This window comes from Amphiura filiformis, chromosome 11 (assembly GCF_039555335.1).
Source record: "Amphiura filiformis chromosome 11, Afil_fr2py, whole genome shotgun sequence".
NCBI classification, from domain to species: Eukaryota; Metazoa; Echinodermata; class Ophiuroidea; order Amphilepidida; family Amphiuridae; genus Amphiura; species Amphiura filiformis.
Window position 1 is genome coordinate 16,800,042 of NC_092638.1, and position 138,870 is coordinate 16,938,911.

General features: G+C 37.2%; 4 protein-coding genes across 4 annotated transcripts; 1 reads left to right on the top strand and 3 right to left on the bottom strand.

The window, feature by feature from the left end:
* Positions 1-30,151: 30,151 nt before the first annotated feature.
* On the bottom strand, positions 30,152-87,688 carry LOC140164452 (two pore channel protein 1-like). Its single transcript, XM_072187734.1, has 24 exons — positions 87,526-87,688; positions 83,070-83,353; positions 79,515-79,628; positions 77,387-77,517; positions 75,740-75,742; positions 74,842-74,927; positions 73,093-73,186; positions 61,155-61,254; positions 57,241-57,357; positions 55,418-55,532; positions 53,879-54,046; positions 53,485-53,538; positions 51,749-51,817; positions 51,255-51,327; positions 50,178-50,282; positions 49,334-49,405; positions 43,258-43,347; positions 41,504-41,595; positions 40,409-40,455; positions 38,241-38,309; positions 36,716-36,806; positions 35,082-35,203; positions 32,226-32,303; positions 30,152-31,396 (listed from the first exon to the last, which is right to left on the bottom strand). Exons 1-24 carry the CDS (start codon positions 87,590-87,592, stop codon positions 31,175-31,177), a joined length of 2,463 nt encoding a protein of 820 aa, XP_072043835.1. The 5' UTR covers positions 87,593-87,688; the 3' UTR covers positions 30,152-31,174.
* Positions 61,924-70,721, bottom strand: LOC140164450 (uncharacterized). The gene is made up of 2 exons (XM_072187732.1): positions 70,484-70,721; positions 61,924-65,488 (listed from the first exon to the last, which is right to left on the bottom strand). Exon 2 carries the CDS (start codon positions 65,485-65,487, stop codon positions 62,818-62,820), a length of 2,670 nt encoding a protein of 889 aa, XP_072043833.1. The 5' UTR covers position 65,488; positions 70,484-70,721; the 3' UTR covers positions 61,924-62,817.
* A 255-nt stretch (positions 87,689-87,943) lies between the features above and the next one.
* Positions 87,944-94,675, top strand: LOC140164451 (dynein regulatory complex protein 10-like). The gene is given in 6 exon segments (XM_072187733.1): positions 87,944-89,092; positions 89,547-89,627; positions 89,629-89,781; positions 90,854-90,925; positions 91,455-91,569; positions 91,572-94,675. Coding segments are annotated over 6 exon segments (1,506 nt in total). The 5' UTR covers positions 87,944-88,168; the 3' UTR covers positions 91,733-94,675.
* A 6,223-nt stretch (positions 94,676-100,898) lies between these two features.
* LOC140164453 (squamous cell carcinoma antigen recognized by T-cells 3-like) lies at positions 100,899-136,111 on the bottom strand. Its single transcript, XM_072187735.1, is given in 23 exon segments — positions 100,899-103,142; positions 104,667-104,857; positions 105,734-105,817; positions 107,173-107,262; positions 107,871-107,981; positions 108,404-108,487; positions 109,784-109,941; positions 111,204-111,339; positions 112,090-112,245; positions 112,706-112,895; positions 114,010-114,119; positions 115,297-115,355; positions 118,186-118,263; positions 119,185-119,292; positions 120,722-120,815; positions 120,817-120,861; positions 122,141-122,296; positions 123,648-123,772; positions 125,326-125,431; positions 126,710-126,894; positions 128,254-128,358; positions 132,888-133,014; positions 135,948-136,111. Coding segments are annotated over 23 exon segments (2,874 nt in total). The 5' UTR covers positions 136,104-136,111; the 3' UTR covers positions 100,899-102,922.
* Positions 136,112-138,870: the final 2,759 nt, after the last annotated feature.

Consider the following 138,870-nt stretch of genomic DNA (forward strand, 5'->3'; position numbering starts at 1 on the left):
CCCCGACCGCAACTTCCTACCCCCCCCCCCCCCTCAGAATCTAATGGTGCGTCCCTAAGCTCGTTAAGTAATTCAGCATTTCGTTATTTATTTTATGTTTAACCATATGGTTATCTAGATTTTTGGTTCACTATGATATATGTCTGTCCACCAATTTCACAATTTAACAATATGAGTTACAAAATATTTTCGGCCTGATTTGAACCAAGCAAACGCTCATTATGAGCACACACCAAGGGCATAAATGAATATAAATTTAGTGGCATAGTTCTATAGATTATTACTAAGTTACAACACTATTCTTATGCAGTAGGAAAGATTTGAACAAAGCAAATGTTTATTATGAGCACAAACACCAGTGGCTCAAATAAATATAGTTGTAGTATTATGTTCATTATGTTGTTTGTTTGTTTTCAGCTGCCTTTTTGAATTAACCACAAGCCAAGTCACCACGAATCCTGGAATTACTTCTGTTACTGAGCAGCTCACAACTGAAGGTAAAAATATAACTTGTTTCTGTAAGGTTGAGTTCACATAGGAGTATACTATTCGGGTATACGGTTCACGTTTTGTGTAATAGTGAAAGAATATCCTAGGCGACAGTCTGGTATTTCTTGCGAATTTTGGTTGTCCTTGCGATTTTCTGCTCTAATGATTATAGTGTTATAATACTTTACTGGGCACCAAAGTACCCGAACACTTAAAACAAAAGCAATTTCCGAAAGACACTAAATCTAAATTACAAAATAAAGTAATAGATATATGAAAAATTTAGTTCTGCGTACTTTGATACCTCGTTCAACACGATGAGACTTCATTACACTAAGCTATACACATTTGAACGACAAAAGGCAGAGTTTCAAAAGTGAGAAATTTTTGACATTTCCTCCTTCAAGGCGATTTCAGCTGCCTATTGTTACGGGTGCAATTCAGCGTGACAGATGTGTTCAATATCTACGTACTTCGAGTGGAAAGTCAATGTATATTTTTATCACTTTTGAAAAGCTCTCAATTTTATTCAAAACTCATTCTGAGCACAAACACCAGTGGCTCAAATGAATATAGTTCTATAGCATTCAACACCTGCCAATGCATGTGTGTATAAATTATATATGCAATCATAGATTAAATACAATGCCGCTCTTTTCAAAGATACTAATTGTACTGGTGCGAGTGACACCTACATGGACTCTGCATAATATGTAATTTCCATATGAAATTTCCATAAAATTACGATAGTACTACATCATCGTTATTCAACTCGAGCGATTTGAACCAAGAAAACATTCATTATTAGCATAAACTCCTCAGGTGATAATAGTTTTGTTTGTTTGTTTGTTCACGTTGTTTGTTTTTAATAGCTGCTGTTGAAACTTTGAATCAATCACAAGTGAAGTCACTACGAATCCTGGAAGTACTTCTGCTACTGATCAGCTTACAACTGAAGGTAAAAACGTTAATTATTTATGTGAGATAATGCTCGTTAGGTATAATGAGCGAGAATCCTTATTTTTTACAAACACTATTTTTGTTTGTTTTCTTGTTTGTTTTAGCTGCCTTTGAATTAACCACAAGCCAAGTCACCAGGAATCCTGGAAGTACTTCTGCTACTGAGCAGCTCACAACTGAAGGTACAAGTGAAACGGTATTGGTAAATCAAGCCAACACATAATATTATTTTTAGGTAATTCCCATTTCATTTTCCCACCCAAATCGCGTGTATCCCTTTAAATTGGATTTCTTGTACGTATTTATGGTTGCTCTGCGCATATTCGGTTCAATTAATTATCACCCGCGCTTCTGCCCATGTGCGGTTCAATCACTTATCTCCGTCAGCCAATCAGTGCGCCGTACGTCTGGGCGACCGCATGTCATTCTCATCCTTGCTGTCAGGTGAATATATACAGCTTTTCTTTGTCGTATTTTTAATTTCATTATTTTTAGAGTATTAAAATTGGTTCGGAAGTAAATCGTGCCAAATATTGTTAGGGTATCGTGTATAGAACGCGGAGAGGTGGTTTTGAGATCGTGGAATCAGTTTTTAAATGTGTTTTGGACGATTTTCTTCATGCGTAAGTTGGGTGATTTGGCTATGTTGTTTCGCACGTGTAAGCGGTGTGCATGGCGCTGCATCCAAATTTCTTGTCGTTCATGGTTTCAAATGCACCTCCAAATTCATGATTTCTCATTCTAGTATTTTATCATCATAGGTCCGAAACCAGACAGCATACCTTTGCCCTTACTATGGTGTGCAATTCAGCTTTCTAGGTAAAGTGGGAAGTGAGAAAGAGCTGAATTAGTTTGGTGTTGTGAATTATTTTATATTTGTAATTAAATTTGGGTTCCATCATTGTGTGGGTGCTTACGTGCGAAGGTGATGGATGACCTTTCTTCGAGGTCATAGGTGCGTGTACAGCACGGGTACATTACTGGGAGTGCATACAATGTACATGTGTTAATTGCGTCAATACGGGGTTTCCCCGTTTTATATTTTCGGATCTTTTGATTTAATTAATTATTTTAGACGTGGCATGTTGTGCATTAATAGGGATCATTATATTTTCGCGGTGTATTATTTTCGTTTGGAAAATAATATTCACACTCTCTTTCTCACATTTCACAAATTATTATTGTGTTGCAATGTTGCCTGACCTTTGACATTATTTATGCTTATTAGCTAATATACAAACATAGGCCTCAACCAAAAGTAGTCTTGTAACGAAATTACAATTTGTTTCAAATCATAGAGGTTTTAACATTTAGATCATAGTATTTATGTACAAGTCACACCCAAATGCTACTTCAAGATAATTAGGTTTTTTTATGAGATTGTCATGTACAGGGCCTAGGATTTTATGTAGGACTTTGTGTGAAAAGGTATATTTAAATATTCATATATATATTTATGTGAATATTAAGCGTTCACGGAAAGATGTGGTGAGTTGATTTGGTATATTGATTATTATTTATTTTATAATTGATTCCAACAGAAATGTGTTATGGCTCCGTGCACGTGATGTTTGCTTTTCAGATATCAAAAGATTGCGGAGTAAAGGTGTAATATCGCGTGGGGCGATCTTATGCCTTACATACATACCAGAGGATTGCGGAGTAAAGGGGTAATATCGCGTGGGGCGATCTTATGCCTTAAAGAGATATCAAAAGATTGCGGAGTAAAGGTGTAATATCGCGTGGGGCGATCTTATGCCTTACATACATACCAGAGGATTGCGGAGTAAAGGGGTAATATCGCGTGGGGCGATCTTATGCCTTAAAGAGATATCAAAAGATTGCGGAGTAAAGGTGTAATATCGCGTGGGGCGATCTTATGCCTTACATACCAGAGGATTGCGGAGTAAGGGGTAATATCGCGTGGGGCGATCTTATACCTTTAAGTCATATACCAGAAGATTGCGGAGTAAGGGGTAATATCGCGTGGGGCGATCTTATACCTTAAAAATTCATACCAGAGGATTGCGGAGTAAGGGGTAATATCGCGTGGGGCGATCTTATACCTTAAAGTCATACCAGAGGATTGCGGAGTAAGGGGTAATATCGCGTGGGGCGATCTTATACCTTAAATTCATACCAGAGGATTGCGGAGTAAGGGGTAATATCGCGTGGGGCGATCTTATACCTTAAAGTCATACCAGAAGATTGCGGAGTAAGGGGTAATATCGCGTGGGGCGATCTTATACCTTAAAGTCATACCAGAAGATTGCGGAGTAAGGGGTAATATCGCATGGGGCGATCTTATACCTTAAAGACATACCAGAGGATTGCGGAGTAAGGGGTAATATCGCGTGGGGCGATCTTATACCTTAAAGACATACCAGAGGATTGCAGAGTAAGGGTAATATCGCGTGGGGCGATCTTATACCTTGGAGTCATACCAGAGGATTGCGGAGTAAGGGGTAATATCGCGTGGGGCGATCTTATACCTTAAATGCATACCAGAGGATTGCGGAGTAAGGGGTAATATCGCGTGGGGCGATCTTATACCTTAAAGTCATACCAGAGGATTGCGGAGTAAGGGTGATATCGCGTGGGGCGATCTTATACCTTAAATTCATACCAGAGGATTGCGGAGTAAGGGGTAATATCGCGTGGGGCGATCTTATACCTTAAAGTCATACCAGAGGATTGCGGAGTAGGGGGTAATATCGCGTGGGGCGATCTTATACCTTAAATTCATACCAGAGGATTGCGGAGTAAGGGGTAATATCGCGTGGGGCGATCTTATACCTTAAAGTCATACCAGAAGATTGCGGAGTAAGGGGTAATATCGCGTGGGGCGATCTTATACCTTAAAGTCATACCAGAGGATTGCGGAGTAAGGGGTAATATCGCGTGGGGCGATCTTATACCTTAAATTCATACCAGACGATGGCGGAGTAAGGGGTAATATCGCGTGGGGCGATCTTATACCTTAAATTCATACCAGAGGATTGCGGAGTGAGGGGTAATATCGCGTGGGGCGATCTTATACCTTAAAGTCATACCAGAAGATTGCGGAGTAAGGGTAATATCGCGTGGGGCGATCTTATACCTTAAATTCATACCAGAGGATTGCGGAGTAAGGGTAATATCGCGTGGGGCGATCTTATACCTTAAAGTCATACCGGAAGATTGCGGAGTACGGGGGAATATCGCGTGGGGCGATCTTATACCTTAAATTCATACCAAAGGATTGCGGAGTAATGGGGTAACATCGCGTGGGGCGATGTTATGCCTGAGTAGAGTACATTTCGGTGAGTTCACTTTATGAGTCAGAGAGGATTTTATTTGGTGAGTCATGTTTATTTTTATTATGTACGTGATTAGTGCACATGCTGTTGGAATCATATTGTTTTATTATGTGTATATAGATTTTATGATGATACTTTACCAATACATGCTTGCATGCGTTCGTAAGTGTCATTACTATTAGCATGCGCTGAGCGGGGCTACTATGCCCAATTTTTCATTTAGTACCAAAATAACTTAGATTTTTGTAGGCCTTTCATGTTAAATTGTATTAACACATTTTTTTCTTGTTGATTCTCATCCTTGCTGTCAGGGGGTGCTAGCTGTGTGGTACTGCAGGGGTAGTGTGGGAGTAGGAAGCTAAAGTATAGGATGGGTGTGACTAAGTCTTGTATGCTGTAGTTTGGAGTAATAAAATATTGTTGTGGATAATTAAGAGAAGTACTACGTGATATATTTGGATGCATTTCTGCTTGTAAGAGATATTCTAACAGTGGGGTTCTGCCCCCACTACTTACCCACGCCTCAGTACAACTTTTTTCGTGTTCCCATTTTGGGAACTGGTGTCAACCCGGCCACCTGACTTACATAACCAAATTACAGTCCTGCCAGGTTTCTTTTCCAAAACACATTGAGGCATTCGTGCTCTCGTCACGGCATTCGGCCGTCCCGCCACAAATTGGTGTCAGAAGTGGGATTTGAGTGTTATAAGCAGTACTATAGGTGCACTACAATGTCAGGGAGAGTAGAGGAGGAAGGTAGAGGAGCTCGTCGTAGGAGGAGATTGGGGAGGAGAAGTAGGAGAAGGCACCAGAAGACTTTGAGTAGCCATCAGGAGTGCAAAATTGAGAGGATAGATAGAGATGGGGAAGTGAGGAGATGCCACCAGGAGTAGAGGAGGACTTTGGGCGCTATTTGGAGCGCAGTGATGGGGAGGATAGTGGCATATATCTTTCAGAAGGCATGGAAGTGGACATTGTGGAGGGGAGTAGAGTAGGGGAGACAGAGGAGGTAGAGGACATACCCGTTGTGGATACGGAGAATAGTGCTGAAATTGGATTGTATATGACGCCATTGAATGATGATGAAGCCCCAGATCCTGATAGTGGTGACATGGATGGTGAGGTGGACGACCCGTTAGCACTTGATGATGTTGTGAGAGTGGCCCAGGAGAAGATCAATGTTCAATTAGAGATGTTGCATGCGATGAAGAGAGAGCATAAAATGGATGTGGTATTGTGGGACAAGAGGAACGTGGAGGAGAGAAGGGATGTTTATGAACAGATGGTGTACAACCAGCAACGAAGACGAGAGTTGGATGAGAGGGGAAGTGCTCTGTCTGACAAGAAGGCCAGTATCGAAGAAAGAGAGAGAGAATGGGAAAGTGAAAGGAAACGAGAAGTTAGTGAATTGGAGGAACGACGAGCTGTCTTTGACTCACAGGTGGAAGCTTGGGAAATAAGCCTGTCTGACAGGAAGGCCCGGATTGAGGAAAGAGAGAGGGCATGGGAAGTTGAGAGGGCACGTGAAGTGGCTGAATTGAAGAAGATACGAGCTACCGTTGATAGAGAAGCGAGGTCGAGGGAAGAAAATAAAAGCAGCGAGAGTGATAGTGCCCTGTCTGACAAGAAAGCCAAGTTCGAAGAAATGGAGAGTGCCCTGTCAGTCCGGAAGGCTGAGTTCGAAGAAAGCGTGAGGGCATGGGAAAGTGAAAGGGAGCGTGATGTTAATGAATTGGAAGAACGACGAGCGGCCTTTGAGAAAGATATGTACATTCTCAACATACAAAATGATAGACGGGAGTGGGAGCTAGGTAGGAGACTTAGTGCTTTGTCCGATAGGGAAGCTGAGATAGTAGAAAGAGAGAGGATATGGGAGATTGAGAGGAAGCTAGGAATAGCTAAGCTGGAGGAGCAAGAAGCTACTTTTGGTGCAGAAGTTGAAACGTGGGAGAAGTCTAAAAGCAGTGAAAGACAGAAGATAGATGTTAAAAAGGAAAGGAATAAGGAGAAGTTGAGAGAGAGGATAGCGGAGATACATGATAGGGAGGTGAGGTGTGAGCATGAGAGGGAGGAATGGGAAAGAGGAGTGAAGGCGTGGGAGGAGACGAAGAGTGAAGAGATAGAGGAACTTGATGCCCAGAAGGCAGAGTGTGTTGCACGAAGTAGAGCGTTAGAAGGCAGCGCTGCTGATTTAGATAGAGAAGCAGCTAAGGTCGAGAAGCGACGGGAGAAGTTTAAAGCAGAGAAGGGGGTTTGTGAACAGGTTTTCAGAGAGAGGCAGACAGATTTAACGAAATGGGAGGCAGAGTTGAAGGAAAGGGAGCGGGGACTGATGGAATTGGAGGTCCAAATAGAGGAGAGAGCAAAGCTGGTAGAGGGCCAATGTTCTCCTGCTATACACGGTGATGGAGAGTCTAGCGATTGTGGGGTCGAGGTAAGGCCAGAGAAAAAGCCATCAGAGTTTGATGGAAAGACTTCGTGGAAGGATTTTATTATCCACTTTGAGGCGTGTAAGGCATATAACCAGTGGACAGAGGAGGCGGCCAGGTATCAGCTATTTACCTGTTGTAAGGATGATGCCTTAGCAATTTTGAGCGTAAATGATATAGATTCGAGAGAGATATCCTATGAGGACCTAGTGGCGTTGTTGCAGAAGGAGTTTGGGCCTAGGGAGAGTGAGGAGAGTTATTTCCAAAAATTATCCAGACGGGAACAGCTACCGGGGGAGACATTAGCTGCCTTAGGGCACGAGATAAAGAGGTTGACGGCACTTGCCTACCCAGGGACAGAGAAACTGGAAAGGGACAGAATTGCGAGGCGCCATTTTAAGAACGCGGTGAGTGATCAGGAACTGCGTGCGGAGTTGTTTCGAGGTAGGCCGGATACGTTAGAAGCTGCCGTGTGTATAGCTGAGGAAGTAGAGTCATTCTTGAAAATAGAGAAGTCAAGAGGCTGTGGTAAATTGGGTTATAGCCATGTTGTGGGAACAGAGGCGGTGGATAATAAGGTGGCAGAGATGGAAGCGAGAATAGACTCGATGGACACCTCACTGAAAGTAGTTGAGAGGATGATGCGGGATACTGCCTTAAAGAAGGTAGAATCCAAAAGTCCACGGGCCCCTCAGACAGCTGATAGACAACCAAGGGGGTCAGTGTCAGCAGGAGTTTATGTGAGACAAAAGTGTGTGTCTCGGCTGTTGACCGTGGAGGGGGATAGTAGTGTCAGTAGTGACACGACTGAGGTAGTCGGAGAGAGTCAGGGCAGCATGGGAGGTGATAGGAGGCTAAGGAAGAAGGAGGTAGTAGGAAGGTCGGAAGGAAGTGTGTGGAGAGGAGATCAGGACTGGGAGGGGGCAGTAGTAGAGAAGGAGGTGTACACGGTGATAGGAGGCTAAGGAAGAAGGAGGTAGTAGGAAGGTCGGAAGGAAGTGTGTGGAGAGGAGATCAGGACTGGGAGGGGGGCGGTAGTGGAGAAGGAGGTGTGAGAGGAGTTACTTTGGAGAGCATAAGGGACATGCAATTACGAGATAGGGTGATTGGCCCTATGTTGAGGGGGAAGATAGAGGGCAGAAAACCAGTGTGGGGAGTAGTGCCGCAATGTTACATGAGACAGTGGGAGGTATTGAGTGTGAAGGAGGGGGTTTTGGTCCGGAGATGGGAAAGTCAGGATGGTAAGATGGCGAGGTGGTTGATTGTGTTACCACGGGGACTACAGGAGCAGGTGTTGGAGGAGTTGTGTGTAACGGGGGCTGGTGGAGGATTAAGAACTAGGAATGTATTGGCTGTAGTGAGGCAGAGTTACTATTGGGTGGGGATGGGTGATGACGTGAGGGATTACTTACAGTACCGGGGATTTGATTTGGACAATGTGATGAGAGCTGTAGTGTCACATGATCGCAGTGTGGTAAATAATGGTGTGAGACCAAGAGGACCAGGTGTTCATGTCAAGCCTGGGGACTTTGTGTGGGTGTGTGGTAACCAGGTACCAGGGAGAGTTGGTGGAGATTCCGGAGGGCCTTACATGGTGTTGGCTAACTTGCCCGGAGGTGCGGTGCGTGTACAGAGGAGTAGGGGTAGTAGGCCAATGGCAGTTAGTGCAGGACGGGTGACAGTATGCGAGGGACTGAATTTGGAACCTTGGAAGTGTAGGGTCCCTGTGATGGAGCGTGAGCGGGGGCCTATGGTGCATGCGAGTGCGCTGAAGAGTGGGACTAATTAGAAGTTCGGTCAGACCTGCAGAGTAGTCAAAAGTGGAGCAGTTGTAAATAAGTTATGTTGCAGTTTTTTAAATTGTGTTTAAAGTTCTGTTGAGGGTATTGTGTTTTCAAGTAAAATCAAACGTGCGGTTGAAGTAGTTTGGGAGATGTCTTCATCGGTGATCTTCGTGGCTGTGTGCGAGGGATGAGTTAATATGGGTGCATGGTTCTTCAAATAATGATTTGTTTTCTACGGACGAGACAGGGAGACTGCACTTTGGGACTTGTCACACTTATTTCCTTATAGGAGTATGGAAATGTTGTCAGGACAACGGGGAGTCGGTGATAGTTTCAGGAGTTATATGCTATGTGTTGTGCCAAATATAGATGGTGGTGATGTCTGTACGTCACCGGACTCCTTGGTGGCGCCTTGAGGACGATAGCTTGGGAGAGTCAAGGACACTGGTTCGGAGTGAAGGTCCAAACCGTCCTATTACCAATGCAATCAAGTAGAGATGAGCTTACCCACCTAACTCCCATGACCATGACTTACGAAGAGAATAGATGGGGGGAAATAGACAGGGAACCAGTTTTCGAAGAGACGGAGGAAGGGAAGACGGGGAAGCGGAGTAACAGAAGAGAGGGAAGTAGTGAACAGCGGAAGGAAGAGTTAGGGAAAGTCGAGGGAAGTGGACAGCGAGGAGTACCAGAGAGACTAATGGCACGGCGAAACCCGGGACGGCGACGCCAGAAGCCCAAGCGGTTTCGATAATGCCACTAAAAGCAACTTCAGGGGAGGGGTGGGAGAATCCGGTGGAAATAGAGTTTGTGTAGGAGTATGTGGTTTATCTAGTTCTTTTTTTTTTTGTGTGTGTGTTATTGTTGCAGGTAAAACCCAGTGAAGAGATGGCGGGGCAGTTTGATGTTGTATTTGGGGTAATGTTGGGGATTGTAATGGCGAGTTCTGTCAGTGGTCTGCTGCTCCTGTTCTATCTGCTGTGGAAGGTCTGGATGGGAGATGTGAAGCATAGAAGAGAGAAGATGTGGTCACGGACGTGGGAGGCCAGGGTAGAAGGGAAGCTCAACTGGTTACAAGAGAGGCAACGGTCGGAGGAGAGGGAGAGAGTGGCTACTCTCAGCAGGATTAAGGTTTGCGATCGAAGGAGCCAGACTGTCAGTCCGACGCCGGGAGGTGCATCCGGAGCTAGTAGAGAGGTGTATGAGCTGAACCAAGGCCTGGTTCGGCTGACCTGTACGGGTGGGGTGACAGGGAAGAAAGTGAAGTTTCCCAAAGGAGTTGGACACTCCCATCCGCTGCCGGAGGTCGAGCCAGGAGAGTCTTCTAAAGCCGAGGCAGTAGGCCCAAGCCGGTCCCGACTGGTCCTGGAAGGCGAGGCGGAGTTTAAGGCCGGGTTGTCGGGGTTGGAGGAGAGTATCGTGGCTCTGAGAAATTTGTCCGGAGAGTTGGAGAAGAAGGGAGGTGCCGGAGTGTAGGAGACATACAGGGTGATAGGCTGGTCCTTTACCAGAGCGAGGGGACAAGCTCCCTCCACCGCCTTAGCCGTCTTTGTACTGCACCTTCTGCAGTACCCTTTATTATTTTGTTTTTCTTTCCGAGTGACGTTTGGTATTTGCAGTAGTTTCTTGATCGTATGAATCACAAGGAGAGTGTTCGGAGCACTAAGTTATAGCTGCGGTGTTTGAGGATACTTACCGTGGTGGGACCACCAGACTTTCATTCCAGCAGTATGGAGATAACTGGGTAGAGTGACGGTTACCACCAAACCGTCTCTTCTTTCAATACCTTTCTAGCCGTAAATCAGCCAACCATTTCCCCATGACCATGACGTACATACTTCAGAAGATGGTGGCAGTTAGACATTCGAGTGGTTTTTGATGAAGGACAACCAGCATCGCAGATGTCAGAACTGACAGACTGATACAGACGATAACCATGAAGACCGCAGTGCAAGATTGAAGAATTAGGCCATTTCCATGTAGTTAGAGTAGAGTAGTGTAGTACTAAGATAAGGCAGCATTTACCAATGCCGTTTTTATTTTTTTTTACGTCCATGTGCCAGGGACGGCACATTGTGGGAGGGGGCTGTGAAACGGTATTGGTAAATCAAGCCAACACATAATACTATTTTTAGGTAATTCCCATTTCATTTTCCCACCCAAATCGCGTGTATCCCTTTAAATTGGATTTCTTGTACGTATTTATGGTTGCTCTGCGCATATTCGGTTCAATTAATTATCACCCGCGCTTCTGCCCATGTGCGGTTCAATCACTTATCTCCGTCAGCCAATCAGTGCGCCGTACGTCTGGGCGACCGCATGTCATTCTCATCCTTGCTGTCAGGTGAATATATACAGCTTTTCTTTTCGTATTTTTAATTTCATTATTTTTAGAGTATTAAAATTGGTTCGGAAGTAAATCGTGCCAAATATTGTTAGGGTATCGTGTATAGAACGCGGAGAGGTGGTTTTGAGATCGTGGAATCAGTTTTTAAATGTGTTTTGGACGATTTTCTTCATGCGTAAGTTGGGTGATTTGGCTATGTTGTTTCGCACGTGTAAGCGGTGTGCATGGCGCTGCATCCAAATTTCTTGTCGTTCATGGTTTCAAATGCACCTCCAAATTCATGATTTCTCATTCTAGTATTTTATCATCATAGGTCCGAAACCAGACAGCATACCTTTGCCCTTACTATGGTGTGCAATTCAGCTTTCTAGGTAAAGTGGGAAGTGAGAAAGAGCTGAATTAGTTTGGTGTTGTGAATTATTTTATATTTGTAATTAAATTTGGGTTCCATCATTGTGTGGGTGCTTACGTGCGAAGGTGATGGATGACCTTTCTTCGAGGTCATAGGTGCGTGTACAGCACGGGTACATTACTGGGAGTGCATACAATGTACATGTGTTAATTGCGTCAATACGGGGTTTCCCGTTTTATATTTTCGGATCTTTTGATTTAATTAATTATTTTAGACGTGGCATGTTGTGCATTAATAGGGATCATTATATTTTCGCGGTGTATTATTTTCGTTTGGAAAATAATATTCACACTCTCTTTCTCACATTTCACAAATTATTATTGTGTTGCAATGTTGCCTGACCTTTGACATTATTTATGCTTATTAGCTAATATACAAACATAGGCCTCAACCAAAAGTAGTCTTGTAACGAAATTACAATTTGTTTCAAATCATAGAGGTTTTAACATTTAGATCATAGTATTTATGTACAAGTCACACCCAAATGCTACTTCAAGATAATTAGGTTTTTTTATGAGATTGTCATGTACAGGGCCTAGGATTTTATGTAGGACTTTGTGTGAAAAGGTATATTTAAATATTCATATATATATTTATGTGAATATTAAGCGTTCACGGAAAGATGTGGTGAGTTGATTTGGTATATTGATTATTATTTATTTTATAATTGATTCCAACAGAAATGTGTTATGGCTCCGTGCACGTGATGTTTGCTTTTCAGATATCAAAAGATTGCGGAGTAAAGGTGTAATATCGCGTGGGGCGATCTTATGCCTTACATACATACCAGAGGATTGCGGAGTAAAGGGTAATATCGCGTGGGGCGATCTTATGCCTTAAAGAGATATCAAAAGATTGCGGAGTAAAGGTGTAATATCGCGTGGGGCGATCTTATGCCTTACATACATACCAGAGGATTGCGGAGTAAAGGGTAATATCGCGTGGGGCGATCTTATGCCTTAAAGAGATATCAAAAGATTGCGGAGTAAAGGTGTAATATCGCGTGGGGCGATCTTATGCCTTACATACCAGAGGATTGCGGAGTAAGGGGTAATATCGCGTGGGGCGATCTTATACCTTTAAGTCATATACCAGAAGATTGCGGAGTAAGGGTAATATCGCGTGGGGCGATCTTATACCTTAAAAATTCACACCAGAGGATTGCGGAGTAAGGGGTAATATCGCGTGGGGCGATCTTATACCTTAAATTCATACCAGAGGATTGCGGAGTAAGGGGTAATATCGCGTGGGGCGATCTTATACCTTAAAGTCATACCAGAAGATTGCGGAGTAAGGGGTAATATCGCGTGGGGCGATCTTATACCTTAAAGTCATACCAGAAGATTGCGGAGTAAGGGGTAATATCGCATGGGGCGATCTTATACCTTAAAGACATACCAGAGGATTGCGGAGTAAGGGGTAATATCGCGTGGGGCGATCTTATACCTTAAAGACATACCAGAGGATTGCAGAGTAAGGGGTAATATCGCGTGGGGCGATCTTATACCTTGGAGTCATACCAGAGGATTGCGGAGTAAGGGGTAATATCGCGTGGGGCGATCTTATACCTTAAATGCATACCAGAGGATTGCGGAGTAAGGGGTAATATCGCGTGGGGCGATCTTATACCTTAAAGTCATACCAGAGGATTGCGGAGTAAGGGGTAATATCGCGTGGGGCGATCTTATACCTTAAATTCATACCAGAGGATTGCGGAGTAAGGGGTAATATCGCGTGGGGCGATCTTATACCTTAAAGTCATACCAGAGGATTGCGGAGTAGGGGGTAATATCGCGTGGGGCGATCTTATACCTTAAATTCATACCAGAGGATTGCGGAGTAAGGGGTAATATCGCGTGGGGCGATCTTATACCTTAAAGTCATACCAGAAGGTTGCGCGGAGTGAGGTGATATCGCGTGGGGCGATCTTATACCTTAAAGTCATACCAGAGGATTGCGGAGTAAGGGGTAATATCGCGTGGGGCGATCTTATACCTTAAATTCATACCAGACGATTGCGGAGTAAGGGTAATATCGCGTGGGGCGATCTTATACCTTAAATTCATACCAGAGGATTGCGGAGTGAGGGTAATATCGCGTGGGGCGATCTTATACCTTAAAGTCATACCAGAAGATTGCGGAGTAAGGGTAATATCGCGTGGGGCGATCTTATACCTTAAATTCATACCAGAGGATTGCGGAGTAAGGGGTAATATCGCGTGGGGCGATCTTATACCTTAAAGTCATACCGGAAGATTGCGGAGTAAGGGGTAATATCGCGTGGGGCGATCTTATACCTTAAATTCATACCAAAGGATTGCGGAGTAATGGGGTAACATCGCGTGGGGCGATGTTATGCCTGAGTAGAGTACATTTCGGTGAGTTCACTTTATGAGTCAGAGAGGATTTTATTTGGTGAGTCATGTTTATTTTTATTATGTACGTGATTAGTGCACATGCTGTTGGAATCATATTGTTTTATTATGTGTATATAGATTTTATGATGATACTTTACCAATACATGCTTGCATGCGTTCGTAAGTGTCATTACTATTAGCATGCGCTGAGCGGGGCTACTATGCCCCATTTTTCATTTAGTACCAAAATAACTTAGATTTTTGTAGGCCTTTCATGTTAAATTGTATTAACACATTTTTTTTTCCTTGTCATTCTCATCCTTGCTGTCAGGGGGTGCTAGCTGTGTGGTACTGCAGGGGTAGTGTGGGAGTAGGAAGCTAAAGTATAGGATGGGTGTGACTAAGTCTTGTATGCTGTAGTTTGGAGTAATAAAATATTGTTGTGGATAATTAAGAGAAGTACTACGTGATATATTTGGATGCATTTCTGCTTGTAAGAGATATTCTAACAGTGGGGTTCTGCCCCCACGACTTACCCACGCCTCAGTACAACTTTTTTCGTGTTCCCATTTTGGGAACTGGTGTCAACCCGGCCACCTGACTTACATAACCAAATTACAGTCCTGCCAGGTTTCTTTTCCAAAACACATTGAGGCATTCGTGCTCTCGTCACGGCATTCGGCCGTCCCGCCACACAAGTATTACTTGTTTCTGTATGATCAGTTTCGTTGTGTATGGCGTCACGGAACGTAAAATTACAGACCTGACATTAAGTATTGAATATTTTTTCACGAAGTGCTAAGACCAGTCTGAAAGGGTTTCTGTATAAACATATTTTTAAATATTTAAAAATAGAATTACGATCCAGGTCCTGAGGCCTATTCTTTCATAATCAATGATGCGATGTAGAGTTACAGCGTACGTCTAGTGCAGGGCAATACATTCCAAAATTGTTTTCACCTATTGCTAATTAATCCTGTTACTACTTCTACAGCGAATGTTTTACGCAATACAAAAGATTTGAACCACCAAATGTTCATTTAATATGAGCACAAACACCAGTGGCTCAAAGGAATATCCCAGCAAACACAAAAACGTTTTTAAAACGTTTTAAATAAGTTATATTTTGGGTTTTGGTTTAGGTAAAAACGTTTTAATAACATTAAAATGTCGGGTTATATAAAGGTCATGAAATCGTTTTAAAACGTTTTGTATGAAAACACAGTACAACAATATTTTTAAAATGTTTTCGAAATGTCATTGTAAACTATTTTTGCAAACATTTTTGGCCAAATATTTTGTCAACACTTCAATAACATATATTTGCACCCAGCAAACACAGAAATGTTCTTAAAATGTTTTTTACAAAACGTTTTAATAACATTTAAATGTCGGGTTATATAAAGGGCGTGAAAACATTTTAAAAACGTTATTGTAAATATTTTGGGCAAACATTTTTTGCAAAATATTTTTTCAACCCCAAAATAACATTCTGTTCAGAATGATTTGTACCAAGTTTACAAAAATGTTTTTGGAATGTTATTAAAACGTTTTTATACCCTTTATATAACCCGACATTTAAATGTTTTCTGTAAAACATTTGTGTTTGCTGTGCAGTAGATTACCAACAAATGTTATTTAATATTATGAAAACGTTTTATACCATTAATGTACCCTTTATATAACCCGACATTTAAACGTTTTCTGACAACCTTTTATAACCTTTTGCGAATGATGTCGAAAACGTTTTGTGTTTGCTGGGATAGTTGTAGTATTATGTTCATTATGTTGTTTGTTTGTTTTCAGCTGCCTTTGAATTAACCATTAGTCAAATCACCAGGAATCCTGGAATTACTTCTGTTACTGAGCAGCTCACAACTGAAGGTAAAAATATAACTTGTTTCTGTAAGGCTGAGTTCACATACTATTCGGGTATACAGTGCACGTTTTGCAGGGCACGCGAATAGCTTAATATCGAACAAGGCAAGTTCATAATACCGGGCCACATAAGAGGGCACTATTCGAAAAGACCGTATACCTGCGTATAGTATAGTACGAGCGTATAGTGGGAATCGTGCGCGTTCGATTTTTTAATAGATTCACTAAAAACAATAAAGAAAACAGAATTAAACCAAAAACGCGTCTCCTGCAATGACAAAAATAATACTTAGCCACTTTCTTGCACTAACCCACCAGATAATGCCTCGCAACAGATTAATGTAAAATAATTGCCATTCATATCTTTCATTAGCCATCACTAAACTTGACATCTGACTACCCCTTGGGTTTTTAATGTTTTATTATCAAGAAGAATGTTTAATATTAGACTATATACTTTCTTGTTTTCATCCTTTAGAGTGTATGAGGCCTCTTGGAATGAAGAATAATGAAATAGCAGACGACAAGATTACCGCATCATATTATACAGACATTATAGACTATATACTTTCTTGTTTTCTTCCTTTAGAGTGTATGAGTCCTCTTGGAATGGAGAATTATGAAATAGCAGACGACAAGATTACCGCATCATATTATAGACTATATACTTTCTTGTTTTCTTCCTTTAGAGTGTATGAGACCTCTTGGAATGGAGAATTATGAAATAGTAGACAACAAGATTACCGCATCATCTTATACAGACATTATAGACTATATACTTTCTTGTTTTCTTCCTTTAGAGTGTATGAGACCTCTTGGAAAGTTGGAATGGAGAATTATGAAATAGCAGACGACAAGATTACCGCATCATCTTATAAAGACATTATAGACTATATACTTTCTTGTTTTCTTCCTTTAGAGTGTATGAGACCTCTTGGAATGGAGAATTATGAAATAGCAGACGACAAGATTACCGCATCATCTTATACAGACATTATAGACTATATACTTTCTTAGCATGAAAGTTCATCTGTATTCAGTATCGAAGTTACGTAATGTTACTATGTCAACGGGATCACGCGCTAGAGTAATGAACCACGATCGAAATGATCACCACATAAAGTATATGGCACTCGAAGGCATACCAAAGTAGCGTGATCCGGTAACCAAGAGAATTACGTAACCACTTCGATGCTGAATTGGTAATCCATATATAGAAAGATTTAACTCCGGGATTTAACTCTTGATCACAATACAAAATATTTACCTCCGAAATTTTCAGCTGTTGATACTACAGCTTTCTTCAGCGGACTGACCCGATCGAGCACACTTGAAGTGTGACGTAATGATCGGGTCATAGACCTTGGCAGCTTGTAGCGCCCTCCGTCCTTGTTCAGAGATGGTTGGTTGGCCCTGATGTGTATGGCTTCCTTAACTCCCCTCTCGAACCAGCGGGGCTCCCTATCCAAAATTCGGACTTTGTCCAAGTCAACGTGGTGGCCCGGTGACTCAATATGGATGTGGTTGGAAACCTCGGACGAAGTGGTGCTTGGACGCATGTGTTCTAAAAATCTGGTTTTAAGAGAACGTTAGGGACGCACCATTAGATTCTCAGGGGGGGGGGCATGGGAGTTTGGGTCAGGCAGAATTTTTTTTTTTCGCCGCCGAAGCGGCGGATTTTTTTTTTTGCGCCTCCAAGAGCACCAAAATTTTTTTTTTTGCCGCCTTCGGCGGCGAAGTTATTTTTTTTCAATTTTAATGTACATTTTATACAAAGTTGGGTGGGGAAATTTTTTATTTTACTCATCAGTGAGGCAAAGTTTTTTTTTTTTTTTCTCACTAGTGGGCAAAGTTTTTTTTTTTTTTTCTCACTAGTGGGCAATTTTGTTTTTTTAAAAAAACTCCCATGCCCCCCCCCCCCCTGGAAATCTAATGGTGCGCCCCTTACGTCTCACCGATGTATGTTTCATGGCAGGTTCCTCTTGTGGTCTGCCCCTGGCATGGAATCATATACACCGGACCAGTGACGTCCTTTTTCTCGGTTTTGTCCTTTGGCGCCACTAAAAATTGGCGCAATGTTCTTGTAGGTTTAAATGTCACTCTTATACCAACTTTCTGGAACTTTTGATTTTGGTTCCTTGGACCACCTCAAAAGGTTGTCATGATGGGATAAAGGGTGTGATTGGTTAAGGGGTGGGGTATTAGAGAGAGTGTGGTCCAGTCTGGTGGTGTTTTAGAGAGATTGATGGTCTGATGCGGTATAAGAGAGAGTGAAGGCTTGGTAGGGTATTAGAGAGAGTGTGTGCCAGTCTGGTGGTGTAGAGCGAGTGAGTATCTGGTGGGGTATAAGAGGGAGTGAGGGTCTGGTGGGGTATTAGAGAGAGTGTGGTCCAGTCTGGTGGTGTTATTTAGAGAGATTGATGGTCTGATGCAGTATAAGAGAGAGTGAAGGCTTGGTAGGGTATTAGAGAGAATGTGGGCCAATCTGGTGGTGTTTTAGAGAGAGTGAGTGTATAGTGGAGTATAAGAGAGACTGAAGGCTTGGTGGGGTATTAGAGAGAGTATGGGTCAGCCTGGTGGTGTTTTAGAGCGAGTGAGTGTCCTGGATATTTCATTCGTTTCCGACCTCATATGCAACGAAATAAAGGCCATTTTCCCACTCATACCAAGTCACTACAATGATTTTCACAAGTATTTTAAAACTTTGGTTCGATATCACCCCCCTAATTTAGTCCTATATACCAGTGCTTACAATTTTACATACGTCACCTAGAAATATAAATCAATAAAATGGATCCACATTGGTAGGGCTTAGAAAGCCTGACCACTAGCCAAGCTTCGAGAAATCGAACCTTAGAGAGGGAGAATCAATCAGGCAAATATTAGAAAATGTCAGGAATGTATTGATTGTTTTTATTTGCACTGGCACGCACTCTGTGCAATGCTTTAGGACGTGTTCACGTTGTGTAGGATTGATTGATTGATTGATGAATGAATGAATGAATGAATGAATGAATGAATGAATGAATGAATGAATGAATGAATGAATGAATGAATGAATGAAATGAATGAAATGAAATGAATGAAACGAATGAAACGAATGAATGAATGAATGGCATGAATGAAACGAATGAAACAAATGAAACGAATGAATGAATGTAATGAATGAATGAATGAATGAATGAAATGAATGAATGATGAATGTAATGAATGAATGTAATGAATGAATGTAATGAATGTAATTAATGTAATGAATGTAATGAATGTAATGAATGTAATTAATGTATGTAATGAATGAATGCATACATGATGAAGGAATGAATGAAATGAAGAATAAATGAATGAAATGATAAATAAATAAAATAATAAATGCATATATCAATAAATGAATATAATTAAAATGAATAAATGAATGAAATCAATGAATAAACAAATAAATAAATAAATAAATAAACAAATGTATAAATAAAAAAATAATGAATGAATAAATAAATGAATAAACAAACAAATAAATGAACAAATGAACAAAAGAACAAACAAACAAATAAAAGGAATCCTTGATTTCAGGAAGGGTACTGAAGCAGTATGCAGACTTTTTATTGTACATAAAATATTGTATGTAACATATCTACCAGTGTTAGTATGTCTCGGAGATCGGTCTCGAGACCAGCTGAGCCTGGTCTTGGTCTCGGTCTCGGACCTGCTGGTCTCGGTCTTGGTCTCGGTCCTCCTGGTCTCGAGGTCTTGGTCCAAGACCGGGTTCGAGGCTGGCAAAATAGCACCATTCTGGTTACCTGAGCAATTCTGCTCAGACAGTTTTCATCAATTGAATCATTAAAGATTTTACTAATCCTCAATTATAACTGTCTCAATCTTACATCAGGACTAACTCATTTATTTTCAATTAAGTCCAATAAATTAGTAATTGTTCAAAACATTGTATAAATTCATAAAACAAATCTCAATCTCCAGAATGGCAGAATCCAGTTCCGTTAAAATCTATTTTAAATTATTTCATTGGTGTATTTGCCCAAATAATCATAAGTATACGTGCCAACAAATGGCAACATGAAAGAACTCACAAAGGTTACCAGATAATGTTAAAATGTACATTCGATATCTAGTAAAGTTTTCATAATATTTAACGTTTCTGATTTTGTTGTACCACGGTTCACTTCCCTGGTTGTACATAGGGGGCCTACTGTAATTTTAAAGTTAAAATTAACGTTTGACAACATTGTTATAATATTTTTGATAATTATTATTTTAAAATCTTTCCTAAAGGCTAAAGTTATTAAAGCGTTATACAACCTTTTGGGTTCTCACTTTTCAAACACATTGTGTTTGTTCAGAAATTATCTCGAAATATTACATGACTGACTTATTGCATTTATTATTTCTTAAAAAGGGGCATATTTGGGCGGGAGGATTTTTTTTTTGGGGGGGGGGTCAAATTCCATACATACACCAGGCACAAAAAGAAACTCGTCAGTTATATTCATCCTTGCTGTTCAATAACTTGATAATTTTGGATTATTCTGAAATATACATTTTTTTAATTGGACTTTTCTTTCTCATTTGACACCCTGTTCGTGAACATTGAGCAAGAATTGACCAAGATATGCGCCTCAAACTCTCAAACCCCAAAATGAAAAGTTGCAATTTTAACGATTCAATTGTGCCTGTTACACTGTGTGCTTTATTGATTGGCCCGTGGTGCTTGTGTGCAATACAACGATGCGCTCCCATTGAAAACCGTTGAAAATGCAACTTTTCTTTTGGGGTTTGAGGCTTTGAAGGCGCATATCTTGGTCAATTCTTGTTCGCTTTTTCACTAACAGGGTGTCAAATGAGAAAGCAAAGTCCAATTAACAAAATGTATATTTCAGAATAATCCAAAATTATCAAGTTATTGAACAGCAAGGACTAATATAACTAACGAGTTTCTTTTTGTGCCCGGTGTAGACATAAAAAAATGTCATATGCAACTTCAATGCACCATGATTAAAGAGGCATTCTATCATAGAGCTTTTTGAGTGTATTTGTTTGTAGCTTTTAGGCCCAGTATTATAATTTGAATGTCACTAACGGGTCATTTGAACCACCTTATTTCTCTTGTTTTGGATCCAAATGTTTTAAAAAACAATTGGATTTTGGTACATGGGTAGGCCCTATCCTTGCTGAAAAAGCTAGAACTAACAATGGATTGTATGACCTCATCATGTACCAGTCAGCGAGAAATTAAAGTTACCATTCATTATTGATATTACTTTCAAGCCCGGTCTCGGTCTTGGTCTCAGACCTACCGGTCTCGGTCTCTGACCAGCCGGTCTCGGTCTTAGTCTCGGACTGCCTGGTCTCGGTCTTGGTCTCGGATAGGCCGGTCTCGACTACAACACTGATATCTACGTTATTTAATCTATTGCCATTCATTTCCAGTAATGTTTAAGTTCTAACGAATGTTTGATGATGTAAAATATATTTCTGTTATACAGTCCAACCTCTTTTATCCGGCCATGATGGGACCAAGCATTGTCCAGATAAGTGAAAAATCCGGATAAGTGAATTACATGTAATTCTGCATTGAAAGTTCCAAGGACTGAAATTGTGACAACAAAAGATTGGACTAATATGGGATAATAGCACTAAAAGATGGCTTTAGAATGCTTTATGCAACATGCCATTCTAAGCATCCAGAGCATGAAATTAAAGTGTTAAATCATCAAAAACATGTTTTCCTAGAAGATTTCACAGCCAGATAACAGAGAGATCCATATAAAAGAGGTCCGGATAAGAGAGGTTGGACTGTATATTATATGTAACATATTATCAATTTTTCGTCATCAAACATTCGTTAGAACTTAAACATTATTGGAAATAGAATGGCAATAGATTAAATAACGTAGGTATGTTACATACAATATTATACGTCTAATACTCGGGAGTCTGCATACGACTTTAGTCTAGGCCTACTTCACATGTTGCAAAACACATCACTTGAATGAATTGAGTACAAGAATATGTAACAATACCTGCACACGCATGGCTTTTTTAATTCATACATCTTTATACTTTGATTCAAGTAGAAAAATAAATACTTTATCTATATCACATCTTTATACATTATGTGAATTGTATATATAATACAACATGTCAGTTCGGGGGACTCGTAATTCACGGACATCTCTGATTTCAAAGACGGGTCAGTGATTTCACATACGGGGAGTCTGTGATATCTCATACGTCAAGCTTTGTTGACAGCAGGGCACTCGATGCAGCAAATCGGAACGAAGCTGAGTGTATTAGAATAAGCTTTCCTACGTTTAGCAAATATCTACCTGTGCAAAAATTATATGTATCTGTGCAAATTCTGACAAATGGTCCCAGAACACACTTAGATTCCAATGGCCAAAATCAAATGTTTTGAAGTAAAAAAAACCCAAGAGTACCCGAGCCTGCACTCTAATTCATGAATTGGATAGTAAAATTAGCAGGCACTCAACTTAGGCTAGCTACAACCCTGTTAAGTCCTACTCACAAAATTATTCCCACTGCGCCGGCACGTTCACCAAAATTACTAATATTGTTTGCGACTGGGTTTTGAAACTAGGGAGTATGTGATTTATGAGACATCTCTGAAATATGATACTGTTATGTGACATGACGCTTCAAAAGTATTTGATATTCAGAGACGTCTGTGAATTATGAATGCCCCCGAACTGATGTGCAACAACAAAAATGAATTATTTTAATACACTACACAGGAAAAGATTCAGCACTACCAATATACCCAAGTTAAAAAAGGAACTCGCTTATTTTTACCATTAAAAATTCAAATGATATTTCTATTTGGAATGATACCCAAAAGTGTACAGATCAATTGCTGCACTGGCTGTTCCGGTTGAAATCCATACACCCCCTATGGAAGACATGACTTTTAATTTTCTACACAGGGGGTGTAGATTTCAAATGGAGTCACCCAATCAGGTAACCCCATTTGAAATTCACACTCCCTGTGTTGAAGATTAAGGTCATGCCTTCCATAAGGGGTGTATAGATTTCAATTGGAAGAGCGCATTCACACTACTCATGGATTCACACACATCATTCCGATGTCATGGGTAGCATGCACTGATGTTACATGTATGGCAGGTATAAAGCATCATACTATGATGGCTTATAATTCTTAAAATTGAAAAACCAAGTTTTTCCCCAAAAAAACCTGTTTTTTCTTGCAAATAAACCAGGTTTCTCAGCGAAAAGCTAGGTTTTTTAAAAACTTTGCTTCTCAAATCGAAAAAACTTGATTTATCAGTTCGATAAGCATATTTAAAAAAGTTATTCGATCGAAAAATCAGGTTTCTCGGCCAATAAACTAGGTTTATCAAAACCTTGCTTTTCAAATTGATAAACCTGGTTTTTGAAATCGTAAAACCTCGATAAGCTAGGCTTCTGAGAAACCTGTTTTTATATCAAAATACCAGGTTTCTTAGCCACGCAACCAAATTTTTTCAAAAAAACTTTGCTTCTCAAATCGAAGCAAAGCTCAAATCAAAACTTCCTCTTTCAATGTGCCAGATATATGTACATGGACTAAATTTAAAGACAAATACAAATATTTTATGGATATTTACTGAAATGGTTAGAATGTTCATATTTTGATTTCATAATGTGGTGCACTCATAAATTAACATGTAATAACAAAGTTGCAACAACAAATTTAATTTGCTAAAAACAGCATAGCATCTGATCATTTTTATCACTAAAATACTCAAAATTTGCAGTTTGGGATATTTTGTATGATTAATGTTTTGTTGCAAAGCTTAGTCTGATAATAGACAAAATAAGAGTTTGAAATGCCCTCGTGATTTGAATATTTGGAAAATTGTAAAAATCAAAAAGTGGTTTTTTTGCACCTTTGTTAATAGTAGATATTGAAGGCAGCAAGACGAATTGTAATCTGCCGACATTTCTTTGTAATCTTACAAATATCCACTTCAAAATCCCAGCAAATGTGACAACTTTACAATCAAACCAGTTTGACCCACAAAAAATTAAGAGGGCCTGTAAAAGTTTAAGACCAGAGACCCAAATGACCAGCGGAAAGTTTTGCTTATTTCTAGCACTGGCATGGCGACTCCATTTGAAATCTACACTCCCTGTGTGGGAGATTAAAAGGTCATGGAATAGTCCATTGTTTACTAGACCTATTATACGTTCCAGCTACAGTGACACCTGACCTTGTGACATCATGCTATACTAATTCCATTTACTGTCACAGGATGTTTGTGGGTGTGAATGCAATGGACCAAATAAACCTGCAATCAATACAGCATTGAGTTGCTAGAATTGAACAGGGCACCTGTCTCATCAAACCACTCTAATACCTCTTCAAAAGTGACAGAGGTGTCATGGAAGATAGAATAGATAATAATTACAAATCTCCTCATTTATTATAATGGCAGATATGTAACATATATGTTGTGATCAAGCAAAATCAGTCGGAAGTCAGAAATATTGATTTTAAGATATAGCCAAACAAATGAAGTATTTCCTACTGTTTTGGACACTCTTTAACTGCTCACATCTTTTGAAATGGTTATCCAAATTCAATGGGGTTTTCTGTAAAATGTAGCTTTGCAAATGCAGTTTACAATCCCATTAGAAACTGAAAATTGAATATGTCATACTTCAGACTGATTTTGCTTGATCACACCACATATTACGCCCCTATGAATTTTGGCTATTGTAAAAGTGGAAATTTTCACGGTACATAGATTTTCGCACTTTTTGCGTTCCAAGCTGCGACCATGAAAATAACAATGTGCGAATATATTCCTTTAGCAGATATATGTCAATGTAAGGAAACTTGGAATTGCAAATTTAAAAACAAGGGAAACAGTTCACAAATTGGTGAAGCACAAAATACTAATAGAGGTTATCCATGTTCTATAAGCTGCATATCCTATCAACGACTGCTATGCCTTGTTTAGGACTTTCAAAAGAAGAACCTGTATGTGCAACCATCACTGTTTCAAAATAGCCCGCCAAAGTCATGCAGGTAACTCCGAGGTCGTGCATTGAATTGGTTTGAATGAGGAATACTACGGGAACCAGCGCCTTTTGTTAGAAGTCACACATGAGTGAAGTAGATAACCTCTATTGCGCGAAAATGTCCACTTTCACAGCTAAATGCAGTAAATGTACATCAAACTTATCAGCCAAAGTTCAATCTAAGAATCAACCATTGATGTTACTTCGATATTTGTTATCTTATGATAAACTATTGGTATTTTTCCATTTCAAGACATGGAGATTAAAAAACAAAAACAAAAACGATTTAAGATTGACTTTTTGGACCTGCTACAGGTCCTTAACAACATCCAATTAATTGATATTTCATAAATGGTAAGGATCGAGCATGCATCGACGATTGATCAACAGATCAAACAAATAAGGTTTCATTGCGTTATAAATTAAAAGGGTACAATTACCGAATAGGGTGCAACTTGCAGGACTTGAGTCCAGTCAATGTTTACGGAGTTTAGGGTTAGGGTTTAGGATTGGGGTAGGGCAGTCTTGTAATAAGACTAGTAGAGTTGCACCCTATTCGGCAATTGCTCCATTAGAAATAACTAATCTATCAAAATAATAATTTGGAGTGTGTTGGGCTATTTCAGTTGAATTTCAAATGGGGCTACCTTAATGGGCGAATCCATTTGAAATCTACACCCCCTGTGTAGGCGATTAAGGCTATGTCTTCCACAGGGGATGTATGGCTTTCAACTAGCATATTTCTTGTTTTACTTACACAAATCATGTGGTGGCTATGACCTCAGTCAGGTTCTAGGTCGTGAAATATCAACAACAAAAAACAGTCTGTCTTAAAATTGTTAAAATCCAATGCGGAATGTGGTTTCTTTCCCTCTCTATTTTTCCTTTTTTTTTTCTCTCTCTCTGACTCTAACTTATCAAGCAAAATAAATTTGAGATGCTTTTTATGGAATTTTCACATTCATTCTTACACACAAAATATTTTAATTTTGAGTGTTAATCACACAGTTCCAGGACTTTCAAGGCCTTGAAAAGGTGTTTTCAAATTCAAGGGCTTTCAAGGACCGTGTGAACCCTGAGAAAATCACTATTTCATTTCAGCACCTATATTTATTGTCAATGCATGTATTAGCTTAGCTTGCCGTTCGCTATTGAGGGGAGCTTCACGTAGCTGGGACGTATAAATAAGACGTATAACTATAGACTAATAGCTTATATATATACACACAGTTTATCGTCAGAGTTACAATGATACACAAGCACGAGCCATCACTCGATCAGTCTACAGTGATATTGTATCATAAAGGACATCACAAAAGTATGAAAATGTTTGTAAAAATATTGGTAAAAATATATTACAAAATTGTACATGTATAAATAATACACATGTTTAATTCTCCTCAAATAATAAAAAAAAATGCCACCAAACCACACAACTATAATGACTTAAAATGTTGTAAAGCTATTCAAAAAGTAACTGTTTCTTGTACCCTGGGACAGTTAAGCCCAAAAAGATGATGTGAATAAATGTATTTTGATTTTGGCAAACATATTTCCTTTTCACTACATAGAGAATAAAAGATATGATTTTGTCTTTTGCCTATCCAATATTGATATAAAATTGGATCAATTGAGCTCATATTTAAAACTTATAGCAAAAGCAATAAATAATGAGCGTAAAGCATCCAATTTTACCATTATTATGTTTTGGATCCAATATTTTCACACACTTGGACTCGTGTGTCATAATGGATGTGCAGGCCAAAATTTTGAGTTGTAAATCCATGTGCATCCACTATGCTAACAAATATTGGCCAGGCATCCATTATGACATAATATTAGGCAAAAAACAAAATCCTATTTCCTATTCTCATTCTATATATTCAGTGGAACTGATTATAAATCCCCTCAAATTATAATTATTAATTTGATTATATTAAGGGGGTACTATACCCCTGCCCAAATTTGTGCCTATTTTTGCATTTTTCTTAAAAATTATAGCGCATTGGGGACAAGTAAGATATGTATATTATAGGGGCAAGGACTACAACTACTGCACTGTAAATTTTTATTGTGTGAGTGTGGGGTAACAGTCAAAAATGAGGGAAAACCAATATTTGATCAATAAATACTTGCTTTGAGTTGCTGAATTTTCAGTACAGTAGTTGTAGTCCTTGCACCTATAATATACATATCTTACTTGTCACCAATGCGCTATAATTTTGAGAAAAAAATGCAAAAATAGGCACAAAATTGGCCAGGGGTGTAGTACCCCTTAAATTGAAAAAAAAACAACAATAATAACCTCCTGTTAGCAATAGTGTAATAACCCAAACAAAATTGTTTACCACTTGCAGCACGGTGGACACATATATATCACTCTACTTGCCCCCCTTAATTCAGTGCATGTACAAATGTTTTATTCCGCTATATGTACATGTATGCATGTTATACTGTGAAGTGTCCTTTATTACTGTCAAATTGTCTCAATTTACACAGCTGAAAACCAATCAAATAACATGAATTCTTTACAAGCCACGCCCACTGAATAAGAATAATAAATGAGAATAAGCTACTCCAATTGAAACCTACATCCCCTGTGGAGGACATGACCTTAATCTCCCACACAGGGGTGTATATTTCAAACAGAGTCACCCATTCAGGTAACCCATTTGAATTTCACACTCCCTGTGTGAAAGACTAATGTCATGTCTTCTATGGGGTGTATGGATTTCAACTGGAATAGTCTAAAATAAAAGTCTATACACATGATTTTGAAACCTGTATCTGTGGCTAGTGTTTGAATTTCATGACAGTTATTATTAAAACATGACAAAATAATAAGGGTTTTACACTTTTTGAATTATTGACTTATTTCACTCCCAGTTATTGATCCAATGGGCAATTCCATTTGAAATCCATACACCCCTATGGAAGACATGACCTTAATCTTCCACACAGGGGGTGTAGATTTCAAATGGAGTCACCCATTCAGGTAAATCCATTTGAAATTCATACAGCACCTACGGGCCTGTTTTTTCAACTTTAATCCATTAAAATACATTGAAATTGTGTAAAAATCAGAATTAAAAAAAAAATTAGGGCATCCTCCTCAGCAAATCTTACCATATATTGCCGTCACCAATCATAGTACAATATTTATGATAAATCTACTCTGAATGTCACTTTCAATCCCATCTGTGAATATATACAATACTTGGAATGCATAGAAGTTAAAGAAAAGTACTTAAATATTTTACTTTGTTGTAGTACAATACATTATAAAGATAACCACCAAAATTATACTGGGATACCTTGCACTCTAGCAATTAAGAAAAAATACATTCAGGCAGGGCCGTTCCGACCATTAGGCCAGGCAAGACGGTTGCCTAGGGCGGCAAACGTAGAGGGGTGCAAAAAAAAGGGGCGTAAAAAGAAAAAACTGGAATGGAGAAAGAAAAGGGAAGAAAAAATGATAAAAAAAACAAAGGGGGAAAAATGGGAGGAAAAATAAAAAGGGGTGAGTTATGCGTTGGTGGGGCGGCAGGGAGAGGCTTTGCCTAGGGCGGCAAAATCCATAGGAACGACCCTGCATTCAGGTACTGTGTGGGAGATTAAGGTCATGTTTTCCATAGGGGTGTATGGATCTCAACTGGAACAGCTCAATTTGGGAACAGAATATAAAGGTCTTAAAGTACTGATATAATAACATACAGAATTTCTAGCAACTGATTCAACACAAACGGGGAATCAGGGGAACTTATTCAGGAAGTGACAAATAGTAAAACATAGTATAGTACAACATAGGGTCTTTGGTAATGAAACCATCAGGGAATTGCTGTGGGATAAAACACAGATTTCTACAAAAATGTTAGCTTATTATTTATGAAATGGTATAGTAAGATAACTACAGACTACTACAGACAAACTACAAACAGTTAAAGTCTCCATGCTTTGTATGCTGTGAATTCTCGCATATTTATGAGGGCTGATCGTTTGAGTCTATCAATCACGCCAGCGTTGCGTACCTTTGCGTATACGCGAGAGCGTTGCGTGTTCGGGTTTACGCGAATGACTGTAATAATAAACGGTATGTGCATATTAGTTTCGCTTGTCGCACATCATGGAACGATCTGCCCTCATTATCGGGTGATGCTCAGACTTTTGACTATTTTTAGTTCGTCTGTGGTAGTCTGTGAAGATAACACTTCTGAAACAGATTGCGCTATTCCAGTTGAAATCCATACACCCCCTGTGCAGACATGACCTTAATCTTCCACACAGGGAGTTTGAATTTCAAATGAAGTTACCTGTACTGACACCATTTGAGGTCTATAGCTGTGTGGTAGGTTAAGGCCATATCTTCCATTACTGATGTACAATGTAAGGATAGCAAATGGAATAGCCATTACAGGCAGTGCTTTAATCATCTCTAGCTCCAACTGTACCTATCACATATCATTTTTATATCCTTCATTAATATATTCTCGTTCGTTAATTGGTTAAACGAGTATCATGTGACCAAAAAATAGTTTTGCTATTTTACAAAACAGTCAAAAAGCCGATTGATGAGGGAACGAGGTACTATTCAAAGTATGAGCGCGAATGACCTCATATCCGCGTCGCAGTTCCTAGTGGTCCGTGCAACTCGCCACATACACGGGATATCACAGCCGGCTCTGGGGTATTAATGTGTCGCAAGTCATGGTTACATGGTTACTCGTTTCACGGAGATATATATGAGAGGTAACAACATTTTCACGGTAAGCTTTAGCCACTCAACTGTGTGCGTGTTTTGTGCATGTAGGCCTACGTGCATTCAATCAAAACAAAGCGAGGCCAGCCTAGCCTTGACTAGGCCTAGCCTAGATTTATACCGAGGCCTATGACTATGATAAAGGCCTTGCGTTTCTAATACTTTAACCAATTAATGAACAAAGAATATATTAATGAAGGATATAAAACAAATATTTACTGCTCTTAATTCGGGATCTGGTGGAATCTATTGGTCCCCTCGGTGAACTGGAGACTGTGAGCCTACTATTTTACCTCGACCTGGCGGTCTCGGGAAAATAGTAGGCTCACGGTCTCCAGTTCACCTCAGGGACAATAGATTCCACCAGATCTCTCATGAGCAGTAAATATTTGTATAATATCAAATCATTGCATAACATAACAACCCATTACGGGCAGTGCTTAAATCATCTCTAGCTCCAACCTATCACATATCATTTTATATCACATCATTACCTACACGAAAAAATATGGCACTTATGAGGACTTACGAGTTGTGTGGAGAATATTTGGATCCATCAATAACTGTCAATGTCTCTTTGCTGCATAAAATGCTAATTGAAAGAACAAGGGGTCTAATTTCTTTAATCAGGGCGTCAATTCTCATAATAGCTCTTGCAAAACAGATTAGGTGATAATCAATTTTGATACTCCTCAAAGAGTAATTCTTGTACACACAACATTACTGAATTTGCTAAGAGAGTCAAATCTTGACCAAATTGAACCACTGAAGAACAAAACCAATGCCCTCTGTATTATCAGTACATGTGAGACATCAAACATCGTTTCTGTTCCCAAGTTAATAATTTCTTGAGCTAGTACACTTGATGATATCCCCTATCTATTACCTGTGCGTGTTAATGTGACCGCATCCGGTAACGACTGTGTCCGCGATTCTCTTGAGACATCAAATGTCGCTTCTGTTCTTAAGTCATTAATTCCTTGAGCTAGTACACTTGATGGTATCCCCTATCTATTACTAGTACGCATTAACGTGACTGTGTCTGGTTACGACCGTGTCCGCAATTCTCTTGAGACATCAAACGTCGCTTCTGTTGTTAAGTCATTAATTCCTTGAGCTAGTACACTTGATTGTATCCCCTATCTATTACCAGTACGTGTTAACATGACCGCGCCCGGTAACGACTGTGTCCGTGATTCTCTTGAGACATCAAACATTGATCATTTCTGTTCATAAGTCATTAATTTCTTGAGCTGGTACACTTGATGGTATCCCCAATCTATAATTACCAGTACGTGTTAACATGACCGCGTCGGTAACAACTGTGTCCGCGATTCTCTTGAGACATCAAACATCGTTTCTGTTCCTAAGTCATTAATTCATTGAGCTAGTACACTTGATGGTATTCCCTATCTATTACCTGTGCGTGTTAACGTGACCGCGTCAGGTAATGTCTGTGTCCGTAGTTCTCTTGAGACATCAAACGTCGCTTCTGTTCCTAAATCACTAACTTCTTGAGCTAGTACACTACTTGATGGTAGACTTTGATTTAGGTTGCCTCTACTCATCTGTCTGACTAGGAACTGTTGCAGTTCATGTCTTTGTTCTTGGTCTTGTAGCATTATCCATTCCTGTACGAGAGAATAATATATTTTTATAGCAACATTTTATAATAAAAAAAGAAAGGAAAAATAAAAAGCGCAATGATTTATAGTGCGCTACACACAGGCACAACGGACGTTGATCCACAAGCCTCAGCACACTTTACAGGTTGTCGCTGACCACTACAGCCCCACATCATTCCATAAACCATTTAACAACAACTCAGGGACTTTGCTGCTTAGAACGCACACCCTCAGACATTCCACAATAGATCTTCACAGCCAGGATCAGCTCGAGTTTTGTACCGGTTACAAAGAGCAGTAAGTTCCTTGTCCAGGGGAATTACGAGTTAACTCAATTTTTTCACGAAAGCGATTCCTTTTTACCGATCAGCACCAGATGAATCAACCCTCTTTCATGCGCTACTTACCAATCAAGGGTCATAGTGAGTTTGAATGACAGTGACATCAGAGTCCAAAATCTGTACAGTATTATTTTCAATCTGGCTACGCAAGAGGCTGCACCAACGGTGATAAACGCCATCTTATTTCTGTTCAGCATGAGCTTTTTACTCCATACAACACAAAACAGTGTTATTAATACACTCTTGAACAGACAGCTTAATTGACTAAGTCCTCAGGCATGCTACATTGAGATATTTCGGTATGATCAGCATTTTTATGAAAAGAGCAATTGTGCTGGATGATGACGTCCGAAAGTGGGTGAGAACATAATGTAAACAAAACTGGCCCAAGTACGGAGCCTTGAGGGTCACCATACAAAACGGTGGGGATTGGAAATCGATCTATTGAAAGATTGGGAACTAGTCTTTTTAATTCTGTCTTAAACAATACATACCTTAACTTCGTCAGCATACATTGTTTTACTTAAATCTGCTTTTGTTCTTGGTCTGGAGCCTCTATATGTAATGGCACCCTGTACATGGAGAGAAAAGTTCAAAAATTCTTGCCTAAAAAATTACTGCGACTACTCTGAAAGAATTGTATGTCTTCAATTTAATTTTGGGGCACTGCTATGCCCCAGAACACAAGCAAAACTGAAAAGATAATGTTATTGAGTAATAATAAAATGGATAGCACATATTATGCACCTCATTTAAAAAAAATTTAATACTTGGGATAATATGAATGGCCTGATATGAATGGCCATTGAAAAATGCATACCTTACATCAGCTCTTAATCGGCTGGCCTTGTGACATCACAGATTAATATCAATATATGCGGTGTGATCAAGCAAAATCAGTCTGAAGTCGGACATATTCAAGTTTTCTACACGATTGTATCAGGCATTTGCAAAGCTACATTTTGCAGAAAACCCCATAGAAATTGAATATTTAGTTCCAAAGATATGTGCAGTTGAAGTGTTTCCAAAACAAAAGACAGCAAAAGAAATTACCTTTGTTTGGCTGTATCTGAAAATCAATACTTCTCACTTCTCACTGAATTTGCCTGATTACATCACATATTTTATTTCAAGAATTGTATTATGACATCTTGCAAGAAGCATCACAAATTATTAATTACAGTCCTATACTTTTGTCTACTTTCTTTAACACTCAAAATGTAGACCAGACAGGTCAACTATAGCACTCTTAATGTGGGTCTACTTTTCAGCGTAGTGGTAAAAGCCTAACAATCCCTGCCGATTACGAGCTGACAAACTATAATATACTGAGCACCTGATGTAAAATTTATACCTAATTGCCAACCCTCCACCACATCACAATACATCTTACCATTTCAAGAAATTGCACTCGCAACCTCAGACAGAACCTAGGGGCCACTTTTATATATCACCAGCGTAAAAGGGCTTTCAAAAAGTACCCAAAGTTTGTTCATTATATAGTGTAAAATAGACCCAAAGCATGTACTATGTGTTTGTTTTCCTACGCTAAGCAAGTAATTTATTGTTATGAGTCGCAATGAACACACAGTAAAACACCACCAGTAGTGATCAGTCAAAAGGCCAATGAAAAAGCACATGTTTTGAGGAGTTTTGAGTATAATTTCAGGCAGAATGTTACCTTCATTGCAACTGATCTTGGTCAACATATTGGTGCCAAGTTTAGCTACTCTTTTCAAGTAACATCTGTGCAATTTTCCCCATTTTTGCTGTTTATGATAACCTAAAGGAGATACTACTGTCTGTTCAATTAGCTTAGATTCTTGAATTTTTAAGATATTTGAAAAAATAAATAATTGTGGCCAAAGTCATCAAAGAAAAGTGTTAGCACAGCCTTAGACCTAACGTGGTTTATACTTTTCAAATTCCAAAGTTCAATTTAAAACCCCATTTCTTTTCAATTTTGCCTCATTTTAGGCAGTTACTTGGGTCCACCATAAGGGTTCGCGACCTTTTTACAAATCGAGTGGGACGGTCCATTCTCAACTTAAGGCAGACCCTATCCAATTTGGCAAAACAATCTGTCCACCAATCTGTCCTGCCATTCCAATTGTTATATCGTTCCGGTTATTGGATAGGTTCTATAGGTGATGATGGTCCACCGGTTTTTGTTACACGAAACTATAGGGGGCCTAATTATGGTGCGATTACGTTTTATGCATAACATTATTCTGAGCATTATTTTTTTCCTAAACAATGACATTAAAATTATAGATTTCGTTCTTATTTCAACTGGTTTACAATGTAACTTGAGTTTTGTTTGATACCATCATTCCTTCCCAAGAATATCAGCTTTCGCTTGACATTTTCAGATACAGTGACTTTACAAGAATTGTTTTCTGTAACCTGATTGTTTTAAATAATATTTTCTGATGCAAAAATTCTTTTGTTTCCAAATGTCCTTCTCATAAAAAAAAAACACCCGGAATAACAAATTGAAAATAAATGGGTAATTTTATAGTAGGCCTATACCTTCTCAGACCAATTAAGTAAAATAAAATAAAATAAATAAATAAATAAATAAATAAATACGTAATGTTTCAACAGTAGGGTTTGCATACTGGCAAATATATAGCTATTTTGATGGACAATACTTCCTGATACGGATGGTCGAATAAATACTATCTCAGCGCATTATGACATTCGTCCCCATTGCTCTAAATGGATTGATTCAAAAAGTTTATGGTACCCGACGTTCTACGGCTTTTTATAAAAATATCGCGGGAAAAGACCAAAATTGAAAAGAAATGAGGTTCTAAACTGAACTTTAGAATTTGAAAAGTATAAATCATGTTAGGTCTAAGGCTGTGCTAACACTTTTCTTTGATGACTTTGACCACAATTTTCTATTTTTTCAAATATCTTAAAAATTCAAGAATCTAAGCTAATTGAACAGACAGTAGTGCATCATGCCAGGTCATGAAAAAGACCCTTTGTTGTACACGGGTGACATATATTTTAAAATACAAGTGCCCCCGATGAACGTAATGACAGACAGACATCCAGGAAACATAATACCTCTGGTGGAGGCATAAAAATTGCCAGTGATCAAATGCTGATAGTGTTTGCACAATCGTTACATGTGTTCAGTCATAGCTAGCGACTTAGCATCAAAGCTGGCTTTGATTTGGCAACTTATCAATCACCTTAACAAAATTTGCTTTTCCGATAAGCAATGGAAGTTATGTCACAAAAAAAAAACTGCTATGTTCCATGTGATTGCTTTGTATAATATGAGCATTTGGGTTAGGATTAGGGCTAGGTGACAGACACACAAAGTTTCTACTCACCCCTCTTTGTAGCTGCTGTAAAAGCATTGTTTGTGCTAAATCTGGTCTGTTTATTCTTGATGGATAAAAGATTTCTAGTTCATCTGCTGATAGTTGAGACTCTACCTCAATGGTGTTATCACCTGAAAAAAAAAAAAACAAGGGAAAGGATTATAGATGGTTGCCTACAAAAATGACAGCCTGAATAGCAGGCCATATCTAGTAATTTCTAGTAATATCTAGTACTATCTAGTAATTTCCATGATTTTTTCCTTGACACATGAGTGTGCATGCAGGTATAGAAAAATTGGGGGCCAATTAGCCTTGATCAAGGCTTCCTCCTTACTTTTTCTCTATTCATGCTCTTCATAGGACATAATCAGTGGTAGAAGTATCATATACTGGACTCTCTCAAATTTTTAGTCAGGTCAGATTTTTTGTGTAGGATGAAAGCCTTGACGGGTTTGTAATTGGATTAAATCTGGCCCTACACAAATGAATGGCAGAGCAAAAAATCTGCAACACAGATCTGAAGCAACCAATCACAGACTTCCCATGTTTAAGTCACTGCTATTTGGGAATCATAACTTTAAAAAAGGACCAACTTTGAATTTCATAAAAAAAAAAAATAATGGTTTTGTTATGAAATGTTCAACTGGGAAGAACTATATCCCATTCTTAGGAAATCAAGCTTAACCATCATAAATGAAGTGACATTATTTGTATAAATATTATATATTTCTTTTTACATTTTGTGTACAATTTGCAGTACAAACCTACTAAAATAAATGGACTTTCCCAGATTTCGAAAAATAACTGAAAACCTCCCATGGTGTATTATGTAATCAATTACCAACTCTACAAGTCCATGGTGCTGGCTACATGAGCTAGGGAGGAAGTGTGCCTTGTGGGCATGGTGGGCATTTTGCCCTTGCAGTGCACAGTATGCCTGGAGTAAAGTATAAGAAAGTCCACTATCTGGTCATGATCTGGCCTAACAATTTAGATGTAAAATAGATTTTTACAAAGTTAGGATGGTTAATAATTATTTTGAAAGAGTAACTTCAAAACTTTGAAACAGAAATATTTGGAAGATGTGGCAAAGCTTCCATGAATTTTACATTCACTAACTATGGACGCCAAAGGACTTGAAGCAGTCTAGGGGCCAATGCATGTCTACTTCAATTGATAGATGACCATGATCACACAATGACTACAAATAGGCTATTCCATACACCTTCTATGGAAGACATGACCATAGTCTTCCACACAGGGGGTTGGTGAAATCTACACTCCCTTATTCTCCCAAAAAAGGTTATATATTTTAAATGGAGTCACCCATTCAGGAAATCCACACTAGCCTGTGTGGAAGGTTAAGGTTCAACTGATTTCAATGTAAAGCAAAGCTACATTACTACATTCCTATTGATGCTACCCCAGAGGTACACTGCTGCCCAGCTACTATGTGGCTTATCTAAAGTACCAGTGCAGTACCAGTCCAGCACCAGCATGTATACTGTATGCATGATTCCGATATGAGTACTCTAGGGAGTACCCACATAGGTACTCTAGAGTACAAATGAAGTAGCTGCACAACTAGTGTACCTCTGGGGGTGGCAGCAAAAAGAATCTGGCATTGTATGTTATCAACTTACTGTCAATGTCTTGTAGATTATTTGTTTGCCCATACTGCATACGGAATAAGAACGCTTCAAGAATGAATGCAATGATGATTGTGACAACAACCTGTAATGAAGGGTTCAAAGGTTAAATCCCTCTTAATTAAATGAAGCTTTTACATCAAATAAAAAAAAAGGCAAAACATTTACAAATTTAAATTCCTCCTGGAGAGCAGCAGCCTTTAGTCTCAACTAACAAATAAGAAATAAGAGTGTGTGTGATCTGTATTTTCCTGTAAACAAAGACACACGCAAGTGTGTGCGTATAGCAAGCAATACACATGCAATTGGTGTCATCCTGGGTATGATGCAAAGCTTCGTAGAATGAGGAGGGAGAGAGAGCATGCATGAAAAGCTGATAAGCTGTAGACAGACCCTTCATCATTGAGTGCATCCCTCTCTATTTAATTCAAACACTTGAAGTGAAATTGTCTAAAATTCTCTGCAACTTATGCTGGTTTCATACTTTCTGCCGCGGCATGACGTTTCATCATGCCGCGGCAACGGCATGACTCTTGAAAGCCAATGTTGTCGCTCTGCACCGCTCTAAAAACGAAGCACCGCTCCGAGTTTCGGCAAAGCGATGGAGTGATCGATATATCGGCTTGCTATCACCGCTAGTGTTTTAGGTGCGATTGCGCAGTGGAGCAAAATCATTGTCAGAGCGACAAAGTGGCAAGCAGCAGGAAAGTATGAAACCAGCATTAGTACAGTCCAACTTTCCTTATCTGGACATTTTTATATGGATCTCTCTCTTATCTGGCTGTGTGATCATGGCAAGATAATAGAAGTTGGACTGAATTTTATATCTGGATTTATCTTTGTTATAAGATCTCCTTAAATAAACACAGCCAAAAAAGAAAGTCTCCAGTAGTTCCATCCCCATTTAATCAGATTCGGATGAGTTTATGGCAAAATAATTTATATAATAATTTTCTATACACTTTCTCTGCGAAGATTGATACCAAATTTGATATCAAAAGTTTAATCATCATGAGCAAAGGAGCCGTTGTTTGGAAATTCGTGCAATTTTAAAATGACAAATTACTTAATTGACCACGCAAAAATCAATGCATGGTATCAGCTTATTATGTGGCCTGAAGCATGCCCGTACAGGAATCATTGTACACTTGCTCGCGCACAATTGAAAGAGCGGGTATTTGATTTGCATTTTGACATGCATGGGCAAACCTTTAACCTGCCGGCCTATTCAGGCGACGTAATTCTTGGCACTCACGCTAGCTCTGCTACGTGATACAATTCCTATGTCATTTTTAAAATTGCACGAATTTCCAAACAAATGTTTCTATGCTCACGATGATTAAACTTTTGATATCAAATTTGGTATCAATCTTGAAGGAGAGTGTATAGAAAATTATTATATAAATTATTTTGCCATAAACTCATCAGAATCTGATTAAATGGGGATGGAACTACTGGAGACTTTCTTTTTTGGCTGTGTTTAGTATAGAACAACACTGTGATTTTTCTGCTTCCTTACCATACTTGACAAATAAAACAAAATGAAATACATCTGGCTCCACACTGTTGTAACCTCTGCTATTCCACGCTGAAAACACACAACAAAGCAAAGATGGAATATTGAAATTATGTAAAATAATTCTCTTTTGTGGGTGGGTGTGTGTGTGGGGGTGGGGGGGTAACATAACACATGTAAAGCATGGGACATTGGTCCAGTCATTACCAATTAACTGGGGATACACCTGCGACCGGGGACTTCCCCATGCAGTTGACAAAAGAGCTTTGACTCTGATAGACAAGATATGGACTACCCCTACAGAGGTGCTATTGTCTGTCCAATTAACTTAGACACCCAGTTTTTGTTACTATTTGAAAAAATATCCACTTTCAAAGAAAGTCATGAAAGAAAAGTGTTAGCATTTGCTGAGACCTAACAGGATTTTTGTGTTTCCAAAGCATTGAGTGAGAGTTTACCTGAAATTCTATTGAAATTAGAAGGTTTTTCTCAACACTTTAAAAATAATCTGGTAGAAGTTGGGTACCATTATTTTGGAAGGTCTCATTATACGGATTGGTAGGTGTGGTGATTTTGGATGGTGAATGGATGAATAGTAAATTAATTATACTCCTCACCAAAACATTTGTTCAATATAATTCAGTTCATAAAATGCAGAGTGTTTCTTAATGGTATATTTATTCTTCGTGTATTAACTCAGTGATCCCAGCTATCCCTCAACCAATTACAACAATTCGATGCGGTATTTGAATCTTCTTCTGTGCATGCTTGTGGCTTGGCCCAATTCTATAATAAATACAAATTGTATGCCCTATGAATGTTCTGATGTTATTGGTGAGGAGTATAATCCACAATACACTCCAGACGCATAGTAACTTGCCCTACCATTTGTTATAATGCATCAACTGTGACATCTTTTGAGTTATAGAAGTTGTGCATGAAAGCTCATAAAATTATTGATTGGCTCCAAACAAAGGATTTGAACCGGTGTCCTTCACCGTAATCATGGCGCAGTACAGTCCATTCAATCAAATAATTGTCATCAACCTATTTGATCGTAGTGTATTTGTTATGTGTGTGAGACGAACCGTCGCGGTAGATGCAATCATGCTTTTGTTGAGTGCATTTGAGTAGTCCACCATATTAACGGTATGATACGCATATGCACAACCTCTATTGTGAATTAGTGAAAGCATCTATCTTTATATTGCATCGATGATAAGGAATAAAGAATAAAGGGCGGTATTACTGATCAATATGCATGGTTACAATGTTCAAACACCTCTTATTGTAAATAGATTATCCCATCAAAAGTTTCAAGTCATTAGGAATATTCGCCTGGACCCAGATATCTTGCTGTAAATCGGTCAAAATTGAATAAAAGTAGACATGGAAAAATATTTTTTCATCGCTTTACTAATAATTTCTGTTAGGTCTAACAGTGTTGAGCAACTTTCCTTTCATGACTTTTTGCCAAAGTGTAAACTTTTCGAAATAAATCATAAAAACCGGGTGTCTAAGTTAATTGGACAGACAATAACAGTAGGGGTTGCATCCATTCTGGCATAGTACAGAATCAGTCTTTATACACTGTCTGGTCTCTACTATATGTGACTGCACATACTGAAACTGGGGAATGAGTTTTTATGGCAAAGTGAGGACATTTTATCTGCTTGCATTGTAAATTCAGCTTCAATAAGCATCACTGGTTACAAAGTTTGACACATGTATGCACATGTGCGTCCCTGTTACAACTTGTATTTTGACTGAATTGTCTGTTCTTTTAAGGCCTATTAAAAACTGCCTGCATAAAATTTTGTAATAAAATTTGCACATGATGCTAATTGAGCAAGTACGTATGCAAGGGCAAGGCCCTTGTTTTCAAAAGAAAGGGGTCTATACAGAATACTTTCCTCATGGTCTTTTTCTGGTCTCTTTAAAACAAAATATCCATCTGAAACATAGATGATGGGGTATAGTGACATACCCATTGACCACTAACAGGAGTGAAAAGTATCTTGGTCACTTTAAAAGTATTATCAGTGACGCGAGTATAGTCCCACCCGTTTTTGGGTGAACATTTTTCAAAATTTGGGGGTGGGACTTTACTCGAAGGTGGGACTATACTCGCGTCAGTACGGTAATATATCTTTAAACATGAGTTGACTTACCATGATGACATGCCAGTTGTTAATTACAGTCAGTTCAAAAAGTGTCACTGAAATTACAAAATGTCAGGGAAATACATCAGCAAAGTTACCTACTGCAGGAATGAGAGGGGGTTAAACCTTGTTGGACCAACCAGGGGATGACAAACAAGCTTGCATCCAGATGGAATATGAAGAAGAAATACTGTTTCAGTTCTAAGAACAAGTTATTTGAGATATAGGCAAATATAACTCATCAAATGTAAAGAACAAAACATGTGCTGTTTTTAATCATAGTTTCAAAACTATACATTGGATTTTTTAAAGTAGGGGGTCAATTAAAGGAAGGTGACCAGATATATTTGGAGAATTGAATTCTTTAAAATTGACGTGTAACATAAAGTGTCGTCCCTTTCAAGCATTCATGTAAAAAGAACTTGTACCGTATTCATTCCAATAAGCGCCCAGGGCGCTTAACAAAGTCATTTTGGGTGGGCGCTTATTTTTTTTACCTTGTTTACCTAATTTTTTCGTAAGGGGCGTTTATTAGAGACAAATTTTCGTATGTTATAAAAGGGTCCCAAGATTTTCTGATGCAGAAAATGTATTGCAAGTTTATGCAGGACTTGTAGTCCTGCAGCTATTTCACTGTATCGACATCTATCTGTCACTTCAACATTAATGGTACCCTTTAGCAAATTGAAAATACCCTGGGTGGGCGCTTATTGGAGCATGGGCGCTTATTGGAATGAATACGGTAAATGGACTAATTCCTATGACATTTATACAGCGTGATGATCATGATAATAATCTACAGTGTTTTAATTTTATGATATTCATGTAAATAAATTGATGTCAATAAAAGATCCAATTTTTCTCATTAACATATTGAAAGTAGGAGTTCCAAATCGGTGTATTTCCGAAGATATCATCAAAAAACTGTCCAATTAGTCTCAAACGTGGTATACCACAATTAAGACTAATTCAACATTTTTTTTAAATAATAATTTGATATTCATACCCCCTTGTGGAAGATGTTTCCAACATCTTCAACAGGGGTAGTGTGGATTTTAAATGGAATATCATTTATTCTTATATTAATAATTTGACTGATCTTACCATAACTATTGATGATGTTATCAAAGTTGTTTAAATAGAAATACATCTTAAACTGGGATGAGTTGCTATAGAAGTCTTCTACTGAGCTGTTTCTGAAATGCAACATACAATACAACATAAGATAGCCATGGTCACATTTTAACATGTGAGGGCGGGCTTCATTAAGCTTCATGTGCACCAAGATCCTGCCTTAACTGTGTAATCCAATAGGAAAATGAAGAAAATTTGGATTTTGACCTCAAAACTCCAACCTAGCATGATTTTTAGAAAAATGCATCTGTGGAATACTACTTACTATCAAGTAGTGAAAGCCACATTTCATGAAACATTAGCACATTTTTGTAAAATGGCCCTGCGTGCTCAAAAATTTGGCCCTAAAATACATACACACATGAAGACATAGGAAGCCATTGATAATGCTGGGACACACAATTTGGGACATTCAGGCGAGCTACTTTTCCTCATAACATTGTCAATTGTAGGCCTACATACATGATTGACCCCTCATTTTTTAAGTTAAATGATTCTCTTTTTAATGAAAGCAATTTTAGATGAATTTATTAAATTTCAAAATTTTATGAACATGCCTACATAAGGAAATCATATCATATTCATCTGAATTACCACCACTTCTAAGGCCAAAAAATACCCAAAATAGTATGTCTGAGAGCTTGCAATTTTAAAATCTAATGCAGACTGAGAGTACTAAATTAAGAGAGGCGCTACATCGATCGCTCAAGTGAGGACAGCGTGAGCTCGATACCTGTATAAGAGTCTGTTCATCACGCCACAAATCCAAAAGGTGTTTCTGAATATGTAATGATATGAATGAGCTATAATGTGGCGTAGCTACTGAAAAGGCGCTGTCATTGGATGTATGTGGTTCATTTTCCTATGAGTTATTGTTGTTGTTGTTTTAAATGTTTGTTTTTTTGTCTTTTATATGAACGCACCGCCAATTAAGGCGTGTGCTACTGATATAGGCCTAAAAACGTCCGTTCAAATAAATAAATAATATAAAATATGCCCATATTGTTGTTGCTGGGCAGACGTCACGCTATCTGCAAACGGTACAAAAAGGTGACTAATAGAAATATATTACGGATCTTGGCAGCAGACAGATTGCGCTGTCCTCTGACCCTGACTGTTTGCCACGTTGACCTAGATAAACACGTACAAGCAGGGGATGCGACTGTGCCACAGGTTTTGTCTACGGAATCGGTATAGGCAATTTGTACAGAGTGCCGCTAGCCTGATGCAGAACGCATTTCCCCTTCTTGTTTTCTTCTGTTCCCCCAACTAAACTTCAGTCAAAATAACCTAAAGATGATTGACACTTTTTAACATGCTTTCTTATAAACAACATGAAATATTTTCATTAATGTAAAGTGTCAATCACACAATTCTTCCACCAAATTATCTAAGCTATATTTTTACCATGTTTATTTGAAAAATAAAATATTTTGCAAAAAATCAATTTAGTCCATTTCTCTGAGACCAATGATAAACGCAAAATGAATCTGTACGGCAGCTTGTTTTCTTTGGGCTAACAGACTTGTACTTGAAGCAACTCCTTTGCAGTGAACTTATTTGCAATGAAATTGGGTCGAAAATTTAACCAGAAAAAAACGATCTAAGCATCGATCAAGTTACAATGTCTGCAACGTTTTATATTCTGCATTTATTTCTCATCTAAAAATTAAACAATTCTGTTATCACAAATTAGAAATGTCACCATATTCTGTTGTACTTACTTGCAGCAGTTTTTCAATTTCACACCTCCAAAACACTCCATCCCAATAATGGCATAGAAATAGTAGATGATGATTAATGTTACACCAACACTAGGAATGCATGAGGAGAAAATGGCAAAGTTATGTCTCAACATAGGCAGATATACACTGAGCCAAAAAAGAAACTTATAATTTTTCACAAGGTCATATCTAAAAATCCTGTCTATCAAAATTAACCAAAATTACACACAGGATTGCCTCAATACTCTACTCTAAACACATGTCACTAACTATGCAGTTGTGCAACTGACACAACAGCAAAATGCACTGACATGCAACACCTTCCTGGACCACATTCACAGCGCAACAGATTTCTTTGGCTGGGATCCAATTATTCGCCTGTGAATGTGATCCCGGAAGCTGTTCCGTGTCAGTGCATTTTACTGTTGTGTCATTTTGATTTGTGAAATCTTTATTGAGGGATTTAAACTACTTCAGTGGCAAGCACTGCTTTCCAAGCAGGCCCTCATACAATATAAATATTTACAACATTATTACAGAATATTTACAAAATAACATGATATTTAAAATGTATACAAAAACATCAATAATAAGTATGAAAGAAAATAAATGCATCCCAAGTACATGAACGATATAAATCTAAAAAATACATACAAAATAAAAATAAATGATTATGATTTAGCAGAAGTAATGATGCATGTCTTGAATTGATGCAAAGACAGAGTTTCAAGGTTTACGATATGATGGTGATAAGTTATTCCATAAGTTTGCAGCTCTTACAATAAATGTACGTTTACCACTATTAGAATTGTATTTAGGCACGATCAATGTGTTAGAAGAATGACTCCTTGTATTGTGATCATGAGCATTATGAACAAATTCTAATTGATTACATAAATATTCAGGACAAATATTTTTGATACATTTAAAGGTAAGAATAATCATGTGATTAGACCATCTATCACAAAGTTTAATCCAATTTAAAGAATTTAACATATCATCTACTGGTGTTCTGATATCAGCAAAGAGAATTGTTCAAGCTAATCTGTTGTGAAGTACTTGAAGCTGATATTGATTGGTTGCAGAACAGTTAGACCAAACACTGCTGGCATAGTCGAAATGTGGAATTACAAGTGCATTAGAGAGCATAACTAAGGTTTTATGAGGAAGGAAATACTTTTGCACGTTTCACAACACCAATTCTCTTGGAAACATTTCCAGATAAATAATCAATATGTGATGACCAAGACATATTGCTATCAAACTTAATACCAAGATATTTGAAAACATCAACTCTTTCAATAATTTTGTCATCAAATGTGAGAGTTATGTCATTGTAACGATTAAGTGTTTGATTAGTTCCAAAAATCATAAACTTGGTTTTATCAGTATTTAATGTGAGCTTATTAGCTTTAAACCAGTTAGCAACAGATTTTAGGTTAGATTCTAGTTGCACTTTTAGATCATCAACATTTTTTGCTTTACACATAAGAGAAGTATCATCTGCATACATTACTGTCTTACAAGTTACAACATCAGGTAAACAATTAACACAAATTATAAATAGTAGAGGACCTAAGATTGAGCCTTGAGGAATTCCAGTATTATAAGTTTTGAAATCTGACAGAAAAGAATTCACATGCACAGCTTGAGCCCTATTACTTAGGTATGATTTAAACCAAGCAAGTTCATTACCTATAATACCATAGTCAGCAAGTTTATTAATTAGAATTTCATGATTTACCGTATCAAAAGCCTTTTTAAGTCTAAAAATATAACTCCTGTTGCAAAACCATTGTCCATATTATTAAGAATATAATCTTGAACATCTAATAAAGTTGTTGTTGTGGAATGATTGGATCTAAAACCAGATTGAGAATCAGAAAGGATATTTCTACTACAAAGATAATCATATAATTGGTTATGAACAGTTCTTTCAATAATCTTTGAAATAATTGGCAAGACAGAAATTGGCCTGTAATTGCTTACATTGTTCTTATCACCAGATTTAAAAATTGGAGTAACTTTGGCTTTTTTCCACTCATCAGGAAATTTGGAACTGTTTAAAGAAATGTTACAAATATGAGCAAGTGATTTTGACACATAAGGTGCAGCCAATTTGAGTAGTTTTACACTGAATTTATCTAAACCGGGTGACTTATTATTATCCATATTAGTACATATTTGATTGTATACAAAATCATAGGATACAGAATAGAATCTAAAACTCTCACTATGGTTACATCGATATATACTACTTTTCCCATCATTACATGGGCAGATGATATCAATATTATCAAATTGTTTACTAAGTTCTTCACCTACTGAGGTGAAGAATTGATTAAATGAGTCAGCAGTGTCTTTACCTGTAGCAATATTACCATGACCATTCTGGCTTATAATGTTAGGCACATTTGGCTTATCCTTTTTACTTGGAATTACTTTTTTAAGTGTTTTCCATAACTTTTTACTATCATGTACATTATCATTAATTGCCTTTTCAAAGTGCTTCTTCTTCAAATAAAATTTCATATTGTTAACTCTATTTCTAACTGACTTAGCTTTTTCCCAATCATCAGGGTCATTGCTTTTATGAGCCTTGGCATACAAATAATCCCTATCCTTACACAATTTAAGAAAATTACTGTCTACCCATTCAGGAGATGTCCCTTTATACGCTTAGTTTTAAAAGGTGCATGTTTATCACATGCTTCATTAAACAATGATTGCCACTTAGATAAAGCATCATCAACATCATCAATACAGTTTACTTGTTCCCAATCAATATTCTGAATTGTGTTCACAAAGTGTGATTCATCAAAATTTTTGAAGTTTCTTGATTTGACAGTTCTTGGAGGTAATTTAATTTGTTTGTGTTTACGAACAACATATATTAATGAATGATCACTAAGTCCTAAACTATGTACACCTGACGAAATGACCAATTCTGGACGAGACACAATGATCAAATCAATTATAGTTCTACTTTTATCAGTAATTGAGCTGACACATTTGGTATTTTTTTGCAAGATTGGATACTTTTTTGTTTCACTCTTTTTTGCAACATCCAAATTAAAATCACCTAATATATACACATCTTCATAAATATCATTGCACTTTTGAAACAAAACATCCAATTTATCAATATAATCAACTGTAGAATCTGGAGGACGATAAACAGTACCTACAGCAATAGGTTTGGTGTTAGGTAAGTTGATTTCAATAAAAATTGCTTCTATCTCATCATCATGAATATCAATATTTTCTTTAAAACATAAATTTTCTTTTACATAACACATTACTCCACCATGAGCCATCCCATTACTTCTATCAAGACGACAAAAATTATAGCCACTCATCATAAGTTCAGAGTCATCAATACTATTATCTGTCCAGGTCTCACTCAGACAAAGAACATCAATATTGTTTTCATGCACAAAAATATCCAGATAATCAAGTTTGTCAATAATACTTCTAATGTTTAGATGAGCCATTTTGAGGCCTTTCTGCAACTTGCACTTTAAATCAACAAAACACTTACCAAAGGGAGCTCATCATTAGCAATTAGTGTAAAACAGAAATTACATAACCAATTCACAGAAGTATTTGTTAAAGATCTATCAACACATTGAGCATGAAAATCAAGAGTACAATTATTACAAGATACATGCTTAGACTTACCAATTTTACAACTACAATCTCCACAAAACATATTTTCTTGGTGACTCGTTATATTACTACTTTTTTCAAGATTAGACTTTTAAGTGTTTAGATTGTTTGATACGAATTGTCTTAAAAAAGAAATGAAATTGCTAGCCAACTGTGTTGTCCCTGAGCTGACGCATTTAAGGTGAATGCCATCCTTTGCAAGATTCCTATGTACAATGTTGCTATTGTCAATATAGTTCAAATTTAAAAGTTCACATGTCTCCAATAATCTGCAGTTGAATTCTTTAATCCAGGCACATCGTCCTTTGTGTTTCTGGATTGTTAGTGATGATATGGCAATAGATATCTGTGAGTCAATTTGCTTAATTCCAAGAATAAGTTCTGTAAGCGCGGCAAGGCATTCTTGTGGGAGAGTAGTCCGAATGTTATTGGTCCCACAGTGGACAATGACTGAGGAGGGATTGTACTGCCTAATGTATGATGGTGCTAGTCTAATCCATGTTTCAATTCTGCTGCCTGGAATGCATTCGTTTACAACATTGAGGCGTCGCGACATTCTTCTACCATCAAGGTATTTGGGGATTGAATCCCCCAGAATTAGAACGGTATGTCGTGGGCGTCTTGATTTCTGTGTAGTGGATGAGGCTTCAGGTGCTGCCATAGAATAGCTAGAAATTGATGCTGCATCAGGCATGTCTGGCATGTTGATAACACATTCACTACTGGCTGTGGCTGGTCTTGTATGAGTATGTCTACTTGTCAGTTGGACAACTGCTTGGTTACTGACATGTGTTTAGAGTAGAGTATTGAAGTAATCCTGTGTGTAATTTTTGTTCATGTACAGGCGAATAATTGGAACCCAGCCAAAGAAATATGTTGCGCTGTGAATGTGATCCAGGAAGGTGTTGCATGTCAGTGCATTTTGCTGTTGTGTCAGTTGGACAACTGTTTGGTTACTGACCAGTGTTTAGAGTAGAGTATTGAAGTAATCCTGTGTGCAAATTTTGTTCATTTTTATGGAGAGGATATTAAGATATGACCTTGTAAAAAATTATAAGTTTCTTTTTTGGCTTAGTGTATAAATGTTAACCCCATGGCACTATCAGACAAATTATCACTCTCTAAGAACTATTTTGATTGGTTATAAAGAGGACTATATCATGCATTGAGCCAATCAGAGATATGTTAAGAACAGTCAGTAGGGTTTAAGGGAATTGAGCTTTTAAAAGTGTTAAGAGCTGTATTTTGATTTGTTACTGAGATGATTATATCATGTAATTAACCAATCAAAGGCATTGTAAGAAAGGTGGTAGTGCCCATGGGGTTAAAGTTATAATTACGTGAACTGATCAGTTTCTGAGGTTTGAATTCACAGCCAATACACAAGAAGTATTAATAAATATAATCTACAATTTCGCAAAATAATTTGCAGGGATTTTTTTTTATGGATACGGTATGCAAGGCTGGATTTACCTTTTTCAGGGCCCTGGGCCAGGCTAAAATTTAGGGCCCCTGACTATCTAGATCCATGTGTTATACCCACATCCCTTCCCTATAACCTATATATTTTCTCATTCCAAATAAGAGTTTCACTAAATTTTACCATGGGGGTATTGGTAGATGCGCAGTAAAAAAAACAGGGGTCTTTCCAGGGGAACATACCCGTTATAAATCCAAAATTTATTTATTTAATTTAACATACCCGTATGGTCATTTCTGTTAAGGGGGTACTACACCCCTCAATAAATTGTGTCTATTTTTGTATTTATCTCAAAAAGTAATAACACAGTAGTAACAAAAGTTATGTATATTATAGGGGCAAGGAATCAAATTACTACACTGGAATTTTAGTGACCCAAAACAAGCGGTTTGTTATTTATGATTAGAAATAAGGTACCGCTAGGATGTACCTCAATTCCTATCATATATACTGAACCGCTTGCCTTGCGTCACTGAAATTTCAGTGTAGTAATTGGATTCCTTGCCCCAATAATATACGTAACTTTTGTTACCAGTGTGTTATTATTTTGTGAGAAAAATGCAAAAAATAGTCACAAATTTACCACAGGGGGATAGTACCACCTTAAGTGCCCCCTCCCCAGTTTCCAGCTGGTTATCAAATTTTACTACTGTAGTTTAGAGCCATGGCAAAATCATTACCAGTCATTCCAACCAGTCAAGTATCAATAGCCAGTGAGTAGCTTTGGCGTACTTGGTGCTCACTTCGTTCGCGACTTGTGCTGCTGCGCTCGCTATCTGGACATCGCGATCACGCTGTGCTCGCGACTCTTACTGCTGCGCTCGCAATTTGGACATTGAATTCCGTTTGCTTCGCTAGCGACTCACACTGCCACGCTCGCTATCTGGACATTGCGATCAGAGAGAAAGAGAGAACTGAGCCTTTTACCTTGACATTCTTGGTATAAGCACATAGAGTGTACCCATCACATCTCTGTAACGCTTCTTGATTTTAAACAATCTGAAATCAAAAACACAAATATATGCTGTCTGCTGTTTACCAATAACACAATAAGGGTGGTCGTAACCCTGGAATTATGGAAACTTTTGGGTGTCATAACTGCTAAATTGTTGGTCTAAGTCTAAAGAATATAAAAGTATACATTTTAGAATGGCAAAAACTTGATGAATTCATATGTGAGGTCAAATTTGGGCCAAAATGCTCATTTTTGGAGAAAATCCTCCCCCCCCCCCCGCAAAAAAACGGGTTTTTTTTGGTCAATGTAACAAAAAAATTCTTGGGCAAAAATTTTTTTTTTAATTCATTTTTAAAAACTAGATAAAAATATCTAGGATTTTTTTTGGATCAATTTTCAAAAAAATCATGAAAATGCCTAATTTTTGCCCAAATTTCAAATATTTTTGGTGAAGTTCAAAATTCAAAAAAATAAAAAAAGGTTTCTAGATATTTTTATCTAGTTTTTAAAAATTAATCAAAACCTGCTTTTTTTAAATTTTCTCCAAAAATGAGCATTTTGGCCCAAATTTGACTTCACAGATAAATTGATCAAGTCTGTGCCATTCTAAATATGTATACTTTTATATACTTTAGACAAACAATTTAGCAGTTATGAGGCCCGAAAGTTTCCATAATTCCAATGTCAAGACCACCCTTAATAACTAGAATAACCAAAACCTTTAATTTATATTTTGTATATGTTTGCTCTGCTCTGATTGATCCAATGGGAGAAATTATCACCATACATAATTATAGAGATCTGTTTTGTACCAACCTGAGAAGCCTAAGTGGTCGTAAGATCACAATATAGTAGAAATTCTGATCAAACTCTTCACATAGTATACCAACAACAGCAGTAACGGTCACTACAAAATCAAATCTGTGTGTGAAAGAAAACAACAAAACATGTATTACCCCATAATTATAGACAAGAACCCTCCAATGGCCAACTAATACTTATGCAGAAAAAAAAGAATGTCTAACCAAAGCTTGTGAAGATTTCGTGGCAAAAACTGGCAAAAACATGTTCTTGCCAATTTTTGCCTGGTCTAAACTTATAAAAATGGCAAAAAGTCATATGTAGTCAGTCAAATATTAAAAAGTAACACAGAAAGCTCATAAACAATAACACACAACTTTTAATCAATCATTCAACCTATTTTTTGTCTCGTCAAGTCCTTAAAATGAAATGTTTTGAATTTGATATGCCACATTGCAGTTAAATGCACTAGTGAGCAATGAAAACCCATGCCTTTAAATCTTGATATGTTACTTATAATTACCAAATCTGGCCTTGTTACACTCAGGAAGTTATTTTTGTAACTTGTTTTGAGATGAAAAAAATAAACCATTCATCAGTTTTTTAGTTTTTGCCGGCAAAAACTGTTTTTGCCAAGTGGTTAAAACCGCAGTTGAAACGCAGAATGCGTCCCCACCCCTCAAACTCAGTAAAAAGTCTTTACCAACATTTTATTTAAAAAAAATCAAAATGTCCAATTTCTCTGAGATAAAAATGCACAACACAAAATTAATGAGCATGGCGTGGCAGCTTTGCGACAAACTTTTTTCGACTTGGCTCATTAGGCTCATCACCGACTTTATTTAATTGATTGCAATATCTCTAACAGGTCACCATCTCAAACTGGAGCGATTCCGTACTCAAACTTAAGTACTCCTCCCCCATGCATGCTTTAATTGCCACGCACGCTTTGCAAAAGCCTTCTGGCACGTTCCTAGACAAGCATGAAAAACAAAAATGCACTTTTTGTGCATGCATTTGCAGGCAGGAGCTTGTTTTGGTAGCAAAATGGCAGATCCGTACAAAGGGTGAATTATAGTAGTTGATACTTACAGATTCCAGCCTGAACTGAGATACTTTCTGACACCAAGACCTACAATCTTCAGGAATACTTCTGCCATGTAAACTAATACAAAGAGTAAAAGAAATAGAGATAAACACAATATATTTTATCAGAATATAAATCATTAGTAATAGATATATTACTCTATGAAGCACACCATTATTATCAACAAGGAAGGATATATTACAAAACTTTTACAAACTAAAAAAAATATCTCAAATTCCTCCAGTAGCGTAGCCAGGATTTTAGTGTGAGGGAACAAAGCCATATTTTCATCCCCATTGTCATTTTTTTTGTCCCATACTCTTTGCCATCCCTACTTTATCACTTGAAAATTTCTGTTGGGGCTCCCCCTGAATTCCTCTTAAGTAAAAAAACAAACCACACCAATAATGTTGAATACTAATCTTCCCAACAAACAAAGACAAACATTACCCCCCCCACACACACACACACATAATACAAAGAGGGTTATTACACTTACATATGACAAAGACCCAGTCATACCAGTAAACAGCAGCCAAATCTTTTTCCAGCTCCTCATCGTGATTTCCTGAGAAATATATGAATAAACACAAAATGGGCTATTCCATTTAAAATCCACATTCCCCCTGTGGAAGATTTAGCTAAAGTCTTCCATACAGGGAGAATAAGTTTTGAATCAAATAGACAATTGGGTAACTTCCATTTGAAATACTCACTCCAGTTGTGGAAGATACATGTATAGGTAAAGCCATAATGCAAGGGGAGTATGGGTTTCAGAATGAATAACTCTGACAATTACAATTCCAAAACATACTCCCCCATGGAAGGTATTTCTAGAATCTTCCACAGGGGTAGTGTGGATTTCAACTGGAATTGCCCAATGTAGTCAGTTAGCATTGCAAGATAAACACATACAGTTACTCGTTAAATTACAATAGGCATATTTATTTTTAAAACAGCCAGAGGGAAAGACAGAGACTAAATCCATCATGTATTTGTGTTATGCTCCGTATAGTGACAACAGAATAACTAACAGTTCATATCGTAGCAGATTCATGAAAATATTCTTGCGCAACTTTGGTTGTGCGCCATAGCTCAATTGCCTAGTGGCACCCATTTGCATGTACCTCACCGTTGTACATGTCGTTGTGACCAGACCATGCTCTAAAATTCTAAAAATATCAAACGGACACAACTCTGCAGTCTTAGTGCAACAAGAATCCTGTTGCAAAGTCTGCCACATTTTTAACACATAGTTTTTTCAGTCGTCAACCCAGGCAATTGATGAATGAGGGCAGTAGTCTAGGGAAAGACATGGGTGAAAGAGAGAGAAGTGGGAAGACAGAGACAGAGAGATCAAGATGGGGGAGAAACAGAGGCAATACAACCATCATCGTGAAAACATTACTTTTTTGGTCTGTGGTTATGATATTTTGCTTGCTACCTAAGTTCAATAATTTGCTGTAATTTCATTAATTTTCAGGCTTGCTATACCTACATGTAGCTACACTGGATTTCAGAGAAGAACGGCACTCTCTTGCTCAGATTGACGTGAGCACCCTGTTAATGAGCGACCTACGCGAAGCTTTGTATTCACTCCAAGGGCACCAATCTGCACCGACCAACGATTTGACACACAATTCGGCCAATCAGATTATCGGTCTGTTGCTACAATTGTCAGACGATTGATTCAGCCAATCAGAACCCTACTTCCGTGTTTACGCTCTGCACGCTCTCAAAATGTTAACAAGTGCCGTTTTTCTTTGACAAAAACTTAAGCTTCAATCTTTTGCTGTAATATATTTTTGCCGTTGGTCCCTCATGAAGGGCAGTTTATCTGCTTGAAACTCGGGTTGTATACCCCACTCAGTCATTAGCATCAATCCATCTTGAAAATGTGGGAGGGGGGACAATATTGACCTTGAAGAACTCTCTAGGAAGGCTCACTTTAATTAGTCAGCTGCATGCATGACAACGCTGCCACACCAGGCGTTTTCGTGCAGGATAAGCATTCTGAAGGTTCTGAAGGTATCGGTCTGAATTGTCAAAAATTGGCCTGAATTGTCAAAAATTGGCTGAAAAGAACCAAAAATTGTTCATTTTGCCAGAAGGTGGAGGGGGGCATGTACCCCATCCCCCCAGGATTGACACCCTTGGTGGCAGTATCGTAAGTTTTGAATATACCAAAGTTTAAGTCTGTGAAATTTCTTATGTGTAACTTACCTGATTGTATACTGTATGCAACTGTTTTCCCTGCAAAGACTATTCCATTTAAAGCTATGACTCCATCTGAAAGTGAAAGTAAGATCAATTACTATGAGAATCAAAGTCCAATCTGTGTTGGTAAACTTCATAATTTATTATTAGGCTATTCCAGTGAAATCCATACACCCCCTATGGAAGAGGTTACCCTAATCTTCCACACAGGCTGGGAGTGTGAATTTCAAATGGGCTACCCGAATTGGTGACTTCATACCAGGAGTGCTGTTTCTTTGATTTCATACTTACACACGACATAATCAAATATTCTCCAAGTAACAAACCAGTTGAGGGCTTTGAATGGCTTCTCTAGTGGGTATGGTAGCGTTTCATACCAGTAGGAGTGATCTTTCTTGGATTTTATACTTACACACGACATAATCAAATATTCTCCAAGTAACAAACCAGTTGAGGGCTTTGAATGGCTTCTCTAGTGGGTATGGTAGCGTTTCATACCAGTAGGAGTGATCTTTCTTGGATTTCCATTTCAAGTTGGTCACGTCATAGATGTTATGAAACTCTTGTAAGGTCAGCAAACCTGATGACAAAAAAATGGGTAACATATTGGTTAGGGTACAAATCAAAAGTCCTGTAAAGGACTATAGACCAACCTGAGCCATCCAGATCAATAAACTAGTACCTTCATTGAACCAGGATACAGGATTGGATCTAGATACTGTGTGGGACAACTTGATCAGACTGAGCAGGACCAATTAGGGCAGCCAGTTTCAAGAAAACATCAGAACTAACAACATCGGCTGATGACAAGGAAGTTGCTAGAAAGTGCACCCAGTAAGCGCAATAAACAAGTCAGTAGTAGCATTGCAGTATAATTTTAAATTATTCTAACAATGCTTATCTTTTATTAATTATTATCATTCTTGTTCACTTGAAATATAGTGCTTGCATGTTAAACAACAAAAATGTACAAGAATCTGAGATAAATAGTGAAAGTAGTTGCCTCAAAGCTGCAGCACAAGTTTGTCTTGCAGTGCGCATCTGTCTCCGAGAAATTGTCTCATTTTATTTTTTTCTTGTACAAAAATATTGGTAAAACCATGTTTTATAAGTATTAATTGGAAGATGATAACACTTACAAATTTGTGAAAATATCATATTATGTGTATAAGAATGCAAGTTTTGACAGTTCCAAGATTCTGAAGCGTGATATAATCTCACAAGCAGCAATTTGACAGGGCTGTTATGGAAATGGGGGTCATGAATATTCCCAATGTGATGTGACCAGAGGAAACCTGTTTATATCTGTTGCTCTAACTATCTCCGTTTTCTTTCTATGTTTTTATATATCTCAGTTTTCTTTCCTTTTCTTTCTTTCTTCCATCCAATAGTAGTCCCACATTTATGTTTTACCGACTTTATTTCCTCAATTTAACTATAGGATGCACACACATTTACACATGATGCGATAGCGTACATCGCAATCGCGTAAATATGTGCGCAAACCTGTGCCTCAAACAGCCATTGCCACAGCCGTTGCATAAAGCACACGCAAAATACACATAATTTTTAATGTTTGACCGTTTGTTATGAATGAACTGAAGGACAGAGCCATTGCTTGAGCTGGCTTTGCCGCCAAAAGAGGGTAAAAACACATTCCACATTGGATTTTAAAATCTTAGCAAGCTTTGAGAGATGTGTACTTTTTTGTTTGGCCTCAGGGCTTCAGCGTGATAGCTGCTATCTTAATTAATGCTTCGACATGACTGTTGAATTCACCTACCTGTTGCGTTTCTGTTAAGTGTCTTGAATGCTAGGCAGTGTAGGCACACATCTCTTTTGGAATAGCGAAGACGATAATTTTGCAGAAGCCCTTTGAACGCATGTGAAGCTCACTTTACCATGATGATATAGTAAATAATGCTTCAGCATGACTGCTGAATTAACCTACCTGTTGTGTTTGTGTTAAGTGTCTTGAATGCTAGGCATACATCTCTTTTGGAATAGCGAGGACGGTAATGTCGTAGAAGCCCTTTGAAATGTGTGAAGCTCACTTTACCAGGATGCTAGAATAGAAAATAAAAGTAGAGAAAGATAAGTTGCCTTACACTGGTCTTGGCTAAATTAACCCCATGAGAACTACTTTCTGATTGGCCAAAATGAATATTGTGTCCAATTTTGAAGCAATCAAGAAGGGTATTGATAAGATCATCTGCAAATGCAAGTTTGACCATAAATAGTTTAAAGCCTAGTCATAATTGGCAATTGGAATGAGCATTTCAAGTTATCAACCAATAAGAAATGCTGTTAGATGACCAGTAGTGTCCAGGGTGTTAATTGGATACAAGTAATTCTAATCAACTTGACACACTTATTTATTGAGAACCGACTGGCCTTCAGGCCAAATCTTCAGGCCAAATGATTATCTAGCAGCAGTGGGCTACTCCAGTTGAAATTCATGAAAGACATGACCTTAATCTCCCACACAGGGAGTATGAATTTTAAATGGGGTTGTCTGAATGGGTGACTCTATTTGTAATCTACACCCCCTGTGAGGAAGATTAAGGTCATGTCCTTCATAGGGGTGTATGGATTTCAACTGGAATAGTCCAACTGGTGACAAGACGGTGTTGCCAGAGATGGTTGATTTTGAATCAAACTGCTTATAAATGATATTTGCCTTTAATGATTTATACCGTAAAGGTTCGCCTAATAGCGCACATGGGCTCCCCTACCTTGGGCCAAATTTCATGTACAAAATAATAGAGAGCTCCCTCCTCTGAAAATTCCAACAAGAATTGAGGGTCCTTGCCCTTATTTGCTGATGGGGTTCTTACAGGAGGTGCACATTTAGGTTGTGCCGAAAATTCCAGTTATGTCAAGGGAGCCCATAGCGCCATTAGGCGAATCTTTACGGTATATGTTGTTAAACTTCACATTTTACAATCCTGATAAATTTGATTCTTAAAAGAAGTCTCCGCCAATCATAACATTATGCCTTATATGTTAGAAAAATAATTGTCAAGCACGAACCACATGGTTTTATTTAAAACAAACTCATATTGACCATAAAAATGAATAAAAATGCATAAATGTGATTTGTGCTTGATAATTATTTTTATAACATAAGGCATGGTGTGATTGCCGGAGACTTCCTTTAATGTGTATCATTTATATCACATAAATATGCAATACCACCTTGTAATTTTGTAAAATTTGTAAAATCATAATATGATATTCAAATGAGGACCTGCTTGGAAAGCAGTGCCAAACACTGAAGCTGTTTTATCCTAAATAAAGATAGAATTCATTGTTCACAAAATTCAAATAATGTCTGCACAGATGTAGCAAAATGAGCTATTCCTGTTGAAATCTATATGTGACACAATCTGGTCCATGGAGGCCAAAGGAGGTATTTTTGAAAATCGAGTTAACTGAAAACACCAAAGGTCTATCATACTTGGATCTACAGTTATGAAGTTTTGTGATATCTATTTTCTTATATATTTTATTGTTTTATTACTCCATATTTTTGCCTTTATCTCAATTTCAAATTTGCTGCCTTTGGCCTCCATGGACCAGATTGTGTCACATATACTCCCTGTAAGACATGAAATAATATCCCACACAGGGGGTGTAGATTTCAAATCGAGTCACCCATTCAGGTTACCCCATTTGAAATATACACCCCCCTGTGTGGAAGATGGAAGATTACGGCAATATGTCTTCCACAGGGGGTGTATGCATTTCAACTGGAATAGCCAAATGACTTACCCTTCTGCTACACAGTAGTTTGAAGGCGTGGCTAGCAGCAACACGCTGATGCAACAACATAGCTTTAAATTTCTCCTTCTCTATCCCTGTGAAGGTATCATACACAACAGCCAGCAACTGCAAAAGCATGAGGAATATAACAGCATGTAAAAATGTAATGATGAATCAAATTGGGGAAAGCAGACCCAACCAGTGTCAGAGACTGTAACATGTGATTTTAGCCCAGTGGAAATTAGTTTTGGCACACAAAGATTTACAATAATGTACCGTATTCATTCCAATAAGCGCCCATGCCCCAATAAGCGCCCACCAAGGGTACATGTATATTCAATTTGCTAAAGGGTACCATTAATGTTGAAGTGACAGATAGATGTTGATATAGTGAAATAGCTGGAGGACTACACATCCGGTGTAAACTTGCAATACATTTTCTACATCAGAAAAGCTACTAGAACATCTCAGGACCCTTTTATAACATAAGTAAATTCATCTCTAATAATCGCCCCTCACAAAAAATTAGGTAAACCAGGTAAAAAATAAACGCCCACCCAAAATGACTTTGTTAAGCGCCCTGGGCGCTTATTGGAATGAATATGGTATATTACAATTAGTCAATTTGAAGAATTTTTGAGCCAATTAAAAATGGGCCATTTTGGGTAGAAATGCTTCATTTGGTGCGGCACCTAATTTCCAGTGAGGATAAACATGGGACACAACCATATTTGCATGTTAATTTATATACGAGGGGTATCAAAAAGTTTTAGAAATCGCCCAGAAGTGAAAGAGCTATATCAATGAAATTTTGTCAGTGTAATCACTGGTCCTTATGTACATTATGGTCCAAAAATGGTCTCATAGGTATGTTTACTTTTTTTACAGGTGGCACTAGATGCGAATAACCTGCTGCCCCAGTTACTACGCATAAACTGCAAAATTGAGAAAATTGAGGCAAGCAGCATTATTAAGATCCTGCTTTTGAAGGGTTGCAGTGCCTAGAAAATCGATAATGAAATGAAAGTTATCTTCGGTGGTGATTGTGATATGTCACTGTCGCTTTTTGGAAAAGGAATTTTTATTTAATCACAGATGTGCTGGGCACTGTAACCCTTAAAATGGAACTTAATCATGCTGCATGTCTCAATTTTCTCCATTTTGCTGGTTATGCGGTTACATAGGCAGGTAGTGACATCTAGCTCCTGTAAAAAAAAGTAAACATACTTATGAGTCCATTTTGCACCATAATGTACATAAGGACCAGTGATTGCACTGACAAAATTTCATTGATATAGCTCTTTCACTTCTGTGCGATTTCTAAAACTTTTTTATATTTTCTCGTATAGTTATGAAAAAATGAACCTAAAACTCTTTTCATTCTCAATGTATTGTTGTTTGCTTTCTGCATGTAATGTGACTCTGCTGATGACATGCTAAGCGATATGCATACAGACCTTTTATGCTCATGGTATCTGAAAGCTACCAACCATTCCATTTTAGAACTTACTTTGAATATATTCTTATTTCTCAAGACAGCTAGTTTTAGCTCACCTATGGGTACAGTCAGTCTACTCTGAAGTACAAAGTACCGACGCGGACGCACACATTGTGCCGACTTTGAAGGCACGCATACCTGCAGCTGAGCCGCAGCACTACGCACTGTTAACACGTTGTATACGTGTGCGTTGTCACTTTGTACTTCAGAGTGGACAAACTGTAGTTTTCTATTAGGAATTAGCTTGACTTTTTTAATCCAAAAAGAGGTAAACATACTAATGAGAGTAGTGAGCACTGTCTTGTCAAAAAAAATTCTGCAGGTGCATTATTTGAATCCCCATGAATAACAATTCAATATGTGACATGATCAAGGAGAATGAGTCGTATATTGTTATAATATTGTGTTTGAGATATTGGCAAAAACAGTGTTCAAACTGCTTATACTGTTTTCAGCCATTGATAAATTGCTCATAACTCGGCAACCAGACGGCCAATGTTGATGAGGTTTGCATCAAAATATAGCATTTGTAAACTGCCAGAAAATTATATAAAAAAACTTCTAATTGAAAATTGCCAACATGTTACTCATTCCCCTTGATCATGTCACATGTCACGATTCCCATTGCATAAAGCATCATGGAGCTTTCTCACTTTTAAATTCTTTGGTAAAATGTCACAAAGCATGCATGGATGTCTTTAACAGATTACAAAATCTGAATTACTAACGATGCATGTTGCAAATCAATGAGACAATGTTTTGGGAATCTCTTCGAAAATAACCCAAGCCAATTTTTGATTTACACTTGATAGCTTAGAGCGACTGTAATGTGAAAAGCAATGTTTACATCATGGCATTTGAATATACTAACTAATTTTACTCTCCAATTCATGAATTAGGTTGATGGCTCAGGGCATAATCTTTTTAGCGAACATGAGGAATCAGCCTAGTCTATGGGGGTATCACCCTCCCTAAAAAAGTTGGGTTTTTTTGTTGCTCTTTTATGAAAAAAAAAGTAATTTTTTTGTGCTGGTCTGTGTCAGCCAGTCCCAGCCGGCCGGCACCTGCCAGTGTAGCTACAACCCTGTATACTATCTTGTCGATCATACATGTACTTCAGAATGTTGCACTTACAGATTTTTACCGATTAAAAAAATTTGTTTTCAAAAGCTGATGATCAGGATATAGATATATAATTTACAAAATAATAGATTCAGCAAGCAGACAATGATTGGTCAATCCAGCTCATGTGACAAGCTGTGACAAACACCATTACTCGGTAGTTGAAAATTGTTTAACTCACAGAATAAACAATGTGAACAGAAGGCAAGTGAATAGTACATATATACGAGAGAGAAGCATGTTATTGGCATTTAAATCAATTTTGTTTAAAAATATTGTCAATTTAAATTTATGTGTAATTTAATGTATCATATATAAGTATTTTTTACCTGAACATTGTATGTAATTCAGCTATTAGCTAATAGCTGCGAAATGTACCTTTCTAATATAATAAGCCTTGAATAAAACCTGACCTGCATTTGTAAAATTGAGGGTTATTGTTCGATCGGATCAATGCTTTGAAAAATGGAAAAGCATAAAGAGCATAGCTTTCAAAGGGTGATCATGAAAAATGATATGCTATAAGGAGTCGGAAACACATTCTCTTACCAGGGAACATAATAGATAGATGCATGTGGCTGACCCATTCTGGAAAGTTCTTTGTGTTAAGGTGGGTAAATATAACATTTTATTAACATTTATTTTGATTTCTGTTAGACCCTTTTGAACAAATCAGCAGTTTAATAAGAAAGCTTAGCCCCCTGAGCACTACCTGCCAATCTAACATTGCCTCTGATTGGTCAATTACATGATAACTTCACTTTAATCATCAATCCGAATGGAGCTTTGGAAATAATTCACCCCAACTTTTTTGCATGGTGAAATTATTCTAACAATGTTATTGATTGGGCCAATTGATAATGAAAACTTCTTTTTGCCCAATCAGCAGGTAGTTCTCATAGGGTTAACTATCTCAATCAACTGAAGCAGGAATATCCCCCCCCCCCAACATATTACTCATGCTGCAACAACCTCTCTTTCAGATGACTTAAACATAAATAAACCTTATGATATAATTTTGGGGTTTTGGGAATTACCAAAATGGCCTAAACACTTGACTCAATTTGCCTGATCACATCACAATGAATTTATGTTGGCACTAGGCTCCACAACATGCCCATCTATCAGGGCACAGTTCTTTAACCCTAATACATTTGTACATTCTTTCAATGACCTTTGAAAATTTGAGACCAAAAACTCATACTCTGCAACTTGAGGTCAAATTTTGCATTATCACTGTTTAACTGAGGTTATTCAACTATGCCATTGGGATGAGGCCATTGTGGTCCATAGTGTGACTTACCAAATTCATCATGAAATAGAGCTCTAAGATGAGAAATGTGATGAAGTAGATGGAAGCCCATCTTGACTTGTTGTATGCTGGCATCATTACATCTGGGAAACTATAATCAACATCAAATGCATAAATGGGTTAATACATGGATACTTATAACAGGTGCAGCCAGTAGAAGGCATATCAGTGTTACTGTATAACTGAGACGAATATACCTAAAGGGATAGGAAGCAATGCACAATTACCCTCTCAGCACTGTGCCAGGTCTGTTGCGGTATTGTTATGTAAATAGCGTCAATCGATCCGAGTGATTGCTGCATTACTTCCGGGAGTTCGTGTCGATGCTCTCTCATGCATGCGCAAATCAATTATAGGTCGCTTTTAATTGACCTCGAGGTCACTTTTGGTAAACAACTTCAAAATGCGTACGTAAATTGAAAGTTCTCAGTCAAAAGTTTCGTCTAAAGTTTCTTCGTCAGCGATTATTATGGAATCCAACTTTGTTAAATGGGATGATATGGACTTAGATTTTTTATTTGGAGAAGACAACTGGACAGATAACGAGAATGAGGAGGTATTTGGTGATGAAAATGAGTGGGTTTCGTCGAGTGAAAGTGATGCTGCCAAAGACGTTTCTACTGCAAATACCGAGAAAGAAAACTTATAAAAAAAATAATAATAATTTTTTTTTTTTTTTTACAATTTCTGAAATTTTTCGAAAAATGGGGGGTGGGATTATACTCGAACGTGGGACTATACTCGGACGAATACGGTACATGTACCAATAATCATTAGTAACATCCTCTCACCTGTTGTGCCAAAAATGTCTTGAATACTTTTCCCTAAATTGATTCCCAGCATCCAAATTTGTTGAGTTGACCCCAGTATATACTACCTTTGAATCAAGTCCCACCCCAAATTCTAATTGTAAAAAAAAATAACAATAATTTATATTTTGGTTTTGCAATGTCCCTGGACCTACATAGGGCTAAATGCTAGAAAAAAGGGGGAAAAGTTTGTGTTTTTAACTGAGATAAAATACTATAATTTGTGTACATGTCATGTCATAGTCTATAATGATTTCATTTTTAAATACATTGCATTTGTATCCATTTTGAAATAGCTAACTATGACATGAACACAAATTATAGCTTTGTATATTGAAAACACAAAAAACTTTTTCTTTCTTTTTTACCACTTAGGGCAGTTCAACACGGACAAAAAAGATTTTTTTATTTCGAGTATAGTCCCACCCGATTGTTTAACCCAAAAAGAGATCAGTATGGTATTGTACAAATAACAATACTGACAATGAGGAAAATAATATTTGCATTACATAAATTATGCAAAAATTTGTAGACTGGCTTACAGTTATAAATACATTTTGTACATCAATTTCATGCAACATGAACTTTTTTCCATTTTAATCAAGCAAAATTAGTTGTTGACTGTTGCATGTACATTGATTTTGAGGTACATGTAGAGATGTACCTGCATGCATTCAATTAATGCAATAAATTTTGATTAAAAATTTTCAACAGCAAAAAAAGCTGAAAAAGTTAACAGCAACACAAATTATTAAAATTGAATGTGATGAGACAACTTGTATTCACACAACTCAAAAAACAACATGCTTGCTGAACAAATAATTTTGCTTGATTTTTTGTTTGTTTTAGATGGAATATGGCCTTGACTTTTTTCTCGGCAATGGAGAATTTACAGTATCTCTATTAGGATCCGACTTCCTTCGCTTGGTGTTACCTCTCAAAGGAGCAAGTGCAGATGAGCCAACAACTCTTAATGTTGTGATGAGGTGCTTAACATTGTCTATTGTGGGGTTATCATTTGCCCCTCCTTTGTGGCGGTAATGTCCAAAATGTTGCTCTAATGCGTCCTGGTTAAACACTTCCGTTAAAACAAACGGTGCACCTTCCTTCAAAAGGTGCCTGACACAAGCAACTATCGATCTGACAGTAATTTTGAAGCCGTCAAGTGTCTGTTGACTTAGCTGCATTTTTGCATATTGTTCTTTTGAAAATTTGCCAGGCCTATTTTTTACACTATCTCTCCATGTGTCGAAGTATTTCAAAAAAGTATCGCTTAACCATGTCAGACGTTCATCGTTGGAATCGGTGTATGGATCCAAGTTTGGATTCCTTTTGTTTGCTCCTTCATACAAGTTCCTAGAATTAACACAGTCAAAAAATTTGTTCACATGTCGAATAAATTCCACAGTCCCTGTGACTTCAGCACCATACTCTTGTTCAAGGTGTGTAGCAACATGACTGCTCAAGACTTGGGCAGCCAAATTGACTTTCATCTGACTGTATGAAGTCAAGTCGATGTGCGCTCTGTTCAGATTTGATTTTGTATACATGTTGTTCTCGATGTGCTGTTCATATAGATTGACGATGTGCAACCATGAAATGTTGTATCCATTGTTCCACAAGTGGCGGCTCTTTTTGTGGCTGTGTGAATTTGCAAAACAATTCCGTGCAGTTTTCAGCAGATGTGGCATATCTGATATGAAATACAGCATACGGTTGTCATCAGCGTATGGGTTTTGACAAAAGTTGACTGGCTCACTTGAATTATTATGTTCACTACGATGCATGTCAAAGAACTTGCGGTTTTGACCTGCTCCATCACAAGTAATAAAGAGCACCTTTAAGCCAGCCTCTATCTCTAACAACTCTATTGCGCGCCATAAAATAGTGTACAACTGTGTAGAATCTAAGCTGTTTGTGCTGAAAGCTGCAAGCGGGAATTTGAGATCTGATGATGCACCCTTAACCATCAAGACAAGGGCACTTGTTGCCAACTGACTTTCAGAATTTGAAATTCCATTTTGAAGCTCCATAATTTGATTGCTAGTGCTATCAAGGTTTACATAGCCAACAAGTTCACCAGTTGTAGGACAATAAACCAAGTCACTCTTTACTTTTATTTCGTCCTGCAGTAAGCCTACGTAGCTCTTCCAAGGCTCATTATATATCCCCTTTTCTTGGCACTCTTTTACCAGCATGGCAATTGTTTCAGGCACAAAACCCATTTTGCTAGGCACGTAATGGGTGTAATCATACAGTGTCCTTTCACTAGGAAGGTTGATGAATCCAGAGTCCTTCATTGCTTGGTACGCTTTTGAGGATTTCGATTTCAACAAGAGAGACCATTTTACAATTAACGGGTGCCAACGCATAGAACATTTGTTTTTAAGTTGGTTGTATTTTATTTGTTCATCCCAAAATATCCGCTGAAAAGAATCGGCCTCAAAGTTCTTTTCTACTTGGGGTGTGTATTCCGTCACTAAATTGTAAATATCAGAAGTTTCTTTTGCATTCAGTTCAGTAGCTTGTTTCTCAATTTCAAGCTGAATCCTATTTCTGAGGCGCCTATTTTGGAGTTCAAGTTCCTTTGCTTTCGCTTTCAGAAGTTTCTGCTTTTCTTCCAGTTCTTTTCTGTTCATTGAGCAATTGGGGCGCGACGAAGATAGAATGTTCACATTATTCGTCTTCTCATTAGTACGTTTATCCTTCATGCGATACGCACCTCTGAGTTTTTGGCACGGTACACATCTCAAGTTTTGAGCTAATACTAATAATTCACAATTGTCAGAACGGATTGTGGCAGAATAATTTGCACCACAATTTCCTTCAAGGTATGCAGCTCCCTTGTCACTAAATATGGAGACATATTTGCCATCAGGGTTTCCAAAACACACAGAATGTTCACTAACTGATTTTGCTAATAGCATAAGATCACTAATGATGAAGGTTTGAGAAATCTCCTTATACGCGCTGTGAGTCGATGGCAAGCTTTTCCCATGAACTTTGATTGTAGGTATGAGATTACAATCAACTGAGAGAGAGAGTTTCATATTAATGTTAGGTTTTTCATAACACTGGATAAGATGCAACTGCTCTGTAGTTTTCAGGACATCAAAGTTCAATTTGTTGAGTTCTGCCTCGTGTGTGATGGTATCTTCTTGAAGTCGCTGTAGTGTTAGATGATTAACATTATCTTCAGGTTTATACTGTACAACCGAACCATCGAAGACTAAAAAATACTCATCTGCATGAAAGCCATCACTGTCATGGTGTGGTGGATGGGATTCTTCATCTGCTGCTGCCATCTCATCATAATGCAATATACACATGCAATCACCAAATTGTCCAGAATATCCACAGGGAGATTGAACCAAATCATATTGTGATGTACATGTAGGCATAGCATATGCATGTTCAGGAATGACAGCTTTACAATCAGCTGCAGCTTTCAAATTATGTTTTGTGCGACGTTTTGGCTTCCCTATTGATTTTTTTCCACGCTTTAACCTGGGCATTCTGTTAAAAAAAGAAGAGAAAGAATCATTAACAATCATTCACAATGTGTTGAGTGGTTTAAATAGTCCTGACCAATAGCAAATTTCATGAACATTGTATTTTCAAACATGAATTTCTTTAAATGGTGCTGGAAGCGGCTTAAAATGGCAAGTACATGTAACTCCAATTTTGGAGGGTCTGCGCCCGCCTCAAAACCTCCAATGTTGGAGGTTCTGCGGATGCTACACAAAAATAGGCCTACACACCATTTTTTCAAAATTGGGGGTGGGTCGGTCTATACTCAAATTTCAACAAAAAAAGTGGTTTTTTTAAAAGTTATTAATTTTTTTAGTTTTTGGAGTGTCATGGACCTAGAGCTAAATGCTAGGATCATTATTCATGGTTGATTAAAAAAATGTAGTGTTTTGAATAAATTTATACTCATGTCATTCTCTATTAATGATTTCAAAATACATACAAATTCAATTTGAAATCATTAATAGAGTATGACATGAGTACAAATTTATTTAATAAACATAGGCCTACAATTTTTTTTTAAATCAACCATGAATGATCCTAGCATTTAGCCCTAGGTCCAGGGACACTCCAAAACAGAAGAAATAAATATCTTATGGAGGATAAAATACATACCGGTATACATATATGGAGGATAAAATACATATAAAAGGACAATTTATATAGCGAATGTCCACCGCTTTCTATACATGATGCTTAAAAGGACAATTTATATAGCGAATGTCCGCCGCTTTCTATACATATGCTACTTATAAGGACAATTTATATAGCGAATGTCCGCCGCTTTCTATACATGATACTATAAGGACAATTTATATAGCGAATGTCCGCCGCTTTCTATACATGATGCTTAAAAGGACAATTTATATAGCGAATGTCCGCCGCTTTCTATACATGCTACTTATAAGGACAATTTATATAGCGAATGTCCGCCGCTTTCTATACATGATACTTATAAGGACAATTTATATAGCTTAATGTCCGCCGCTTTTATACATGATACTATAAGGACAATTTATATAGCTTAATGTCCGCCGCTTTATACATGATGCTTAAAAGGACAATTTATATAGCGAATGTCCGCCGCTTTGTTTGATGGCATTTTCTTCAGAAGGGGGGGGGGCAAATAAGAAAAATAGGGGGGCATACACTTTTGATGACCAAAATGTAGGAGTCACAATGACCACCGACGTTTATTTCATCCAAAAAGATTGATTTCAATATAATTTTCCCCCTGTTTAGGAGGTAAGGTCTTAAAATTTTTGTTGCCAAAATAGGGGGAGTCACAATTGGATTGATGCCGACTTTTTGTTGTACATTTGGGACCCCCTTCCGAAGAAAATGCCAGCCCCTTTGAGCCTTTCTTTACATGTGGTGATATTTAAAAGGACAATTTATATAGCGAATGTCTGCCGCTTTCTATACATGATACTTTAAGGACAATTTATATAGCGAATGTCCGCCGCTTTCTGTTATATACCGTACTGACGCGAGTATAGTCCCCCAAATTTTCGAAAAATTTCATAAATTAAAAAAAAAAAAAAAAAAAAATTCAAAGCATTTTGAAATCATTAATAGAGTATAACATGAATACAAATTATAAATTTTCATATTAAAAATACAAAACATCTTGAATTTTTTTTTAAAATTTAGGTCAACCATGAATGAACCTAGCATTTAGGTCTAGGTCCAGGGACACTACAAAACCGAAAAAATAAAAAACTTAAAAAAAAAATAAAAATTTTTTTGAAATTCAAGTATAGACTATACTCGCGTCAGTACGGTACTTAAAAGGAAAATTTATACAGCGAATGTCTGCCGCTTTGGGGGCTGGCATTTTCTTCGGAAGGGGGGTCCAAATAAACTGTCTGAAGGTTCATAAATTTTGGGGAAGAAAAATAGGGCGAGTCACAATTGGATTGACGCTGACTTTTTGTAAATTTGGGACCCCTTCCATAGAAAATGCCAGCCCCCTTTCCATACATACGGTAATATTTAAAAGGACAATTTATATAGCGAATGTCCGCCGCTTTCTACATAAAGGACAATTTATATAGCGAATGTCTGCCGCTTTTTATTATCATATTTTATTCATAAGGACAATTTATATAGCAAATGTCCTTTGCTTTACTATGTATGTACCGTACATGTATGTATACATGTACCGTACATGTATCATTTTTAAAAGGACAATTTATATATAGTGAATGTTTGGTGTGAATTCGTAGGCCATGTATTTAAAAGGTTTTGCGTACCATCCGCAAAAAATCCAAAATCGAAGTAGTTAGAACATTATATTAAACACATAAAAACAGACGCAAAACCTCTGATTCTGGAGTTTTTGCGTACCAACTACCATCTGCAGAAACTTCAAAATCTGAGGTTTTGCGGCAGGCGCAGACACTTCATGCCTCAAAATACACAATGTTTGATTGGGCGTTCCAAATTGGTATATTTCTGAAGAAATCATCAAAAAACTGTCGAAATAGTCTCGACTGAGGTATAAATACCACGTTTGAGACTAATTCAACAGTTTTTTATGATATCTTTGGAAATACACCGATTTGGAACTTTTAAATTCAATAATGATAAAAATAGGGCCTTTCATTTGATATCATATATTACATGAGTACATGATCATGGATAGATAATTATTATTCAAATAAAAACACTGTAAATTGATTTCCTATATCATGTCAGCCTGAGACGAAAATGTCGTTTCAGATGTCACCTTCCTTTAAAAATATTGAAAAACATATTGATATTGTATTGTGTGGTTTTGTTGTTTTAAGAAATTGTCATTTCTTTCTAAGGCTATTTATATAAAAAAAATGAAGGCAGATAGACAAAAATTGAGTTTATCACAACTTGTGTTGACTTTATCAGAAACCAAAAATGGAACAAATATCTGTCAGGATCCATTTTCTTTTGAAAAAACAAATTGAATTGGTTTTCTTTAATGAAAATGGAGATTTTTGAACAAAACGGTAAAAATTTGCCTCTTTTTAAGCCTTATTTACAAAAAAAAATGAAGGCAGATAAACAAAAATTGAGTTGATCACAATCTCTTTTGAGTTTATCAGAAACCAATAAAAAAGGAAACAAATATCTGTCATGATCCATTTTCCTGTGAATTTCAACACAAATTGAATTGGGTGTTTTAAAATGAAAATGGGGATTTTTGAACAAAACAGTAAAAATTTGCCTGTTTTAAACCTTATTTATATAAAAAATGAAGACAGAGACAAAAATTGAGTTTAAGATCACAATCTCTCTTGAGTTTATCAGAAACCAAAAAAAAGGAAACAAATATCTGTCATGATCCATTTTCCTGTGAATTTCAACACAAATTGAATTGGGTGTTTTAAAATGAAAATGGGATTTTTGAACAAAACAGTAAAAATTTGCCTGTTTTAAACCTTATTTATATAAAAATGAAGACAGATAGACAAAATTGAGTTTAAGATCACAATCTCTCTTGAGTTTATCAGAAACCAAAAAAAAGGAAACAAATATCTGTCATGATCTATTTTCTTGTGAATTTCAACACAAATTTAATTGTTTTTTTTAAGAAAATGGGGATTTTTGAACAAAACGGTAAAAAATTGCCTCTTTTTAAACCTTATTTATATAAAAAATGAATGCAGATAGACAAAAACTGATTTGATTACAATCTCTCTTGAGTTTATCAGAAACCAATAAAAAAGGAAACAAATATCTGTCATGATCCATTTTCTTGTGAATTTCAACACAAATTTAATTGTTTTTTTTAAGAAAATGGGGATTTTTGAACAAAACGGTAAAAATTTGCCTCTTTTTAAACCTTATTTATATAAAAAAAATGAAGGCAGATAGACAAAACTGATTTGATTACAATCTCTCTTGAGTTTATCAGAAACCAATAAAAAGGAAACAAATATCTGTCATGATCCATTTTCTTGTGAATTTCAACACAAATTTAATTGTTTTTTTTAAGAAAATGGGGATTTTTGAACAAAACGGTAAAAAATTGCCTCTTTTTAAACCTTATTTATATAAAAAAATGAAGGCATATAGACAAAAACTGATTTGATTAACTCTCTCTTGAGTTTATCAGAAACCAATATAAAAAGAAACAAATATCTGTCATGATCCATTTTCTTGTGAATTTCAACACAAATTTAATTGTTTTTTTTTTAAGAAGGGGATTTTTGAACAAAACGGTAAAAAATTGCCTCTTTTTAAACCTTATTTATATAAAAAATGAATGCAGATAGACAAAAACTGATTTGATTACAATCTCTCTTGAGTTTATCAGAAACCAATATAAAAAGAAACAAATATCTGTCATGATCTATTTTCTTGTGAATTTCAACACAAATTGAATTGGTTTTTTAATGAAAATGGGGATTTTTGAACAAAACGGTAATAATTTGCCTCTTTTTAAGCCTGAATTATAAAAAAATGAAGGTAGATAGACAAAAACTGATTTGATTACAATCTCTCTTGAGTTTATCAAAAACCAATAAAAAAGGAAACACATATCTGCCATGATCCATTTTCTTGTGAATTGCAACACAAATTAGCTTTTTTTTCTGTACAAATTTATGTGTTTTTGTAACAAAACTAAGGATTTTGGTTATTTTAGGGATTTTTCATGGATAAATGTCATGTTTTACAAAAGCTTTAAAAAAAATACAAGTTAATACCGATTTGAAACGAGAACCAAATATTACGAAATTCCAGGTTTGAGAATCGTATTTGCTTTCATTTTTCAATGAATTGATACACAAAATGAGCCAAAATCATGTTTTTACGACAAAATCGGCATGTGACTAAAGTATCAGAATTCGGAAGCCTGTGCATACGAAATGCACAGTGTCATCATCACTCACGTAAGCTTTATAGTCGATCTCAAAACAGCGCCTGTTCTCGCGTTTTCATCGTATAAATCGTTTTTAACTTCAACATTTACGTAGAGTAACAATGAATTTAACTTACCTTTTAATTTATCTAACTGTTTATGTGGAGAATACTGATAAAATTAGCGTTATTTTGTGACGAAATTTCGATGTAGTTTTCATTCAGAGAGTCGCCATTTTGTTTGTTTGTTTCCGTACCCACGCCAACAGCGCCGTGTACGATGAGAGTTGGTGAAGCCGCAACAGACGTACTGAGCGATGCTTGGGTAAACAACAATAGATCGAGTGCTTGCTTCCTATCCCTTTAGGTATATTCGTCTCAGCTGTATAATGGGACATTTTTGTGAAGTTGTTACCTAGCTGGGGGGTTTACAACCCCCCGAGCTAGGTCCTGTTTTTCTATCCGTTCTTTCTTCTTCTTTCTTCTTTCTGGCAATAAACTTCAAAATGCTTCTCCTCCTACATGTTACACCCTACAGTTACGTAACTTGCACATATGTATCGGCTATGTCTAGTTCCCATAAGGTATAAACAGAATTGGGGTCAAAGGTCATTAAGGGGGCATTACGGTATATAACCAAATACTTTCAAAATGCTTCTTCTACCACAAATTACATAGCACAATGATGTCACTTCCACATATGTATCGGTTATACCCAGTGCCTATAACCTGTACACAGAATTGGGGTCAAAGGTCATTAAAGGGGGGTAACCCTATTGGTTTTGGATATGGATTGTCTTTAAAATTACATAATAATATCAAATATTGCCCCTTTATGCTGCTTTGTGAGAAAACCAGAGCATTTTCAGCGTAAATGTGAATAAATAGCCAAATTTGCAATCCAATACCTTGGTATACGTGAATTGCATTATGGGCAGGCAATCAACAACAACAATTCCCGTTCGTATGACGACAATGCTGTACTCATGCCCGGCCGGCCCGTATTGAACGGGAATTTTTTTTTTTTTTTTCGTTCCGTTTCAGAAAAAAAGGAAACAAAATATATTTCCCCTTGCAATATGTACATTTCAAAAAAATATAAAAAAGTTTGGGTTAAAAATGGAGAGGAAAAACAACTTCCGAAACAGGGTTTTGAACCGGGTAACTTTCGGGTAAAACACAACGCGCTAGTCGATTGAGCTAAATCGCCCACATCGTCCATGTTGGAATTGAATAACTATATACGGCGTACCGTCTCCTCAGCAGTAAGTGTGGTTCGCTTTTTTCACAGAATGTGTATGACGCGAAACCAAAGTAGCTGTTGAGGCGACTGATGATTCGCAATTAATTCCGCCCCACAATTCCGACGAAGTTTTAGTATTTACAAACTGGTATACCTGTAAAAACCGCTGTGATTCATGATTTCTCCGAAATACATCGACTTGGAGCGCCAAATTTCAGGATAGTAATGAGAAAAATAGTATCTATCATGTGATACCAAAACCTCATCAACAATGAAAAATATCGGGGGGATGATGCTGTCGATCGGGTCACGGACCTTTAAGGGGGTAAAATCTTACAAATGCATTATCTGGACATGTAAGGGGTATGGGGCTCAAACTCATTGACAACAAATCTCATGACCAGGGGAACATTTTGCAGGGGTCGGGTCAAAGGCCATGCAGAGGTCAAATCTTAGAAATGTATTATCTGGGCATCTGTAAGGGTATGGGGCTCAAACTCGGTGACAACAAACTTCATGACCTGGGAAAAGTTTTGAAACATTTGCAGGGGTCAGGTCAAAGGCCATCGTAGGTCAAATCCTAGAAAATAATTATCTAGACATCTCTTAGGGGCACGGGGCTCAAACTCGGTGATAACAAACCTTGTGACCAGGGGAACAATTTGGAACATTTTGAAGGGGTCAGGTCAAAGGTCATCTGGAGTCGAATCTTAGAATTGTGTGACAACAACTTGATGACCAGGGGAACATTTTTGAAACATTTTGCAGGGGTCAGGTCAAAGGTCATCTAGGGGTCAAATCTTAGAATAGCATTTTCTGGACATCTGTAAGGAGAATGGGACTCAAACTCATTGACAACAGACATCATGACCAGGGGAACATTTTGGAACATTTTGCAGGGGTCAGATACCTCCACAACTCCAACACGCCCCAGCTAGGTTTGTGGTCTATGACCACCATTTGCCACTAGTTATCCTTGCACTTGTAAAAGATCACAAGATTTAACATGTATACGTCTTTGAAACCGAATGTATAAACCAACAAATTTTACAAACCTATTCAAAAATGTGAAATCCAATGCACATAAAATACCACAAAATGACTCATTTTGTATTTGAATACAATTATTTGTTTCTCAAGTTACATGAGCAAAATATCAATATATCAAACTATAACTTTTCAAAAAACTCACAATAATATACGGGGAGAGAGCAGAGCGCACAAAAGATGGGAAGGAAAGACAGAGAAAGTCAGGACAGGCAGAGAGAAAGAAAAGAGAGCCATACAGACAGAAGACAAGGTTGCTACGTCGGCACGCATAGTAGGTGATAAAAGTGGTTTTCCAAGTAAAGTGTTTGGATGCGAGCCGTTACAGACAGACACCCAGGCAGACAAAAAAAAAGGGAATGAAAAAGAGATATGAACAGCATTAAAATGAACAAAGCAAAATTTAAGCAAAATTTAAAAGAATGATGTCAAATTTGTTATGGAACTGGTGTCTTACTTTGCTGTTGTCATTAGTACAAATAGGTTGATAAAGCTGTCTTGAATAGTCCTGAAGTATGTATCGTCTTCCACTCCAGTAAAAATATAGAAACCTATAGGAAGAAATGCATGGCAAACCATTAGGAAATATTATTATATTTACTGCTTTTGAAAAGCAAAAATACAGCAATTAATGGCCTAGTAAAATGTTGACTTCATTGCTGAACATTTTCACCAGGTTTCATGTAGGCAAAAGTACTTTAGTAAGTATAAGGTTCACACTATGAACTTCTCCAGTTTTATAAGGTTCACAGACTGGCAGGGGTCACATTGTTGCATGTTTGCGCATCATTGGACCTCTTACTTTCTTGTTTTGGACAGTTTGGACCCCTTAAGGGCTGGGGTATGAACGTTTGGACAGTATTTATTTTGGGACATCAGAGCACATCAGACATATCAAATTGCATTCTGAATACGAAGAATGTCATTCTGATATCAAATAATTTTGATTTTTGAAATTAGCAATTTAATACACATTTTAGGGCAAATCATTAAAAATTGATATTTTTGATATTTAACAGTACTTGAAGTAAACTTTATAAACCTGATGATTTATACTTAAAGTGTATGTAGGTGGGATGAAAAGCCGACGATCAATTGAAAATTTTGACCTTTCGTATTGAAGATATGGATTTTTTTTCCCAAACACCAAACAAAATTAGGTCTTTTTGGGAAAAAAATCCATATCTTCAATATGAAAGGTCAAAATTTTCAATTGACCGCCGGCTTTTCCTCCCTGCTACATACACTTTAAGAATATATCATTAGATTTATATAATTTACTTGAGGACTGTTATATATCAAAATTTGAAAAATATCAAATTTTTATAATTTGTCATAAAATTTGTATTATATTGTGATTTTCAAAAATGAAAATTATTTGATATCAGAAAGACATGCTTCAGTATTCAGAATGCGATTCGATAGGTCTGAGGTGCTCTCATGTCCCACAAAAAATACTGTCGAAACGCAATAAACGCTCATTTTAGATCCCTTAAATTACAAGTTGAAAGTGACCACCAGTCCAATCAAAACTGCATGGACCCCTTAAATTATATGATGAACAGAATTCCAGGAAGCTTAAATTATGTAAGCCCTTTGCCGAGTTGCACATAATAAAATTTCATCATTGTCATTACAAAAGAGGCACAAATTATGACACCGAAAACCCAAGAAATCATCCGAATAGAGCGTTCCAAAATCATGAAAAATCTTTATTTTTTACGAAAACTATAAATGTTTTTTACAATAAAGAAGTTTTGAACTGACATATTGTGTGGGCAAGTTATTTTGTGGACTCTAAATCATTTTTTCAAAATTCAGAACCCCTTAAAATTCTCATTGGACCCCTTAAACTTGGGTTTCCATGGCTTAAAGGTAAAATCAATTGGACCTTTTAAATTTTTGAGCTTGCGCTATCCCTCCAGTTCGGAGTGCTCAATTTCCTAAAAAAATGTTCTTTGCCTATAGGCCCTACATTTATACAGGATCATCCGAGTAAAATTTCCTGAAGCCTGTCAACACTAATATGCCTGTACCCAGCAGAGAGGCAACAGTGGAGAAGATCCTACAACACAGTGATACCACTGCAGTTCAAACCCACAACCTCACATGAGTCCAAGACATTTAACTTTTTTCACACCCACATTCAAACTTATCTAAGTCTGTGTCAGGTACATAATCTCTTCAATTAGCAAATACCACTTACCTAAAATAGAAAATATGAGTAAGAAATAGAATAATAGTACCATCATGTCCAGAATGGGCGGTAGTGACTGAAATATCTGACGATAACTCTGTGAAATCAAAACAGAGGAAATAATATATAGCATTGGGTTTCTTTAACATTATTGTTGTAGTCTGGTTACATTTAGTGCAGTAAAAGTAAGATTTGCAGTTGATCATTGTTAATTCTATTTTCTATTATTCTTGCTCCTCATTTTTTCCCTTTAAACAGAAAAAGTGAGAGATTATTATACATCAAGAAAGAGACCAGCCCACCCTAAATGGACAAAACTTTTTCAAAGCACAAGATTTTCTACTAGAAACACCATCTGATGATGATAACAAAACATTGCCAACTTGCAGAAAAAAAAATGATCATCAATCAATCAATCAATCAATCAATCAATCAATCAATCAATCAATCAATCAGCAGCAGCACACCACAGATCTGTTGACAGATTTTTAGGGTCATCAATTTTTCTTAAATTATTTAGATCAAAAATGGGTTTTGTTGACCAATTTTAGTTTTCCTTATGCCACACACACAATTTCCTTGAATGCAGATTTTTTTCACAAAACTGGCCAATGCTTATTATCACCATAGCCAGATTAGTGGGGATTGGGACTCTAGAATCCCAATTCCTGACTAGGATTTTACTTACTGCTGACATGGAAACTCCAATAAATGACTTGATGAAATCTTTAAATTGGACAAAACTGAATGAAATGTGGAAAAGTCAGCTTCTTCTTGTAGTGTTTAAGTGCCTTCAAGGTTCAGCACCGTCTTATTTGAGTTCTCAATTTATCCTTACTGAATGTATGCATGCAAAAGGTACCCATAGTCAATTTAAAAAACTTAAGTTGTTCCACTTTGGAAGAACACTCTGGGTGAATGTACCTTTCACTATAGAGGAACTAAGGTGTGGAATGACCTTCCAGTTGGTGTTCTTAAGATTTTAACTCTTTGAGTCTGCACAGGTTTAAATATGATAATGTTTAAAAGTCTGGTTCATAATCATATCAGTAAGATGATTGTTATCCAGTGGCATAGCCAAGGGGGAGGCAAATGGGTACAGCTTCCCCCCTGTGAGAAGTCTTCCCCCCTTACCCCCTGTGGGATACTGCATGCCGCCCTGATATGTAAGATAAGTTCATTTTTGACCATTTTCGTCAATGTTTGCCCCCTTAAAAGTTGGCTTTCCCCCCTGCCCCCTCTTTGCCCACCCTCTGAAAAAGTGCTGGCTACACCACACATCGTCATCATCCCTATATCTTTGTGTTAAAAATTGCCGTGATAGTACAGCGAATCCTCTCGTTTTTTAACAGCTACGCATCGCGATTTTGTTCGAGATAGGCCGAGCGACTCAGGCTAAGCATACCATGACTATCATATGAGATACCACAGCGTTTCTATATTCTACACATTATTACGATTTGTGCATGCTCAAGTACCCCATATGATGTTTCTATTACAAGAAAAAAAAAATTTTCAGGTAAAAGCAGGGTTTTGTTTCCAGTACACTCACTCGAAAAGCAGTACACTAATTAGCGGGGCCTTGCAGCTTGCTGTGGATATCTTTTACTGCATTTTTAATGTAAAAAATTTGAAATCCAATGTAAAAATTTAGATATATTTAATTTTGAGAATGACAATTATACTTTATAGGTATAAAGGAATGCGTTTAGCCCATTTAGTTAAGTTCCAGGTGCACGACCTATAACACAATGCATATGTAAACTTCCTTTATCTGTGTCAATAATAGAATATTGATTTCAACGGAGTATTGAGCTGTATGGAAAAAAATATTTATAGTACAGGGTGTTGACACTGTGCACCACTCAATTAACTACATGTACACATATTTGTAAATGTTTTTCTAATTTAATTATGTATTTATTGTATATTTATACTTAAATAGTTTGTTTGTAATAGTTATCTGGACGTCCTCTTGGGAGACCAGTACATATGTATTGCAAGAGCCATCCACAATAAAGAAAGAAAAAATACATGTAAAATACAGCAAACCAAAGAATTAAGGTACCAGTTACAATGTATGTTCAGCCCCGGTATATCCTAAACAAAGACAATTATATCATAATTGGAACCAGTAGCCATAGCTGCATCCTTTAGCTCGGAGTTAAGACATTATTTGTTGAAATTGTTCAAGAAATAAAGACATGACGAGGAATATTCAAATTTATAAGTTGCAATTTGCTCCATTACATGCCCTAATGATTTGTACACAATGCATTCTCAAACAAGAGAACAAGCACAGTGCTTCCATTGATTAACACATTAAAACTAGGGTCATGCTTTCATTGATCAGAACGCAAAAGTGCAACTTTTAATTTTGATTTCTTCATTAGGTTTTAGATCATCATTTCTTTAATTCTCAACCAATTTCAACAAAGGTCTTAAATCAGAGCTAAAGAGTACAGGTATTGGTTGTTTGTTTTAATTTGTTTAGGATATACAAGGATGAACACAACTAGTACCTTAATTCTTTTGTGCACTGTAAATGTCTTACCTCCTGACACCGCCACAGTAATGGCAGTCAATTAGAAAGAATGGTCGTAAAGCCCTGGTTACTCTAAAATGACTCTCCTGGCGAGCAAGTACTGTAATTGACTCACAGTACATTACAATTAGCACTATCGCCTGAAATTAAACAAATATATTATGAAGTCATTCAATACCTTATAAACACAGCCAAAAAAGAAAGTCTCCAGTAGTTTCATCCCCATTTAATCAGAGTCTAATGAGTTAATGGCAAAATAATTTATATAATAGTTTTCTATACACTTTCCTTCAAACGTTGATACCAAATTTGATATAAAAAGTTTAATCATCATGAGCATAGGAGCCGTTGTTTGGAAATTCGTGCAATTTTAAAAATGACAAATTACAAATTGACCACGCAAAATCCAATGCATGGTATCAGCTTATTATGTGGCCTGAAGCAACCCGTACAGGAATCATTGCACACTTGCATGCGCACAATTGAAAGAGCGGGGTATTTGATTTGCATTTTGACATGCATGGGTAAACCTTTAACCTGCCGGCCTATTCAGGCGACGTAATTCTTGGCACTCACGCTAGCTCTGCTACGTGATACAATTTCCTATGTCATTTTTAAAATTGCGCGAATTTCCAAACAACGGTTTCTATGCTCACGATGATTAAACTTTTGATATCAAATTTGGTATCAACCTTTGAAGGAAAGTGTATAGAAAACTATTATATGAATTATTTTGCCATAAGCTCATCAGACTCTGATTAAATGGGGATGGAACTACTGGAGACTTTCTTTTTTGGCTGTGTTTACTTTATATACCTTTCTTGCAGGCACCTTTTCATTTATGTACCACATAGGGCTATTCCATTTAAAATCCACATTACCCCTGTGGAAGAATTTGGATATATCTTCCACAGGGGGTGTATGAATTTCAGATAGAATGAATACATTCACAGCTCCATTTGAAACTCACCTTCCCTCTGTGGAAGATCCAGGTTGAATCTTTCTCAGAGGTTGTATGAAATTCAAATGGAGCTGCCTATAATGTGTTCATTCTATCTGAAATTCATACTCCCTCTTTGGAAGATATTTCCGAAATTTTCCACAGGGGTAGTGTGGATTTTAAATGGAATAGCACATTGGATATAAGTTGGCATATTTTGCCAACTTCATGGGATATCCTGGCTCATTGACTTGGTTGTGTTTCTTGTGTCGCATGATTGCTACATTTGTTCATGCATATTTTTTGTATTAGCTGTTGTCAATTTTGCTGAATAAAAATTTAAAAATAATTATAATAAATAAATGAAATAAGCAAGAATGCAAAGCAAGCAAGCAAGCAAGCAAGCAAGCAAGCAAGCAAGCAAGCAAGCAAGCAAGCAAACAAACAAATCTCTAGTAGGTCTAGTCACTCTAAAATGACGATATGAGGGGGGAGGTATTGGTGTCTATGCCAAAGCCTTACAGGGGCCCAAGATCAAGAGAAACATATTTGCTCATTTGCCTTAGAGGACCAGATTAGTGGAAAATTTCTTATTGTAGGGCCATAAATTTCTATACCATAAGGCCTGGGCCAGCTCTTGATGACCCAAGGTGCTTACTTCGTTGAGAGCAGCGTGGCCCAGTGGTTTTATGGTTTTATCAGGAGATACCTGGTCTGTAGAAGAAAATGTATTGACAAGACCTCTCCCTATATAAGCATTTGGAATGGAGGGGTACACAGAATTAAAGAAGGAGAACCGGGACTCCCTTTTCCGCAACGTATAATCGTGCTGTCAGCTATGGGGATAAAATTGGGGGTATTCGGGAATTGCCGATGCTGAGCGGAGACGAACAAAAACAATTTTGCGTCTCATCTGACAGGTACTCGCGTACAGGTCGCATCAAGTGCGTCTCCCAAATTTGCCCATCATCCATGTTGCGCTTGCATGACAATGAATGCCTCGAGCGCATTCCGAGGGAAACCGAATACCCCCAATTGTTGCTCCATGTCTGTATCAAGATGGTGGTCGAGTCCTGGTTCTCTTTATTCTGTGAGGTATAAGTAAAACTCAATGACAAAGACCTGACTGTCAGTATGAGAGATTTACGTCGCAACATAGATCTGGTTTCCAGTAACAGATATGTTTCAAGCTCTTACCTTTATACAAGTTCTTTTGTGCAACATAAATTGCTTTGGTCCCAGCCATCTCATTTTCAGGCCCAATCCTATAGCTATGATTGTCAATCCAAACAGTTCTAACGAAGCATGGATCTGCAATGAAAACAAACAGAGCTAAACAGCTTTTTGGTTGAAATTAGGAAGGAAATTGTTTTCATATCACTCTCTAGATGGGCGAGTGAGTACCTCTTAAATTTACCAGTCCAGGTTAGGTTACTGAGCCAACTTTCAAATCAAGAACTTGCTAATATACCGTAATGGTCCGAGTATAGTCCCATGTTCTTTTTTTTTTTTTTTTTTTAAGTTTATTTTTTTTCCGGTTTTGGAGTGTCCCTGGATGGACCTAGACCTAGATGCTAGGATCATTCATGGTTGACCTAAAAAAAAAAAAAAAAAAAAATTTCAAGATATTTTGTATTTTTAATATGAAAATTGATACTTTGTTTTCATGTCATACTCTATTAATGATTTCAAAATGCATTCAAATTCAATGCATTTTGAAATCATTAATAGAGTATGACATGAATACAAATTATCAATTTTCATATTAAAAATACAAAATATCTTAATTTTTTTTTTTTTTTTTTTTTTTTAGGTCAACCATGAATGATCCTAACATCTAAATCTAGGTCCAGGACACTCAAAACCGAAAAAAAAAAAAAAAAAAAAATTTTTTTTTTTTTTGAAATTCTAGTATAATCCCACCTCCCCCAATTGTGAAAAATTTTCACATAAAAAACGGGTGGGACTATACTCGGACCAATACGGTACCATAAAACCTCGTCTACAAGCATATAGAGTGCTTCTGATGAAAGCTAAATTATTCCAGGCGTCATTATGGAGTTTGAGCAAATAAATAACAGATCCAAGCATATACAAACAAGTATTATTGTAAGACCAATATATTGTATTGGTATATTTACGTGTGTTTCTTATTAATTAAGCTTTCATCAAAAACACTATAATGGCCATGTGTTTTGAGTTGGTAGATTTTTCAGTACCCAAAATTTCCAATTTTTTTCCTCTTTGAAAATGCACGCTTTTTATTACAAATATGATTGTTTGTTAACTAAACCCATAAGTACAAGAAAAGTATACATTTCCTGACAGGAAATTAAACAGGGAATCCAAAAATTATTTTAGTTTTCCAGTAGGAAGGACTTTGAATAGCAACATTTTCCATAAAAAATGTTCGATCTTCAGTGAGATATATTTTTTACATATTATACCCTATGTTGAAAAGAACATCATATTTAAGTTCCTTGGCTCAAGAGCTTTAAAAAATGTATACTTTTATTGGGATACCTGTTACAGGTTTCGCTGTGTGCGAACATATTTGAAACAAACATTTAAGGCATTCCGAATAGGGATTTACACACAAACAGTGCAATTTCAGGCATTTTCTGTAATCAAGTGATTTGCACTAGAAATTCACTAAATTTAAAGACAGAGTTACCTTTTTTAGTTTCTAAATAATTGTTCTTAAGTCTTTACAACATAAAACCAATTAAAAGAAGCAAATATATCAATATACCACAATTTTTTTGAAATTTTTAGTTAAATTTACATAATTATCAATCCTCCATATCAATCCTCGGCTCCACCCTGTCATGTTTTCACTAAAATCAAAATAACTTGAGAATGGTTTATGCTACATAATTTGTTATGGTATCAATACAAAGGTCTCATCAAACGCTTTAATATGATGGGTAATTTGTCTAGGTAGGTGACACCCTTGACTTAAAAATACTAAGAATTAGCACAAAAAATCTCGCACAAAAGTACTGCTCCACCCTATTGGTGTACCCAGTTTAAAACACGTGACCATATGCTTATAGACAAGGTTTTACGGTATACATTATACTGACATTCTGTTGTTATGTGATCTGCCATTTGTATTTCAAATTGTATATCACCCATATTTCATGTACAAAAAAAAGGGGGGGGGGGGTATTTTTTTCAAAACCGTGTGCCATACACAAGTATCTTGTTTAGGATATCAAAACAGCAAAATGGGAAAAAAGGTATGTTACTCAAAAAAAGTAGCCAAGAGCCCAAAATGCAGACAAAAATCATGAAAATGTCTTAAAGCAAGTGCTTTTTCATTGGTTTTTCTTCAGGCCTCTTGACTGATCACTTCTGGCAGTTTTATGTGTTCATTGCGACATAACAGTAAATTACTTGCTTAGGGTATGGAAAACAACCGTTTAGTACTTGCTTTGGGTCCATTTTACACTGAAGAAAAATACTTGCTTTAGGCACTTTTTCAATTAAAGTCCTAGTGCCCACCAGGTCCAAAATCATGCTGCACAATATGAATTTCAATGAAGCTTTGTAGAGTTTTTGCGTCAGACAACAAATTGAACTTTGACCCTATACATGTATATGAAGAGCTTGTTTCCTAACCATGTTAAGGGCTGGGGTGTGAACGTTTGGACAGTATTTATTTTGGGACATTAGAGCACATCAGACATATCGAATTGCACTCTGAATACGAAGAATGTCATTCTGATATCAAATAATTTTGAATTTTTGAAATTCGCAATTTAATACACATTTTATGGCAAATCATTAAAATTGATATTTTGATATTTAACAGTACCTGAAGTAAACTTTATAAATCTGATGATTTATACTTAAAGTGTATGTAGGTGGGTTGAAAAGCCGACGATCAATTGAAAATTTTGACCTTTCGTATTGAAGATATGGATTTTTTTCTCAAAACACCAAAAAAAAATTGGTCTTTTTGGGAAAAAAATCCATAGCTTCAATATGAAAGGTCAAAATTTTCAATTGACCGTCGGCTTTTCCTCCCTGCTACATACACTATAAGAATATATCATTAGTACTTCGAGGAACGTTATATATCAAAAATTCAAAAAATATCAAATTTTTATAATTTGTCATAAAATTTGTACTATATTGTGATGTTCAAAAAATGAAAATTATTTGATATCAGAAAGACATGCTTCGTATTCAGAATGCTATTCGATAGGTCTGAGGTGCTCTCATGTGCCACAAAAAATACTGTCGAAACGCAATAAACGCTCATTTTAGATCCCTTAAGTCTACAACCACATGTTTCTCATTTACTTGTGTGATTGATACAATCACAATTAGCAACGAGTTGTACCATCAACAAGCCGTTATTTACCACAACAATGCTGTTTAACAATATGCAGATTATTGTTCTCATTTGGAAAGGCCTCGCACAGTATTGTTACTGTGCATCCATCCACTGTTTGCTTTGAAATGGTGCATCCAACTGAAATTACTATAGCATCACAACCCATTGCAATATCGCACAGGTAAATCAGAATATGTGTTTGTGGACTTAAACCCAACAGAACTACCTGCCAATTGGCAAAAAAGAAGTTTCCATTATCAACTGGACCAATCAGCAACATTGTTAGAATAATTTCACCACACAAAAAATTGGGATGAATTGTTTCCAAAGCTCTATTCTGATTGGTGATTAAAGTGATGAAGGTATCATGTAATTGACCAATCAGAGGCAATATTAGATCTACTTACACTTTCTTCTAGTTGAAACACAAGTACAGCTGGGTGTTCAAAAAGAGCCAATGTCATAATAAGAATGGCAGCACACAAATCCATGACATAAAACCAAAAGTTATGAACCAAAATATACGCTGGTAAAGCATCTTGGTTCTTGGGATGAGTGTCAAATTTCAAGTTATTTTCTCCTTCCTGTAGATAAATAGCTGCCTCTTTGTAGTTCAATTCCCAGCTTTTTTTGTCGAATAGTTCTCTTCCGCCGCTTCCCGTACTGGATGCATCATCTATGAACCCTGAACCTTTAAAGAAAATGGAAAAAAGGGGGTTTTACTCAAAGTGGAAATTTGCTGAGAGCAAGCCTGATTTTTAACCTGTGGTTCAAGAGTTTTAAAAGGGATCTTACCAAAATTACCAGGGCTGGACTTTTACATTGTACACATGCCCGCACAGGCCTTGCCGTTTGAGGCGAGCGATCGCTCTCGCTCGCCACCGCTCGCCCAAACTCGATTTCTAGCGAGCGATTTTCCACTCACCATAGACACTAACTACCACTCGCTGCGAATCTCCCAAAATCAGCAATTATTGAATCAGCCAACGTTTCTGTGCCCTCTCCAAGCAGAGAAAGTCACAAATGTTAGCGCGCTTCACACGCATTTCATGATCATAAGTTCATAAATACCGTTTCTAGACCAAAGCTCTACTTGATTATACCCAAATAAATGGCATTTGTGAAAATTCAACCACTCGCCTAGCATCATGTTAGGGAGTGATTAACCACTCGCCTTTAAAATCTAGACGGCAAGGTCTGCCCGCATGCCAAATTGCCAATGGCATAGTCATGTCGGGCCTGTTATGGATAATAGTACTGGCTTGACTGACGTGTGGCATTGGTATATCTTGGTGTAGATTATTCATCCAATCCTTCAAAACATTTTTTTGGTAGGATATAATAAAAATAACCAAAAATTGATCATGATAAACAACTTTTTTGAATTCAGCACCCTAAAATCACCCTAAATATGGTTTTTTAAGGGGGTTTGAAAACCAATATTTGATCAATAAATCAATAACTACTTGCCTTGAATTGCTGAATTTTCAGTGCAGTAGTTGTAGTCTTTGCCCGGCAGGTTCGTTTTGCATACCTGCATACTGCATATTTTTAGAGTTTCTTAGTGGCGAGTATATTAAAGCTACATTATTTGGAGAGCATGTTTTGGTGATGTTGGTGCGAACTTTGAGGTGGTAGCGTGTATGGAGAGAGGTGGATGGGTGTGTATGCACTTCAGTTTAATTTCATGATATTTTTCATTTTGATAGGTTAATGAGTGTTATGTTTTAATTTCAATAATATAAAAAAAAAAAAAAAAGAACCCAAGATATGTAGTAGATGCACTGCCACCTTAACAGTTTCACTGGACCTCCCCAAGGGATGATCATTAATCTTTATCCAAACTTTCCTCTAACCACATGTGTATGGTTTATCTACCATTTCGTTTTTGTATTAAATTGTATCATTGCAAACAAGCAATGTATTGTATCATTATAAAACAGGAAGTAACTTTACTGATGAGCCCCATTAGAATTGAATAACAAAAAGAGGCAGCCTCACCTTTATCAAATGTTTACTTTTATGAATTGCATGGCACCATTTCGGGCCAAAAAAAATCAATGTTTTGGTTCTCGTACCCTCCCTCCTCAATTTCTGAGATTTGTCAGATTAGATTTTTCAAATATTTTGGAATGCTTTTATAGGAAAACTTCATACATAGACCTAAATAAGTTTATTAATATTAAAGTAACAAGAATCACTTCCAAGTCTTTTCTAAGGGGTTTAACCCTAATAATGTTTTAGAAGAGAAAAGAAAAGGGACATTCCTACTGAAGGACTTTCCTAAAGATTAGGAAAAGATTGAAACTACTAACAAATTTTACATTGAAGGAAAAAAACCCTACCTCATCAGTTCATGAACACTCATCCATGTATAAAATTACCATACCTCGTCCCCGTGTCCCCCTAGGCCTATGATACTAAGTTTAAATTATACCCCTCCCCCCAATGCCGCTTCACCAAATGTTAGGGTTCAGGTTATATATTTTGAACTCAAACTATTTCAATATTGGTATGTTTTTTAGATGTCTTTATGGTGTCAGGTCATAGCTCAAAAATCTGGATTTCATATTATGTCCCATCATTCAGTGGGACATTCCACCTTACTGTAGTACCGGGGTATAAGCATAGACCATTCAAAGATAGGCATTATGGGATATGATGTCACAAATCTACACTCATAATTGACATAAACAATGTGTATTTTGTTTTGGAGAATATTTGTCAAGAAGGCAAGAACAGAACAGCCATGTGCTAAATGAAATAGTTTATGTTAAGGTGATGCTGACTGAATCATTTAAGACTGAATGTTTTTCCAAATTGAGATGCAGACACCTAGAAAATTAATTCATACTCATAACACAGAGCTCGAGCATTGCACAGTCATCCAATCTAATCTATAGCATCTCTTGCAAATTCTAAGATGTCTGCGGTCAAACAAAAGTGTTTATATCATATGTGTTTATATTTTGTTTACGATATATGCCCAATCTGCAACAATTGATGCTTACAACTCGCCACTAAGAAACTCTAGAAATATGCAGTATGCAGGTATGCAAAACGAACCTGCCGGTCTTTGCCCATATAATATACATATCTTACCTGTAACCAATGCGCTATACTTTTTGAGAAAAATGCAAAAATAGGCACAAAATTGGCCAGGGAGGTGTAGTACCCCCTTAAAACAGTGATAGTCTCATGATGATAGCAGCTTTTCTATGTGGAACTGCTATCAAAATCTCTCCCAAAATTCCATGTGTGATTGTCTCATCACCAAAAAAAATCATATAATATTTGGGTCAAGTGAAGTACTATTCTTTCGGTCGGGCCACGGCCCACGTCACATCCATTCATGCATTGGAGTGAAAACAACTTATCACATATTTTTATTTGCAGGGAGTCGAACCTGGCACAATAGTGTGATAGCTTGTGATACACTCCAGAGTTCAGTGAATGCGAATGTTGTTTTCACTCCAGTGCTTTTGTCAGACGGTTCATGCCCGGATGTCTGACCAACAGTCAATACTGACAATTTGTTCGAAATGTTCTAACTTTCGTATGATCAATCGATAGCTTGTGATACGAAGTTAGAACTTGCAAGGATGTTATCGTATGTAACATACTTGTTTACATACATGTACGTGTGATACATGTACGCAGTTGCCATACAGAGTACAATGTCATGCATATGAATAAAAACTTCTTCCTCAAGTTAGTTATTGTCTCTAAAATATCATTAAATAGTTCGTGACATATTACCGACACACTGTACTATAATATTTTATTAAAGCCATATTATAACATTTGCTGAGGAAAGCGCCCTCACTGATTTTTTTAATTCCTTTTTTACGATTAAATTGTACTTTATTAAACCAATATACCCTGCAAAAATCAAGACTCTAGGTGCTGTAGTTTTGTCAAAATCCGAGATTTTGAATAAAGCGCGGAATCCAGCTTTATTATTACGATGGAATTATTAATCGACGCATACACGATGTTCATAACACACACACGCACGTGATGCGTGGGACGGTGATATACACAACAAAGGGTCGTACCACAACATGACCGAAGGAGTGGTACGTATTAATCGAGTTCCATGATTGGCCTTAAAGCAATATTATAACATTTTCAAACAAAATAGATTAGCATTTCTTTGCCATAAAATGTTAGCTTTTACTGTCAGATATATCCCTTTTATTTTTGAGCGAACAACTACGGCAAAGCAAAGAAAATTGGAATTTACTACCAGCGCACATGTAAGCCAATCGTACCACTCCTTCGGTCATGTTGTGGTACGACCCTTTGTTGTGTATATCACCGTCGTGCACGCCGCTTACATACTGTGTGTTGACATCGTGTATGCGTTCGACTAACAATTCCATCGTAATAATAAAGGGCTGAATCAGCCTTTTATTCAAAATCTCTGATTTTGACAAAACTACAGCACCTAGAGTCTTGATTTTTGCAGGCTATATTGGTTTAATAAAGTACAATTTAATCCTGTAAAAAAAATGAATTAAAAAATTCAGTGAGGGCGTCCTCCTCAGCAAATGTTATAATATGGCTTTAATGTATTGTGTTTGGGCCCTGGTCTAGGCGAATTTGGCTGACTAGCAAATGTGTTAACTAAGGTTTGTCTCTCATACCTCATACCTAAATAATGATCATCATCGACCATGCATCACCATCTCCATGCATGCAAATGCATGAAATGCATGGCCATGCATGCATGGCACAGCATGCCATACATTTTTGCATAGCTGGCTGACAAAATAAAAATATAATAATTTAAAGCTTACATAATAAATTGAAATTGACCCTAAGAAATAACCACAAATCTTTATTGCATCATAAACCTACCTATATCACTTTGAATCGATGCAAACGTGGATGTCAAAAGGGGGTTTTCATCCTCTAATTGAGACATGTTTACGTGTTGCTCACACACTTTTCTTCCGTATTTTCATTTCTAGGTCAGAGTTCATGTGTACAGTCAAAGGTCACCAGCTGTCACCACGCGTACGATCTTAGAGTGACGTATTTCCTAGAAACGGTCCATAGCAACGGACCAATTTTCTAAATAAGTTTTTGGATATTTATTCGCGAAAATTTCCCAAACGGCATATCAAATGCGTAAATCGTAGACAGGAAACAATAGTCATGTGTGTAAATAAAAAGGATTTAATTTAGTAAGTATTCTTTTATAAATAATCTGTGATATTTCAAATCAGTTGACATAGGTGGCGTGAACTACTTTTTTATTCCGCTCTAGTATACAATATTTTGGTCTGTGTTGCAGGGCACAGTGTGTTTTTCGTGTTGAATGGGTTTTGTGTACAAAATCAGTGTACAAAAACTTCCAAATTTCTAGCTGAAATGGACATATAAGAGCTGCAAAAAAGTCATCGACTATACAACATTAAAACTTTGTTTGCGTGAAGCAACTGAGATTTCCTGAATTTTGTTATTTGTAGGAGGGCAGACCCGATAAAAAAAATCAAAAATGGCATTTGCTGATATGGCAGTGATGGAGACTTTCAAGCTTCTGAACAAAGTTCGCTCAGAAGGTCCTAAAGAACGTCCAGAAAGAATTGAGCCACCGAGACCAACTATGGCCAAACCAAAGCCACCGAAAGAGCCAAAACCACCAAAAACAGATCCCTTACGTATACTTGATCCTGGTAGAAAGAAGTTGACCACAGTGGAATCACAGCGCATCTTGGCAGTTCTCGATGACAGCATCAGAAAAGCTGAAATTGTTACTTTACTTCCATATGTTCTTGAAAACATTGAAAGATTTAGTGTTGTTCTTGGGCCAGAGCTTGTGTCAGTACTCCAAGAACATTCAAACATTCAGAGATCGTATAATGATCTTCAAGAGAAAATCATGACACGTGACGAGCTTGGTGATAACTCTGCGGAACCGTTGTCAAGGCTTTCAAGCAAATTAAGCCAGCATGTTAGGGAGACGCCACATTCTCAACAAAGTATGGGATCTCAGAGGGACAGCTTAGGTAGTGGTCGAAGTGGAAGGAGTGAGTTAGAAAATAAGCAAGTGGAAGAAAGTCAAGAAACTGGACCACACATTTCCGAAGAGGAGGAACAGGAAAATAGGACATTGAATTACCTACAGAATCAGCTCAAGTTTTCTTGTAAAAATGTGTTACGGTTATTGACTCTGAATCCAGCTGCAGTAAACTCCCTTCGTACTGATCGTGATGGGAGAGACCAAGAAGCTAGTACCATGATTACGTATGTAAATGAACTTAGGGGATTTATTTTGGAAAGGTTGTTAACTACGCCACTTGAAGAAAAAGAAAAGACCGATTACTTGGAACAGATCACTATTCGGGAAAGAAAGAATTCTGAAGTCATCAAGAAACTTTCGGAAGAACTTCAAGGGGCTGAAGATGAAAAGGACTCAGAGGTAACCTATGTATTTCTCTTGCTTTGTTTAATTTTTTTTCTTTTGATCATGCTCATTTAAAAAAAAAGAATTCAATTGAGTCCAACCTACATGTATTACTGTATAGATGCACATTGTTTATTACATCGGAATTAACTTTGTGTGTGTAGGCCTACACAAAACATATTAATGCATCTTACAATTGTTTGAACCTGATTTTTACAGAACTGCTAAATGCAGACTAGCGTTACTAAGTAAATGCTTTGTACCAAAATGTTTAGAAACTTTTGGGGGAAAAAAAAAGAAAAGAAAAGATAACACCACAAGACCAAATTCTGCTCCAAAAGAAACTGTTAGGTCTCCTTTTTAGGGATTTGTGAAACTAGAATGAAGAGTCAAAGAGAGGTAAAATAATTACAAATTGTCAATAATTCTTTTTATTTATGTTGTGAATGACTTTTCCATGTCTTTACAGATATCCAAGCGTAATGATGAGATCAGAAGACTGAAAGCAGATCTTCACCAAATAGAGAAGTTTTCTGAGGAGCATATTAAATCGAACTAAATCTGAGGCAGAGAAACAGCAACAGGCTGACACTAAAAACTCAGAAGGAAAGCAGGCAAAACTCCAGACAGAACTTCAGTCGTTGAAGACCCAATTAGCCAACAATACTGCAGAGCACAGGGAGAGTGAACTAGCTTTGAGGAAGGTATGCATGAATGTACATGTGTTCTCTCTGCAAATGCATGCACAAAATGTGCATAAGTTTATTGCAAAGCATTCGCAGTAATTATAGCGTCTTGAAGTTGAAAAAAATCACCCATTTATGGGGTTGAATTTTTTTCCTGGCAATTTATAACCACTTCATTAAAAGTAATTACCTGAAGTGAAAGCACTTACAATGTATGATAAATCAATACAATCACAATACTAATACATAATCTCATAATGTACTTGACTTAGGGATTAGCACTTAACTCAAATCTAGTGCACTTAAACTGAAGTTAATGGTCACAAGTTTCAAACTTGAGTTTTATTCAGCTTACTTTTGTCCCTCTTTCAGTTAAGTTTCAGATTGGTTTTGTTTTATTTTGCAGTGCCTTCATTGAGTTCAAGCTCAGCCACGGCTGATTCCCCCATTCAAACTCTGCAGTATAAACTGACAGACCCATACTTTTACAGGGACAATTTTTCAATTCCAAGTTTGCAGTTATGGGCTCTAAGGTGGTATGGTACTTCACCCTTGATAAATTTGTGGCTATTTTTTCTCAAAAAATAATAAGATAATAACACACTGGTAACAAAAGTTATGTATATTATAGGGGCAATGAATCCAGTTACTACACTGGAATTTCAGTTGCTCAAGACAAGCGGTATATGTTATTAATGATAAGAAAAGAGGTACCGCTAGAATGTTATGATGAACCACTTGTCTTGAATCACTGAAATTTCAGTGAAGTAATTGGATTCCAGTGTGCTGTTATTTTTTGAGAAAAATGCAAAATTAGTCACAAAATTTATCAAGGGTGTAATACCACCTTTTAAAATAGACTTCAAATTTATCAGTCCATAAAAGGTTTTCTCCTAATATGTCATCAAGCAAAATAAGGTGTTTTTAGCTGTGACCAGTAAAAAAACTTGACAAATGTTTGAGCAATTTCCTTTTTCCTCTTTTTAAATAAAAAAGTAGTTTCGTAGATTCACCAAAAATTATGTGTCAACTTGTCAAGTTGTGCGACTATTATTAAATTGAAACATTGGATTATTTTTTGCCATTTCAGAGAAAGTACAAGATTGAAACTGAAGTAGAAAATTGGATTCAGAAGTATGATGCAGATATGGGTGAGCGACAGGTAAGAATTCAGGATAATCTGATTCATTGAATTTAAAAGTTTTGAACAACCATACCTACTGTGCAGCACATGGCACATATCGTTTCTCGTGATAATTTTTCATTATTGTGATGACAATGGTATGACAGTCAGCCATATTCGATAAAAATATTTCTTCAAAAATTTGAAATATGCCACATTAAAAGTGAATGGTCCGCCAAATTTCTGTGTCTTGAACATCACAGATCAGCAGCCATTACAGCTTTTAAATCGCAGCTATATTCATACTGTGTAAATGCAGTGAGACTTTTGAACTGGATATTTTTTTTAGAATTTAGCATATGTCACTGGCATTAATTTTGCCTGTCCCAAAAGCAAACTGCCCATCCAAGATGACAAGTGGATGGGAGGCTAACTAACACCCTGTTGTCCGATTGAGGTGCCCACTGCCCCCCCCCCCAGTGAAAGGAGAACAAAAATAGAGTCTAAATCTTAGGAGTTCCAATTTTATTCACTAACCACTGACTTTGTATAAATTTGATTTCAACAGGCTGAATATGAGGATCTTGATACCATTTACACAGAAGAAAAAGCACAATTGAATGAACTTGAAGAGAGATTCAAGACCCTGGAATCGGAATACACTACCATTGTTGAAGAAAGGCGATTGCAAAGGAAAAGAGAGATAGAGAAGAGAAGCTACTGGCTGTGATGATCAAGGCTGCTACAGTGCTTCAATCATTCTGGAGGTCGTACAAGTGTCGTAAAGCGCTCAAGTCAAAGAAGAAGAAGGGCAAGAAGGGAAAGAAAGGGAAAAAGAAGAAGTAGATTATTGATAATTTAATGTACTGTAGATGTTTTATCCAATATTAAAATTTTATCAAATTTGTAATTTATCTTTTCGAGTTGATCCTTTGTGTAAGCATTCACAAAGTTAGCCTTTAGTCAAGACTTCATTGAGGGATTAGACAGCTTTGTTATGTAAGCTGTATTATATAATCCCTGTCTTTATACAAGGCTAACTCTGAGTAGGCTTAATTGAATCCGATTCAAAAACAATGCTTCATATATTAGTGCAGGTGGTTTTGCTGACATCATGATTGATTATTTAAAACATAATGATGAAGTCGGTGAACTTGGATCCTGGTTGAAATTGGTAATTGTAACTGCTAATAAATGTGTGTATTTTCAAGAAATAACTCATTATACATTACTATAGACATGCAAATATTCCATGCATAGTATTTACATCATGAACGAATTAATGTTTTATCATACCAAAATTTACTTTGCATCAATCCGTCCATTATTCTGAAATTGTCAACTTTTATGAATACCCATATGGTTTTCTTTGGATAGGGGCCAACCAGGTCAGCAGGGACTGCCTTTTGAGGAGAGCGAGAGCAATCACTCTCTGCTGCTCTCCTTAAATCTGATATACATGTAGGAGAGTGATTTTTAGCTCTCCTTAGTTGACCATTCTCTCCTTACATTCTATTGTAAATGCTCTAAACAGTTCTCCTTGAAGTCGCCAGAAGAGCTATTTAATGCTCTCCTGCAAATTCCAAAAGACAGTCCTTGAGCTGGTGCAAGTTTCACAATAACTATTCAGCAATTTGTTTTGTTCTTGTAGAGCCCATATTTTACAGATGAATTTTCCTTGTTCAAAAACAACTTTGTTCAATAATACATGTAAAAGTGTCTTGTTGAAGTAATATAATAATAAGACGTCGTTGGGCATGAAAAACCTCCTATGCATTATTGGCCCCTGAACATGTTTAAAGTTTAAAGCAAAACCTCCTATGTAACCTCTTAGCAGTTTTGTTTTAAACATGTTCAAGGGCCACAAGTATGTTTTTCCTACCCAACGACGAATTGAGTAGTACGAATCCCAATTTTTTCAATGAGTGGTTCTATAGTCGAGTTTAGGGATGTCATATTGTAATAATTGTATTGTATTGGACATAATTGTAGATCTATCCCACTAGAAATTTTAATATACATTTGTCATGCTTTCCTACCAATTCCATGTAGACCGAAGATGTTGCTATAATGTAGGAGAGTCCAGATTGCAAGGTTGCATTTTGCTCAAGGAGTAGAGGCAAGAGCTTGATGAACACACACACAAAATGCATGAAAAAGAGTGCAACTCTTGATCACAATACAAAAATATGTACCTCTAGCTGCAATTCTTAGCTGTTACTACTACAGCCTTTGTCAGTGGCATACCTTGATCGAGAATTAAGAATTAAAATCTATATGTATGGATTACCAATACAGATGAACTTCCATGCTAATAATGAATGGGCATGTGTGTATGCTGGGGTGTAATCTTCATGGTGCATAATGAAGGATCAGTGATTTCATGTTCATTGTGTGTACAGTTTGTTTATACTGACAGTGATACCCTTGTTAATTCCAACACTCTGAGGGGTGTTGGGGTTAGCGGTGCCCTGTGTGTTGCACGTTCTTACCCCATGGACGGAGAGGCACCCAGACTGACCCAGCCTGTGGTATAAAAGAGAGCTTCTCTCAAAGCCATATAGTGTCTTATCAAATCTAATGTACAAGTCTCAGATTTGTCTGCATTATTTTAACTGCCAGTTTTTGGTATTCACAGTACAAAGTGCAGACATTGGTTGCTCTTGCCATTCCAATTTTGACCTCCACGGCCGATTTCGCTGTTCTATCCACCATTGGATTTTAACACAAGTGTGATAATAATGATGTTGAAAACAGCTCCACTGAGGATTCCGTGTGTAACATTATAATAGACATTTAAACACAAAATGACATGTTTCTGTGTTGTATTCATTTTACATAAGATTTGGATGTCCAACTTTTTCCCATGATGTACTGTGTATATTGGCTTCTCCCCAGCAAACCGCTGGCGATCGTATTGTGAATACTAAGAATTTGCATCACTTTGATGCATATGATCCCACTCGTTTGGAAATGATAAACTGTTGAAATGATCCAATCAATAAAATATGAACAAGGTTAAAAATTTGAAATGTTACCACCAATTGCTATAATCAAAGCAACTGGATGTACAATGTAACTCATCAAATTAAACTGGAAAGTATGGTACCGTAACCAAGCTTTGCTAAATTTGGGGTAAATTGTTTGCTGTAACCTTTACATAAGAATGCCAAATTGTCAAGTTTCTTAATGCCAAATTTCATTTTCACTGCATGTACAGCAAAATCAATAACATCCACATTTACAGCCTGAGAGTGATCGATCACCAGTCCTCAACTCCTCATACGTGTAGTGCTTGGTGAAGTTGTGCCATGCCTTCTCATATTCTCAATGTTGGTATAAATAAGTTCAGAAAAGTAAGCAAAGACAAAAAAAGTTTACATATGATGACAGACCTGTCAATCAAACTATGCAGTCCGTGCTTGGTTACCATAGCATAGCTACAAATGTATGGTAACCTCCTTTGTCATTGGCCCCTGAACATGTTTAAAGCAAAACTATCTATAACCTGTTGGCAGTTTTGTTTTAAACATGTTCAGGTGCTACAAGCTACATGAGGCTTGTCGAGGGCAGATCCGTCGGAGCACGCTTTTCAATACGGAATAAATGCTAACCTCATCATGACATCATCCAAGCAGCAAGGTTCATTTCCCATTGAAAAAGAGTTATCCGACGGATCTGCAGTCGCCCATTCTGACATACATGTATGCTAACCAACCACAAGACAAGCCAAATTTGATTGACAAGAACTTCACACGCTTTTTACAGCGGAAATTCCAATTGAATGAACACAGCCTGACATAGCATGACAATTTTTTGCGTACACTGCGCGATGTACGCCAGCGTCTGCGACTGTGCGTGGGTAACGCGGACGTGAATCCAACCATGCCAATGCACTCGTGATTGGTTAGTATATATCCAAGGGCACATTGTAGTTTGAAATACGCAAAATACGATCGCGGTTGGATCGAATACAGCTGTTGAAAGCTGCGTTCATTCAATTGGAATTCCCACTGTAGTTTTTTGATTTCTGTCTTTTTCTGCCTCCGCCAGGAGGTAGTATGATTTGAAATTTACACCTAAAATGCCGCACATTGCGCGGCATGTAGGCCGATTGTACAAATTTATATTCTGACAAGTACTCTAATTTCCGCCCAATATCGAGAGCCCAATATATATCCCCCACCACTTTGCGCCATATAATAAATTCGCCTATCGCCATTTCCGAATGTTCAAAAAGGTAATCACGCTTCCTCAGCATGTGCAATAAATTAGCATTAAAATTAATCGTATTCTATAGGGATTCTAGAAACACCTAGCACGTGGCGCCAATGGTGCGAGTCTATCAAGCTCATGAATTATGCATTAGAATTTTTTCAAACTCATATGTTGTATAATTGAAGACCGAATTAAAAAGACTAGCTTGCGTATGCCGTCCTGTCAACCAGACCAAAAATGCCATACTGCGCAGGTCAGCAACCAATCACGGCGCGCCTTTGTCATGACGTCAGACGCAAACTAGTGTTTTTAATTCGGTATTTAATTATGGGTTGTAGCCTCATCACATCAAATCAAGTCGGACAACCATTATGCTGTGTGTGGCAATGGGAAAACACATTAAACAAGGTTTAATTTCATGATTACATGAAACCTGATTATCAATGCAAAAACTTTGGCTGGAGAAGTTGAAGCTGACGTTCATGGCGACACTTTGGATGTGATAATTTGACATCATGGATTGTTTTGTGCAAAATTTGAGGTATTTTGGTGGCATTTAATACGCAGTGAGTCAGCAGGCCGACTGGCATGCATGCTAAACTCGACTAGGCCGCAATCATCGTGCATGCGTGTCTACATCATAATAATAGGTTGAAATGATGGGATTGAAAAGACCGGCTAGCTATTTGATTTCTCTGCATACGAGATGTATGTGCTGTGCCGTGTTCAACTATGATCGCCTAGCAGCGCCTATGGCCGGCTTCATTGCTGTTCAAATCATGTACTAAAGTATTGCAATTTTATTGCGTTGATATAGGCTAATTCGGAATAATTCGTTTTAAAGTATTTGCTTCAGATGCATGGTTGGTCATGTTGGTGGTATGATGTCAGTTTTTTACATTCTACTGAGTACTGTTGCAATATTTTTGTATGCATACCCATGACCGTTTCAAGACTATGACTGAGAAATTTGCTTTTTGTTTGTTTTAAAAATAAAAATAAAATGCAAGAATCATCTTTCCCCACACAATACTTCTTACAAACAAGGTGTTGATATTGGCCCTTTCGATGCAAAACAAAGCACAAATGAAGGAAAGAAAACAAAACAATAATGTTTTTGATTTTTTATTCAATTACACATACAAAAAAAGTAATGGCCTATGAAAAGACCCCCTAAATATAATAATATTAATATTAGGCCTATATTAGTCCTGAATACAAAGTGTAATAAACAAGCATAAAAGAATCTGATACGAAAATTTGTTACTCTGAAACGTTACAATTGTAATTTTCAGTCAAAAAATCCACAAGAAATGACTCTTGATACAACTTAGGCCTATATTTTAAAAAACAGAAACTGCTGCCTGCATCTGGAACTCTTCATATCTGAAAGTTTGAAGGTCTTATTTCATACATCAGAATTATCTGCAAGATGGCTTTAGGTGACCGTGGCCCTATTGGCTAATGCACAAATTTAGATTTTTCTTTCTATTTAAATAATACTATAGTATGTTAAAGCTTATGCCCTGTAGATTACATTAGGTTCTTGAGATATGGCCTGTCAAAATGGCACGAAACCAAAAAAAAATTGGCAACAACTTTCTTTTTATTTTCTATATTTTTGACAAGTCCAGTTGCCAGATGATTTTCTAATTACATGCATGAATTATGCAAAGTAAAGATTTCAGATAATCAGATACAATTAAAAGAGCTATGGCACTGAGGCATGGTAGGCCTACATGGGTAGAACACACACTATACTACAAAATTACGGTTGCGTTTTGGCAAATTTCAATTTGCATAATTAATCAGGGCCACTTATTAGAAAAGTTGATTAGGGCCCAAATTAATTATGCAAATGGAAATTTGCCAAAGGCATCCATGGGTTTTATATCTTATTTTGTAGCCGATCTGAACATTTTACTTTGTATAACTCTTGCATATATAATTAGAAAATAAGGCCTACCTGACAACATTGCATAACAAAAATAAAAGAAAGCCATTTTGACAGGCCATATTTTGGTAACCGAATATCCGATTAAAATAAAATTTTCAGTCTTGTAATCAGGAGAGAATGGGCTCACATATTTCAATCAGACAAAAATCTATATCCAATAGCGTTACCTTAAAGCTAGCATTATAAGTGTCTCCTTAACTAATAACAAAAGGTGCCCATTGGTATCTTGGAGGCATTGTCTTTTTTAAAGACATTTCTTGTATCAATTGTATTGTTATTCAATGTGGCAGTTATTAAAATATTTCAATCTTACTCTCTAAAATTATATTCCAAGACTGACTGATTTGAGTCAATGTGTAAGGTAGAATTCCTTGTAATTTAAGACACTCACACATAATGAGACAAGAACAATAATATTAATGCAGTGGTTAGTTTTCTGAAATTTTATTTCAGAAATAATATTGAAAACCTCAAAGGTATTGCGTAAAACATGTAACAATACTTCACATACATGTAAGCAGAAATCCCCATACACTCATATAAATGTATATGGCGTACAGGGAAAAAAATACACACCTTTTTTACCTGAATTTGCTTATACATAAACAATCACAGAAATGCAAAAAAGAACAGAATTCTTCCATGGCCACTGCATAGTACTCAAGAACGAATCATGCAGTACTACACACTGACTAGAAAAAATATGTAAAATGAATTTACCATGACCAACATTTTTAAAACCCACTTGTATATATGTATTGTAAACAACAATATCTTCCTCCTTGATAAAGGTTTGGCTCAGGTCACCCTGTAAAAAGTTCACAAAATTGGTCTGAGAATGATGCTAGCTTACAATTTGTACACAGAAAAGATTAACTCAACAGCCAACAAGGGAAGCAATTACCACAGTGTTTTGACCAATTTTGTGGATTTTTTGCCCATAAAACAGAAATACCATAAATAATTCATTGTGTTTCATTTTACATCATTTTAGTATCAATATAAACCAAGTAGACATAAACACGGCATATGAATCATTCTAAATAAAATATGGTTTTTGCTTCATATCTCGAAAAGTCAGTCGACTCACCTTTCAGTTTTCAAATGCTTTGTACTAAATTCCCTGTACCATCCATTATTAGGATCTGTGATTAAATCTACTTCACTCAACTTTAACTTATGCCGAAAGCCGTTTCACAGTGCAAAGTTTATTGATATTGACCCATAATCGCTGTCATAGGCAGCCATCTTTATTACTACCTATTAAAGTGAACTCAACATGCCTAACCCACTGTAGGTTTTAAATGAATGATCCTGAAGTTTGAATTAAATATTAATGACAGAAATAAGCATGTAAATTGTTGCAATGGTCTGTGCATTGAACTAAGTACATAATTATATTACATCATCAGTACTTACTCCCCATTCCAGAACTATTACTAATTTTTTTGGATTAAAAAAATATCCTGTTTTGCCAAATGAAACAGCTAAATCCTAATTCTTTAGTTCGTCCTAACTGGCAATAAAAGTCAAATTTTTATATTTTTGCAATTTGGGGGAAAATGGTCCGAAAACGTGCAATTTTGCATGTTTTCTTACAATAGTAGTCACTAAAATTGTAAGACTTGGCACAAGTCTAAGCATCCAAAATCTTGAGTATAGTGTAAGAGTTAGCTCATAGTTTTAATATTACATGTATATGTTATTTTTGCTAATTGGTTATGAAAAAGATTGGAAAATATGTTTTCCAAAAATTAGAATGCATAACTTGAAATTAGCCTTTGTTCAAGTCTTTGGGCTTGATTGTCACAGAATATGAAAAAGGTTGAAAAACACCCTAAAAATGATGTTTTTGGCCCTTATTTCCAAAAATTGACCAAATATTAAATTTTTACTTTCTTTGCCAGTTAGGACTAACTAAAGGATTAGGATTTAGCTATGTTTCATTTGGCAGGACTTGATAATATTTTTTTAATACAAAAAAATTAGTGCTGTATTTTTCTGGAATGGTGAGTACATTGTAGATATCAAAAGATCAGCTGCTAATTTTGGGTCATTGGCCCCATGACTATTACAACGTTAATGAATGAATGAGCCTTTACTGCTAGTCTGGTACACCAACCAGCCTTAGGCAGGCAAAATAAATTTCAAGTAATTAGAAAAGAACCTTTGCAATATGACATCATTAATAACTATTTTTTCATCCACATTTAAAGGATGTCTCCGGCAATCACAACATTATGCCTCGTATGTTCGAAAATTAATTATCAAGCACAAATCACATGGTTTTATTTTAAACACTCATATTGACCATAAAAACGAATTAAAACAGCCGTCTCTCAACACGCGATATTCAAAAGTCCCGGGCGCCGAAACTGTCGAGTGCAACGGCGTCCCAGTAATACAATGAAGGCTGACGACAATTGAGCACAAGTAACCATTATGTCAATGCACTAGATGATTACGGCACAGGAATTTTGAATATCGCATGTTGAGAACCGGCTGTTTTTATGGTCAATATGAGGTTGTTTGAAATAAAACGATGTGATTTGTGCTTGATAATTTTTTTCTAACATATAAGGCTTAATGTTGTGATTGCCGGAGACATTCTTTAAATCAAATTCTGCTTTTCCTCCAGTGTGGAATTTCCCATAGAACAATAATATACTACCGTATTATTCATTCCAATACGTGCCCGGGGCGCTTAACAAATAATTTTGGGTGGGCGCTTATTTTTTACCTGGATTACCTAATTTTTTCATAAGGGGTGTTTATTAGAGACAAATTCACATACGTTATAAAAGGGTCCCGAGAAGTTCTGGTACATGTAGCTTTTCTGATGCAGAAAATGTATTGCAAATTTACACAGGACTTGTAGTCCTCCAGCTATTTCACTGTATCGACGTCTATCTGTCACTTCAACATTAATGGTACAGTGCAACAGAGCATAAATGCCCAAAACTGAATTTTGGACAGATTGACACATAATTTAAAATCTAGATTAAAGTGAAAGATGTCACTTACAACATATTTTGATCAAACTCTGATCTTTAATAAGGTTGCAAAATTTGACACGTTTTCATTAATTTTCATATAATTAGCATAATAAAAAGAAATGTATGAAAAAAATTAATTTTTTCGTCAAAAGTAAATATGTTATAAAAATCAAACTTACAGGAAAGATTGACTCTTGTCAAATCCTACAATTCTGTCAGAGAAAAATTGCATATTTGTATTTTTTTTTTTTAATTAATGGACATAATATTGATTAATTAATTTGCGATAATAAATATTTTTTTTATGATTTACCATAATTCCAAACATGTCAAGCAATATGTCAAATTAAAGCTAATGAAATGTCAGAGCACATTTTGCAAAATGCATTTAGTATTTTAGTTACAAAATTCCAAACGTTCTATTCCAATTTTTGGCTATACACGCACAGGAGCTGTTCTTTTAAAATCCGCGCCTAATCAATAATGAGTCTTTCATCCTATTGTCAAAGTACCGTGTTCCCTTCAGCATTATGGAGTGACCAGGTCCTTGAGTGTGATGGTTTTGTAGCAGATGACAGTGCTCATTCAAGCCTATCAAGGCCATTTAGTAGCAACTTGCTGAATGGCTGGGCATTATCAGCTATCAAAGAGATGCCTTATGCAGCTGCCAATCACAGTAGAGGTTTGATAACATTTTGTTAAAAACCCAAAAGTGATATAAGGACAAGACTGTGCATGTTGGTACTTGATTGTTAGGATTCTTATATGTTGAAAATCCTGTGTAGTAGTATTTTTTATGTGTAGTGTATATTGTTCATAAATTATATAGCTTTTAAATTTTGGGCATTAATGCTCTGTTGCACTGTAGTATATATGGTACCCTTTAGCAAATTGAAAATACACTGGATGGGCGCTTATTGGAACGAATACGGTAGTTTGTATGGCTGTAGAATCAAACCTGTCAGGCTGTCCCCTTGACATCTTACACTCAACATGATCAACACATCATCATGGCTACTAAGCCACCTATAATTGCATACACACACTCTACACCAGTATGCTAAACACAAAAACAAATTTGTTTACCGAAGGGTTGCGCACACAAATCATTTTTTTTCAAGCAATTTTAGCACATTCCATATTTAATTTGAGAAATCTAGAAAAAAATGATACTTTGGGAAAATATTTGTAAAATATCTTCCTCAAATTAAAAATTTGTCGTAAATCCTGACAAAAACTCTAGTTTTTTTAAAGATCATTTTAAAAAATGCATCTCGCATTTTGCTTTTTGGAACACCTGCAGGGAAATAAACATACGACCAAACTCACCAAAGATATTATATCCAAAGAGTACCAACTCAAACAATTGTGCAACAATATGATAAAGGTGCCATTTTGGGTAGTCGCTCATGTAGGGCAAATAGTGTACTGCTACGTTTTTCAGCAAGAACCCGAAATTGAAAGATAGTTTGCATATCTCTAAGCCTTAGCACACATTTTTTGGCCCAACACACTACACACAGAATGCAAAAAATGACGCACTTTGAATCAATGTTTGCTTGGCGCATAGAAAAAGTATCCTGAGGTACGCTATTACACAAACATGGTGGAGTTGGTACTCTTTGGGTCTACCTCATTGCATACAACATAAATCTCTTGAACCATACGCTGATGATCCTCTCTACCAATACATAATGCAGTATAAAAATATTCAAAAACTTTTAAACTTTTTTTGGCAACTATTCACCTAAAAACTATAAAAAGCATTCAATGCAAATCAATTTGAGCTGTTGATATAATGACATCACAGAAATACTAGTAGATACGGAAAATGGGTGATTCCATTTGAAATCTGCACCCCCTGCATGGAAGATTAAGGTTATGTTTTCCAGAATGGATGTATAGATTTCAACTGGAGTGGCTCATTTTCCTCCATGTTTGGATACAGATAGCAAGGAGTTGTGAGTATCCTTGATCTATTCCTGTACATGACATAGAAGGTTTTTGCCATGGACGAAAGAGATAACAGACCGCGTACAAGCAGTCAAAGTCTCCGCATCACCCGATAATGAAGGCCGATTGTTCCATGAAATGCGACGGGCGAAACTGCTACGCAATTATCGTGTTTTTTACGGTCCAAATCACAAAGGCACGCAACGCTGGTGTGATTGTTAGACAGGTCACAATCGAGTGATCGGCCCTCATAAATATGCAAGAATTCACAGCATACAATGCACTGGGAGTTTGACTGTTGATACATACTCTGTAACAGTAGTACTATGTGGTTTTTGCAAATCAGTATCATGGTATACGTTGAAACTGCATGATTGAACATAGTTACTCCTCCATTGCTCTTCAAAATAGGAAACATTAAGTTACATCATAGACCCCGTTCACACCAGAAATGTTTTCATTCAAAGATGATTAGTTAATCTTCGTCAGTTAATCACATGTGCATTCCCATTACACTTTAAATCATGACTGATTGAAGATATGGTTCCATGCACTAATGCATTAGCGGTTGCACAGCGACAAAGAACTGGAAATACATTCAATTGCAAATACATGGCTGTTAAGCTATTCATTACACAGTAATGAGCCTACTCGTGTTGCGTTCACACTACAAAATTGCTTCATTCGATTATGCTATTCAGCTTCATTCAATCATCATTATAGTTAATGAAGATATGAAAGCTGTGTGTTCACACCATGAAAACCCCATTTTGAATCATAATTTCATCTTAATTGAATGACGTGATTTTCCTGGTGTGAAGGGGTCATAGATAGATACACTTGGTGCTCTCGCAAATAAAAATATGATCACATCACAGACAGCGATAAACTTGAGGTTTGCTTCATCTATTGTTATTTCTTCAATAACATTTTAGCAAAGTCTGCATTAGTCAGCTTCTTAATAGGTTTCTGATCACCACTTCCATCATCAGCAGCTGATTTGTCATCAGCAGCAGGTACTGTTTGAGTCTGTGGTTTAGGTTTTGCTGTAGATGGTGCTGCTGATCTTTTCAAAGCCCTTGGTACCATTGAGAGTTGAGTTCTGCCTTTGCCTCTGGGTCCTGTTACACCCCTGTAATACAAGAGAACAAAATGTAAGTAATTCCACATTATGTGATGCGATCAAGCAAAATCAGTCGGAACTCGGAAATATTGATTTTGAGATATAGCCAAACAAAGGAAATATTTCCTTTTGTTTCCTAATGTTTTGGTAACTCTTTAATTGCTCATGTATCTTTGGAACTGGTTGTTCAATTTCAATTTCAAGCTGCAACATGCAGCTTTGTAAATGCTTTTTACTATCCTATAAGAAACTGAAAATTTAATATTTCTGAGTTTCGACTGATTTTGCTTGATCGCATCACATATTTTTATCATAAAGCTGAATTTATAATGGATCGCTTTTGCAGAAAAGCGATTCTCTGCGACAGGTTAATAAATTGTGTATCACTTGTTGGGATTGAAATTGTACAAAATAATGCACACACACAGAGATATTGATGCTTCTAACGCACAAGCCGTGAGCAACAAGTGATACACATTTATTGGCCTATTTCATACACGAGAGAAAAAACTCCCAAAATACAAGCTAATATAGAAAAACCCACAAGAAAAAATGAACGGGCACGAAAGCACTGTGAGTAGTACGTGGAGTGTGTGCCCGTGCTAATAGAAACAATCAATGCAATGCTCTGATTGGTTCTCGCTATCTAAGAGTGTATAAACTTGGAAGTAATCAACTTTTCAGGTAAAAAATGACATGCTATCTAATCACTAGTATGAAATTTAAAGCCTAAATACTGATTATGCATGAAAATCATGAATCAATTCATAGATCGGTAAATGATGGAAGTTTCCCCGATCTCGATTCAGAACCGATCGGACTGATGGTGTAGATCTGATCTGTGCATCCCTACACCAGAATATCTGAAAACTTTCATCCCCGATGAGTAATGTCCCATACCACAGCAGCAGAAAGGAGTATCCCACAATACATTGCTGCATCATAATAGAGCTGCATGTGCCATTGAAAAAGTACACAAAATCCCTCATCACAACTTTCAGTTACTCACTTATATCAGGGGTGCTTAGACCTTTCCTTGATAAAATATGGCCCCTAAAGTATTGTGAAACTATCCATAGGTTTCATTATTTAAGGGTCTCTTACTTATTCTTTTGTATACATTTGCTAAGGAGCTGCAATGCATGATGGGATAGTCTTTCCAGCTGCTGTGGTCCCCTCAGGGGGTACTCAGTACAAATGACCATACGGGGACGTGCCGCAAACATGGGTAGCATTTTCGACCTTTTGGTATATCAATGACCCCTTTTTCTAGGCCAATATGGATGGGTCCTTTTTTCAAAAATGTCTCTAATTTTTTCGGAAAATAGCCAATTTGGGGGGAGATTTGTAAAAACTAAGACAATTTGGGTAAAATTTGGCCACAAATTTTGACTTTTGGTATATCGGTTGGTCCAAATTTCTTGAAAAATTGGTATATTGATGGGTCCCCTTTCAAATTCTCAGCAACACACCCGTACCAAAACCAAACTTGAGTACCCCAAGGGTGGTCCCATGTATACACAATGTACTTACTTAGCACCTAGCACCCTTGGTGCTAATCTAGGTTTGCTTGACTCCTGAGCAGTTGCTGTTGCTGATGTCTCCATAGGTTCATCTGTTCCCTGCTTGGCTCTTCTCTTTGGTGGATTACTAATAGCAACATTGACTGTGTGCTCTCCCATCTGGGTGCCATCTGTTCCCATTATAGCTTTGGCTGCATCCGACTACAGGATTGATAAGCAGAAGTGTGGGAAATAATTACGTAGTCACTTAAACCAAATGTGTATGGAAATTAAAGAACATATCTTTGTGTCGCATCTTGGTACTAATTTATTTTTCATTCATATCATTATACAACACACATGATGCCACCACCTCTACCCAAATTTACCACCCCTAGGGGAATAGGATTATTAAACATAAATGTATTTTTTGCCAATTTTAACAGGTGAGCAAAGTAAACAAAAAAAACCCTGTTTTACAGGTCCGTTTGGGGTGATGTTTTTAAATTTTCCCAAAATCAGCTGTTTTGGGCCAAAATGTATTGATTTTGACTGGAAAATGTTTCAAAATATATTTGCAAAAAATTATCAGATCTTTTTCAAAAAAGCTTTTGTTGACATTTTAGGGTCATTTTAGCTTTACAGAAAAAATAAATCCCAACTGACTGATCCTACTTCCACCTTTTGTTGCATAATGCTAACTTTGTGACTTTGTTATAAATAAAACACTAAAGATATGAATCCAACTGCAGAAGATATATTCATTATATTAGTAGATTGAAAGGTCACAGAAACACCTTTAGAACTGTGGTACAATTTATTCCAGGGCATTGTGAAATTACACCAATTGCTGTAATTTCAGTACAAATATTATATAGGCAGCAGAAAATCTCACTCACATGATGCAAAACAACTTGGGTTAGGATTAGGGGTGGGATTATGGTTAGGGTTAGGATTAAGCTCATGGTTAGGGTTAGGATTAAGCTCATGGTTAGGGTTAGCTTACACAAAAAGGATCAACCAATGTCTGTACTGTGTTTGACAATTTAAAACAAGTAGATTGATGAGATAGTTTGTATATTATTTTCAAGTACTTACCTCATTGACATACTCTACAAATGCCAATCCTTTAGGTGTACCATTCTTGTATGTAACTATCCTGATATCCTTGATCTCACCATACTGAAAGAAAACCATTTGAAATTATTCACAGTTCAATTTCAATTTCAAGCTGCAACATGCAGCTTTGTAAATGCTTTTTACTATCCTATAAGAAACTGAAAATTTAATATTTCTGAGTTTCGACTGATTTTGCTTGATCGCATCACATATTTTTATCATAAAGCTGAATTTATAATGGATCGCTTTTGCAGAAAAGCGATTCTCTGCGACAGGTTAATAAATTGTGTATCACTTGTTGGGATTGAAATTGTACAAAATAATGCACACACACAGAGATATTGATGCGCCTAACGCACAAGCCGTGAGCAACAAGTGATACACATTTATTGGCCTATTTCATACACGAGAGAAAAAACTCCCAAAATACAAGCTAATATAGAAAAACCCATAAGAAAAAATGAACGAGCACGAAAGCACTGTGAGTAGTACGTGGAGTGTGTGCCTGTGCATATAGAAACAATCAATGCAATGCTCTGATTAGTTCTCGCTATCTAAGAGTGTATAAACTTGGAAGTAATCAACTTTTCAGGTAAAAATCCTTTAGGTGTACCATTCTTGTATGTCACTATCCTGATATCCTTGATCTCACCATACTGAAAGAAAAATATTTGACATTATTCACAGCAATTTTTCAGCTGCTTAGGAAAACCCATGTTAGAATTTGATCGTTTTAAGGGGGTACTACACCCCTGGCCAATTTTGTGCCAATATTTGCATTTTTCTCAAAAATTATAACGCATTGGTGACAAGTAAGATATGTATATTATATGGGCAATGACTACAACTACTGCACTGGAAATTCAGCAACTCAAGGCAAGTAGTTATTGATGTATTGATCAAATATGGGTTTTCCCTCATTTTTGACTGTAACTCCACAACTGTTGTCTGTGCTGAAATAAAATTTCCAGTGCAGTAGTTGTAGTCCTTGCCCCTATAATATACATATCTTACTTGTCACCAATGCGCTATAATTTTTAGAAAAATGCAAAAATAGGCACAAAATTGGGCAGGGGTGTAGTACCCCCTTAAGGCGTGTGGGATAGGCGCCACATTTTTCCAATTTTAGCCATTTAACAACAACTTGTGTACTTCTTGTCATGACTGAAAATCTCCTGAAAATTTATCTTTGCCTGCACTTTCATACAGGATCATCTGAACAAAATGTCCTGAAATCAGCCAATTTCCTGAAGACTGTCCTCAGAAATGTAATGATCATAAAGACTAGATAAAAATACAAGTTACCTACAATGTATATGGGGATACCTAATACACTCTAAAAATAAAATAAAATTAACTGATTTTATTTCGCAATCACGACAATACAAAACATATAAACAACTGCACCACTGACCTACCTTTCCAAACAGCCTATGAAGATCTGATTTAGTTGAAGACCTTGGTAAGCCTGACACAAATAACTTATTCTTCTCCAGCTCATTAGAAAACTGAAAGAGAAATCACATAAAGATGCTTGTATGATGTTTGGGCCAATCAAGTTACAACGGCACAAAACACTGTTGAAATCTGTTGAAAATTTGTTGAAAAACTCCCATCCTTTATGCCTCCTTTTTTCCTATTTTCATGACCACTGCTGGTTTTGCTATGACATTTTTTCCCTGTGGTTTTCTTGGTACATGTACCTCTTGAAAGGTCCACATACAATGGTCTATTGGAGCAGGTGTTGTCCCGGTATCCCTTGATGGGTCTATGTACAATGGTCTACCATCTATTGGTTGCTTGTCTAATGCCAGAACTTTATTTAACTAAGTGTAATTTTCCCTTAGGCGACGAAAAAAAGAAATCCTGTTCTACCGGCGGATGGACCTTTCAAGTAGGGTCGGTCGGTCTGCCTTTTTTTTTTAAATAACACCAAAAAATCACCAAAATCTGCAAATAATTTGCAATTTGATAAAATACAAAAAAAAAATTTTGTTCCTGAATGTTCTGAAATTTGGGTTGGCATTCATTTATACAAGAAAATTGTTCCCAATTTGTTCAAAATCTGGGTCGGTCGGGCCCGTAGAACAGGGTTTCCTTTTTTTCGTCGCCTTACCTGGAATTTCTTTGGAGCAGGTGTTGTCCTGGTATCCCTTGATGGGTCTACATACATTGGTCTACCTTCTATTGGCTGCTTGTCTAATACCAGAGCTTTATCTACAGATTCCTGCATGGCAAAGTCAAAAATATAAACTTAAAGCAATCACTTTGGCAAAAAAACCAGATGTGGAATTGAGAGTCTAGCTGTCCAGTTGTAGTCCTACTTTGTAGGGCATATGGTGGCCTAGGGGAAAATCAGACCCTAGTTATAAGATTATCCCTGTGCTCAAGGTGAAATTTACACCTACTCATGTTACACCCTGGCCATTTTCCTGGGAAATGATGATTCTCAATGTATAGCTTTAACATACCATATAAAAACTGTCCACTTCAACAAGGCTTCCGATCTGCAAATTATCAATACCACTCTAGAGATGGTCCAACTCATTTACTTGGCACCGCAGTCAAATTTTTTTGTATCTTGGGATCGAATCATGAATCAAAACCCGAAAATTTTTAATAATAAGCCAAACAAACTATACTACTTACCTTATCTGTAAACTCCACATAACAGAACCCTCTGAATTGCTTGCTATGATTTGTCACCATTCTCACTTCTGTTATCTCACCACACTGCAATATAAAGATATGAATTATTCAATATTTGTCATGACAAGCATGTTGGCCTAGCAGTACGGGCTCAAAATCATAATCATAACCCAGTGGTGCTATTGTGTTGTGCACTTAGACAAGGCCCTTAACCTCCATTGTCTCTCTCTACCCAGGTGTATAAACGCAAACCTTAATCGTCCACACAAGGACTATGAATTTCAAATGGGGTTACCTGAATAGGTGACTCCATTTGAAATCTACACCCCCTAAGTGGAAGATTAAGGTCATGTCTTCCATACGGGGTGTATGGATTTCAAACAGAGTAGCCCAATGTCCCACCTTATTCCCTAGAAGTCTTACAACCCTGTATGCAGCCAAGTGCTGGACACTTGCAGAAAGAGATGACGCACCATTTGATATGCAATGTCAAAGGAGAGTCTAGAGGATTGTATGGAAACCGTCCAAGGATCCTCTACAAATGGGACTCCAACTCATGGCAGACATAGATCTGGTACACCAGGGATTACATGGAAGGATCATATAAGGAAAGGCCTCACTTAAAATGGATGCAGAACTCATTGCTAAGGACCATACAGTCTGGAAGCTTCTCTCACATCAGGCAGCAAGTGTAGAAATCAAAACTACTGGTCTCGAGGTGTTGGATGATTTGGCTACTTCTCGACGCCTCAGTGGAGGTAAGTAGTCAAATCCTCCAGCACCGAGGACCAGTAGTTTTGACTAATTTGTTTTACTATACCTCATAAATATTTTCACTATCACAGTCAAAGTAAACAAAAGTCAAAACACACCAGTATGGTGCCAGCCAGCAAGGTAAATAAGTTTAATATTTTGCTCACCTGATTTTATTAAAGGATTTCTGATCGATCAATTTGGATTTATATTATTCGTACATTTATTATATTTTCACAATAAACGCATCTGCAGAATACCTTACTCATACGCTGATGTTATTAACTAAATTAACTGGATTACCTAATAAATATTTATGAGGCGCAGTAATAGTATGTAGGTTGTATTGTGACCCTACATTTTAAGTTTGCAACTCAGGACCCACATGAAGGGAACCTCCTGTCTTAAGGTCCGTTCATACTACCACCGCATTTGCGATGTGTTGCTTTGCGATGCGCCGGTGCGTTGCCGCGCTGCATTGCGATATCGCAATAAAGTTAAATACATTTTAACTTGGAAATGCGACGAGTTGCGTTGAGTTGTGGTAAAAAGTAATCGATATATCGGCATCGCAAAGCAACGCATCGCAAATGCGGTGGTAGTATGAACGGACCTTTAGGCACTTACCTCAGCAAATATTTTCCTGATAGTTTCTTCTTTAATATGGTAATTAAGATTCTTGACAAATACAGTGAGATGATCTTTACTAGCATCATGGCCAACTTTAACTTTGGATGATTTCTCTTCTGCTTCTTCCTCCATTGGTTGATCTTGGCTTTCTTCAACTGAAAATGTTTAAAAAGGAAGTTCTCGCTAAAAACAAGTATATTCTATTCCTGTAACCTTTTGACAAGACCATATTTTAAGCATAGCCTACATAGTAATTTGAAACGAATAAGCTTGTTTCTGATAGGATGTTGAGTCGATGCGCTGTTGCCGAGCGGAAACTTATGAATGAACTTTGCGCCCGCACGCATTGTTAGCTCGGCTTTGCAACATCACAGTAGTATGCGCGCTGCTTACAGCAAAATATTACAGTTCCCAATTTTAATTGATGCATGTAAATGTTTACAGTACTGAATTGATCAATTCATAGCTTCTTTTGACTGTAACATATTTTGTAAGGGGATATGGAATGCCGACATGGAAGGGAATGTCCACCAACATCTTGGACTAATGATGTGAAGCTGATTTCTAACCAAGGAATGCAATACTGTATAAGTGGTAATTTTCGAGAGGGTTTTATTTTCGTGAATTTTGCTCCAACCGCGAAAATAACACCTCGCGAATATATGCAATAATGTATTACAAGTATAGGGAAGGACTGGGCAATCGTGAAAATAACATTCACGAAAATGTCTCTCACTCCAAATTGCGAAAATAACTGTACGCAGAAATTACCACTTATACAGTGCACTTAACATCAGATCAAGTGAAAATTCCCACCAACGAATTATATGAAAGTTTTTAGTTTTGTTCTGACATTTTGTTTCAAATAAATTTTCATATTCGTCATTGGGCAAGAAAACCCTTTGTACTTGTGACTGGGACATGTTTAAAACAAAACTGCCAAAAGGTTACATAGGAGGTTTTGATTTAAACATGTTCAGGGGCCAATGACACAGGAGGTTTCCCTTGCCCAACAACGATATGAGCTACTTGGCTTTATCTTATAACTTGGTAAACACACTGGTGCAATTTAACCACATTGCGAAGAAAATCAAGGTTGGGAATGGTAGACTGAACAATATTTATTGTCAAAGTACTTTTGAATCAAATTAATATGTGACACGATCAAGGGAAATGAGTCGCATGTCGCTAATATTGATTTTGAGATATTGGTAAAGAAAGTGTTCAAATTCTTTTGTTTTTCATAGTTTTCAGCGATTGATAAATTGACGTAACTTTGCAAAGGAAAGTCATATCAACATGTGGTTTTCAGTTTCTGAAAGCTCTGAATGTCCTCTTTAGGAACCTATGTAAAACTCATTTTCGACTAAGGTCGACATGCGACTCATTTCCCTTGATCATGTCACATATCATTTACCTTTAGGTTTCTTAGAAGGCGAGACGCCAGGCTTAGAAGCTGGTACGAATGGTACTTTGAATGTAGCAGCTTTCTTGGCAATACTGCTGCTATCATCTTTGGTTGAGTCTGGTGCAGGATAACCAGCTTCTTCAAACTGAAACATATTACAAAAATATCATCACTAAAGCAACAGGGGAAAAAAGACCATGTTCTACAGGATTTGGTGGTTTCTTTGCATTTACTTCTCCAGTAAAAACACACACGGTTAAGGTTCACTTTAATGCCCTGCGGGGCAAGCTTTTTTCCACCCTAATTGTGGCATTCCCCGAATAATACCAACCTAATCCAGACTCGAACCAAAGAAAGAACCTGGTCCGTTTCAACTCGGTCGAGAACTCACCCCCATCTGGTAACCCGTTGATATATGCCCCAATCCATAAATTTTTAACAATTTTCAATCTGATCTGCTTTCGGTCCGAGTCGGTCTGGGGTATTTTAGATTTCCGGGTTGGTAGTATATAACAATCCAAGACCCTGAGTCTTGTACTCATGGTGATATTGAAATTACAAAGGAGGGTGCTCATTCTTGTGAAAGTCTCTTTTGCCATTGCAATTCTCCTATTGATCTCTCTTCCCAGATAGCTAAACAAAGAAACAAACAACTATGCAACCATTTGGATGATAACATAACATGGTGCGCTACGCACAAGAATTAATTCACAGGCCTCAGCAGACTTTTCAGGAAATTCACTGAAGGCTGTGACCATAAACAGTTTAACAACAATCAGATTTGATTGGCAACACACTGATATGAAAATTTATAGATTGGTGTGGACATGTAACATGCGATGAAATCGGACTATAATCCTTTAAAGGGAAATTTCTTCTCTGTGATTATGTTTACCTTCCTTTTCTTGGCAGCTTGTAACCTCCTAGAAAGCATTTGTTGCATCTCAGAGGTATCTTCACCTTGATATTTCTTGCCACTTTTTCTCTCAGATCTAGGTGGTTTCTTCTTCTCTTCCAAGTGTTTATTTGCTTCAGCTTCTTTTTCAGCAGCCTGTAAACATGAATTTAATTAATCAAAAGTTTAAACAGTCTACTGTATATCTATTATAAATAATAATTAGGTACCATGATATTCAGTCTATTACTATTTTTCGCCCTGATGTGGCAGTGACATCAACGCATCAATAATGTGTCTTTAAGCATGTGCGTATCAAAGTTTGAGTGAAGCCTAGCATTTTGAAGCTGCACCCAATGAAGTGCACACTGACGTCACTGCCACATCAGAGCCAAAATGGTATAGTTAGCACCCTTATTAATTACCCCTGTAGACTTTTCAAACTTAATCTTCAAACCACTAGTAACTCACCATAGCTCTCTGTTTAAACTCTCTTTTTAACTCACCATAGCTCTCTGTTCATTAACTCTCTTTTTAACTCACCATAGCTCTCTGTTCATTAACTCTCTTTTAACTCACCATAGCTCTCTATTCATTAACTCTCTTTTTAACTCACCATAGCTCTCTGCTCATTAACTCTCTTTAACTGTGCGTCTACTCTCCTCATAGCTGACTCCCAGGTTTCCAATGTCCCTTCTTCTCTTTCAAAGTTAACAAGTGCATCACACACAGACTCTGGCCAGTCACTGGCAGAATTGACAGCCCGATGTAGGATCTTTCGACAGTGTTTGTTGTCGCCAAAGGTTCTATGGACGTCAAAGTTAATAATCTGCATTAAAATTATGATGGGCTATTCCCTCTGGGCTATTCCAGTTAAAATCCATACACCCCCTTATGAAAGACATGATTTCAAATGATGTCAACCATATAGGTAACCCCATTTGAAATTCACACTCCCTGTGCAGAAGATTAGGTCATGTATTCCATAGGGGGTGTATGGATTTCAACTGGAATAGCCCAATGAACCAGGTCTTAAAAGATATGAAAGAAAATAAATGAGTGCAATTGATAATTAACCTTTTCGGTAAATCCCATAAGCCTTTGCGAGTACACCTGAGAACTTGTCCTTTGACGTCACGCCGATCTGCGCCGATGTGCACATCGTTATCAAATATTGTTACTGTGAATTGCAAGTCAGCTTGACGTCAAATGACGAGTACTCGGGTGTACTCGCAAAGGCTTATTGGATTTACCGAAAAGGTTAATTGATAACATCTGCCAAACTAAGATGACTACCACATGAAAATTTTGAGAAAGGAAAAGCCTCAACAAACTACAGATCATTATGGCATTGTGATTTAAATAACCTAGGACAACAACATTTTTATTGTAAAAAGAAATTTTAATTCCAAACATTCATTATTTTTCCAAAACAATCACTTTTTATTATATTCCTATTATTGCAAAAATTTTAATTTCAATTTGACAAGTAAATATTCAGTTTTTGTATTGCACTAATAGTTTTCAAGAATTCATAATTACAGGCATGAGAATGCACTTTCCTATTCCTAAAAAGATCTGAAAAAAATAACCTGAAAGTGCACATGAAATTGTGCAAAAGTACCAAAAACAGGCTGAAACTAAAAACAGAATTCATTTTTAAAACTGAAAATTCTCATGCCTGTAATTATTATTTTTGTCTGGATTTCTTGGAAGATTGAAATGGGGTGAGATTGCCCTAAATCATGTGTCTGCGCACTCAGCAGGAAACAAACTTGGTATGGGGTACAATCATAACATATGATCCAAACAGTGTTAAGAGTTAAGGTACCGGTCAGTTTTATGGTTTAGGGTTAGGGTTATAGGGCAAGGGTTCAGGTTAGGGTTAGGGTGCTTTAGCCAATGTAGGGCATCATTTACCTTTCTAGGTTATAGTACTCAAGCCACATCTGTGCTTGGTTCCCATAACCAGATGCCATGACATCATTCCATATCCCTCTGGCTTTCTCCATGCTTTTACTATGCTTGGCCTACAAGGAAAAGATTAGTTTGTAGATAAAATGTGGATTAAATTTTGCCTTATGAAAGAAGTGCATAACATTAAAATAAGACTTACCAATCCAGGTCTGAACTGTCCATTTTGCTTAAAATACAGTGGTGGTGCCAGGAATTTGTTTCGGGAGGGGGCGGGGACTGCGGGGGTAATTTTGGTTTTTTTTACTGGAGAGGGGACGACAGGGGGCACAAGTTCTGACTGTGGGCCATTTTCCCCCCATATCCCCCCAGTGGTACACCACTGTTAAAATATCATTATTAAGCAGGTCACTGTGGTTGGATGCACTGTACAAAACTTGCATAGATATCAGGTAGACTTTATGTAAAACAAGTACTTAAAAGATTGGCTGACAACAAATGTGTGGCTGACGACAAATGTATGTTTATTTGTTTGTTTGTTAATCTGTCTTATCTCACTGTTTTCCTTTGCTTGCATTGCCACCAGTTGTATCCAGTTGAGTTATAACAGTTACGACATTGTACATATATTAACACTGTAAAGTAATTCACTTGGAGTAGCCACCAGAAAAGTACGGCACTCTCTTCAACTGATCAACGCGTATGCCCTGTTTGTGTAAACAAAATGCATCACACCCGGACTGCACGATGATACATGGCTTGGTTAGCAATTTTTTTTGCAAATGAGATGTTGCTGTTTCACAGCTTTACATCATTTGATTCAGGCAGCCAATCAGAAGAACCCCACTTATGCGTAGGTGTTTGCCGGCAAACGAGGACACACACAAGATTTTTCACCTTAAACTGTGGACTTACTTCCAACTGAGGACAGTCCGCAGTCTCAAACTGCTGCAAAATACCTCAAATTCATGCTAAATGCATTATAGCGCTATTTGCCTTAAACCGAGGACCACGCATGTAAAAATTAGTCAACAGTTGATGGATAAAATGCTGTTTCGTATTATACAAAACAAAATCCGCCATTTTAGTCCACGGTTAGGCGATAAAAACACGATACACACATCCTCGGTTAGATAGCAATACAAACTGTCCTCGGTTGGCGGCAAACACACACAGGGGTGTCTTTAAGCTGTGTACACATCAAAAAAAGTAAAAATGTTTTTACTTTTAAGATGAATCACACTATTTCACCTTGAGTCATAAGTAAAGACTCGGTCAGAACAGTCGGCTTACCTCTATTCTTGCCCAGTATCTTTGTAAACTACATGTGGGATCAGCTTCTGCTCCAAAATCTGTCAAGGAAATAGGAGAAAACATCATGGTGTATATTTAGCACATTTTTTTATCAATTGTTATCAAGTGCATACATGACACCATGAGTTACACTATAATAAGTTTCAGTCTTGCTCAATATTTACACACAAATAGTCTTGATTCAAGCCCGTATCCACCCGGGCCACAGAGTGTATGTTATTGCATCGGTTACTGAAGCATGCTGTATTGTGCAGTGCATAAGTTATTGTGTGGAGTAACAGCCAAAAACAGTGATCAATATACGGTCTTGATCAACCTGTATTCCTTGATTAATGTTTTACTTTAAAATTCTCTGTGATTTCTGATTTTATATAGACTCCCAAATAGAGAAAATAATGAGATGCCGCTGAATATTCATGACTTTAGCCATCCAATCACTTACCAAGATCTTGTTTGTCATTTTTTGTTTGACCACAAGCGTAAACACTCGTGCACATGTTGCACTTACATGTGCTGCACAGCACTTTCGTATTGGAAAAACTAAAATGCTATTATGATATGGAAAGTCTATCACCAAAACACAATGGACTATTCCAGTTGTAATCCATACACCCCTATGGAAAACCTGACCTTAATCTTCCACAAAGGGAGTGTGAATTTCAAATGGGGTTACAGGGGTGTGCAGTGGCGGATCCAGGATTTTTGAAAAGGGGGGGCACAAACTTAGAATCATCGTTGTGGCAGCGGCGTACGTCTCGCTTGCGCGACGCAGGGGGGTGTCTGAGGGGGGATGTGCCCCCCCTGAGAAGTGAGAAACTTTTGCAAAATGAAGACCTAACTGAAGCCATTTGATGGACCATTTTAGCACTATTATTGTGTAAAGTTTTAATTTGAAAAAGCTGAAAATTTGCGAAATGACGGTCCAATTGAAGTCATTTGTCGACAAGAAAACAGAAGCGAAAAAGTTAACTTCTTTATGCATCATGAGGGGGTGTCTGAGGGATGTGCCTCCCCCTCAGAAGTGAGAAACTTTTGCAAAATGAAGACCTAACTGAAGCCATTTGGTGGACCATTTTGGTACTATTATTGTGTAAAGTTTTAATTTGAAAAAGTCGATAATTTGTGAAATGACAGCTCAATTGAAGTCATTCGTCAACAATTTTTCACTATTAATGTGTAAATTATTGCTTTAAACATAAAGGGTCTGGTGTCCAATGCAGAAGTGAAAATGGCAACTTCTTTATGCATACGCAGAGGGGGTGTTCCCTCCTGAAAAGTTGGACAATTTTGCAAAATGAAGGCCCAATCGAAACCATTTGGTGGAAATTTTTAATACTATTATTTGAAGTCATTCGTCGACAAATTTTCACTATTGTGTCAATTATTGCTTCACACATAAAGGGCCTGGTGTCCAAAGCAGAAGTGAAAATGGCTACTTCTTTATGCATACGCAGGGGGATGGCTGAGGAGGGATGTTCCTCCACCCGAGAAGTTAGAAAATATGTGAAAATTAAGGCACAATAGAAGCCACTCGTAGACCATTCATTATTCAGGTAGGCCTTATTATATTGCTTAAACATGTTAAAACATAAAGTGTAGGGATGTCCAAAAACAGAAGTGGAAACGGGTTATCTCCCCTCAGAAATTTGACAATTTTGCAAAATGAAGGTCCCATTTAAGTCATTTGGTGCATCATTTTAACACTTTTATCATTGCTTAAACCAAAATAGGCCCCGAACTCAATTTGCAAAATTTATATTACACTTGTCCCGGGACTGGTCCCGACTGACACTTATAGGCCTAGCATGCACGGATTGGTGTTGAAGTCAGCATTGAGTCCGTCGTAATACTGATGTTGATGATAAATGTGACGGGCCCTGCGATCGGCGGGCCCGCAGTAATTTCACAGGCTTTTGGGCCTAAGTACCCGCCTTCAAGCAATGCCTAAAATAATCACAGATAAGTATGGAGGCTTGGGCCCACTCAATTACGTGCCAATATCTTTTCCCTTCTTCTCACCCGGTCTTCTCCATTTCTCTTCTTTTCTTTCACTCTTTTTTCCTCTTTCTCTTCTCTCCTTTCCTCATTTTGTTTAGCCGTGAAGGGGGCAGGGCACGGGCCAGTGTTTCTTCACTTTCCAGCTGTTATTTACCATCCTGTTTCATCAAATACTTGAACACAAATGTCACAAACCCCATTGTTTGTACATCGATATCAAAAGGATGCACTTGTTGGCTGCTACATGTGTCTCTTTTCACACAATAGCTAGGAACAAATGTCCGACCCATCCCAAGTGGAGGCCACCTCAAATCATCCCCAAGTCGAATGGTTTAGGTAACTTTTCTGTATTCTTAAACCATGTGACTTATAGTTTAAAGTGGCTCCATTCCCAGCTATTATTTAAAAAGAAACACATGCAGCAGCTGACAAGTGCATACCTCTGATATGGATGTACATATCTGATACTATTGGTAAATTCCGTTTTACAAGTCCAATAATTTATTCTTGATTTAGATGTTTCATCTTCCGATTGGTTTTTTAAGTAATGGCAACAATCCCACTCTCATTCCCAGAGTGTTCTGTTCCTTCCAGTAGCTGATCGTATAAATGTTATCAACTGCAATGAAGGAACATGATGCACTAAATTTTGTATACTGTCAGCTACTGCAAAGAACAGAACATTCTAATAATGAGAGAGTGTTTGCAGCAATGAAATCTTCCGGAAGATGAAACGTTTAACATGTGAGTAAGATATTGGACTTGTAAAACAGAATTTACCGAATGTATAATATCTAACAGTCCTGCCGAAGTTGTTCAATGAAAAAAACCCCATTTGTGTTGCATGTAAATCACAAGAAAGTAACTTACACTGCAGTAGGTAGTCCACGGCTCTTTCTATTGTTATTCTGAATTCCTGAAGTGCTTTGTTTTCTTCTGTATCACTATCTATAGTCAAAACATCAAAATATTTATCAGCAAAATATTTATCAGTAGCTCATACATAGAGAATTTTAATAATGAAGGAGGTGCCTATATGCTTCACCCTAGCATAACACAATGCGAGACACAATTAATATATGCACAGATCGGAAATAAATGATGTTACCGAATATAAACAAAATACAAATATTAGTTAAAAATTAAAATTCAACTAATTTCCTATTGCAGTTGATCAACAAATATTCTGCATCAAATAAAAATCTATGGATTTACATAAAACATATATTAACTGCACCGATTTCTTAAAAACTACCCATATTAAAAGAGCTTGTGCATATTAAACTCTCTACTAGACTCAACTAGCTTTTCTTTATTCACTCAATCATACTATATTCGCCCATTGCATGGTTCCACAATATGTAAGGAGAGCCTCGAACTGGCAATAGACATGAAAGGAGGAATTATCTATCTTTGCACAATGTTATATGACTGGTTCAATTCCCATTCATGTATGCTGCCCGATTAAGGCTCTCCTCGCATATGGCTGGAACGTGCAATGGGTGAATATGCACATATTTAAACGATTGATAACTCATTTTACTTAATTAATCACATCACTTATTTTCATTTAAAACTGATCTCATCTCATCTGATTTGTTCTCTCATCTTATCACCTCACCTCACCTCATCTCATCATCCTAACTCACCTCACCTCATCATTTCATCTCATCTCACCTCATCTCATATCACCTCACCATACCATCTCATCTCATCTTATCACCTCATCATCCTATCTCACCTCACCTCACCTCATCATTTCATCTCATCTCATCTCATCTCACCTCACCTCACCATACCATCTCATCTCATCTTATCATATATATGATATGACCTCTTATCTCATCTCATCTTATCTTGCCCACTTACCTTTTTGATCATCTATTCTTCTTCTTAAATAGTCCAAGTAGGTTTGCCATAACTCAAAGTACTCTGTACCCTGTGTAAACCCTCCCAATAGGGCTCTCTCAAACGTGTCTAGAAAACAAACAAACAAATATCTTATGTGCTATGATCATAATGGTCGTATCACACAATACCTGTTATAATTACACATGGTTTTGAAGTAACCTGCATTTTTTTTATACAGGTGTTAATACCAATTGGGCTTTTTCAGTTGAAATCCATATACTCCTAAGTAAAACATGCCCTTAATTTCCCACACAGGGGGTGTAGATCTCAAATGAAGTCAGGTAACTCTATTTGAAATTCACACCCCCTGTGTAGACGATTAAGGTAATGTCTTCCATAAGGGGTGTATGAATTTCAACTAGAATAGCCTATAGAAGCTCATTACCTAAGTTCTCTTGCACCACAGGAACAGATCATTGTTATACTTTTGTTAATTATGTTCCTTATTTCTGAAACCTTACAGTTCATCAGTGATTGAGGGACAAATTGATGGGTGATCAAACCCTGGTAGATATCAGATTTTTCACGTTCCATATACAGTGACCAGATGAAACAAAAATGTGAAAAATATCATCAAAACTAGAATTTTGCGGTTCTCGGCTTGTGCGGTTCTCGACGTAAAGCGTAGACCACATTGTCTCCATATTGATGCAAGTTGTAAAACATTCGTAAAACATTAATTTGAAATACAAAACATTTGAAAGAAACTATTTGTAATTATTTTGGACTGGAATGCTTGGTTTTTCTGACAGATGGTGTGTGATACTACAGCATTAGGCCTAAAAAAATATTGTTTGATTGGTGTAACATCCAAAAAAATTAGGGTAGGTCGGTCGGCAATTTTTTCATTTTTTATTATTACTATTTTTTTACACACATTTTAAGCTGTAAATTGTGTATGATAAAGGCCTTGGAACTTTTTGTTTTTTAATTTAATTTTTTTAATTTTTAAAATATTTTTGCACAAAAAAAATAAAGATAAAAAATCTAGGGTCGAGCCTATTTTTTAGGGCCTGTCGGGTTACGCCTATCAAACAATTTTTTTTAGGCCTTTGTGCAGCCATTGGCTGAAATATTGTATGGATTGGAAGAAGTGTGCTCATTTTATCTCCAGCACTATAATGACATGTTGATCTGCTGAGTTGTCTATGGTGATTGCCCCTCCACTATTTTCCAGCTTTAATATTGCGTATAGTTATTGCATTGTATTTTCGGCTTGTAATTACAATTATTTTGTTATTTTACTGTGGCCGAACTTGGATAAAAGATTTTTAGCTTAATGAACGTGCATTACTTGTTGGGAGAGAAATTAGACAAAATAATGCATGCGCGCTGATGTTGATGCATCTAATGCATGAGCCCCAAAGGGGGAGTGCATTAGACGCATCAAAATCAGCGCAAGAAGAAAAAACACACATGATTTTTGCTGTTTTTATAACAAAATTATGTGAAATAGAAAAGGAGGAGAAAGTTTTCGCTGCCAGTAAATATTTACCTTTTATAGTGTTGTGTTCCTCCTCATATTTCTCCTGCGCTCTCAATAAACCTTCCCATAATATTAATGACCAGGGACAATTCCTTACTGCTCGCTTCAGACACAGATAATACAACTGACTTTATCTTCAGCTGATCAGTCTAAAAAGAAACAAAAACAAGTTTGCAAGCAAGAGTTTGTTACTATAACAATTACCAACACAAAAGTATCACAAAAAAACAAGTTTGCCTGTCTGCCTCCGCTCTCTCAATTCAATGTTGGACAGCTCTGTGAGACCCTCCAACATTGAAAGATGGGGAGTGGGGAATACAGAGAGGAGTCTGTACTTCACATTATATTGCATGCATGTTTCACTTGCCTCTGAAGGGGTAGTGCAAGACTGCATTTAAGGGTCCCGGACTAACCAAAATACAGTTCAGACCCCCTATGTTTAAATTTTCTGGGGTTCCTGCAGACTCCCAGTTTTTCAATCTAGCACTACCGCAGACAAACTATTTATGCTGCATTTGTGCAACTCGGACTCAACAAACTCTACTACAGACCACCTACTTTTTGCACGACAAGTTCAGGGGTCCCTGCGGACTCTGGACTGTTTTGCTCTGGCGCTACCCATGCCAATTTTGATAGGGCACAAATTTCAATTGTTTAGTTCAAGTGTGCCAACTATTTTTTCCAGGATTGTAGCTCGCAATTTGCAAGCAATATTCACTCCACATTTACACTCTACCACTTTGTCCCAAATGTTGCTTCTTATATCTAAAAGCAAAGGATTTGAAGAGACAAAATGGACACAATAACATTCTCAATATGCTAAATAAGTCAAAATTGTGCTAATTTTGTGCTTCCAGAATCTATTACGACATTTCATCGTCATACTTCCAAGCTTGAAAAGAATTGCTGAAAATACCCTGTTATGATAAGATCCAAAAATTTAGCACAATAAAACATCCAATCAATGCATATATAGTGAAAGACAAAGATAAAGAGAATTTATCGCGTCTGACGTCATCTGTCAATCAAACTCGAGCACGGTTTGTTTACAAGTGTCGTGATGATGACTTGCTGAACGCGGATTTATAACCAGGCGCCTTATTGTTAATTTTGCACCTTTCGACATGCAAACCATCTCAAAAGTTACGTCTTTATAGTAGGAAACTTTCTTAACAAAGGCACCATGTCCACAATGCCTAGAAAAGCTGATTTTTGCCTTGTAAAAGCACGTAATTTTTGCCATTTGCTGCTATTCCTTTTCTCCGATCAGCACCAGATAGATCGGTCTTCCTTTACGCGCTGATTAACCTGTGTAAACCAATCAAGGATCGTAATTGACAGTGACATCAGACGCGATAAATTCTTTTTATCTCTGTCTTTAATTATAGCTCCCTTTTAAATTCATTACTCCAATATCTGCCATCTTACCAAATAGTTAGTAAAGTTGATCCACAGGTCAGACACCAAACAGTTCTCAGAAATAGCTCTCTCATAGATGCACTGTATTCTAACTGGGTCTCCCTCTGTGGTTTCAAAATCTATGTAGGATTGGTATTGTGATAACCTTGGTGGTTTGGCAGCTAACTGTCAACATAAACAGATGTATATTAAGAAGTAGAATTATTAAAGCATTTTCCCAGATAATTTCAGAATCGACTGATTCCTTCCTCAGTGTCCAAGAAAAATGTTTCATTTAAAATTGACTATCATTTTTTATTCGCTGTCGTAGTGCACGTTAGCATATGACCGTTGCTAGGTCAACTGGAACACACTTTCTTTGTTACGAACCACTGATCGAAATGATCACAACACAAAGCCTATGGCATATCAAAATTCGGAACAGGTGTATAATCCCAGGCTTGCAGCAGGAACCAATGGTTACTAACGGCACTACGACAGCGAATTCCCTACTTATTAAGGGAGTACTACACCCCTGTGGTAAATGTGTGGCTATTTTTGCATTTTTCTCCAAAAATAATATCACACTGGTAACAAAAGTTATGTACATTATTGGGGCAAGGAAACCAATTGCTACACTGAAATTTCAGTGACTCAAGACAAGCGGTTCAGTATGTATGATAGGAAATGAGGTACATCCTAGCGGTACCTTATTTCTTATAATAAATAACGAACCGCTTGTCTTGGGTCACTGAAATTCCAGTGTAGTAATTGGATTCCTTGCCCTATATTATACATAACTTTTGTTACCAGTGTGTGATTAGTTTTGAGAAAAATGCAAAAATAGACACAAATTTATCGAGGGTGTAGTACCCCTTAATCTTCAAGTATGACACAGCAGCTGCAAACATGCACTTGACTGACACTGAATGTGTTGGCAATTTCTATGATGTGCCTGAATTTTTTTTGATGGAAGTGCCATTTTTAATAACAAAAAGGTAAATTAACATGCGCCACTGTCCATAAAAATCAGCCAAAGCAAAGTGTATGGTCTATGGGCCTTAAATCCAGGGACAACTAAGGCCCTAGGTTCCGCAGGGCAGAGCCCCCAGAAACAACAGAATTTGCCCAGGAAGTGTAATATTTTCATGCAATTACTCAAATGAGCAAACCCAAATGAATAGACAAGCCATGCGCTACTTTATAACCCTCTGCTTGCTACAAATGGCATACATGCGCGCTATTTCCATTGGGCTATTCCATTTAAAAACCACACTACCCTCATGGAAGATTTTGGAAATATCTTCCACAGAGGGAGTATGTTTTTTAAATGTAATTGATCAGGGTTAATCATTTTGAAACCCATACTCCCCCTGTGTTATGGCTTTACCTATATCTTCCACAAATGGAGTATTTCAAATGGAAGTTACCCAATTGGCTATTGTATTCAAAACTCATATTCCCTCTGTGTAAGACTTTCGCTAAATCTTTCACAGGGGTAGTGTGGATTTTACATGGAATAACCCACTGAACTCACCAGTTTCTCCTCAAATGGAATGTATTTCTTCAACTTGTCTAGTGCTTTTTGGTAGCTTTGTTTAACATAACCAGGTATTGGATCACTCATCCACTGCTCATACTCCCCATATGTCTGCTCCATATCTACAAAATAAACAACAGAAAGGTTACAGGTCCATAGACAGAAGGGCAGGCCTCGAATTTTTATTTTTGAGGCATCCATTTTCAAGGCCACTGGGTCAAGACAAAGAAGGGGACCAAGGCCAACAAGTGATAAAGAATGCCTAGAAGTTGACAAAGATCTGAGACACCAAGGCCAAAACTGAAAAAGGGCACGCAGTGGCCTTGGTGTCCTCCCTAAAATTGGATCATTAGTTATAAACCCTAAACTTCACCCTTACTGTAATGTAATTAAACTTAAGTCCTAATCCTAACCCTAAACATAAACCAGAACCAGAACTTTAATCCTAACACTTACACTAACCCCAAGGCCTCGTATCCATAGGCTGTTCCCTTGTGGCGTGTGCCTGTTCCGTGTTTACTTTTCCCATGTGACCTGCCACACAGACAACGAACCGTAGCGGCCACTAAGCAAAACAAAGGTTCGTTGTCTGTGTGGCAGGTCACATGGGAAAAAGTAAACACGGAACAAGGGCACACGCCACAAGGGAACAGCCTATGGATACCATAACTTTAACCGTTTCTGATGAATGACTCTTCCGGACTAATGACCCTTCCGGACTAATGGGCTGTTCCCAAGAAAAGACCCAAGTTGGAACACAAATAAATGGAATTTTTTTCAAATGTAGACTAAATCTACCAGTCTTCTAATTTATCCGCACAGTCTCTTCCCTGTCACAACCAAACAGGATTGTGACTTGTGAGAAGGTAAAAGGATGCAGAGATAGGGCCTGATGGAGTTAGGCTATAGATTTGCCTTTGACCCATGCAATTGTACACATGACCATTAGTCACCCGTGCAGTTAAACTGCCTGCTGTTTAATGACACCAAATCTCAGTGGATATAGCACATGGAAGGTTCATAATTGGTATCATTTTATGGTATAAATGTCATTTTATTTTCAAAAATCTTAAATATGTTTCCATCAATCAGTAGAAGTCTAATATTTTACATCAGATAATGTGACTCTATGAGTGAGCCATAAAAAAAATTAACTGCTTATGTGAATCTCAAATTGAAAGATGGGTTATTCCATTTCAAAATTCATGAAATGGAACAATAAAACAGCTAACCTGCGACTGTATAATTTGATCATTACTCTCTACATAATAGTATTTGTATACTCTACCTGCAGAACTAGCATAATACACTCTAGCAACTACATGTTTAGAAGTGCATAAACATGTATGGTTGATACAGACATGAGTTTAGAGGATTGTTTGATTGATTGACTGACTGACGGACTGACTGATTCATTCGTTCATTCATTCATTCATTCATTCATTCAACAATTCATTCAACAATTCATTCATTTGAGTCATTGAGTCACAATTTAGATCCATGGATGAAGTGAGTTCCTGCGTAAACCAGATGTTTGCAGTGACTCAACTCAAATAACTTTACTCAACCTTAATGACTCAGATTTTTGACTTGACCCCTTGGAGACTTGACTCAACCCTTCAGTGACACGAGTCGACTCATGACTCAAGACTCAAGTCTGGATGTTTCAACTTACCTAGAAGTGGTATAGAGAGTTGTCTCCTGAATATTGTGGCTATTCTGTCAGTCTGAGATTTCAGTTCTTTCTCTTTGTCTGATGTCACAATACCTCCCAGAGGTGGCTAGAAATAATGAATGACAATAATGCGTATTAACCATTTAACGATGAGGCTCCCGATTTAATATACTATGACTTTGTAGATAACAATCTTTGCTGGCACTGTACCTATCAGAGTCCTTGTCAGGTATATAGGCTATAGCTTATTCCATCAGGTCTGATGAGAAGCAAATTATTTTCTATTGAACACTTGTGTGGGGGACTGGGGTGTATGTGTGTAGGGGTAGAGGGTAGGGGTGGGGAGGGGTGCATGTGTCTGTGTGTGAAGTGTCAAATTGTATCACATTGTCTTTTAGAATCTATGTGTACTTGGTATTTGGTTGAACAGTTACATCAAATGATTTAATATATTCTTTGTGTGGTAGGCTGATTATTAAGGCCAGTGTTCGAAATAAGCACTTATCCTCTTGTCCAAAAATCACTGGGGACAACCATATTGAGATATGTACTTATCCCCTGGACAACCACTATATTTTACCTCTAAAATAATGACACATTATGGGGATAACCAAAATGTTTTGAGGACAAGCAGAATTTATGCTTTAGTTATCCTCGGGACAACCTCCATATTTTCCTTATTTCGGACACTGATTAAGGCTCTCACCAATTCCCGGGTACCTGAGTTCACACCCGTGTATTGAAATACTGCTACTATAGTCTGTATACCTTCCTTGAATCAGTAAAGTAAAATCAAATTTCAAGATTTTCTCAAAAACGTTTTATTTTTGCAGGAATCTGTTAGTTGGATATGTTAGTTGGATTGCGTGCATCATTTCCTTTCTGAAAATATTATGTACTTTTACATCTCATCATTAGAGATACAATAGAAAACAACATTTAAATTACTAACTAGAGAAAGGTATATTAGACTATAAACAAATATATTGAATTAGTATGCATTGCTAGCTGTTCAATAGTGTTCAATAGGAGCAAAATTAATTAAATCTTACAACTTTAACTAGCAACCAGCTTCTTTTTTTTAAAGCAGTATATCTCTGGTTGTATAACAAGTAACTAAAACTAAACTAGTGTTGTAACTAAAACTAAACTAGTGTTGAAGTTTAATTCAAATTAATTTAAATTACTTTCATTTTAATTACCACTACGTATGAAACTGCAATTCTATAAGTAAATTAGGGTCTATAACTTCTTTCTTTTCTTTTTTTTCTTTCTTTTTTCAGGTAACTGGATTCCCGTCAGAAAATATAATCGGGTACCTGTTAGGTGAGAGCCTTACTGGTTTTTTCATATAATTTCTTATGGGTATTAACAACCAATTTACCTGCATTGTATCCAGCAGTGCATTTTCAAACTCCCTGTACACCTCCCACACAGCACTTCCCTTGGCTACATGAAGACCAACAGCAGTGATGGCTCTCTCAAAGATGCTACGTGCCTGGGCTATACCATCTGGGGTTCCAATGCCACCGATACAGAACTGAGCATATTCCAACCACACATCAGGTACTGTAAAGCAAAATATGCTTGCTACATTAATGTATTCAACCTTATTAGGCACTGCGGTTATGCTACGTACAGGAATACGTGCCTGAGCTATACCAATGCCACCGATACAGAACTGGGCATATTCCAACCACACATCAGGTACTGTAAAGCAAAATATGCTTGCTACATTACTGCATTCAACCTTATTAGGCACTAGTGATATGCTCCGTGCCTGAGCTATACCATCTGGGGTACCAATGCCACCGATACAGAACTGAGCATATTCCAACCACACATCAGGTACTGTAAAGCAAAATATGCTTGCTACATTAATGTATTCAACCTTATTAGGCACTAGTGATGTATGCTCCGTGCCTGAGCTATATCTGGGGTATCAATGCTACCGATACAGAACTGAGCATATCGTCGTTGGGCAGGGAAAACCTCCTATGTGCTTGTGGCCGCTGAACATGTTTAAAACAAAACTGCCAACAGCTAGTTACATAGGCGGTTTTGCTTTAAACATGTTCAGGGGCCAATGACACATAGGAGGTTTTTCCTGCCCAGCAACAATATTTCAACCACACACACATCAGGTACTGTAAAACAAAATATGCCTGCTACATTACTGTATTCAACCTTATTTTCCCACAAAAATATTGTATCAGTAAAAATACCCAGTAGTTTAAATAGCGCCGCCGCGACAGGGAGCCGGTCGCCGCGATCGCTGTGCCATCAATACAGAACTGAGCATATTCCAACCACACATCAGGTACTGTAAAACAAAATGTTCCTGCTACATTATGTACTTGCTACAACCCTTATGACTAATAGCACTAAACAATACAACAGTTCTCTGAGCTTGCTGTAAAAAAAATTGAAAATCAGCCTTTTTTTGAAGGAAAAATTCACAAAAGTTCCACTTTCATAGCCTCAAAGAAGTTAATCCTAGCTACAAGCTTGCTCACATACAGCAGGGTATACATTATATGCATGTACCGTAACCACCCGGGTATAAGCCCACCTTCGGCTAAGCCCACCCCCTATTTTTCAAATCATTATGGGAACAAGGGTGCACTCAGGTATAAGCCCAGTACTAAATTTTGGCCAAGTTCTTAAATCAAATCAATGCTTTGCTCTCATATTTAAGAACAAATATAAAAAATATCAGTTGATAAAATATTTAACATTCCACACTTATAATTTTAAGAAATTGACATAGAAGATAGAAATTACTGGTACATTGGGCATATGCAAATGGGGGTGATTGTTCTTATTTTTTTAAATTCAAGCACTAGCCCTTCCCCGGTTATAAGCCCACCCCCATTTTTTAAGTGAAATCTGCCACTGGACCGAGTGGTTACGGTAATTACATCTTACCCATGTAATCTTTGACAGCCCTGTCAAAGAGTTCTATGATCTTGTTCTTATCACTCTCATCTGATATCAGCTTCAACTCATCCTGGATCCAAGCAAGCCACAATTCTAGGAAAGAACAAAATACAATACATTGTATGCAAAATGCAGGGTCAATGAAAGAACTGCACCTGATACTCTTTGCTTGCTTACTTGCCAATTTATTTGAGTCAAGTGATATTCTTGAACACGCCACGCCACAATCTCCTGTCCTAATGGCGGTTCCCAAATCCAAATCTACACCCAGTGTCCTGCTTCGGCATCGGCATATACATAACAGTTTACCAGGATTTCTGCTTCTGTACTTTGACAGTGTCTATTGTCATGCCCACAAAAACATGTTCTCCTTTCTTTGATGTTCTGTGGAAGCTGAGGGATACAGCTCTTTGTTTGTAATATAAAAAAAACACAATTCTCATCATTCTTTGACAGTCTGGGAGACATTGCTTTATGTATGGTGTTACAACACAAATAGATACTGTACACTTTATACTTGCCAGGATAATTACATTGTAGCTGGTACATATTACATGTATTAAAGGAGTATTTCGTGATCCTAGCATCCTCTTTTTATGACATTTTTCAGTACATATCCACGAAAAAAAGCATATTCCCAAAATTTCAGTTGATTCCGATTTTGCGTTTGCGAGTTATGCATGATTATGTGTATTACAATGTACACTGCTCCATAGACAATACGTTGTAATTTCGTTCTGGTGCACCAGAACGAAATTCAAATTTCACGATATCTTTGCTAAACGAATTAATCTGCAAGAAATATTTTGTACATAAACATTATGTAGCCAGAGGTTTCCAGTGATATTAAAATCTCAACTTTTTTTGAGAAAAGTGGGGGGATGAGGCTGTGGATCACGAAATGCCCCTTTAATGGGTTAAGTAACTTAGACATTAATCTCGGTCCCAAACGGTTTGTGATCCTCAGTCACTAAATAAACCATCTGGAGACAACCTTATAGTATATTTTTCTGATTGGCTGAACATCATCATTGTTTGAGACAGTTGGCTGTCAATCAAGCACTGGGCTTCAGCGCATGCAGTGGTTGATGGACAGCCATGCAGTGATATAAATCCACACAATGCATTCGAGTACACGCTGCGACTTCTCTGGCATGAAAGGTGAAATCAAACGATTGGCGCCTCAGTGGCTGCAGCCCCTATTTTGCGCTTGTGGTTTGCTATAAATTTGGGCAATATGATGCTTAGTATCACTTACACAAGTCACATCCTAATTCTGGGCTATTTCACATTTTAGAAGTGTGCACTTTTCAAAATGGTGCTTCAGCATTTCTGGTTACCTGAATTTGGAACATTATATAATGTGGGTGATTTCATTAGATGGGTGTTATGGAGGAGAAGCTACAGGAGCATTTTCATAAAATTCTGATAACTTTTTATATCAGATTTCTGCATTTACATGCATTTTTAACACATTTCTGGAGTCCCACTTCATATTTCGAATGTCTTGTGAATAATTTCTTAGGAATATAAATAAGCCTCCTTTGTAGCTATTGCTTTGGTAACAAAGTATGAAGCATACACAATACAATGCAAGTTATTTGGCACAAATTGGTCCAGTATTGCAAAAATTATGACCATTTTTGTAATTATGTCGATTCTGTGTTAAACAAAAAAAGCGATGTCCTCTCCAAAACAAGTACTATCAAAATTGAAACTAAATTGGTAGTTCCTGCCAAAACTTGCATCAGTAGAATCTTCAGGGTGTTCCGCAATCATAAAACAGGACAATTAGTTCTGAGGATATTTGTATAAAATATCACAACCTGCCAGTTTTGGTGTCTTGATTTCGCGTTAAAATTGTGTCCTCTCCAGAACAGGGGTAAATCGGCTATTGACATAAAACCAAGGGTAAATGTTTCACTTTATTTTAACAAAATTACCCTTCTCCTTCCCTCTAACAAGACAAGGCATTAGTTTTTAATCACAATACTCAAAGTAGCCAATATCTGATGATATCATGTTGTTAAATGTCCTCTCCAGAACAACCAAAAACTGTGGTCCGTAACAGCTCACAAAAAGCATGTACTTTTATTTCAAGTGAATGTTTCATCTAGATAGATATTGACAACACATCTAAAGTGAACATTTGTAGTCAGAAACATCTATTTTCAAGATATGTTTTGATGGTGAAAGTGTGGATTTCATGCCTCGCCAAATAGCTGTGACCTGTGTCTGGATTTACAGGAGCCTTCATTAAAAGTAAAATGCAAGAGATGGTATGCTTTTTTGCAGTATTTGTGTGTAATAACATATGATGAAAACTTTTAGACTGATGAAGATAAGTGTGCTGCTTGAATATCAGTGAAAAAAAGTGTAAAACTGATTGTTAAACAAAATGTCCTCTCCAGACACCCATACATTGGAAAGCTCAGAAAACACTTGTTCTACTGAAAAATATGGGCATTTGACAATATTTAATTAAAACACATCAGAACTAATATTTATGATAAGAAAAATGATACACAAGAGGATATACTGTTATAATAAAGTAAGAGTTTCATGTTTTTTCAACAATCGTTTAACTTGCTTCTGGATTTACAGAAGCCCGCACTTTAATTTTTAAACAAAAATGTCATACGTAGAATGATTAAAAAATGTGTATTATCATCTGATGAACAATGTAAACAAATGCAAATAATTTTGACCCATACATTATTTGAACTACATAGCACTGAAGTGGTTAATGTTATTTTGTTAAACAAAATGTCCTCTCCAGACGCCATGCATTTTCCCATTGAAGCTTTAGTGATGAATTTAACAATGTTATTGATGATCCCACGCTCTGATATTTTGGAATTGAATTTTGTACATCATGAAGTTCTAAAAATCATAGAATTTTTATGAATTTAAGGACTTCTAATTTTGACCCTCTGTGGGACTGTAAGTGTAGGCTACACTTAACGTGAAATAGCCCTTCTGCAGTCACATGGTTCCATAATAACATAATTGAAAACCTTTTGGAAATTTATTCACCAATCAGCGATCGCCATTACAAAGCTGTTGCCAGACGGTTTGTTTAGTGACGGAGGAGCACAAACCGACTGGGACCGAGACTACTTTATAAAAATTAAAATTCTGGCTGGAATTTCATTCAGAAAATAATCATCTATGTATACAATGTTCATGCAATTCATACAATTCATACAAATAACAAGGCGGTTCTCGAACCACGAGTCTCGCCTGCTTTCGTGACCGCCTGCTTTTGCGATTACTTTGGTAGAGGTAAATGAATTTGGCGGTTATAATCGGCTGGGCACGATTATCTGGCTGATGGTGACTGTACCCACCAAGTTTCATGCCCATGCAACAGTTTTTACTAATTTGACCTCAGATGACCCCTGGTGGACCTCAAAATGACCTTCCCAAAATTTGGCTTTAAATGATGACTGTACCCACCAAGTGTCATGCCCATACGACAGTATTTACTCATTTGACCTCAGATGACCCCTGGTGACCTCGAAATGACCTTCCAAAAATTTGGCTTTAAATGTTAATTGTACCCCTAAGTTTCATGCCCATCAGACAGTTTTTACTAATTTGACCTCAAATGACCCCTGGTGACCTCAAAATGACCTTCCAAAAATGTGGCTTTAAATGTTGAATGCACCCACCAAATTTCATGCCCATATGACAGTTTTTACTAATTTGACCTCAGATGACCCCTGGTGACCCCGAAATGACCTTCCAAAAATTTGGCTTTAAATGTTGACTGTACCCACCAAGTTTCATGCCCATCCGACAGTTTTACTAATTTGACCTCAGATGACCCCTGGTGACCTCGAAATGACCTTCCAAAAATTTGGCTTTAAATGTTGACTGTACCCACCAAGTTTCATGCCCATACGACAGTTTTACTAATTTGACCTCAGATGACCCCTGGTGACCTCAAAATGACCTTCCAAAAATTTGGCTTTAAATGTTGAATGCACCCACCAAATTTCATGCCCATATGACAGTTTTTACTAATTTGACCTCAGATGACCCCTGGTGACCCCGAAATGACCTTCCAAAAATTTGGCTTTAAATGTTGACTGTACCCACCAAGTTTCATGCCCATCCGACAGTTTTACTAATTTGACCTCAGATGACCCCTGGTGACCTCGAAATGACCTTCCAAAAATTTGGCTTTAAATGTTGACTGTACCCACCAAGTTTCATGCCCATACGACAGTTTTTACTAATTTGACCTCAGATGACCCCTGGTGACCTTGAAATGACCTTCCACAAATTTGGCTTTAAATGTTGACTGCACCCACCAAGTTTCATGCCCATACGACAGTTTTACTAATTTGACCTCGGATGAACCCTAGATGACCTCAGTGACCTTGACCCACTAACCAATACAAACCGGTTCTGTCTCGGGTCAAGATGCACCCACCCACCAAGTTTGAGGAACGTGCAACCCCTTGTCTCCGAGAAAATAGGCGGAAGGCAAACTTTAACCAAAACTTTAACCAAATTTGTCACATCCACACACACACCCCCACACACATACATACACACATACGGAAAAGTGATTATATAGTCTCCTGCCTTATCAGGCGAGACAAAAACTGTACCTCCTGTGAGTGGAAAATATCCCCTCATCCTTTCTCTTGCTTTACGTAACTTGTCTAATTCCCCTTCTTTACGAAGTAGCGCGATAAGTCGGATGTGAAGGTCGTATTGATATGGACTGTTTGTTATCTGTCGGGTAAAAAGATAGCATTGAATTTGAAGAGTGACAGTGAGCATGCTTTACAGTAGGTTATAGTTTACTTATTACCATGTACACCTTAATCTACTTTCATTCTACATTGTACAAGTAAAAACCCTTTCCTAATTACCCAATGACTTAGCTGAATTCCTCTAGACTTCTCCACTTCACACGAAGGCTAGAACATAGATGTATTGAAAAATGCAGGGTCTAACGACCGGGAGGATGGTTGGCAATAATACCCGAGATATCGTGAGAAGAAAGCTGGTCGCGTGTCATCAATTTGGGGATAGGAAAAATCTTTGCCCCCTCCTATAATTTACCACCCCAGCCAGGGTTATACATAATTATTGCACCACCTTAAACGGTATAGTATGGCCCAGTCTGGCCAGTCAGCTCTGAGACTATATCAATTAACATGCATGCTTGTTGAGAAAATTAATGTTGTGAAGATAGAACATCCAGGCCCTACTCTGCAATGTTTGGCTGAGTAACGGTACATGAACATGGCCTTTTGTGCCTCTGTAAATTAGTCATTGTGTAGGTGTGTTTATACTCATGGGTTACTCATCATTAGACTGAATCATTGTCGTTTACAAATTACAACTGCACAAGTTATGTGTGTAATTTTAGTGAACGTGAACAAATTTTTCAATGTACATGTAAGTGCCTCTGGCCCTAGTAGAAGTAAAAACGGATACTATGGCCAGAGTTCTAGAACTAACATGACTAATCATGCTAATGTATGCATATATGTCTAGATGTCTTAAGGGGGTACTACACCCCTCGATAAATTTGTGTCTATTTTTGCATTTTTCTCAAAAACTAATAACACAGTGGTAACAAAAGTTATGTATATTATAGGGGCAAGGAATCCAATTACTACACTGGAATTTCAGTGACCCAAGACAAGCGGTTCGTTATTTATGATAAGAAATTGGGGTTAGTTGAAACATTTTTCACAAAATCGTCTTTTTAACGCTAACCGATTACTTTCAAGAAACACTAACCATATCAGTATAAACATATACATGATACATGCTACAAATAGAGCCTTAAACTTTATTGGACCTGCTTATGATTATTCATATAACCCAATTTGAAAATTTGAAAAAAAGTGTTTCAACTAACCCCACCCCTGGGGTAAGTTGAAACATAGGATGGGGTTAGTTGAAACACGGCTTGTAAAAATTTCAAAATTATTATTATTGTGTTGTTAGGGTTATACTTCCCTTGAAGGCACCCTTTAACATACAATCAGTGTGAAAAAATGAATGAATAAATATGTGGGAGTGCGGTTCAATACTTTGGACACAAGGTGACGAGTGTCACCATGGACCAAAATATGGGAAGCCTAAAATATTATAAAATGTACTTTCTGTGTGCACTTTTTGCTTGTATTATTGCTTTTAACCATATTAAAGCAATATTGAAGAAATCGTAAACATGTTACAAATTTTTAAAAAGTCAAATTTTTAACCATATTTTTCTATGCGATTTTCACGTGTCAACTAACCCCACCTCAAAAGTTTCAACTAACCCCGATGCCTATTTTTACATTTCAAAGATCATTACACAAAATAAGAAATACAATAAAACTTTTATTTAACATTATTCTGGGACTTACTACTACTAGTGCTTATGATACTCAAAAAATAATCCCCTGAATCTTCAAACAACATGGAGATAACACATCTTTTCTGAGGGGTATAAAAATTAGAAAAAAAAAAAAAAAACAGATATATTCCTTTCCCAAGCCAACACTGGTGGGGCATCAGTGCTGTTGCTAATTTGGTGGATGACCCTTACTAATACCTATTACTAGGTGCCAGTATTTTACCAAATTAATTTTTTGTGTCAGAAAAAAATACAATGTTTCAACTTACCCCGCGTTCCAACTAACCCCAATCTCCCCTACCGTTAGGATGTACCTCATTTCCTATCATATAATGATATATACTGAACCGCTTGTCTTGAGTCACTGAAATTTCAGTGTAGTAATTGGATTCCTTGCCCCAATAATAATTAATATACATAACTTTTGTTACCAGTGTGTTATTATTTTTTGAGAAAAATGCAAAAATAGTCACAAATTTGCCATAGAGGTGTTACCCCTTAAAGGGAATCTGTACCATAAACTAATCAATGGATATAGTTGCAGCAATAATAAAAACGACAAACAGTAAAAGTCCCAAGCTTAATATATACGTCCAAATAAAGGAGAAATTCTTAATTCCTTACAACGATTAGCGGTGAGTTTGCGATCCATGGTGGCTGCCATATTGATACCCGATGTATTTTTATTACGCTGTAACTGTACCCCGATTTTGAAACCAGCGAAATCCGTGCCACCAGCCTCGTGAACTTTGGTGACACAAAGCGAATACTACAAAAGTTCAGATTCAACATTCGTTCAAAAGAAAACGCGACAATTTCTACCCATAAAACTACAGAAGAACATAAAAAAATGTATTTTAAGTAATATTTATGATCAACAATGTCTTTTGAGAACGAAAAGTAAAAACAGCTTAACAGCACTAAAAACCAAAATTCGCTGTAGGGGTCGCGAATGCCATACAGCAACACACGCTCGACGTGGGTCTGTGTGAAAGGTTACACTACCTTTTGTGGCAGAAAGGATTCACAAGCAGCTATCATCATAATCATGGCGGCTCCCTGAAGCTTGAACCGCAGAAACGAAGGATTAAAAATAAAAGTGCTTTTTCTTTGTTAGGTATATTCCGAAATTCATTTAGAGCGTCTGGTATGTTTAATTTAGGGGTATATAACTATATTAGCCATTGATTAGTTTATGGTATAGATTTCCTTTAAACCTGTAAACCAATGCCAAAGGGCAAGGCTTCCGAATTCTGAAGCCGTAAAATTTAGACCTCAATTTTTTTATGTTTGCTTTCATTATTACCCGACTTTCAAGATCCTCAATAGCTTTATCAGTTTCCTCATCATCTCCGCTACTATCTGTGTCTGATTCAGAGGCTTCTTCTTCGTTATTCTCCTCCTCCATTGCTTCTTCTTCTTCTGGATCCGCAGTTTCTTCTAAACTCTTGTTTTCCGCCATGTTTTTTGAAAACGCGCAACCTACGTTTCAAGTTTTAATTTATTAACATATTTTCAACAATTTCGACTAAAATTTGGTATCATTACAAAATATTTGAAGAAATTATATTTTTATTTTATATTTTGTAACATTAATGACTAATTATCAAATAAAATATTGGAATTATCAAAAAATAACTTTGAGCGAGGTGCAAGGGTCATTGGGGTCATTGGCTCTGTCGGCTGCTCGAGAGATTTTAATTAATTAATTCTTCTTCTTCTTCCTTTGAAGTACAGTCCTCTCTACGAGAGTATTGTCGTACTGTGTGCAGTGCAAATGTGGCGAGCAGGAACACGACTTCCAGTGATGCTCTTGGAGAAACTATTTACAGGTGCAGAATAAGGTGCAAGTAAAACCAAAACCACTGAGCGGTTAGCGGAGTGTCAGCGGGTTCAGCCTACTCCTGAAGGAATCCAGGGATTCGGCTGACACTACCGAGGCAGGAAGTTGGTTCCACAGGCAGATGGTGCTGGGAAAGAAGGAGTGTTGGTAGGCTAAGATCCTGCAGTGCTGTTGCCTATATTGCATGGGGTGACCTCTGGTTGACACGGTGGATGGAATGAAGAGAGGTGGGCCAGATGGAATGGCCACAAGCCCATAGACGATCCGGTAAAGCATGATCACTTTGTTATGGGCTCGTCTTTCATAGAGTGTTTTCCATTGCAGGTCTTCTAGCATTTTGGTAACATTCTGTGCCTCTGGTGGTAGTCAGATTTAACAAATCGGGCAGCTCCCCAGTAAACACCGATACGTCGGGCCTACGTTGGCAATGGGTTGGACATGGCGGGAACACGTCGGAGTCGCCCTTGCTTCATCGGAATGGCGTCGGGCCTACGGAAGTGTAACGACGTCTTCTTCAGATAGTTGGAAGGACGTCGGGCCAACAACAGTCAGCCGGCGTCTTTCATGCATAGTCGAAAAAAAGTCGGGCCTACGGCCAAGTAACGACGTCTTTTATGGGTAGTCGGTAAAACGTTGGTCAAACGACCGTGAACCGTAGGCCTATATACGTATAGGACGATCTTTATTTGCATAACTTATAGGCCTAAGCTGCAAAATTGGCGGTTTAAATTTTCTTTACCTGGAATGGGGGTAGGCCTATTAATTAATTCATCAAAAGTGCTATACTAATAATGTGTTGAAAATGTTAAAACTCACGTCACTTTTGAACATGAACGCAAAACTAAAAGATTTACCCAAAAATAAATAGGCACATGGCTACTAGCAATATTATAATCTCGATGTTAGAGTTGAAATGATGACCCAGCCATAGGCTAGCTATTATCATGACGATGTTTGTTTTGAAATGAGTAGGCAGCTCACGGGTGATGAGACTATACAAAGTCGTTATAACATATGAACTGATCTTAACCCCTGTTGGAAGTGAACTTTTGGCCTCCGTTGCCGTCCACATGTACAGCACGCTACGTACGTAGAATTATGTACATCAGTGCGTGGCAGTTGAAATTCAAATGGCACTAAGAGACAAGCGCTATATAGGCCTATCGTTAATATTTTTTGGAAGTTATGGATAATATTATATTTTTTTAGCTGCACATTACTGTTTATATGATTGCTGCTCGTACTGAAGAGGGATGAGTGTTGTCTAGTTGCCGAGCGGGCTTTGACAAGCACTTGCGTAGAAGTAGAAGGATCTAGCTTAGGCCTATGCAGGTTCAAGTAAGTATTTTCTAAATATTTTTCTTCCAATTTGAATTTGTAACGTGTAAACCTATTAAAATGCATCAAATTTACTCGTGTTTAATCAGTTAGTGGCTAATGTATTGCTATATTAGATCTTTTTTAAATCTCGAAACAGGTAGGCACAGATGTCTACTGATGTTTGAGAAAGTAAACGGTCAACAGAAACATGCTTAACCACGGGGTCATACATTTACTACATGATGTAGTTTACTTTATCATGGTCGGTGTATGACTACGTCATGGTTTTATGTGTTTACAACTAGGATTCTCCTCTCTACGATGCCTTCTCAACTTCCGTTGCCGTACTTTACGAAGTCGGACCATCATGTTGGTATACCATCAGCAGGACCGTTGGCAAAAAGTGTAAGTAAAACCAACGTACTTTTTATGTTTTTATACCATCGGCACTAGCGTAGGAAAAGGGTTGGCCGTAAAACAATCCAACGTACTTTTCTCGTCGGCATAAGTAAGGCATGTCCGTAGCCAGCAAAACATTGGCCCTAAGTCGGAACGACATCCTTTTCAAGTCGACATGAAATCGGCAAAAAAGTTGGTCCCACGTCGGGACAACCCTTTTTAAACATCGGAATAAAATCGGCATGACAGTAGGCAAAACGACGGCCCAGCGTTGGAACAACGTCTTTTACGTGTCGACGGCAGGATGCACCCCCGATGAGCACCCGACACGAATCCCGACGTCCGGTCGACTTTGCTAGCTCCTTATATCCGACGTCGGACCGACGTCCGTGTGTTATCTGGGTCTTCGGTAATAATATAGGCTACATAATTAATTTCATCTTTCGCATTTTTCTAATGTTTACCGCAAGGATCAGTTTATATTAATTATTATTGCTAATATTTCCCATCAATTTGTAAACTAAGCTGTTTCTAACACGATATTTCACTTATCTAGAACCATATTATGAATTGATATTTTATCATTTTCCTCCAGAAATTGACAGTCCAGTGCGAGGGCGCTGTGAACGTAAACAATGACTCACATGTTCAATGTTTACGTTTGGTT

What these genes read in the sequence shown, in the direction of transcription:
- LOC140164450 (XM_072187732.1), bottom strand. Translation starts at nt 65,487, where the DNA reads ATGCCCAGGTTAAAGCGTGGAAAAAAATCAATAGGGAAGCCAAAACGT.
- LOC140164452 (XM_072187734.1), bottom strand. Translation starts at nt 87,592, where the DNA reads ATGTCTCAATTAGAGGATGAAAACCCCCTTTTGACATCCACGTTTGCA. An exon ending in ACTTAACACAAACACAACAG is followed by an intron (nt 54,047 to 55,417) that starts GTAGGTTAATTC and finishes TTTTGTCATCAG; the next exon opens with GTTTGCTGACCTTACAAGAG. An exon ending in CGACCACTTAGGCTTCTCAG is followed by an intron (nt 49,406 to 50,177) that starts GTTGGTACAAAA and finishes TTTTGATTTCAG; the next exon opens with ATTGTTTAAAATCAAGAAGC.